Source organism: Columba livia, chromosome W (genome assembly GCF_036013475.1).
Source record: "Columba livia isolate bColLiv1 breed racing homer chromosome W, bColLiv1.pat.W.v2, whole genome shotgun sequence".
NCBI classification, from domain to species: Eukaryota; Metazoa; Chordata; class Aves; order Columbiformes; family Columbidae; genus Columba; species Columba livia.
Window position 1 is genome coordinate 1114123 of NC_088641.1, and position 143079 is coordinate 1257201.

Below are 143079 nucleotides of genomic sequence, written 5' to 3' on the forward strand. Positions count from 1 at the left end.
AAGAATTCCTGCTAAGACACCAAGACAAGTGCATCGCCAGCCTGATCACTAAAATCATCGTGGGTTCATTAAAATCCCAATTACCTGCATGTGTGTAGGTGCATGGAGGCTCCTGAAGCCCATGGTGCTCTGCACCCACCCAATGATGCCCCAGCCCCTGGACCATTGCTTGGGGCAGTAAATCAATAGCCAAAATCCAGCCCCACTGATACCAAAGTGCCCCCTGACTGGTGATTTTTAACCCTTTGCTGGGAGCAAAAGGCTTTGTATGGAGAGATTTTCAATTTTTTAAGTTGATTCTCACCCTTGTGTCTAGATGGTAAAAATGACACGTCGCTCATATACATCTCATTTCCACCCTATGTGGCAAGCCTATCAAAATAAATGTAAGTACTATAAAAACACAGAGAAATTATATTTTTAAGCAGCTTTCTAACTGCGTTTCTGCATGTTTTTTTGAGCAGTTTTCTCATTTTCCATCTGACGTTTACTGGCACCGCGTTTCCTGGCATGAAGACTAGGAACATAATGCCAAGGGATGAAGGCAAATGAGTTCCAAGCAGCGAAAAGATGCGGACATACAAAGGACCACCCAGAAAACAACATCAGTAATGGAGTTTCAATGCAGTAATTCCCAACGTATGGACTATGGAGGTGGTGAGTAAGGGTGCAGATCTGTGTTGTAGTCGTGCTGGGTTTTACAGTTGGATACTTGATGATATAATTGCTTGAAAAAATGAGTGATAGGGTGAAAAAGTGCAACAGGGATTCATGTTGATCTACTGTCCTGGCCCCAGGGAAATAATATGATAGGGGATGGTGCTGGAGACTGTAGATGTCTGAGATAAGTCTCTAAATGATGTGACTGACTCATCCCTGATGCAGCGAGTTACTCTGGGGTTGTAACAATGATTTCATCTTCCCACACCTGGATCTGCCAGGTCTACCCCACATCATCACCCTCGCACCCGTCGGCTCCCGAACCACTCCTGGGCACGCTCTTCAGGCACATGATTAATGCGCAAGTAAATGAGATGTTTTCCTATCCTGTGAGGCAGGAAAATGCCTCAGAGCCCAAGCTATGAAAAGAATTAGGTGTCCCATCTAAGTGCTGCTTTAAGAAACCAAAAGTGTGAATGTGTATCCTCGATTGAGTAAGCCCAGATGTTTCTCCTGGTAGATTTCCAGGTCAATTGTATTATAGAGTTGTAAAGCGGTTTGGGTTGGAAGGGACCTCTAAAGCTCATCTAGGCCCATGGGCAGGAACATCTTCCACTAGACCAGGCTGCTCCAAGCCCCGTCCAACCTGCCCTTGGGCACTCCAGGGATGGGGCATCCACAGCTTCTCTGGGCAGCCTGTTCCAGTGTCTCACCGCCCTCATGGTGAGGAATTTCTTCCTTAGATCCCTCCTCAGTCTCCCCTCTTTCAGTTTAAATTCATCACCCTTGTCTTATCATGACGTGCACTTGTCCCAAGTCCCTCTCCAGCTTTCTTGTAGGTCCCTTTAGGAACTGGGGGCTGCTCTAAGGTCTCTGGAGCATTCTCCTCTCCAGGCTGGACAACCCCAGGTCTCTCAGCCCATCTCCATGGGGAATTTGCTGCTGAGCTCGTGGCTGCTCCTGCCCCACCAGACCTCCCAGTCATGTCCCAGCTCCATCAGCACGTCAGGATCAGGCCCTGCCTGTTTATCTCACCCACAAGAGCTCCTTGGGCGTATCTGCTGGGCCAGGGCCAGCTGGAAGCACCTCCAGAAGGTGACATAAATGGGATAGAAACGCACAGGCAGCGTCCCCTAAGTCTTGTGTTGAATTGGGGTCAAACCCACATGTTACAACTCATTTACTCCAAGGTAACTCTGTGCACAAGGGTTGAGGCTGTGGGTTCCTCCAGGTTGCAAAGTGATGGGGTCTGGTCATCTGATGCTCTTCTGGGCTGAAGTTTCTTGCTACAGGTTATGCGACCCAAGGCTGTGAAAGACAAATTCAGATATTTCCTGTATTTCCTGCAGCTGAGGATAACACCACGCAATGCAAATCTGAGAAGATGTATATTTTTGTGTACTCCACCACATTCTTGAGGGGAAAAAGGTCTGGAGGATGAGAAAACCATGACTTTAAACCCAGAATGGAAGAAGACAGCTTCATTTGTTAGCAGGTAAGAGAACATCACCGACTCATTTATCATCCCGAGTGTTGCCAGGGGCAGGAAAATGTGTGTCTTGGATCTTCTTCTTCAGCATCAGACCATGAAAATAGTGATTTTCTAAGAGCAATGGCATATGACGATCAAGAAAACAGCAGTGGCTGAGCTTTCCTGGTCCATAGGGCGCAGCAGAGCTGGGTGGAAACAGTGACTCACTATTTCCAGACCTCACTTTCTTCATCACTATGGGCAGAAAATTAGCACTAATTTTATAGCAGCCGGGTGTAAACATAACCATAGTGGTCCACATCAGGTTCTTCCTGACTCCTTTACATTTTTTTGGTCTCTAATCCCCATTTCTGGGGGGGAATGTCCATGGCCAGTGTAACTTCATTAGCTGGTTCATCTCCACTCGATAAATAACATCAGCCAATGTCGATATAAACTGGATAATTATACAGGACGACTGGGAATGGCAAATAAAGTTTGGTAGGATAATTTAGTCCTGACAGAGCATACAAACCCTGCCAATAACCACCCCTCGTTTTAATTACAGTGGAGCAAGTTTTATAGGGAGAGCATTTTGTTGGAACAAATTATTTATGGGGGGAAAAAAAACATGACAAGCTCTTTGGTTCACAAGCTCTTCTGTACGTATGAAACTAAAGGAACAAATTCCAAGCTTCAGTTTCTATTTAATTAATTCAAATTAGTGGTTGGTTAGACCCGACACAATATTTATTTCGTTTTCAAATAGCAAATATTGTGAGAGGACCTATTTAGTCAGGCACTCCCTAGTCTTGCTTAGATGCTTTTAAAATGTCTCTATAACCTGCAGGAAGAGCGAGGGCTTAATTTTCCTGCTAATGTTGTGTTTTCAGCCTCGGCAAGATAAGCAAAACTCTTTATTCTTGCCCAAACTCCTCATGCAACAAAACTCTTATCTTAAAAAGACATTGACAGGAACAGTTAACACACTGTATAATTAAAGCAATAAATTAATTACCAGGCTTCCCTGGTGACTATTAAACACTTGAGGCAAAAAGAGCTGTCTTTGGCTCCTCGTTGAAGGATTAGTGCTGTTTAGTTCAAACATTAGCTGGAATTAGGTGACTTTCCAAACGCGAAGCCACCGACCCCTTCATGTCTGCTTCTCCGAGGCAGCTTTGCTAACGGGTGTTGCTTCACCTTCGGGACGTTCCCTATGACACCCCTCCACTTTTGGGGTGATTTTGGTGGTTGTAAGGAGGATTTTAAGAGACGGGCACAGCTGTCCGCTGCAGGGGGATTTTAATGGTAGGGAAATGGCTGGAAGCCCCGTGAGAACCCGTGTGCGTGGACACGCGGGGTGTTTGGCATCTGGGTCCTGCTGGTGACTCAGCAGACGAATGACTCACCGGATTTATCGAGCTGCCGGGCTTGTCAGGGCAAAAACCTCCTCTGACATCTTGATCTGGAAACCCCAACCTTCGCTCTTTGTTTAAACACCTTCTCTCAGGTTTACAAGTGGAAAAGGTTCTCAAAGCCACCACTGAAAGGCTGTTTATGCAGTTGCTTGGAGGAATTTGGAGTCTCCATTATGATTAGTAAAGCTTCACTTTAAACGTATTTCCACGTTTTCCGTGGTTTCTGGGGAGCAGGGAACCAGATGGGGATGCCATGGTGGGTAGAATGTGTGGCAATGTTTCTTCACGTTATATTCAACAAGCTTTAGGCCAGAGCACAAAATCTGCAAATAAGCTTAATGCTTGACTCAGCAAAATGTAACCGAAGTTTTGAGGGAAAACCTATAGCCATATATTAACATTTCCATTTTCTTTTTGTGAGTTTGTGGATATAACTGTGCAAAAAAATTGATGTTTGCATAATAATATGAAATGGTTGCGTGATTGAACAAGCTGTGGGAGCTGAGTTTCCATACACAGGCTGAGCTTAGAGTGTATTCTATAAAAACCTCGGTGCTGGATCAAAACAGGATGCTGCAGCGAGGAGGAGCGATGATCCCGGGCTGAATCGCTCGCCCACGTTACCCGGGTTCGTTAACCTCCTCTGCCACGCGGGCGTTACACGTGTCTAGGACTCAGGTTAGGCCAAGTCTAAGCTCTCTTGCAATAAAACCCGAGACATGCAGCCTGTTGACTGCAGAATATGTCGCTGTGCTGGAGCAAGGGACGAGAGCCTGGGACGAGCTCCTTCAGCATCGCATCCATCACCTCCCATGGATTTCCCCATTGAGAGGTGCCACAATAACCCCGCAAAGCACCAAATCTTACACCCTCGGAGGTTTGCCGTGGCAAAACGGAGTTTGCAAACCATTCCAAACGTGGCTTTAAAGATGCATTAAGTCGCATTTTGCTTCGCCTCCCTGAAGCAATAAATGCCAATGAAACCCCACCCTGCATTCAGCCCTCCTGGGCTGCAGAGAACACCTGGAGCCCATCGAGGAGACTCTTAGTCCCAGAAATGTGTTAAAGATTAACCTTAGTTAGCTATTCTCAGTTGGGCTGATAACAGGAGCTGCTGTTGCCAAGGAAGGAGCAGCCCAGGGGTTGGCAGGGACAGGACACAGGCGGGTGAGGCTGGGACCCAAACTTGGTGCTGCCAATCCCATGTTTGCTCCGGGAACAGCACTTGAATTTGCAATTCCATCCCCAAGACTTTGCGTTTTCATCCTCCAGGCTCTTTGCTTCTTGGGGGGGATGAGAAACGGGTGGCGTATTTTTATATATATATTTTTTTTCCCATTTCTAGTTAATAAGCAAATCATTTTACGCTCCAACAGAAACCTGTTAAGATGCAGGATTCATATGGTCACCTAGGAGCATCACAGGGACCTCAGTGGGATGGTTCAGCCCCAAGGCCTCTGGGCACCTATAGCCAGGTCCCTATAGGAGTGCACCTATAGCAGGGCACATACAGGTGTGCAGCCCATGGGCAAAATCACCTTCAGATGCAAAATGTTGAATGGAAAACAGAAAAGAGAGCGCAACTTGATATATTTATGGGTGTTATGTGATTGGGATATAGATCTTACAGGAATGGACTTGCCGGTCAGGACTTTCCTGTTTGTCAGAGAGTTTATTACACACTTTTACCTGCGGATTCTCCGTTTTAGCCTCTTTCCCAGGATGTTTGTGGTTTTCTCAGCCGTATTTCCATCAATACTTTGCTTTAAAGCCCTTTTCTTCAAGGCAGCTGCTTTCCCAGGCCTCATATTATATATATATATAGCGGTATATTTGCCGTATTTTCCCTGTATATTTGCCACCTTTTCAGCGGTACAGTTACCGTATTTTCCCTGTATATTCACCACATTTTGTGCTGTGTATTTACTGTGTTTTCCCTGTACATTCGCCACCTTTTCAGCAGTATGGTTACCATATTTTCCCTGTCTATTCTCCATATTTTTAGCAGTAAGAATACCGTATTTCACCCGCATATTTGCCACATTTTCAGCGGTACATTTACCATATTTTCCCTGTATATTCTCCACCTTTTCAGTGATATGGTTACCATATTTCACCTGTATATTCTCCACATTTTCAGTGGTACATTTACCGTATTTTCCCTGTATATTCGCCACCTTCTCAGCCGGGGCGTGGCCGCAGGTAGGGGCGTGGCCGCGGGTGGGGGCGTGGCCACAGGTGCGGACGGGCCCGGGCTGGGTCGGTCCGGCACGGGTCGGTTCCCCGGTGCCGGGGTCCCTGGAGCGAGGCCGCCGGTCCCATGTCCGCTCCCTCCCAAGGTGAGTCCGGGCTCGGGGGCTCTGGGGACAGCGCGTTGTTCCCTGGGGGGCGGTGACATCTCTTCCCTCACCCCGGTGGCCCCTAAAACACCATCCCGGTAGCTGCCGCGACCCCCCAACTTTGGGACTGAGCTGCTGGGTCTCAGCTCCCTGCGACCCCAAGTGCTTGTTCAACATTTCCCCCATATTAGCCCCTCCAAAACCTGACAAATCCCGTCCCTTGAGCGACCTTTGGCACCAACCGCCACATGTTTTTAATAAACCATCACCCATTTTTTCCCTATCCCGTATCCCTGCCTTAATTAATGAGCGTGTATAAAGCCAAAAGCGAATTATTCTTTGCGGTTTGTGCCGATGCCGCCCAGATGAGCGAATGTCTCGTAGCCGTAGGTCTGGGGGTTGTTTGCAAAGTGATTTCTGGCTCCGAACTGTTGCGGTGCTGTTAGTCACCCCTTATCTGATGTTCACCCTCGGCTTCCGTGCGGGGGGGACAATATAAAATAGGGGCATTTTTGCCTGGGGGGAGGCGGTGGTGTTGATATGTGCTTTGTGTATTCGTTAAACCTTTTCTTTTAAACATTTGTGAGGACAATGGTAACAAATAAACCGCTTTTCTGTGCATGTGCCCAGGCACTAGAAAGTGAATGAATATTATAGAAACTGTGGTGTTTATTTACCTCTTTATGACCAAGCCTGCAATAACATAAAGATTGTTTTATGTTGAAAGTTCCTCCAAGTAACGTTACTCTGGATAATTTGGGCTGTTCCTTATATAAGTGAGGGTGGTGCTTTCCTGCTTGGTGTGTCCTGGATTCTGGTGTGAGCTTTAGGGCAAGCGACCGTCATCAGTAGGAGCAGAGATGTGCTTTTATAGTCCTAAAAATGTGGAATATCTAGAAAAGGTCGCTCACTCTTAAGCAACCTGATTTTCCTCCGTGTCCAGAACAGCCCAGCTCGGACGGGCAGGGATGTGGCATCTGCTGATGCTCCCGCTTCCAGAATGCGCCTCATTATTATTAGAAAATGAGCTAATTAAGAAAGGTGCCAGCCCAAGTGACCTTCCTGGCGCTGCGGGCAAGGAGCCCAAAGCCCTTGAATCTGGTATTGTCAAATTAACGCCTTTCGAAACGGGATATTGTCCTAAGTGATGTGGGAGCTTTGCAAAGCGCAACCGCTTTTGGCGGGGATTTTTTTGCCCATCCACACCCTCCCCGCCCCTTAAGTGGCTTCATTATCCCTCTGTGTAAAGCTTAATTGCTTGCAGGCACTAATAAGGAGCTTGTCTGCCGTGTGTTCGCAGCCCAGCAGCGGGCTGGCAACGGGGGTTTTGCGATGCGGCTGACACTGGATGTCACCCTTGCACAGCGCAAACCCAGCAAAGGGGCTCGGGACTTGATTCTCCCGACGAAAAAAAGAAATCACGGCTGGGCTCTCATCTGACCCCCCATATAGCTTTGAAAAATCGTTATTGTTATTATTTGTGAGAGTCACGGTGTCACCCGAGCTTTGTGCTGCTGCTCGTGTCTAAGCAGGACAGGGATAAACCTCCGGAACGCAGTTAAAACCAGTTCTGCGCTGGGAACGCTGAATTGAGCAGAATTACTGTGCGCGGGATAGTCGGGTTTGGTTTAGGAGCTTCGCAGACAGGTGGCAAAAGCTTTCGGGTTTGACTTAAACTGCATAAAAGCGTGAGTTATTCCCTTATTTTCTGCATGGGATCTCTGGCTGCAAGTTGTCTGCAATAACAGAGCGTTGGGGTGCAGGATGCTGGTCCAAAGTTAGTGAAACATTTAGGGAAAATAAATGAATATAAGTATATATACGATACGTGATATATATGTGATACGATACGCGATATATATATGATACGTGCTATATATATGATATGATACGTGATATAGCATATACATATTATTAAGTAATACATATTATGTTGTTATTATATATTGTATATTATATATTATACATTATATTTTATATAATTATATATTATAATCTATAATATATCATGAATCTATAAAGAAGTAATTATATATAATTAATTAATATATAAGATATATATAATATCATATATAATCCTATATATAACCCTAGTTATAATAGATATAATAGATATAATATATGTTATTTACAATATATATTGTATCTATTATATCTATTATATATAATATAATAGATAGGATTATATATTATATTATATAATTATTATATATAATAGAATATATTTTATATGTTATATATAATATTATAGATCATATATATATTATATATATGATTATATATGATATTATATAATATATATCTTATATATTAATTATTACTATCAGTATTATATTTTATACCATATATATTTTATATATAATTATATATAATATATTACATTGTATACTATATATTGTATTCTATTATATATATTTATATTATATCATATCATATCATATCATATTTAGGATTATATATAATATAATACAATTTAATATATATAATATTATATATTTTATTATTTATATTTATTATATAAATTATAATTATTTGTATATATTATATATTATATATATATAAAATAATTATATAAATAAATATAAATTTATATATAATATATAAATTATATATAATATTATATATAATTATATATAATATATTACATTGTAAATTATATATTGTATTCTACTATATATATTTATATCATATCATATCATATCATATCATATCTAGGATTATATATAACATAATATTATATAAATTATAATTATTTGTATATATTATATATTATATATATATAAAAAATAATTATATAAATAAATATAAATTTATATATAATATATAAATTATATATAATATTATATATAATTATATATAATATATTACATTGTAAATTATATATTGTATTCTATTATATATATTTATATTATATCATATCATATCATATCATATCAAGGATTATATATAATATAATATTATATAAATTATAATTATTTGTATATATTATATATTATATATATATAAAAAATAATTATATAAATAAATATAAATTTATATATAATATATAAATTATATATAATATTATATATAATTATATATAATATATTACATTGTAAATTATATATTGTATTCTATTATATATATTTATATTATATTATATCATATCATATTATATCATATCATATTATATCATATCATATTATATCATATCATATCATATCATATTTAGGATTATATATAATATAATACAATTTAATATATATAATATTATATATTTTATTATTTATACTTATTATATAAATTATAATTATTTGTATATATTATATATTATATATAAAAAATAATTATATAAATAAATATAAATTTATATATAATATATAAATTATATATAATATTATATATAATTATATATAATATATTACATTGTAAATTATATATTGTATTCTATTATATATATTTATATTATATCATATTATATCATATTATATCATATCATATTATATTATATCATATCATATCATATCATATCATATCATATCATATCATATCATATCATATTTAGGATTATATATAATATAATACAATTTAATATATATAATATTATATATTTTATTATTTATATTTATTATATAAATTATAATTATTTGTATATATTATATATATATAAAATAATTATATAAATAAATATAAATTTATATATAATATATAAATTATATATAATATTATATATAATTATATATAATATATTACATTGTAAATTATATATTGTATTCTATTATATATATTTATATCATATCATATCATATCATATTTAGGATTATATATAATATAATACAATTTAATATATATAATATTATATATTTTATTATTTATATTTATTATATAAATTATAATTATTTGTATGTATTATATATTATATATATATAAAAAATAATTATATAAATAAATATAAATTTATATATAATATATAAATTATATATAATATTATATATAATTATATATAATATATTACATTGTAAATTATATATTGTATTCTATTATATATATTTATATTATATCATATTATATCATATTATATCATATCATATCATATTATATCATATCATATCATATCATATCATATCATATCATATTTAGGATTATATATAATATAATACAATTTAATATATATAATATTATATATTTTATTATTTATACTTATTATATAAATTATAATTATTTGTATATATTATATATTATATATATATAAAATAATTATATAAATAAATATAATTTTATATATAATATATAAATTATATATAATATTATATATAATTATATATAATATATTACATTGTAAATTATATATTGTATTCTATTATATATATTTATATTATATCATATCATATCATATCATATCATATCATATCATATCATATCATATCATATCTAGGATTATATATAATATAATACAATTTAATATATATAATATTATATATTTTATTATTTATATTTATTATATAAATTATAATTATTTGTATATATTATATATATAAAATAATTATATAAATAAATATAAATTTATATATAATATATAAATTATATATAATATTATATATAATTATATATAATATATTACATTGTAAATTATATATTGTATTCTATTATATATATTTATATCATATCATATCATATCATATCATATCATATCATATCATATCATATCATATCATATCATATTTAGGATTATATATAATATAATACAATTTAATATATATAATATTATATATTTTATTATTTATATTTATTATATAAATTATAATTATTTGTATATATTATATATTATATATATAATAATTATATAAATAAATCTAAATTTATATAGAATATATAAATTATCTATTATATTATATATAATTATATATAATATATTACATTGTAAATTATATATTGTATTCTATTATATATATTTATATTATATCATATTATATCATATTATATCATATTATGTCATATCATATCATATCATATCATATTTAGGATTATATATAATATAATACAATTTAATATATATAATATTATATATTTTATTATTTATATTTATTATATAAATTATAATTATTTGTATATATTATATATTATATATTATATATACAATAATTATATAAATAAATATAAATTTATATATAATATATAAATTATTTATAATATTATATATAATTATATATAATATATTACATTGTATATTATATATTGTATTCTATTATATATATTTATATCATATCATATCATATCATATTTAGGATTATATATAATATAATACAATTTAATATATATAATATTACATATTTTATTATTTATACTTATTATATAAATTATAATTATTTGTATATATTATATATTATATATATAAAATAATTATATAAATAAATATAAATTTATGTATAATATATAAATTATATATAATATTATATATAATTATATATAATATATTACATTGTAAATTATATATTGTATTCTATTATATATATTTTTATTATATCATATCATATCATGTCATATCATATCATATCATATCATATCATATTTAGGATTATATATAATATAATACAATTTAATATATATAATATTATATATTTTATTATTTATATTTATTATATAAATTATAATTATTTGTATATATTATATATATATAAAATAATTATATAAATAAATATAAATTTATATATAATATATAAATTATATATAATATTATATATAATTATATATAATATATTACATTGTAAATTATATATTGTATTCTATTATATATATTTATATTATATCATATCATATCATATCATATCATATTTAGGATTATATATAATATAATACAATTTAATATATATAATATTATATATTTTATTATTTATATTTATTATAGAAATTATAATTATTTGTATATATTATATATATATAAAAATAATTATATAAATAAATATAAATTTATATATAATATATATATTATATATAATATTATGTATAATTATATATAATATATTACATTGTAAATTATATATTGTATTCTATTATATATATTTATATCATATCATATCATATCATATCATATCATATTTAGGATTATATATAATATAATACAATTTAATATATATAATATTATATATTTTATTATTTATATTTATTATAGAAATTATAATTATTTGTATATATTATATATATTATATATATAAAATAATTATATAAATAAATATAAATTTATATATAATATATAAATTATATATAATATTATATATAATTATATATAATATATTACATTGTAAATTATATATTGTATTCTATTATATATATTTATATTATATCATATTATATCATATCATATCATATCATATTATATTATATCATATCATATCATATCATATCATATTTAGGATTATATATAATATAATACAATTTAATATATATAATATTATATATTTTATTATTTATATTTATTATATAAATTATAATTATTTGTATATATTATATATTATATATATATAATAATTATATAAATAAATCTAAATTTATATAGAATATATAAATTATCTATTATATTATATATAATTATATATAATATATTACATTGTAAATTATATATTGTATTCTATTATATATATTTATATTATATCATATTATATCATATTATATCATATTATATCATATTATATCATATCATATCATATCATATTTAGGATTATATATAATATAATACAATTTAATATATATAATATTATATATTTTATTATTTATATTTATTATATAAATTATAATTATTTGTATATATTATATATTATATATTATATATATAATAATTATATAAATAAATATAAATTTATATATAATATATAAATTATATATAATATTATATATAATTATATATAATATATTACATTGTATATTATATATTGTATTCTATTATATATATTTATATCATATCATATCATATCATATCATATTTAGGATTATATATAATATAATACAATTTAATATATATAATATTATATATTTTATTATTTATATTTGTTATATAAATTATAATTATTTGTCTATATTATATATTTCATATATATAATAATTATATAAATAAATATAAATTTATATATAATATATAAATTATATATAATATTATATATATTATATATAAATATATATAATATATTTATTATATATATTTATATATAATATATATAATTTATATAATTATAAATATGTTATATATTTATTATATAAATTTATATTTGTTATATAATATATATTATATATGTATTATGTATTTATAAAGAAGTAATTATATATAATTAATTAATATATAAGATATATATAATATCATATATAATCCTATATATAACCCTAGTTATAATATATATAATAGATATAATATATGTTATATACAATATATATTGTATCTATTATATCTATTATATCTAATATAATAGATAGGATTATATATTATATTATATAATTATTATATATAATAGAATATATTTTATATGTCATATATAATATTATAGATCATATATACATTATATATAATATATGATTATATATGATATTATATAATATATATCTTATATATTAATTATTACTATTAGTATTATATTTTACACCATATATATTTTATATATAATTATATATATAATATATTACATTGTATATTATATATTGTATTGTATTATATATATTTATATTATATCATGTTATATCATATTATATCATTATATATCATATTATATCATATTATATCATATCATATGTATTGTATTATATATATAATAATTATATAAATAAATAAAAATTTATATATAATATATAAATTATGTATAATATTATATATATATAAATATTTATATATTTATATATATTATATATTTATATATAATATATATCATTTATATAATTATAAATATGTTATATATTTATTATATAAATTTATATTTATTGTATAATATATATATTATATTATATGTATTATGTATTTATATACATTTTATCTATTGATGTATTTCTGTATATTATATATATATATAAAATATATAATGAATATGTCTCATTGAAAAAATACCAAGCAGGTGTCTGTGTTCTTTTTAAAGTGGTCCCTAATGTTTGGTGCTTCAAGCTGGTGATTCCTGCTTGTCCTGGGGTTGACATGGAAGGAAACGGGCTCAGCTGAAGGGTACTAAAAAGCCCCTTTTCCTTGGCAGAGCCAAGACCCGCGCGCATCGTGATGACGACGCTGCTGCTGACGGAGCGCATCAGCCGGCAGGACCGCGGCGCCGAGGGGGAGCTCGTCCTGTACGGCTCCTCCTGCTCCCAGCTCACCCAGGAGGCCGAATACGTCAAAAAGGTATTTCCGTGCTCTTTCCAATACCTGCAATACTCCGAGGGTGTCACTTCCCTAAACACCGGAGGAACAGCAGGAAGAACGGAGCTTAGTTAATGATATACCTTTTCCTTATATTGTTCTCCCATGAGACGTGCTGTGAGCAATGAGACAGCCCAGTCCATCTCATATCTCATTTCTTCGCTCTCAGCAACGCACAGAGGCCGTTTTACCCCGTACCAAAAGAGCGCCGTGGGGTGGGAGACTGGAGGATGCGATGGCGATAATGAACAAATAATCAATCACGGAAAGTTCTTTTTTACAAAGCAGCAGAGTCTTGTCGAGCCAGCTCCATCGCCTGAGCTGTTTCTCTTATTATTTTTAAAATGTTTCCTGGAGCAGGTGCCGGGGGAGGCGCCGGAGCCGCGCTGGAACCGCAGCCCCGTGGCCACGACGCTGAAGGAAACGGAGGAGCAGCTGCTGCTGGTGAGCAGGGAGAACCAAGTGCTGAAGATCAAGGTGCGTTTTGGGTTGGGTTTGGAGGGTTTTGGACAAATTCCCGTGCCTTGCAGCCTAGTTACTTAGAGTTGTGTCCTGGCTGCTGCAACCTGGTGCTTGCTCAATGCATTTGTTTTTGACAAGGGGAAATACTGATGTTTGTATTGTATAGAGGGCTTATTCAGCATGTGGTTACAACCTCATTTTTTAAAGCACTATATGGATATAGATATATAGAGATATGGATATAGGTACACAGAGATATGGATATAGAGATATAGAGATATGGATATATAGAGATATAGAGATATGGATATATAGAGATATAGATACATAGATATATAGATACATAGATAGGTAGTACAATTGCTCTTTGCAGCTGGAAGCCACAAGAGAAGCAGGTGTACAAGCTCTCAGATCTGCCTCCCAAAAACTGTACGAGAATTACCAGGCTCGCTCGGAACAGCTGAAAAAAAGCCACGAGGATGAGAAGCAGCAAATCCAGGTACAAATCTCCCCCCGTGTGGCCGTGACCATCTTCAGGATCATAATATTTCCCCTGGGTCCAGCTCTTTGTGCTGCAAACTTTGATTTAAAAGTAGCATTGGCTCAAAATCTCTTGAGCCCCATCTCTGTCCGTCCCAACAAACCCCAATTAACTCCCTTCTTGTTGCAGACCCACAATCTCCAGCATGAAGCAAAGCTCCAGCAAAGCTCCCAAAACAGCGCCCGCCTCGCCGAAAGCGTCAGGGACAGATGCAGCCGCATCGCGGAGATGGAGACGCGCGTGCGGAGGATGCAGGAGGTACGGCCGTCCATCTGTGTGTCCGTCCATCCCGGGAGCGGGCAAAGAATTTATTGTGTTCGGTTGCTATTTCACCTTGAAGTGAAAACGTCGCCATCCCAGTGGTAAAACTGCTCCTTTTACTCTCAGATATTGGAAAATGTGTTGGAAATATATCTATGAGGTTAATGAATAGATGCCACCCCATCACATGCGGGTGATTTTTCTGATGCTGAGAGCTTTGTCCAGAGTTCTATTCAGATTTTTCCCTCTGCAGACAAGGTTGTGAGGGTGGATGTATGGCCACCCTCAATCAATTCGATTATAGCCAATCGATTAATCAATATGGTCATCCAGGAGGTCAGCTCTATCAATTATGGCCAATGTAGCAGTAATATGGTGTTCCCTGCACAGATGCTCATTATTTTGGTCATTAAGTAAAAGCGAGAAGTGCAATTTTAACACAATATGGACTTTGCCGTAGTAAATCGCTACAGTCACCCCTTTTGGATTCAATTTCAGAGGTCAGACTGGTTTGTACCTACAGCAGATGTTGCTGTAGGTGGTTATTGGGGAATTCTGTTTGCAGAACCTATGGCCAAAATTGTCACCACATTATAGGAAGCATATTATAACTTTTCTATTTGGTTTCTTTAGGAAAAGCAAATGCTGATAGAGAAGAAGACGTCATTTGAAAAGACGCTTCACCAGATGATGGCGAGGAATGAAGACAGCAAACGGTGACTCAATACATGTGATACAAAGTGCTTTTCTTTCTTTCTAGGGGATTATTCCACATAAACTACCAGAGAATCATTTCCTTCTGGTAGTGAGATTACTCTTGATGACAGCAAGTGGGTCAAATAGTGATTTACCGCGATTTCTTGAAGATGTTGATGTCCTGCAGCTCTTAGATGTTGATTCTACTTCAATTCCTAGTGCTTTGAGAGGAAATGGTCTCAAGTTGCACTGGGGAGGTTTAAATTGGATATTGGGAAACATTTATTCATGGAAAGGGTTGGAGTCACCATCCCTGGAGGGGTTGAAAATACACAGAGATGATGTTTTCAGGACATGGGGCAGTGCCGGGGGTGGGTTAATGGTTGGACTTGATCTTAAAGGACTTTTCCAACCAAAATGATTCTATGTTTGCTTCTACCTTGCCTGCACTAATTGCATTGTTCTTGCTTGAATTCGATGCTGCTTTGGTGATTTTGTATGTGAGGTAGAAATGCAATAGCCTTCATTATTATGAATTTATTTATTGACAGCTACTAAGGGAGGTCCTACCAGGCAAAACATATCTCAGGCTATGGTTTTATTTGTTCTGCTTTATGTTGTGCTGTATGAATTAGAGTTATTTATCTTCACCAGCAATGTGGGTGGGTGAAGGATCCAGACTGACCCTGCTCTGCCCGCAGGTGCCGGGACGTCGAGCAGCAGATTGTCACCCTGCGGGAGCAGATCTGTCACCTGCAGCGCCTCATCCAGGCCCAGCAGCACGGCCTGCGCGCCGTCATCCAGGAGGTCAGTTCAATCGGTTATGGCCCATTGGTTAAGCAATATGGTCATCCAGGAGGTCAGCTCAATCGGTTATGGCCAATCGGTTAACCAATACGGTCATCCAGGAGGTCAGCTCAATCGGTTATGGCCAATCGGTTAACCAATACGGTCATCCAGGAGGTCAGCTTTATCAATATGGTACATCAATTAATCAATATGGTCATCCAGGAGGTCAGCTCAATCAATTACGGCAAATCCATTAATCAACATGGTCAAAGACCAGGGACTTGACTGGTCTGCACTTACCCTGTTGTCATGATACCCTCAGCTCTGTGTTTTTTCTCGACATGGAGATGTTTTAGATGTTGTTTAAGGTTTGATTTCCTACCCTTCAGGCAGAGGAACTGAACAAGGAACTCAAAAGCCAAGATAAAAGGATAGAGGACCTGACCGAGAAGCTGACTGCACTGGAAGCACAGGTGAAGCTGCAAAGTACAAAATTGAAAAGAAATACAAAAATATCCACCCAAACCCCCCAAAAACCTTTGTGGAGGAGCAGCTGCTTGTCTGCTCCATTATGCTGAGTGGGGTTTGGTTTATTTTTTCACTTCTTTTTCCTTGCAGAATAAGGAACTGAAAGACAGAGTGGAGTTCTGGTCTGGAAAGCCCAAGACTATGGTTTCCAAAGGCGTTTGGACAGAGTGAGTACCTGGGGACACATGAACCAGTGTCCCCGTGGGGCTCTGAGGCCTCAGTTCATCCTGCACAGATGATTGTGATAAAGGAGAGGAAAAACACAAGCTCTGCTGCAAACCAGGGCCCAAGTTACAAACCTCGGGGGGGGGTTAAGCCTGGCTTGGTGTGTCTGAGTGATCTCCACCTTCTGTGCTTTGCAGTGCCCCGCGCCACTCGGGAGTGTTCGGAGCGTCCCCTTACGGGATGCTTGCCCGGCTACGGCAGCAGGAGAGCTGAAGGAACACCTGGATCTTTGTCCCCGACCTTTGCGAGGACTTATCCTGCGTGTTACAACCTCCTGGGTGCAAGAATAAACCTGGAACTAAAGCAAGAGCTGGTGAAAGATGGTGAGCTGGCCACGCCTGGGGGTGGCGCATCCCTGGTGCAGCACAACGGGGCTCCCCCTGCCCAGACTGAAACAGAGACTCAGTTTAACCCAACTCACCTTTAGGTAAGACTATAAAATAAACCTTTGGCTGCCTGGCATGTTGGTATAGTCGCACTTCGCCACCCGCGGTTGTAGGATGATGGAGCGCTGAGGTCCGGTGTTGTGGCACATCTTGGGAGCCAAACAAAGCAAAGCAGCGCTACTGAAATAAGGCGTAAAGGTGCAAAGTTTCAGTTTGTTCCTTTTCTTATCTGCCTTTAGATATATGATTCATACACGGGATTAACTTGGCGAGGGTACAAATAGAAAGTTGGCCGGGGTGAGGCGGTTGTGTGGTCACACTCACCTGGGCCCCGTTCCGGAGGGTGACCCATTTCCCCAGTGGGTGAAGTTGGGGTGCCAGGCGTGTTTTCCTATCATTTCCAGTGCTGAAAGCTCATGGCAAAGCCGCTGTTTCCTCCCCAAACCAGCCGAGAGACCGCACTGAAAAATATCCTTTTATTCTGAAAATACCAGTGCAGAAACCGAGGCACAGGCTACATTCCTCAGCTGGATGACGCGACCCCAGACACCGGTGAAGCTGGTGACAGGAGGTTTAGAAGCCACAGGTACTTGGGTACAACAAAGGGACAGGAACAAGCATCAAAGGGCATCTCTAATTTAAAAAAAGAGACTATTTGTGTTCAAGATACAGTTTCAATCACGCTCAGAGCACAGATCTGTTAAGACGAACATAAAACATGCTCACGGGTGGCATAACAGAAGGAAACACCAAAAAGGTCATTGCTACAGGATCTTAGTGTGAAAGAGACCTTGGGAGAACCAAAAAACCCCATTTAACTCCCATAAGTGAGTTGAGTAAAATACAACAGGCAGCTTCTAATCTAGTTTGTCCACCAAGCCCTATTGCACAATGCGGATGGACAATTTTAGGGTCTATTTGCTAACGTTATGTTTTAACTAGGTAACCGTACAGACCAAAAGCACATAGCAAAGAATCATTTCCCCTGTCGCCTTCAACTAGTTTAGCTAGAAATAATAATTAATAATAAATTAGAAACAGATCTGCCCAGCATCAAAGAGTCAACAGCATCCTCTGGAAAAAACAAACCCAAACTTATCCTATAGGGGTGTGGGGGGGATTTTTTGGGGAGGGATAATCAATATGCTCTTTAAAGGTGCCTCAAGTCAGGTCTCCCAGCACTCAGGTAGAAAATGATTCCTTTTTACAGCTTCTTCTCCTCCTATTTGTAAGATCAGAGCATGGTCTGAAACTCCTACGCAACTTTTATGAAGTTTCTTATATGATCCGATCCTCTAACATATAAATATGTGTATGACAACCCTTCACATATTTAGGCTGAGAAAGGAGGATTTGTGGTTGCCTGAGCACAGCAAACTGATCCCAGATAAAAATAGTTCATAAAATTAAAGCTTAAATGATTGTCAAGCGTAAAACACACCATGTGCCACACTCTGTCTCAGACATTTCTAACACATATTGCTACACATTAACTCCTAGAGAGCATCTGCTTAAGCCTCCAAAAGCATTGAAGAATAGTCATTAATACTCTCCTGGCCATGTGCAGTTGATGGAATAATTTTCCTCAGGGCTGGGTAATACTTAAAACAACAAGAAGCAACTCATTCACATCTCTATGTTCATGGAGTAGAAATTGTGGAGTCTTCATTTTGATACCATTTTAGCTCTACTTGGTTGGCCTGACAATAGCTCCTCATTTCACACGCACTAATACACAAGTAACTTCTCCAACTGGGTTCTCTGGTAAATATCAAAGGGCATTTCTCTTATCTACAGCATTTTGTCTTTAGTATCGCGTACAAAAGGTTTTGGCACCAGCGCTCCAAGGTGAAGGCAGCAGAGGATGCGCCAATGCCCACGAGCAGCAATGGCACCTCCAAGTGTCCTCGCTCCTCCGGGTATTAACCCAGGGGTTGAACTCACTAAATACAAAAGGAGCAGCACCACCAGGCTTTGGCAAAGCAAATACTTAGCAAGCGAAAGGCTGGAGGACGGGAGGCGCTGGGGTCACCGCGGTGCCACCGAGGTTTTGAGGCTGCGTTCTTACATTCGCGCTTAGAAGCGGGAGGACAAAGATACCTGGAGAGCGGGAAGGAGGAGAAGAAGTGGCTGGATTGAAATTGAAGGCAAAACCCCTCAGGGTTAAAATACCTGTGCTGACATTGAATTTTTAGCATCGTCCTGGATAAAGCATCCCAGGCTCTTCTCTCCCTGATGCGGGATATCCGGCAGGCTTGCAAACGGGCTGCATTTGTCCTCGAATGTGAACGTTCGAAGACGTAACATCAAATTTTGCAACAGCGGAATCTGGATTCAAGTTCTAGTGGGATGGGAAGCAATTTTTAATAGGAGATTATTAACTCTCCTTGCAAAAAATGAGATAATGTGATGAACAACAGAGCTGTTAGTCGCCACTGAGAATCACTTCTCATGTTCCTCTTAATTTAATAACTAAGCCACCTACCAGGAAAAGAAACACATTGAAACTCCTCTTCCTTCCCTCCAAACAAAGCTTTGGTGCAAAAACCCTTTGGGATAATAGATTCATACACATTCATATATTACTTCCTATTAAAAAGCACAGAATAAGGATCCATTTCTTACATTAGCAAGTATCTAAATACAAACTAAGCAATGGCTTTTTTACTACAGTCATTTCTGTCGTTCCTGAACCAAACTCAGTGGCGAGGTGGAGAAACCTTCCTCCAGACCAGACCGCACTGGCTACCACCGCTGTATATTTGATTTTTAAGTTATTATTATTCTAAGAGCGCTAATTGCAGCAGGTGGAGAGAGAAATACGAGCAAGGGAGCTTTGAGCACCAGCTCTGGGATTTACACACATCATCTGTCGCTTTAGGTTGGGTAAGAGCTTTTGGATGAGCTACACTCGAGCTGCTCTGAGTCAACGCCATGGTTGGCCGGTGGTAATTTAACTTCCTTAGTAACTTCTTTCTTTCCTGTTCAGCGGACAACAAAACAATGCCACAAATTGAAAGGCGTCTTTGAAAGCAAGAGAGGGAGTTCCTTGCTTTACTTTTTAAATTATGTATACATTCTATGCTACATATTACATAGCAATGCAACCTGGGTTCAAAGAGAACCCTGAACTTCCAGTGTATGTAGCCGAATATCAACTTACATTCTACCGCTCTACTTCCATCTTCTGCCCGGGAAAACAACCACACCATCTTTTCCACCTATAAAAGGAGCTACACGATATCTAATTGTATAGCAGACACCCCATAGAGCCTATAAGTCGAGGGTCTCACTTGTAGCATCTTTACAAGCCAGATTTCTGGCACGGCAGCACAGCTCTTTGCTTACTCCCCCAATGGCTCCGCGGATGCACCATCTACCCCTTTACCGCACCAAATGAGCCAGCAAATGGCCTTTGAGGAGCCGCCCATAAAACCTGCTGGTTTTCCAGTAAATTCCCCACTTGTGGGAGGCACGAAGACGTTTATGGGCTCCCAAAGGTTGCAGTTTGGAGGCAAGCAAGGCTGAAAACATTGAAATACAGCGAAGTCTGCGATCTCACCAACCCAACCAATTTAACTTGATGTGTCAAGCGATCTGTTCCCCCGCCCCGAGTGATCTTAAAGCACAATAAGCACAACTAGACCTTTAACTACCACCTGTATACAATCAGAACGGTTATTCTACAAAAAAAGGACAGGGTAGACTCATAAATATACTGTAAATTGGTTTAGAAAATGATCTATACTTATAAATATACTATTTTTTATCTCTTTCCTATATTTGCTTGCGATAAGAATAAAACTTTGCCATTGCCCCTTTGGCACAGCGGATTCCACAGCTCAAACAGCCACGAGTTCTTCCCTACATCCCACCTGCGATACGCATAGAGAAAATAAAGCATCAATTCCTCACGTTGAAGAGGGGAAAATAGTTTTAACTAATGGCAAGAAAGTGTTTAATAAAATACAGTTTCTCTCTGTCCTCACTGTCTCTTCTTTATCAGCTGTCCCTGCAGCATCACAATCCCTCTCCATCCTTTTTCCCTGTAACATTCCAATCCCTGCTTGGATTTTTGGCAACACAAGCAACACTGCACAATTCCCTGATAAGTTCTTTTAAACTGAAACACATTAATTCACCCCAAAAAGCCAAAGCACGCACACCACCCACCGTCCCAGCAATTCAGGCCGGATTCGCAGCATCGCTTACTCTGACATCCTAATAGGCCACAGAAAACCGCCTTAGAAAACACACGCTCCCTGATGCAGATTAAGACTTAGAAAGAAACAGGATCCTGTGGAAAAACGGCACAGGCCTAGAAAACCACCCACCTCCATTTTAATGTCGACACCCTGTGTATGCAGACAAGATTCCCTCTTCTTTTAAAAAAATAAAGCTACTTGCCTCTATTCAATATCCTGATCACCTGAACATGAAAGATGAGGGCTGGGGGGAGCGGGGAGGAGGAGGCGGGAGGGTTTGCCACGATGGCACCGGATCGGGAAGAATCATTTCAGCGCGAGAGCCCGGCGGCGACACGACTTCCCTCGGACCCCAGTTCTTTGGAGAAAACCGCGCGATCCCAATAAAACAACGTAACTCGGCTTCCGCGCGCGGCATTTGGTGGTAGATCGGCCACAGGATGAAGCGTTCCCGTTGGTTCTCACAGTTCCAAGGTGCTATTTAGCAGGCGCATCTCTTCTCCTCCGCTTTGGCCGAATCCAGCTTTGCGGAGCCGGCGCCGTTGGCCGTGTCGGCGCCGGGTGGCTTGTCCACGCACTGCTCCATGCGCTTCATGATCAAGTCCAGCAGCGTGGCCACGGCGTTCTCCACGTGCTGCCCGGTCGCGGCGCTCGTCTCGAAGTACGGGATGCTACGGAGAAAGGAAAAGCTTTACCGGAGGGACTTTTAGGCCAACCAAGACTTGAGTCTTTGCTCTACCCATGGTGCGGTGACCAGTCGTGGGTTTGGTGGCAATAAAGTGGACGGGGCTGAGTTTTGCTTTGCGTGGTCTCTATTGGGCAGAACCCAAACTCAAATGTATCCTGGCATTTTGAGCTTGATAACGTGGTCACATCAGCACAAACCCCCTTAAATCCACAATATTGTCACCTTTTTCAGAAGACAAGGTTACAAATTGTTTTGGCAATGAAATTTGGCACTAACTAATTTCTCCTTACTTGGCTGCAGACAACTCTTTAATAATCTTTTAGTGTTTTTAAGTCAGATTTGCTTATTACTCTCCCCAGTTTCACAGGCCCAATTCTCTCTGAGCATCCCTCGCTGTCCAATAAGGGCAACTAAGGACAAAAATACACCCTCTTTTTGCCCAAGGAATTATTTACTGACTATATTACGCAGCCATTTTTTGTGGTTATTAATGGAAATAAATACAGAAGGCTCACAAGAATAAGAAAAAGGCCATTAACAGCTTTATTATCTGCAGGGAAAACCAAATAAACTCAGTGCTGCTTAGAACTTGACCAAAATCCACAGGTGGCTATGATTCCAAACTAACTAGAAATCAAGTTATAAATACTGTTAGTTGTTTAGTTCATGGCACTGAGTGTGCAGCTGCCTTTGGTATTTTGTCCTGAACTCTCAGGACAAGCCAAAAATGGAGTTTTCTAACAAGAATGTTTTATTTCAGCCTTATTTCCCATGGATTTGGGCCAAACTACTAGAACAGGGTGTTTTGTTCTACCTGTTTCCTACTCAAGCAGGTTGACGGGAAAGCGTGACAAGCTGGGTTTCACTATTGCTGTGATACCGCAATGCCTACAAATCTTGGACTTTATGAGTGTTTTGCTCAAGTATCACCAACTACACTTAGTTAGACTCAATTTACCTTCTGTCATTATTTACTCACCCGTATTTGTCTGCCAGGTCTTTTGCTTGCCTTTCGTTTACCTCCCTTTGGTCTGATAAATCAGCTTTATTACCAATTAAGACGATATCTGGATTCTCACAATATGCGTTGGCTTGCAGCTGACCTGGAAGCAAAGATAAAAAGGAGATAAGAGAACACTGGAAGCGCCTTGGAGACCAAGACTGCTGACAAAATCATTCCAAATGAATTAATTCAATCAGTTCTTGCTCCCCACCTCGAAATATCCTCAACTAACCACACGCCAAACACATTTCCTTGGGTGCTTTCAAACCGAACCCTCGAATTATCAAGATTATCGGGATTATTAGGATTATCAAGAATATGCCCAACACAGCCTATCGTGCAAAATAAGAGCACGTATCATCCAATTTGATGAAGCCCTCACCCCGAATTAGACACATTAGACACAACCCCTTCTTTGAGCGTTCTCCAGCTCACAAACACATGGAGCCTGGCAGCTCAAAATACACAAGTCAAGTGCTAAAGTTCGACTTACTCATCCAGTTCCTGACATTTAAGAAGCTCTGCTGGCTGGTGAGATCGAACATGAGTAAAAAGCCCATGGCGTCTCTGAAGAACGCGGTGGTGAGGCTTCGGAATCTGAGGGTGGGAGAGGAAAGACAACGCGGCTCTATTAACATCATATAGAGCGAGGCTTTGTTGAACTAAGTTTTAGCAGATGCACGTTCCCTCGGAAGTAAACCCAACATTAATTATTGACTTTAATTTTAGCTCTGATGCATCAGCGCTCATGAATCAGTGTGTTAGTAATCGACCCGAGGAAGTTTATACACGAGAATATAAGCGCGGTCAGTGACTAATCTATTAGTTCAAATTCTGCCTGATTGAATCAACAGCAAAGCAGAGAAGGGTTGGGTGAAAGAAAAAACGTATATCGATATTTCATGCCACAATACCATGCAAATTTAAAAGAAAAAAGTGCTTTCTTGAGCTGAGTACATGACTTGTAGGGTTTAAGGTAAAAAGGGTGCCCCTCACTTTCTAAGTAGAGGAATAAGGGGAATAAACTGAAGGCTTCATCCAAATTAATCAGAACCTGCCTTACCCAAAAATGTGAACTGCAAGCACGAGGTGCTTAGGTAGGTTCTGTGGTATCTTCCAGAGCTTAGGAAGGTATTATAAACCCAATATTAACTAATAACCCGCGTGTGCAGGCACAAGGCGGGGAGCACATCACCCTCGGTTCTTCCAGTCTTGTTTCCTGAGCTCCTCTGATCACGGCATCAGAAAAACTGGATTTTCCACCTGAAAATACCCCAAAAAGCAAAAGACTTTGGGGGTGTTTTCCACGGAGCTGAAGGTGGTTACCTTTCCTGGCCGGCCGTGTCCCAGAGCTGGAGATGGACCTTGAAGGCCTTTCCTGGAGATCCATTTGGTCCCTGGCGGTTGTACACCTACCGAGAGAGGTACAGATCACACCTAAACCCCCAAAACCTTCTACTTTGCGCCAGCGATGAGTTATAAGTTCTGCCCTTCAGTAAAAGGCAACTCTGGCCTCTAAAACCACTTCAGAGGCTGCTCATAATGATGTTTAAAAACCCTGGAGCCACATGAAACACGTGGGAAAGTTGCACTTTGATGATAATTTGGTGATGTTTAGGATGTTAAATTAGATCCTAATTCTTTAAAGCTTGGCCTAGCACGCTGTGTTCTGTGTCACGGCTGTAGAGTGGATTAACTACTATTATAAAAAGCTATTTTTTCTTCATTAACTTCTGTGGGGCACTAACGACTTCCTCCCCAACTGCACATTCATGATGCTTAAAGGAATCACAGCACCTTTCGCTGGGGCTCAATTCCTTATTAAACAGCAACAGGGTGCAAATCAGCTGTTGTGAAAATCAATGGATCAACCGCACCAGGTGTGCAAATTAAATATTACATGTGTGATCAACAAGGTATCTCACAGAGTCATTTTTTAATGTGACTTTTAGGTACCAGAACAACATATTTAACCTTTTGGATCTCTTTCTTACAAGATAATTTATTAGACCTTTAAGTCATTTCAAGGCTGGTAAGTTCATGTAAGATATAGTTTCTCCTGCACTTATAAACTATCTTACCCCAAAATGTCAAGAGGGGAAAATCAGTAATTAGTAATTATTCAACTCAGGTGATGAGCTGGTGGAACCTCCTTGTGCTTTGCCTATTTATTTAATAAACACACCTGAAGCTTCTGTGCTGCTTAAGTGTCTGTTTTTTCTATTTAAATTCTATACTTGGGCCCCTTAATCCAGCGCTCATAATTATGACTTGCTTAAGCCAAAAACTAGCCTAGACAACCCATTATCACAGGCTAAACCCGCAGGAAGAGAAGCAATATTACATCAAATGCGTTCGCAGCACAAACGAATAGAGAAAGACGAGACACGAGACAACTCACCACTCGTTTTTCCCGAAAGTCTATCCCTACCGTCGTGATGAATTTGGGATTAAACTTGTTATCGGTGTATCTGTACAGGAACGTTGTTTTCCCGACCCCAGAGTCTCCGAGGGCCAGGAGTTTGATCAGATAATCGTAGTCTCCATCAGTCATAGTGCTAATCTTGAGGAACCTATGGAAAGAGGAGAAAACAAGGAGGTATGAAACCCAGGGTCAAATTCTTCTGCTCCAAGTCCTTTATTATGAGCTTGAAGAAGATTGGTAGTGAAGAAACAGGCGTACAAAAGAAAACTCGGACACAACAGGGGCCATTCGCAGGGTTCAAGTTCTAACCAGCATCACATTAAATTATCACCGCTATGGATTCTTATCTTGAAAGAATCATAGAATGTCCTTGGTCGGAAGGGACCCACAAGGATCAATCCAACCCCCAAGTTCACACTATAGGTTTGAAGGTGTCGTCCAAGCGCTTCTTGAAAAATATTCGATGTCTTGAAAAATACTCAATACATCAAATATATCGCTTCTTGAAATAAGCTGCTTGAGCAGAGCATCTTCCAAGCCTGACACCCTTTCATCAAGCAGGTTCTTAATTCTTTTGTATTACCCTAAACGTCAAGGTCTCGCGATTGTATTGACTTTGTTATGAAGCTCCAGAGGGGAAGGAAAGGGGCCGCATGCAAGAAATACATCCACAAAGTATTGGTTTGCATGTATGAAACCTGGAATCCTATGAACCACCACCCGGTTTCCACCCTTGTTTCTCAACATGATTTAAGCCTTCTCCTTTCTCCCTGTTAATCCTCGGCGTATAGCAAAATCCGCTCCATTCGGAGCCTAATTATCGTGGTCCCCGGGCCGTATCCCATTCACAACCCCGCCGCTTGTTGCCACACAAGCCCTTCATTTCCATCAGAATTCAAATCTAACTTGGGGAGCGTTTCAATTAGCGAGTCCTGACCCGCTGTGACTCAACGACTCAACTAAACCAAGTCCGATTATCCCGCGTTTCAACAGCTTTCAGGGTAAAAAAGCCGCGGATTGAGCAGTCCCATTGTGCGAGGTTTATACTTTGGATATTGAGCCACCCAGAGAGGCGGGACAAGCTCTTCAGAAATACATCTTCTGATAATAAAGGTTTAATATATCTGCAGAAAAAAGCCCCTGATCTGACAGGGAAAGGCCAGAGCACCAACACAACAACCTCACAGAGATTAATTCAGCATCTTTAATCCCTTCCAGAACACCCCAAACTTGCTGCAAGGCAACACTGAGCAAGTGGAACGTGAAGAGCATCACAATCAAAGTATTTTTGATGGATGCAATAACAACAGTCAAACAACCAGAAAAATACAAGTATCTTGGGAGGTGATTCTCCGCCTATTGCTGGTAATACAAATGATTAATTTGGGATTAAACCCTCCTCCCATACACCCACATTTTACCCCAGCACCGGCTGCTTTTCCTGTACAAAGATCACATACCACGTCTGAACCAAAGCAAGGACCTTCAATGGAGGAGGTCTGGGGTTCTGAAAGAGCCTTTATTTCAAGAGACTACGCATCTAAACAGATTGATTAATCTTGAGTGATTATTCTGTTCCAGCCCTAATATCGGTCTCTAAGTACAGCGTGAATGATGATTTCAAATCTGCCACTTGCCAGCAGATACTCCAGGGAGTATTTTCTCGATAGAGAGCTACGGCTTCACATCAACCAACCGAACCTTCAGATGCTCAGCCAGGAAAATCAATGCTCCCATAGACCCAGCGCAAGGAAAAGGACGCGGAGAACAGTTTTAAGCCCATTTTTCTTCTTCTGTTTGTAGTATTTTCCGTAAAAACTGGGAGGAAGCTAATTCATTGAAATCTAAATTGCTTTGCTCACGCATTTTCTCCTTGATTGAGAGTTGCTGGGAGGGGTTCAATTCCATAAAGGGAACATCAAGGAAAAGTCAGGTGTGCAATGAGAGAAAAGCCAGTTCCAGAGGATTAGGTTTTATTTCCCTTGCCACACTGCTAGTTAAATGCCAACCAACAAAGATCTCATAGAAATAGCAAAACGCAGGATCTAAACTCCCAGTGCACACATTGTACCAGCAGCTGGTCAGCCAGAGATTCATCCCCTCTGCAGCAAAATAAATCAGCACCCGTACTATTCACCCCAGGTTTTGTTTTTAAATAGCGAAACGGTAACAAAAATGTCGGTGGTGTCCTGAGGGCCAGCTCGGGGATGACTAGATCCTGTCTTTTAAAACCTTGTCTGCCATCCTCAAGATTCTGACCGGTATTAATCCACCTATAGGGTGAAGAACTAAACTTGAGTTCCCTGGTGCCCTCAAAACCCCCAACCTGTTACTCTCTTGCTGTGGGCCAACTTCTCTGGACAATGGAGCATCCAACAGAGAAGCCCAGATCATTAACATCCCGCTCATTAACACAGTCGCATTAGACACCTCTTCCCGAGCAGGGGGAACATTGAGGACCACGTGCCATGCAAAGTAGAGCAGGTAGAGAATAAATGCAACAGGGCACTATCACAAGTCCTTCCTGAGCAGAAGGAAGAGACAGGATGGAGGATAAAACTCCGTCCAGCCATCCCACCATCACACTATAATTTGTCTGCAATCATCTGCCATAAAGAGCCTCGCAGCTGCCAACTAAATGGCCCGCGATGAGCCAAACAGTTTTCCCCCTCAAAAACCCCAAATCAAGCAGCTCCCTGGAGATGAAATTAAGCTGGCTTCTCTGCTCCAAACCAGCCGCGCATCGCAATCTCCATCCAGGAGCCAACGAGATGTACCAAACGCTGGTGTGAAATCAATGGTATCTTTTCATTGTCTTCCTCGCAGCGGGATCCCCGGGGAGCAGCCGGACGTTTTCTGGCACCGCTGCCTCGCACACACTCGGGGCTTCGCTATGGAAAGACTCTTGGCAAACAAGTCACGCTCTACTCTCCTTTAGTAAACCAGGATCCTCTTTTTAATAAAGAAATACATACGGAACACGCAGCATTTGAGAAGTTCTTTAGATATACGAACTTTGAGCTTTCAACTGCTTGAGCACACCTGAACGTAACTCCATAGGTAAGAAGGTGCGTTGGGTACCACGCTCCCCACTGCTCCGCATGCCCTGCAGAGGAGCCATCAGGACTTCAAACCCCCTTTCGACTCATGAGAAGCCTCCGCTCGCAATAAAACCCACTCAAAGCTCCAAATACCGCTTCCCAAACAGATGGGAGAACACCAGAGGCTTCCTGAGCTAGAACCCATTCGCATCGCCGCATGTTTATTCAGGATAAACACTGGCATGTCCATCACACCCCCACACTGTCTGGGGTTCTCCTGTCACCCAGCGAGCTCCGCCACCCCGAGCTGTACTTAAAGAGGAGCACTGAATCCACTCCAGCCGATGCAATGACACCGCAAATACACATTTACCTTCGCGTGGGCAGGGGAGAACTGTGACTAATTCAGCCGCTTTCAGTAGGAATCAATATGAAAAATACATGCAATGCAAAGAAGAAGAAAAGGCCAAGACAAGGACTGCGCCCAGTGTTACCAGGAGCTGTTATCACCACACTTCCCCCGTGCCTTTTCCCCCCGGGCCAAACACGCAGCACAAGGTGAGTCACAACACAAGCGATCGCACACATTTCCCTTTATTTCACCACCCCGAAAACCTGCTTGGTCACTACGGGAATTAGTCGTGGGCTGACTGTGCCACAACGGGTCGGTATTGAGCACACAACCCAGTCTCGCACGCTTGATTGACCGCACAAATACAACTGTGTCGCTGAGCAGAAAATAACCACCGCTTACAAAATACACAAGCCACAAATGGAGTTTGCACAAGGAAGCAGAATCCTGCCACTGTAACGTAACCCAGACGGTGAATATTCTAACCTTTCATTCACATTTCCAAAAGAAAAACAAGCGCAGGAATCAATGACATTTAAAGGAATGTATTCAAGCCAGCAGGAGGAAGTTTCACCTGCTCACCGAAACCAACAGATCTTATTAAATACATAGAAATCACATCACTACCTTTGAGGAAGTCCCGAAGTCGTACGAGGGAAGCAGCCCAGGTTCAAGGGACAAAAGGGGCTGTGGGGACGGCTGCCCCGAGGTCAGGGTCACGTCCCGAGGTCAGGGTCACGTCCCACCCTGTGCAGATTCCCCATGGATTCAACCCTCCAGGTCTCTCCTGCTCTTTTGAAGGCAAGCCAAAACTCCCCTTCATTACGAGACTGAGCTGTCTGCCTGCCATAAATTCGATGAAAATTTATGAGCTAATATAGTTATCTGCAAGACATGAAGTGGGCTGGAGCGGCTTTTTAGCTGCAGAAGCATGGTATCATTAGCCATACTTCATCTCTCCCTGACCTTATCAAATCCACCTTTTGAATCCAAAGCTCATCATCAATCTCTTGCAGGACTCCTTTGACCAAGCCCAGCCTTTGCCACCAAGCTCGGGGCTGTTACGCTGTTTCTCCTCCAGATCTCTAGTTAAATTTCGGAAGCCTGCTATGCCGATGAAGATTCCAAACTGGATGATGACGTCTAAAAGACCTAAATGTTTGCCAGCTACTCGTGTTTATTATACCACCACCCTTGTGCCCGCGTACGTGGCTCAAACGTGCAATGAACAGCAAGCAACACAGTGAAGAGCAAAGGGGTGGGTGGTGGAAAGTCAGCTCCGCAGGTCACAAACCCCGTCCTGATAGCTGGGCTCGGCCCCTGATGCTACAGAACAGCATCGCTCTGCTCACCAGTCACGCTGCTTTAGTTACTAAGGCCAAAGGTTGGCTGATAAAGCTCTGTTTTAATACTTGGGATCCTTTCTAAGCTCCTTCCAATGGTATTTTCAGAAGACAGGGCTGACTATGATCACCATTAGCCCTCTGATTGATCCCCAAATCAAACCTGTCTTATGGAATTCCCATTCTATGCTGCCTATATGTGCCGGAATATGAACGGAATTTCCATTCTATGCTGCCTATATGTGCTGGAATATGAATGGGATTTCCATTCTATGCTGCCTATGGGTGCTGTATCCCAGGCGTGTGCAGGGGCTTGCAGGACAAACAGGGAGGCTTTTCCCTGCCTTTGCACACTCAGTTCACACCTGCTCCCATGGAACACCACACAGGTCAATATACTTGATTGCACTTCATCAAAAAGCCCTTTGCAACCCTCTTGCTGTCAGGGATCTGCAAAGGAATGCCTATTGTTCCATATTGCTTAGGACAAGCTCGGCAAGTTCTAACACTTTGGGTGTCCTTTTAAACAATCGTCACAATAATCATTAGCCACAATGGCAGCTACACCTCCCTCCATACAATAAAGCAGATTTCCACTCCCTGTTTAAATAAAAATGTACAACCCTGAGCAGAACTGTTTGGCTTGGCAAATAATCCCATTGATCGTGGCTCTTTAAGGGCTGCGAATTGTCAAGAAGGTTCCTCGAGATAGAAAGTCAATAGCTCTAACAAGCTAATGGCTATTAGACATTTAAATCAGCGCTTTTGAAGCAGTAAATCATTTCTTCTTTCTACGGCAGACAATCTTATGTGAGCGCTGGAGCAATCTGATTATTCCATGAAAGGTTTTAGGAATTAAAGTCCATTGTACTGCCGAAGCACCAATTGGTTATCCCAGGAGTTTTAACCCCTTAAAGGCACAGAGAGGAGTCATTTTTCTCTTCTCACACCCATTTAGCTCCCCGGGTATTGCTCGTGCACCACAAGCAAGATCAGCCCTGACTTCTATCACTCTCACCTGTGGGAACCAGCCAGTTCTTCCAGATTCTACAGGAAACATAAAACTCCTTTCTCTATATGAAATCTCAAGATTACACGGTCCACTCTCTACCAGGCGTTGCAGAATGATTCACTGCTTGATAAACCTGCTGCGGCTTAGATCACAGAAACTCTCCATTTCCATGCTGTCTTGGCCAGTTCATAACGCTGCACGAACCAGAACAGAGAACATTGCAGCTTCATCTCAGCTGTCGGACGCGAACACGTCCACCCAGGCCACCAAGCTCACCAGGGGACAAGGACCCATTGTCCTTTGTCCTGATGCCACCCAAATCAACCCCAAACCTGCTGCGTTGTGCCGCTGCCAAAACCGCTTCGCCACGTCCCGCTTCAACACACCAAACGCAAAACTTCGCTGAATGACTCGGGATTACTTTGTTTCTCAATGAAAGAGCAAAATCAAAGCTTCCTAGGGAACCCACGCAATATATAAGTTCTGAGAGCAAATACCTGCCACACAGTAACAGGAAAACCAGCGTGGAAAATCCAGGCTGCAATGTATGAACAGCGAGAAAGCTTCTCCCAGGAAAAAAATCAACTACAATCCAGTTGTCACAAATGCGAATTGTGCCTTTCAGCAGACGCAAAGAAAGCCGCACGAGCAGTATATTTATGGGGATGCTATTATAGCAGCTTTAAAGAGCGCCAGCACGTAGCTGAGCACTGACCAGGCTGTGCTCCGCCAGCCTGCGCGGTTTCTGGGCACGCTGCTCCCCGTTTCGCACGTTCGAGCCGGCTGCCGCCTATTGCTGTTGCTCTGAAGGCAAAACCAAGCGGCGCTTTGCTCCGCAGCTGCCCAAACTCCCATGTTTTACCAGCAAAGCTGCCAACGCTGCCTTCCTGCGCATTTCCTCGTGACAGCCCATCTTGAGGACTCCGCGCGCAGCCAAAACCCGCCAGATTTGTTGCGGAGAGTTTTGCAGCATGGGAAAACTGTTTCTCCTTCGAGTCAAAGTCTTGATTAAAGCAGCGAAAGAGGAGTCACACTCTCTCTCACTGCTGTGAATTAGCATGACTCCAAGGCTCAGGCCTTTTTCTCCCCACCTGCCTGCAAGTATGCAATTCATTTTACCTGTGGCATTTTTATTTAATGCCTACGGCTCACAGCACAGAGCTACTTGAAAGGAACTTTTATAATAGGGCTCAGACGATGCAAACTATGAGTGTGCTGCTCTGTCCCTGCCTTTCTCCTCCTGCCACAGCCGCTCAGTTAAACTCTGCACCAGTCGTGCTTGGCTTTGAACTTAATGACCAAATCTGCCTCTGTGATCCCTGCAAAATGTGTAAAAGGCGCCTCTCCGCAATAATCTCATCTAATAGCTATAGAAGAGTATTAACCATACATTGCTGTAACAATACGAAGTTCACGGTGTTTCTTTTTAAATTCATTTTTACGTGAAAAAGCGCATGCATCTGATCTTTTTATAGCCTTCATTTTATATTCCCACCTCATCCCTCCACCCCAATTAGGGAGCGACGGCAGACACGGCGCCGCTAAAACGTGTCTGGTGGCGGAAGAACTATTTTCGGAGCGCCTATATTTGGCCATTCCGGCCCAAAAGCGCCTGGTTACCAATTCCCTTCTCGCTTTGCATCCACCACCCGTTTCCATGCACCATTCACCGGCAGCTTCACGCCGCCCTTCCCCTTCGGTTACAGTCACTAACCTGCCAGCTCGAAACGCGGGGCACGACAGAAATACACGCTCCACGGGTTCGCGATACATGTCATGAGAACACTGTCGCGACAGCGGCCCCGTGCCGGGGGGACACCCCGCGGTCTCCAGCCGCCCGGCTCCGCGCTCACCTTCCCCGGGCGATCCCAACCCGCCGCCGGGCTCCATCTTCCCCTCCCTCCGCACACGGAGCCGCATGGCCGCCGCCTTCCCCCCGCTCGCCGCGCCGCGGAGCCGCCGCCAAGCCCCCGGTTCCCCCGCAGCACAGACCTGTTCTCGGGAGCCTCTGTCCTGGCCGCTGCTGGCGGTGCGGGGCCGGGCGCGGAGCAGCTCCTGTGCGGGAGCCCGGCGCGGGGCTGAGGCGGAGGCGGCGCTGCCGGGCCGGGCTCACGGATGTGGGCGCTCGGCCCGGGGCCCAGGCTGGCGGCTGCGGGGCGGGGACGGGCCGGGAGGAGGGGCCGGGCGCTCCGTGGGGAAAGCGCTGCTCGACATGGGTGATTGGGAGGCGTGAAGCCTGTGCGAGCGGGGAGCGGGGGAGACGAGCCCGGGGGTGGTGCCGGTGAGCTGCGAGAGGGGCAGGGTGAGCCCTCGGGGACCAGGAGGGGTCTCACACAATCCCAGAATGTCAGGGATTGAAGGGACCTGGCAAGCTCATCCAGTGCAATCCCCCCATGGAGCAGGAACACCCAGATGAGGTTACACAGGAACATGTCCAGGCGGGTTGGAATGTCTGCAGAGGAGACTCCACAACCTCCCTGGGCAGCCTGGGCCAGGCTCTGCCACCCTCACCCCAAAAAAGTTGCTTCTCATATTTAAGCTGAACCTTTTGTGTTCCAGTTTTCACCCATTGCCCCATTGGTTGTCACCGAGAAGAGGCTGGCTCCATCCTCCTGACACTCACCCTTTCCATCTTGATCCCCATGAATGAGTCCCCCCTCAGTGTCCTCTTGTCCAGCTCCAGAGCCCCAGCTCCCTCAGCCTTTCCTCACACGGGAGATGCTCCACTCCCTTCAGCATCTTGGTGGCTGCGCTGGACTCTCTCCAGCAGTTCCCTGTCCTGCTGGAACTGAGGGGCCACAGCTGGACACGGTGGTCTCAGTGTAGACCCCCTTTCCCAGCCATGGAGCCAGACCCAGCCTTGGCGCAGGGCCCGGCTCTGCCTTCCTGGAAGGAGAAGGAGGAGCAGGAGCCTGCGAGTCCCAACTTGTGCCCTGCCGTGGCTTTGATGCACACTGGGGTTTTACCAGGGGAGCAGCCCTGGTCCAGAGCAAAGAGCAGCTATAACCCTCAATGAACTCCAACAGCACGGTGACAACCATTTCTGCTACAACCTTGACTTGGGAAGCCACACACGGCTGGGAGAGACACGTTCTCTCTCTAGTACTGCGCATTGCTATCCACATGGAGAACAAAAGTATTTCACTAAGCTGCTGATAACTGGCACATCGTTAGGTCCTAAAATATCTGCTTTAAAAATGAGAGTGCAATAGGCAGGAGAGGGAGAGAGCTGAGTGAGGACAGCACAGAAAATAAGGGCCGGTGTCACCCCGTGTGCTTATTTTGGCAAGTTTTGCCCGTTGCAAAGAGCTTGGGCAGCAGAGCCACGTGTTGAGAGCGAGCTGTAGTGTTTTCAGTCGAATCATTGGACTCGTCATAGTTGCAGCAGAATGTATTGTGACATTATAACTTATAATTCCTCTTTGAAATTTTGATGTGTGTGAGGTCGTTGGTGAGACATGACGGGGAATGTTGAAGTGTCTCACTGATAAAGTAGATCGATAGACAGAACATCATCGGGTGAGGAACAAAGAATGGGAAACTGAGCTTCATACCCTAGTAGAACACGCCATTAGTTTTTCCTAGTCTGATTTCTATGTGTCCAGAGACACCTGCAAATTGGGGACAGCTGTGGGTAACCAGCTGTTGGTGATTGAAGGAGGACGATGCAGCTGCAGATCGTGCACCCAGCCCCACTTTCCAGCACTCCCAGCCCCTCACTGGCCTGTTCTAATGGTTTTCCCCTTTCTCCGCTGGGAAATGCCCGGTGCTGGTAGACGGAGGAGATCAAACTGTTGGCCAACACTTCCCCAAAGCCTCACGGCTCAGAACTTCACACCCACGCGGCATCCGACAAATTGGCCGCCGATCCGCAGTGATTCAGTTGGACCACACAGGCAATTAGTAACTCCGCTGCCTGCCAGCTCTTTTTGATAGAGCTGCAAATGTGTTGCTCCGACGGACGGTTTCACACAGCAGCGTTTCTCTAAAGCCCTTGCAGCTTCTCCATAATTCTTCTCTTTATCTCATCTAGGCTGCTAAATGTTAAACAACACCGTCGTCGTCGTGTTTCCTTTGGATCTCTTGAATTAAAGGCGTGCAGCTTATTCAGTAACCTCGTTTTCCTGCTTATCCCTCCAACAATTAAAACTCACAAGAACGGGAAATGTGTGTGGATCCTGTTCTTCCCAGACAGCGCAATTTCGTGTGAAGCAGCAGCGCCTAAACAAGCGCTTCACAGAGTTATTACAGCAAATCATGCAATATTAATAACGTGGTATTTCCTGACAAAAACCCAAACAGGGCTGGATCTGCTTTGGGAGTAGCAGCAGGATGTGGTGTTTCAGTTCCCTGTGACGAGCGTGTTTGCATTAGGAAAGTAAATACATGATCTCACCTGTGCCCACAGCTGGAGCTGATCCCAGCTGCCCGGCCTGGCACAGCTTCACTCTCTCACCTCCTTTGCCTTTAATTATCCCAGAAAGTCATTTCTTATCCAAATTATTTCTCTCTAAGGCCTGTTCGACTTGGAAAATAAAACTCATTCTCCCCCTGTTTAGCAAAGGCGGCGGATGCCTTAAGGAAGCTGTTTGAAACCAGTTCTTGTGGCTTTGTGTAAAGCATCATTTTCCATCTTGCTACTGCAAGCTGAATTAATGTCTATTCAGCCTGCTACAAACATCTTTTAGTCTGGCCTAACTAGCCCAGCGTGGCTCTGTTAGGACTGGGAATACTTCATATTCTTTCTCTCCTCATCCTTGATCAAAATAGTCCCTGAATTATTCACCGAGAAACTTTCTATGTTTGCAATAATATTAAGCATGTTTCTTGGCCATCTATGCAAAAAAAGACTAAACTCATAAGCAACAGCTTGCAAAAGGCTTATTTAGATTAGAACATAAAAAGTAGATATGTGGCCAAGGAGAATCTGGAGTGAACACTTAATTACATAAGGCCAGTAGGTTGATTAGGTAAGGCACTAGGTGGACTAGGTGATCATCTTAGGCCCCTCCTAACTGGAATAGTCTAGTCTGGTCTAGTCTAGTCTAAGTCTGCACTCACCTCATGGTGCTTGTCAATGTAACTCGGCTGAGCTCAACAAAACCCCATTGATTTACGCCAATAGGGCATTTAATCCATTCTGTGGTTCCTAAACAATCATCATTCAGCAGGATTTGCTCATATTTTCTGCACTTAGCCCAGGGCTAAATCATTAAGAAGAAGAGGAATGGACGAGCTTGGTCAGAAACCAATATCCTCTTTGGCTGAAAATGGTGCTGAAAAGAGAAGCCCTAATTATTTAGTTATTTGCTGCCACTAAGTTCTTGGATTAAAATACATTTTACATCTAGAATGTCGCCCCAGATTGTATTGAGATGCAGAAAACCTTATTTTCGTGAAATAAACAACATGGTCAAGGCCAGCATGGTCATTCCTGCCTAGTCAAAAACTCAATCTGCAATTGCAAATTGCATCACTTTTTTAAATCAGATCTACTATTTAACCTCAAACCCCATTTTCCCCAATTCCCTGTGTTACAGCACTTTAAATATTCGGTGTGCCCACGCATTCAGGAACAAACCAGGCTCACTTTGGTGTTGCGAATACCAAGTATCAGCACCTAAATAACTGTGCGCACCTGCATTTATTTATGATGATGAAGAAAGCTGTACAATCAAACTCAAATTTCATGGGCTCCTGGGTTTTGACTCGGTCTCTCGTGACTCTCACTTGCTACCAAAGCAGCAATTAGTAATTGTTGGCCAGTTGGAAATGTAATAATGGATATTTTCAGTACCTGGGGCTGTTGCGATAGGAAAACACGCTCTGATTTGAGCAGGCCTGTCTCGTTATCTTAACTTCATTTGAGCTGGTTTAGAGCAGCTTATCACAGTGTTTCTCTGCGTGTTCCTTTTCGCCACGTTTCCCCCGGACATTTTCGTGTTATCTGCAGAAACGTGACAAACCCAGAACAAAACCCAACAGGAAAACATCACAAACTGCGTCTTTTGGCTTTGTTTTCACAGAGCTAGTGAATTTGCTTTGAAATTATGTGGGATCACGGTGATAACAGCTGCGAATTTGCTTCAAAATTAGGTGGAATTATGTGATAATCGCCAAAAAACAGGCTGAAGGAAACCACCCGGCTTCACGCAGCGTTAGCTACATACTGCCATAACCACAGGGTTTTCCATTGATTAACGTTAATTAGCAGCACGGGAAAGGAAGGTGCTTTACGGGCTGTGCCACTGCGTCCTATACAATCCATACGAGCCAACTGTCGCCACCACCAAACCCACCCATGTAGCTCAGGAGAGGTGACCACATGCCAAACCCGCGGGGGTCTAAACCACAGCTGCACCACATCTGGAGCACGAGGGGCCATGGGAATACATGGGAACGAGCACGTGTCGAGCGTGGCGTCATTAAAAATATTCGGCATTTTAGTGCCACGTATAGATGTTTTATATTGAAATAAATGAAAGGCAGAGCGGACAACCAACCAAATGGTTGTTCAGAAAAAGCCTCGGTCAAAAGAGGTAGAAGGGAAAGGCGACGGAACAGCGCAAAGGTTCTTTTCCTTGGGAGGTTTTGTGCTTAAATAACTCAAACCAGGAAGCAGATAGTCCACATTGGAGCTGATACTGATTTTAAGGACACAACTGATTAGGACTGTGCTTAACTAACAAGTGCACCTTCTTTTACTTGTGCGGTGCCTGCGTTAATACCGCCCATTGTATCCATCCAGTTGTTTAGGAATCCCTTCTTAATAGGCTCCTTGGCCTCTTATATTCTTGAGTTCTCCGCTTGGGTAGCAACTGGGGAATAGAAACCTTGAAATACTCCGCAATTGTCAGTTGAAACCGGTTTTAAAGTATTTTAGACCAAGCCTATTTTTAATCCAAGCCTTTCATTAGTTATTTCCCATTTCGCTGTCTTGCTCTTTTTGTTTTCTGTTTGCAGGGCTCGGCTATCGATGTTTTTGCTGCTGGCACCTGGAGCACCAACAGCACGCGAGGAAAAGGCGAATATCTTGTATTTTCCATGGAAACAACCTGTCAGGGTTTGATAATCTCAAGGAGCGGTGAAAGTCTCGCTCGGCGCGTCTTGAACCCCCTTCTGCAAGAACTAGAGATACACAATGTTCTTCTTGGCTCTGATGCCTTCACACCCCAAGTTTTACCAGTAAAAGTTCCTTTCTGTTTCCCTTCTGCTTTGCAGATCTAATTCTTAGCGTTAAACCTTACAAGAATTATGCAGAGAGCTTTTCTTAAAATAAAAATGTCTTGAGATGACTATGAACAAGAAAATAATCTTTAATATTAATTTTAAGTAAGATTTCAATGAATTTTTTAAGCTTTGTTTCAATGTTTGCAATCATTAGGGAACCACATAAATGTTCATGGAGAAGAAATGTGAAGCTCAAGCACTCAATAAACTACTTGTGGATTTGGAGTGAATTGTGAGCAGTTGCCACTTGAAATTAATCACTTTTGGGTAATTTAAAGTACTGGACTTCATATAACTGACCTAAAGCCAATGAATTTTGAGGAACAGAAGCTCTACTGTGCAATCCGGACTAAATGATTAGATATTGAGTATCCAGAGCAGAATTTGTGCTTGGCAGCCCACAGAACAAACCCCATTTCGCTCAATGAGTGAGCGATCGAACGAGTCGCAGACCACGCTGGACAGAGGATCTCAGCTTCAAAACCACCTCTTTTCCTGCCCATTTCACACCAAAAAGTGAAGCTGAGGTGCGGAGTGTCCCCGCTGAACGGGGACATGTCCCTTTGGGACGGGGTGAGCGATGTTTGAGGAGCCCAGTTTGTCCTCCTTCCCCACTGGTCTTCACTGGTGGAGGATGCTGTGTGCCTGCAAACCTCAGAATGAACATTCAATGCCTATTCCTACCATCCTATTCCCAGCAATAACATCCCCGAATAACTCCAGGACGCGCTGTGAAGATGTTTAAAACCCTGTTAGAGAGGATATTTACTTCATCAGAGATGCTTTCGTCCCGCTGAGACCGTGCGAGTGGCAGGACACATCATTAGGAACCGCAAACCAGCACCTGCCGCAGTGTGGGGGTATGAAAGAGGGGATTTCAATTCATTTTTGGTGTAATCCTGTCCCCAACTCATTAGCCTTCCCCTGTAATTAGGATATTTCTGTTCAGCGGCACGTGAGTGATGGCAGAGCCAGGTCTGATATCGCGCTGCAAAACAGGAAGCCCGCTCTGTCCCGTTTGCCCTGATAAGCTATTAATCCAGAATCTCCGCAATAATAATCCTAGTGTCAAAATTATTCACACATGACGGACGAAGCGACTGGATTGTGGCAGCCCCGTGGGGCAGAGCAGCAATAAACCCGACATACCGCAATAAAACCGTGGCAAAAAGCAGCGTTGAGCTCTCCAGGCACAAGCTTCAGGGAAAACATGATGATTGGGCCACGTTGCAAGTCCCCCGCAGGTAATTAAGTGCCTTAGTCAGGCTCATCAAGAGGCACTTTCCCGTGGGGATTAACCATCCCGCATCTATCGCTCCTGGCAGCTCGGAAGAGGTAAACTCGCTGCAGGGGTGGTTAGAAAACATCGCTGTGATCAAAATGGGCTGGAATGAGGTGGGTTTGGGGCTGGGGACCATGGCCGTGTCACCGCTGGCATCGTCCCGTGGGTACCACCACGGTCACTGTCCCAGAATCACAGAATCCCAGAATGTCAGGGGTTGAAGGGCCCTGGCAAGCTCATGCAGTGCAATCCCCCCATGGAGCAGGAACACCCAGATGAGGTTACACAGGAAGGTGTCCAGGCGGGTTGGAATGTCTGCACAGAAGGAGACTCCACAACCCCCTGGGCAGCCTGGGCCAGGCTCTGCCACCCTCACCAGGAACAAGTTTCTTCTCAAATTTAAGCGGAACCTATTGTGTTCCAGTTTGCACCCATTGCCCCATTGGTTGTCACCGAGAAGAGCCTGGCTCCATCCTCCTGACACTCCCCCTTTCCATATTGATCCCCAGGAATGAGTCACTCCTCAGTGTCCTCTTGTCCAGCTCCAGAGCCCCAGCTCCCTCAGCCTTTCCTCACACGGGAGATGCTCCACTCCCTCCAGCATCTTGGTGGCTGCTCTGGACTCTCTCCAGCAGTTCCCTGTCCTGCTGGAACTGAGGGGCCACAACTGGACACAAGATTCCAGGTGTGGTCTCCCCAGGGCAGAGCAGAGGGGCAGGAGAACCTCTCGGACCTACTGACCACCCCCTTCTAACCCACCCCAGGTACCATTGGCTTCCTGGCCACAAGGGCCCAGTGCTGGCTCATGGTCACCCTGCTGTCCCCAGCACCCCCAGGTTGCTGAAAAATGCCACATTATTCTCAAGAATGACTCACGTTGCTCACGCTGTTGTGCAAAACCACCTTGCTGCTGGATGTCATCGTTGCAGTAAATGTCTTAAAGGAGGAAAAATTCCGATTCCCTAGATGTAAAAAATACTTTGAATCATAGAATGGTTCAATTCTAATGTTAAAATAGCAGATAACTCCTGGAGAGAGAATAGTTTTGCACTGTGGGATGCCAGGATGCACCTTGAGCTTCTAACCCACAGAGCAGTCTAAGTAATAACCTACACATTATAATCATACACAAATACATGGTTAATCTCAAAACCTTCTTGGATAAGCAGGAGTTTTTATCTTTTACACGTTTTAGGGCACACACTAAGTTAAGAGATTAATCTCCAATGGCACCAAGTTCTTGTAGCTACGTTGTGCAACGCTACAGCGCAGAGAACAGGCCAGGGGTGCAACCAGGGATTACCATTTGTGTCAAAAAGAATATGAAAGCTAACTCAATTACAGGCTGTGTAAGAGGGAACGTACATAATCGCCTTGTCTAGAGGAAAAGTGCCTGTTTCAAAGCAAGTTTTCCAGTTCCACCACCTACCCCCATCACCAGCCGTCTGCTTCCAGAGGCCGGAGGTGAAGGCGCTTGTTGCGGCGCTGAGCCGACAGCATCGTCTGCAGCCTCCGAGGGGCTGTCTGGCTTATTATTACATTTTGCACATGTGATGAGATGGGATTTAATGAAACAGAACTGGTTTCATGCCGCCTCTGCTTTACCGGCGCTTTCCTTGCGACCTGCTGCTCCCTGAAAACCCAGATACACGGTTCAGGTATTGTAGCAGTAGAACCCCGTAAGCTACACTTGGCACTTTCAGTACAATTATTGGCTATTTCCAGGGTGTTCTACCCATTTTAAACCCATCAAAGATGCAGCAAAGCCTTGCAGAGGAGTTCTGGGCATCTCAAAGACTGAGCATCCTCAAAGCAAAGCAGCAACGGCAGGGCTGGCGACAATGTGCTCAGAGCAGAGAAAATACCCACTTATCAAAAATACATCCCTAATGCCTATCAGATGAAGTGTTACGATCATTCTACACGACTCGAGGGCAAATGCCAGATGTCAGTGGCTACGGCACGGCCGCTCACCAGGGAACCCCATTGCAGGACCGCTTCTCAACAATCAGTCCACTCTTTCACAATAAATCGGTGTTTATTTCAGATATCATTGGAATTCCCTAGCAGCAACAGTCCATTTTCACCGCAACAAGCATTGCCTATAACATAGTTACTTGATCCAAAATATATCTGAAGAAATGTCGGCAAAGGCTGGGGGGAAAACTGCATGTGAAGATAGAATCACAGAATCATTTTGGGTGAAAAAGACCCTCAAGATCATGGAGTCCAAGCGTTCCCCCACCCCCGGCACTGCCCCATGTCCTGAGAACCTCATCTCTGTCTATTTCCAACCCCTCCAGGGATGGTGACGCCCTGGGCACCCTGTTCAATGCCCTTTCCATGAAGAAATATCGATTCTATTAATTACACCTATTTCCTCAGGCGGTTCCTCGGGGGAAGCACATGAGGTAGCGCAGGGAGATTATAAAACAGCCTCGACAACTGCAAGAAGCTGCACCGTTAAGCTGGGTACCACTGGTTTAGGTGAGCTCCCAAGTTAACCCTTGCTTGCCTCTCAGCCTGGCACGCGCAAAAGCTATTGCATCAGCCTGGATGTGTCATGGAATGGTTTGGGTTGGAAGGGACCTCCAAAGCTCATCTAGGCCCATGGGTAAGGACACTTTCTACTAGACCAGGTTGCTCCAAGCCCCGTCCAACCTGCCCTTGGGCACTCCAGGGATGAGGCATCCACAGCTCCTCTGGGCAGCCTGTGCCGGTGTCCCACCACCCTCATGGTGAGGAATTCCTTCCTTAGATCCCTCCTCAGTCTCCCCTCTTTCAGTTTAAACCCATCACCCCTTGTCCCATCACAACAAGCACTTGTCCCAAGACCCTCTCCAGCTTCCTTGTAGGTCCCTTTAGATACCAGAGGCTGCTCTGAGGTCTCCCCAGAACCTTCTCAAGCTGATTAAACCCAACTGTCCATATAGCAGAGCTGTCTCGCCTCTTGAATCATCTTCATGGCCTCCTCTGGACCTGCTCCAACAGGTCCCAGATAAGCAGAGCTGAGCTCTTCACAGCTCAAGCCTGGCTTGTAAAACATTATTGCTGATGGAGCTGCAGCTAAAACGCTGCACAGAAGATCCCGGCGGGGGGAAAATGTTGCCTTAGCAACCGGCTGCGAGGAGGCGGCTGCGTGCAGGTGAATTTGGACGCGATTTGCCCTGAAATGATGGATAACCCTCAGTTTTCAAGTGGCCCATGGACAGGCTGGAGATGCCAATTCCCGACAGCCCCGGGGGTGCTTCAACATATATACACAACCATTTAAGACCCCCCGCCTGCGTTATATGGTCACATCATTTTGATGTCCCGTTAGGAACGTCCTATTGAGATATTCCTTGAAAGTATTCGCACCTTGAAATGACACACGATCCCAAACCCCCACTGTAAATGAGGAATAATGTGGCAAATGGGGTATTTACGCCCTCTCCTGAGCCATGGAGGGTGAATTCAAACAGAGCGATAACAACCTATAAAACCGAGAACACGATTTGTGTCATCAAAGCTTTTTCCAAAGAAAATCACACCCGACAGCAGAGAGGAGTAAAATTCATGGGGTTTATAGACACTCAGATCCTCTGAAGGGTCAAATCGCTCAAATATTTTGTATTAAATGAAGAAAAGAGGTTAAATGAGTGGAGGAATCACACACCTTGGCAGGAGGGTGATTAATTAAATCAGGGTGGAGGGGAAGGCGCTGCAGTGATTGACTTGGCTCCCTTAGGGCAATAAATCAGGTGCATTGAAAATGACGAATCCTGGTGGTTCTGTGATACAATAAAAGACACCAGAATGGTAAATTTAGTAAAGCCAGTCTGCGAAAAGTTTCAGAGTGGCCTTCTCCATTTCTTAATTATAATTAACACACTATTAATTAAACAAACCCTGTAATAATTCACCTTCCTGCAGCCCAAGGAACCATCACTCACCAATCCAATCCTCTTTATGTTTTGAGATTGGATGCGAAACAGTGACTCTAGTTGCCTAATTCCCCTCGCAATTCAATCAAATCTGGTTAAAAACAGCCTTAAATAAATCCTGCAACCATAGGTTCAGTAAGACCCCCCAAAAAGAGGAGGGACAAGCAGAATAGAAGTTAAACATATATCACTGAGTCAATTTTAACAGCACATTTCCCTGGTTATCTTCTGAAGCAATTTCACATTAACCCAAGCTAATAAGCAAAGTATTAAAGCATACCATTAGAAAATATAAATGAACCGACTTACCGGCGAACTAGCTCAAGTTTAATCCTCCTGCTGCCTTCCAACTTGTTAGCAATAATTTATCAGCGCTAGATGAAATATTAAAGCCAGCGCCTGCAGCATCGCCCTATTTTTTAATGTCTCGAATAGCCCGTTTCCTCATTGCCGGCCACATTCAATCGTGTCCCATTAGTGCTGCTCAACCTCAGCATCGCAAAGGCACCGACCACCCGATTTATGGCATCGGGGTTTATATCAATAGAAGAGGATGGGGATGTGCATCCCACCTATGGGCAGGACATCCCTGCCCTGATTTTCCCTCCGCATCAGAGCTCCTGTACCAGCAGTTTCCCTTTCTTGCAAGCAAATACACCCTACGACAGAAAATGATGCTTTTTCCCCCTCGTAGAGCAGGATTCAGCGTGTCGGAGGCGTCTCGGGAGCTCCGTTTCAATGCCGCGTCAGCCCATCAAACGTCGCTGCTCGTGTCTTGTTACGAGCGGCTTAAGCCATCGGTTTTGCTCGGGGGAGAGAAGAGTTAAACCAGCGTCTTTGCCTTGAGAAGATAGAGCGAACCCCGCTGGGAATGGCTGCCGGGGGGTTTTAAAGCCTGTGCGACAGACGCAGGAGGAATAAAGAGGAAAAGCAACAAAATAAAGTCTCCTTTCTTCCCCGTGTCCGTTTGCTTGCAGGAGCGGAAAGGATGCGGATGCTGCACCCTCCCCAAGCCCATCTCTGGGCATTGCGCTGGGGATGGGTTGAATAAAGCCCATTTTGGGGCTGAAGATCCCAGCGTGTGCACACGTGAGATTTACCCAAGGGATATCGCCCACATTTGCCATTTCTTTGTGTTCAAACAGGAGGCACCAACGCACATGGGGCACAATTGTGTCCCGTGCTTTTTACCCTTCTACTTTTTACCCCTCACCTCCAGGACGTATTTTTGCCTCCTGCAGTGTCTTTATTACTATTTCTTCCCACAGGGACACGTTGGGGGACTGGGAATGTTTAACGGCAATATTAATTGCTATCAAAACATCAATGGATCGAGCAGACGGAGCAGATCCAGGTTCTGGCAATAGCGCCGTGACACCAGAGCATCTTCCACCAAAACAGGGGGAACCAGGACAAAACTGCCATTTTCATGCTTTTCTTTAGACGAGGGATGTCGTTGCACCCTAAAATGTATCAGGTGAGAGGGTTTAGTGATCTCCTAAGGAAGAGTCTGAGGAGCTGGAGCGATGGGACCCAAAGCCACCACTCCTGGATGCTCCGGGGTGCCCTGGTGTGCTAAGCTCTGGATACTCTTTATTTGCTCCAGATACTCTTCATTTGCTCCAGATACTCTTTATTTTACCACATTCCAGCCTTCAAACAGCGTGTTTGCCCCATCGTCTGGCACAATCTCCATTTCCCCTAAGGCATCTGGAGGGAAAGATGCTTCTCCCTGGCATCAGTTTGCTTCTGTAAGTTCCAAGGCGGAACAGTCACCCGGTTTGTATCAGCGCCGCCTTTTGTTTCTGCCCATGACAAATCCATCTGGAAGCGAATGTCTTTTCCTCCAGCTGCTTGTTTTGTTGTTTAGGCAAATGCTTCAGAGCCATCATTCTGCAGGCTTGGACATTTTCCACTGCCGGGCTCTACTTCATCAAGGCGCGTTACAACCGGGATTTCCAGCACATCATATTCAAAACCCAGCCATGGGGTTTCTTGGCATTAACCAAGATGCAGAAGGAAGGTGTGGTGATGGATGGGGCAAAATAAAGGACATTGTCATCCCGCCAAGCCCGGATGTTCTACCGATACCACACAGATCTCCACCCTACACCAATAAACTCATTCTAGGTGACTTTACAGCGGGTGTCCCCCCCTTCCCTTGCCCTGCGCTTACCTGCAGGTCGCCAGCAGCTTCTGAGACCTCTTGGTGTCCATCTCAAGTCGCACAGCCCCCGCTCGTCATTCACAGCGCTGCAAAATAGGATTTAATCCTTGGTATTTGGAGCTATCGTATCACGAGACGGCGTTTTGGTGAGAGGTGTTAATGGCCCCCCACCCCTCGTTTCCCCTGCAGCCCACAGCGACAGCCTCGCACTGTCGTTTATTGTCAATGAACAGGATCCCTTTAATTAGCCCATTCACAAGAGCGAAGATCTCACGTGGCATCTCTTAGGGACTTTCTGACCTTTCTTGAGGATTAGCGGCACCTTAATTATTTAAAACCTGCCATTTACAGTGTCCTACAGTCAATTAAAATGCACAGAAATGGCGACGAGGAAGGTTTGAGGAGCTCAGGGGTATTTATGATGTTTTGAGCAGGAGTTCCTAAGGAATGTTGGGGAGCTCAGGGGTATTTATGATGTTTTGAGCAGGGGTTCCTAAGGAAGGTTGGGGATCTCAGGGGTATCTAATGATGTTTTGAGCAGGGGTTCCTAAGGAAGGTTTGGGGAGCTCAGGGGTATCTAATGATGTTTTCAACAGGGGTTCCTAAGGAAGGTTTAGGGAGCTCATGGGGTATTTAATGATGTTTTGAGCGGGGGTTCCTAAGGAAGGTTGGGGAGCTCATGGGGTATTTAATGATGTTTTGAGCAGGGGTTCCTAAGGAAGGTTGGGGAGCTCATGGGGTATTTAATGATGTTTTGAGCTCCATCAGAAAAAGGAGCTCGATCAGAAAACATAAAAAACCCAAAGTCCCAGATTTCACTTGGTGATGTGCAACGTTTTAATTGCAATAGGGAGAAGTTGAAGATAATTCTCTCTCCCTCCCAGCCCTGTTTTCCTTGGTCTCTCTGGTGAACACCAAGGGTGAGCTTTACTGAGCAAAAGTCACCTCACAGCGGACTCGAGAGCTCGTTTAACCTTCTCCTCGAATGCACATTAATAATTGATTCGCTTCTCCCTCGCGAGCTGCTCAGGACTCATTTTCATGTTGATTTTCCCTCTTCTCCCACCGTTTTTCCACGCGACTCTCACCCTCCTCGTGGGCCAGGACAGGGACAACCAGCTCATCGCATCCCTCAGATTCACTGGGAAGGAGTTTATGAGCCGCTGGTGCTCCTGGGCAACACCAGTTGGGCCAGTGCGGGGACACTGGGGCCAAACTGGGGTGCCAAGGGCTGCAGGACCCCTCCCAGCGCTCAGTCCTGTCCCGGGAGATGCTCTGGGTTCCTGTTCTATAAAGCACAAGCAGTTTGTTATTTGTTAAGCTCTGTATTATTTCCAAAATGAACACACTGAAAAATGCACAATCGCCAAAAAACACCCATTTGCTTACAAAAATCAAACATTTGCCCAGGGTCAGGACAGCCCATAAACCACCAAGGACTTGGCAGGAACCTCCGAGCATGCTGGGAATTCCCCAGCTCCATAACCTGGGCTATGATGGGATGCCACTCCTATAATTAGCAATATCATTCTATAAAGCGGGCTATTTCCAGCTACACAGCCATCATAACCTCGGGTCCAACAAAGCCTGGCTTGTCTACAAAAGACGCTTCAGCGCTGACTCATTACACGTTGGTTTGGCCTGGATTTTCCGTTTGGCCACGTTTGTTTTGGCAAAGATCAAGGATTTTGCAACGTTTCCAACCTGGCGGTGACGAGAACGCACGATAAACCGCAGGAAATTTCCTGCTGTCCTTTGGGATCTCTAAAACTCACCATAAGGGTTTGTTGTTGTGAGAAGGGACGGGATGCACAGAGCAGCTTTAATTGTTAAATCATCCTGTATTGAGACCCTTCAAGATCCTATCAGACCCTGGAATGGGATGTAGAGAAGATGTAAATGTTTGTGTGTGTTCAGATGATATTGGCAACATGAGATGAGCTGTTAAACCTCCGAAAACAAATACACAGGAATACACGGGAACTCCGATACTTTGTCTTAACCTGATTGATTTGGAGGCGCGAAGCAACGATTATTTGATTAGGGTTTGATAAATGACAGTGACACATCTCAGGTCACTAACATTCTCACCCCACTCACTAAGTATGAGGTTTAAGCCTGGACTAAGATATTTACACCCAAACGGGACCAGACTGCAGGAAAGGGGCTGGTACCTGAACACCCCTGCTTGTCAGTCTAAATTAAATTTACTATTAAAGCTAAGTAGGTTGCTAAAGTCTATGAGAAACATTTCCCTTGTAGCACATACGCAAAGATCTGGGTATCAAATTAGAAATTCACAGCTTGATGCCTCTCTTTGTTCAGCTCATATAAAGATCTCCCCTAGCCCATGGACACCCCAGCATCTCAGAACATTTAAACCTGCCTTAGGCCAGCTGAACTGGTTTAAACTTGAGCCTTGTGCTCCCTCCGCTCTGCAAAGAGCCAGGACAGCCCCCAAAATGAAACACCCCCCCAAAAACTAAACACCCCGAGTGGTAAAGCCAGATTGAAGAATAGCCAGGGGATTAGCAAGAGCCTTGATAACGAATGAAGTGGAATCCCAACTGTCTGTTGCACTCGGTTATTGTGTGTCAATAATAAATCAGTGAATCGCTTTGATTTAAACACCATTCCCTGAGACCAATTCCTGCACAAGAAGGAAGAGGAAGGTGAGGCTGACAAGTAAATGGCAGAGATGCCAGGCTGGGAAACCATCTGGGCTTCTTTTTGGGGGCTGAATTCCAGCAAAACCCTTGAATTTGTGTGTAGATGCTGTTGGAAAAGAGCGGTGTGTCCATGATTAAATCAATGTCAGCTCCAGCAGTGCCAGGGGCTGATGGATGGTACACAGAGCAAAAGGCCAGTGAACTGGAGAAATTACTTTAATATACAATCAAATTACGTAGCGCTATAAATAAAACACTGTAAAAATACAAAAGACAAAATAGCTTTTTATAATTAGCAACCCCCAATTCTTTCTCCTGAACATCTCCAGATAAATAGCGAGTAAAGTACCAAAAAGTACTATTAGAAATACGGTGATCATATAAACGTTCCTGGAGCTGTTTGGTTGTAAGAGAGGTCGTGAGCTTCAGTTTTAGGGGAAATTCTTAAACTCTGCCTGTTGCTTGAAAAACAGCTGAGCAAGGATGTGATCTGCGGTTCTGCGGAAATAGTCCTTCATGCGAAGGGTTTCCAGCTAGGAAGAAAAAGATGGTATTTTAACGAGAAAATCACAGCATTTCTAGCAATTTCTACAAGATTATGGACGGCTGGATAATTTACTCCCCTTGCTCATATGGATTCTCACCTGGTTTCCCGTGCTGTAGGCTAAAATCAACAATAAATCCTCATCGCACACGCTCTTGATGTAATGTTGGGTTCCGACAGGGAAAAATATGACGTCTCCGATGCCAATGTTGAAGCTGGCGGTGACTCCGGAGAGAATAACTCCGACCTATTGCAATGAAAGGATCAATATTCAACTGTTTGCAGTGTGCTGATAGTAGATAAATACATAGCGATGGTTGCAGATAGCGGAGAATCAGCGTTTGCGCTGAGACCCCGATCCCACATTAACTCACATTGTGAGGTCTCATCATTCCACCTCAATTATCTTTGCACTGAGTGCAAAACATCATCAAATCCTGTCCTCTAAATCTTAATACTCGCTATATTTTCTCTACCCGGGATTTTGCTGAAGGAGCTTAAAAATGTAACAGAGATCAACATTTAATTTGCACCCTCACTTTCCTTCTACAAAGTTCTGTAATACTACTAATTGCAGTATTATTAATTGAGGTTGGGAAGCATTAGGTCTGTAATAGTTTTATGGTCATCTCCCTCACCCATGTCACCAATTACCTGCGCGCAGCCGCTAATGACATAACCCATCTCGTTAGCGTTGAAGTGGAAATGCGGCTGCCCCAGCCCGTTGCTGAAGATGCGCAGAGTTGCCAACGTCAGGGTGTTTTCGTGCTGAAAAGCAGAGCAAAACCGCTCAGAGAATCGTCCACATTTGTTAGAGACGACACAAATCGCATCGTGGGCCTTGTGTTTAAACGGCTCCGGGACCTGATTGGAAGCACGTACCTTGTTCAGCGACTCGCTGAAGATTCTTTCCGTTTCGTTAAGTCCGGTGCCGTTGATGCGGTAACGAGCCCACTGGAAGATTCCTCCTGGGAAGGGATATTCTGCTGACCCTAAAACAAAGACATCAGCATTTCCAACCAGGTTTAACACCACTTGCATTGGCCAACTTCAAATCATTACTATCTACTAAAGGGCTCAAATCTTATGAGCCCAAAACGAATCCCATTTAACTGACCTATTTTTCATAACGACCATAATGCAAAACCCCAAGTCCATTTTTTCCATCCCAAATCGCAATCAGTAGCAACACACTTAAGTATATTAATTCATGTTATATTAAGTGTATTAATTCATGTTAACCTGATTGTGTGTCACAGTATTTTGTGCAGCAGAACATTTTGGTCCACATTTATTACTCATGAGCTCAACCAGTTCTGTGTGGAGCTCCAGACCCATATTTGCTTTTTATAGCTTTTTGAATTGACTGTGCTACTTGAAATGGAAGTTTTGCCGTCTGTTTCATAGGTGCTCACTGATAATCACTAGATCCAGGTTGGATGGAGCGCTGTTTAATATTTAACTCCTGTTTGAATGAATTGATTGCACTCCTCTCCCGCTCTAGAAACACCGAGAGCTCTCGCACACAATTCTATATGCATCTATACCTTTGAGATCGTAGAAGTATTGCCACACAAGGTTGTCTGGGGACTGCACGTAGGTGGCATTTTGTACCAGCTCGTTTAAGTTTGATGGGAGGTTAACCGCTTGATCTTCTGCTTGTTTCTTGAAGGTTCTGATGAAGTTGACTCCACCTTGTGGCTGCGGGACACAAAACACACGTTAATTCAACAGATACACACAGCAAACTGTCATTAAAACTTTGCTTCATTGAATATCCCTGAAACTCTGCCTTGTGGACGAATCTCTTACCCTTACCCCACCAATATTTTACCTCTCTGCTCTGCCCTTCCTTCTCAGCACAGAAATTTGGAGCAGAAGGGAAACTCCATCATGTCCCATCCAATTTTTTTGGGGGCGGGATGGTCTATCACAACTTTGTGCTTTGAACATGCACATCCCTCAGTCTCAGCACAAACTGTGGGCATATTCTTGCTCATGGGACACACTAATTACTCGGTTCAAATACGATCCATTTTAACAAGGAAATAAACTTAGTCTCCAATAAGATCTTCTCATACCACAGAATTCAAAGGGCTATTGGGAAATTAGCTTTGGGCTTCACTTATTTTCCCTTCTACCCTTGGAAATATGGAGGATCTGCCATGAACTGGGAATAAATACGGAGAGTGGAAGGGAAAATATGTTTATTGGAGAGGGCATCATCATTTATTTCTCCTTGTGTATTAAGGAACACACAGGGTGGCCCAGTGTCACACAAAGGACACATGTACATGGGAACAGCTGAGACAGGGAGGATTCTCCCTACGACATATAGTCATGTTAATGTATAGAATTCTAGCTCTATCCGATCATACAGACCTGAAGTGCTCGAGCTGCGATATCCTCTGGGGTGGAGAAAAAGGCGTCGTCTACATCTAAGGTCTGAAGTTCTTCGTGTGTTGTGAAAAACAGCAAGAACAAGCACTCGTCCGGCCCGACGTTCTTGATCCAGTGCACGGTGTTTCTGGGGAAGAAAATGACCTGGCCGGCCGTGACGTTGTACGTGGTGACCACGCTGTCGTCTGGGCCGATCACTCCCACCCAGGCGGTGCCCTGGAACAGAACCAGAACTTAACGATACTAATCAACCTTCTCTCTTTTAATCAATATTGCAAATGGGTAATTTGAATAAGCTGAAGGCTCTTAGGAGAAAACAGATCTGGACACGCTCTCTTTGTGACTTGAAATCCAGAATTGACAATGGTTCAGAAGGTTTGAGGAACATGTGGCAAACACACATGGCTTGGACTTTAACCATTTCGTACTCAAGAGGCTGTGAGCAGCTATAAAGGAATCACCTTTGACCAAAATCAAAATATGAATAATTATTCTTAGTAGTAAGCTAATGATTGAGATATTTGGAAGCACCTATGCTTCCAAAGATCATTTTGTTTTCAAGTTTCTTTAGAACCTTTAGAGTCCTTCATCTCTGTGATTCTATGATAGCTCTATAATAGTAATTCCTTAAATCACTGTAAGCACTTGGATAAGTACATGAACTTCTGTCACTTCCAGGTGTCCAAAATCTCCTCTGACCTCAGGTTTTATTTTCATTGGAATCTACAGGTGTTTGTTCCTCTTGCAAATAAGATTGAACAGCCTATTTCAAGCATCTCCAGTTGAAAATGTTCTTTCAAGCATGAAAACTAATCAATCAATCAATAGTTCTGCTTTTATTACCTGTTAACATTTGTATTTAATGTATATGCCATCTTTTTTATGTATGGACATTTTCTATATATACATGATGCTCTAAAGGGCAAAACCAATTAATAAAGCTGAGCTAATGAGATAATACCTGCAGCAGATAGCCGTGCTCGTTGGCATTAAAATGCCAGTGGGGAGCCCGAAGCCCTTTGCTCTTGATCCGTAAGGTTCCAAAAGTCATTTTGGAGCGATGGTTATTGATGCTTTTGCCAAATGCCATTTCTTCCTCACTTAGATATTCATTTACATCATTCCTGAATCTTGCCCACTGAATTTCACCACCCGGGTAGGTATATACCTGGAGAGTTACGGAGAATTGGATTAATTGTGGATTGCTGAAACAACCTATTCCCTTACTCAGCGAGGATTCCCTCTCTATGTATTTTAGTTGCTTCTCACAATCATTTCTATACTTTCTCATGTCGTGCTGTAACGATATTTTTAATACGAGAGATAAACAGCGATATCAGGAACACAATTATCTGCTCCTCTTGTCCATCATTATGGACTTTGATTTGGGAAGTCAGTTCTGTATATCCTTAAACTTTGAGATTCAAAACATCAGCAAATTTGCTGCTGACACCAAGTTGGGAGGGAGTGTGGAGCTGCTGGAAGGCAGGAGGGCTCTGCAGAGGGGTCTGGATGGACTGGAAAAATGGGCCCATTCCAATGGGATGAAGTTCAACAAGGCCAAGTGGCGGGTGCTGCCCTTTGGCCACAACAACCCCTGCAGCGCTCCAGGCTGGGCACAGAGTGGCTGGAGAGCAGTCAGGCAGAAAGGGACCTGGGGGGACTCATGGACAGGAAGCTCAACAGGAGCCACCAGTGTGCCCAGGTGGCCAAGAAGGCCAATGGGATCCTGTCCTGGATCCAAACCAGCGTGGTCAGCAGGACAAGGGCAGTGATCCTTCCCCTGTGCTCTGCATTGGGGAGGCCACACCTGGAGTGTTGTGATCAGTTCTGGGCCCCTCAGCTCAGGAAAGAGATTGAAGTGCTGGAGCGGGTGCAGAGAAGAGCAACAAGACTGGGGAAGGGACTGGAACACAAGCCCTATGGGGAGAGGCTGAGGGAGCTGGGCTTGTTTAGTCTGGAGAAGAGGAGGCTTAGAGCTGAGCTCAGCACTCTCTAGAACTACCTGAAGGGCAGTTCTAGCCAGGTGGGGCTTGGGCTCTTCTCCCAGGCAGTCAGCAATAGGACAGCGGGGCTTCAACTTAAATTTAGGCTGGAGATTAGAAAGCAATTCTCTGCAGAGAGAGTGGTCAGGCATTGGAATGGCTGCCCAGGGAGGTGCTGGACTCACCGGCCCTGGAGGTTTTTAGACTGATATTAGACATGGCACTTAGTACCACGATCTAGTCAATGGCCTGGAGTTGGACCAAGGCTTGGACAAGATCCTGGAGTTCATTTTTTCTTGCAACATAAGAATCTGTTTGAATCCCGTCCTAAGAATGACAAGGTCTGTGTGCTACTCTCTAGTCTTGCTCCTCAGCATTTCACACTCCGATTTGAGAAGCACACAGAAAAGAGATGCCTTCACCTTTGATTTCCCCAGGTGATTCAGGAACTGGAATTTGACATCCACGCTTTTCTCCTCTGGGTTCGAGGAAGATGCTCCCTTGTCTCCACCATCGGTGTCTCTCACAAAAGGAGGGTTATTCACATAAACCAAGGACAGGATCAGCACCCCAATCGCCGTGGTGATCACACAGGCCAACAGGCAAACCAGAAAGACTTTCATTAGGGACCAGCCGCCCTTTCTTTCCTGAAATTAATTAAAAACAAAAAAGAGCTTTATTAGACCTAACACACACTTCAGATGTTTTTCATTGCTGTTTCTAGGCTGTAGGACAAAACACTGAAGACCTGTAGCAACACCAACCCACTAATTAGTTTTCCAGTAAAAGGATGCTGCACATATTCCATAACGATACATTATACAGCAAGTTGTGTCATGAGGAAATCGCTGCTCTCAGTGTATTTATAGCCAAGAAGAAGCACTGATGGCAAACAAACGTAATGGGCGATGAGCAATACGCCAATTCTTACCACGTGAAGTCAATTCAAGTCCCAAGAAGTAAAAACTTGACTGGGAAAATGCTAATTACTTTTCTCAAGGGCAAAAAAAGGTGAAACTGATGTGTAACTCTGTAGAGATACTAAATGTTACCACAAGATGAGCTTTTAAGTAGCTCTTTCTGTTAAAATCAATGGGGAATCCCTCCAAAGATAATTACTTAGTCCAGTAGCTATGGGATAAAGATTTTAGTTATTAAGTGGGGCCAGGGAATTAATGTCTCACAGTTCAAATCTGAGCTGGTGAACGTGGAGCTTTGCATTTTAGGACCTTCGCAATTATAGCTCTTCAGAGATTTTCTCCAAGATTTTCTTAATAACATAGGATTAGGTCATATTATAATATGGCTCTGTCATGATGCAAAAGGAAATGACTGGTACCTCTTTCTGTGGCCACTGTTTTCCATGGGAAGCGCTTCGCAGGTTCTCTCCATGCATTTCAAATGCCTGGTTATCCATTTAGTCAAGCTGAAATAGATCAGGCCACAGAAAACGAACAGAAGAGAGTTAATTCTGATAGGTGCTGAGCTATGTCAGAGCCCAGGGAAGTGACTCATGCTCTTCTGCACAGTAACGCCAATATTTAGTGAAGTACCCTTGTGCAGAGATGTGATGCAATACAGGAAAAACTCTTCTTTACTAAACTACAAAGTGACAATTCCCACATGCAGACTTCACATCATTCACGTACCACATGAACCCCAAGACACAGCGTGACAATGAGACAGAGCCCAAACCACCAAATGCTTCGGAGAAAAAAGCAGATCTAGCTCCTTCACTGATGCTAAGGGCTCAAGATACTTAAATGACAGCTTCGCCTGGTTGTGTAATCCTCTTACAACGGTTGAGCTTCTAGAACTTCTTTGGCAACCCTTTTTCCTGCTTACATGTCACTGTTAAAAAGGTTTTAACAAGCCTAAATCTCTCTTGCTGCGACAGAACTGTTCAGTTTCACCCTCCCGCGATGGACCTAAAGACATAGGAAAGGCCCAACGAGGTGAGTTGAGAGCTGTTTGTAACTCTTTTCCCTCCTTATTTCCTTGATGTGTTCTGTATTTTATCACGTACTTCCAGGAAACTGAGGTGAAGCTTATTGCCTCAGTTCTCTGGTATCATTTAACTGACTTGTGGTTCAAAGTTCCTTGGCTGGTCCCATTTCTAGGCTCTTTTGGGACTTCACCAAGTTCTAAACATCACTGATAACTGGAAAACACCTTTGGCCGCTTCTCTAAAAGCTTCATGTTCCTGTGATAGGTGCTGAACACAGGTAGTTGTGCAAGAGCTACGAGTCACGTTCTCCCCGTCGTAATCTGCGTTTCATCTACCGCTGCCGTTGATGTTTTAAGTAAACGTTACAACCCTCACTGACATCATTTATTACTCCCTGCAGGGAACTCATGGACCACAATCTTCCTTGGTCCTCCCTTCTATTAGTAACTAATTTGTTGTTTATTAGCAGAAGCAATAAGGAACTTTTGGGTTAGTTTGTTATCTTCGACAGTTCATCCTCCTTGTGTCTCATTTTTGTGCTTTGGGCGTAATTTCTCGTAGTTGCTTTTTGCTATTCTTCCTCTTTTCCATTCTAAAACTCTTGAAAACCTTATAAGAAAATTCCTGTATCAACCTTCACCTTCTGTATCAAAACCTGACATTACCCTAGGCTAAATACACCCTGGATACTCTGTATTTCATTCATTTCCCCCAACAAATATTTGATTAACTAGTTTCTCCTCAAGGCTAATTATTGTCAGTTGTTAACAAAAATGCTCTTTCCATCTTATCCTTCTTGGTTTGGTGAACTTAATGGTAGGTCCCCAAAGAGCACTCAGGCTTTTTACTCCTTTTATCATCATAACGATACTTTTAATTAATAGATTATGCCCATTTTCTAGACTTCAATACAAAGGTAAATATTCAGAGAAACACACCATCCTTCCCCTTTTCTTTGGTGTCACCTCCTTTTTTTCCTTTCTATATTAATTCATTAACAAATGAAATATGCCACCAAGTCAACTCTTATATTGCCTAAATCACACCTTTGTCTAGAACCTTGTAGGTTCTTCCACTGAGTTTCCACCCAGCCTGTGCTATTTCACAATTTTATATATGTATATATATGTATACATATATATATATGTGAAAATCCACAACCATCTCTTGGAAAACAAACAACTGCACTCACAGTTTCTGCGTTACACAGGAAAATAATTAAGAGGTGGATAATGAGGGACTATGGGGTTTGCAGTTGTTCAGATCCTCCTTTGCAGGCTAAATCAGGTATCACAAACCCCCCCGGTGAATATTTCCCCCCACGCCGAGTCGCAGTCTTACCACAGGTAGGATCTTCACCAGACTCACGAGAACTCTTGCTTCAAAGCCTCCACTTCCCCCCGCTCCGTTTTCCTGATATATATATACATCGTAATTCAGGAAGTGCCCTCGGAAAAGATTTCCTGCGTATGCAAATACATAAGATCATAAATACTTGTGTACATCCTTAGCAAACACTTCTTGTACAATAACTTGCTGAGAAACGGTGACTCCTATTTTTATTGTAGTATTTCCCCCAATTCCTGGTCTCTTGTCTTGCCACCTGCCTTTTTGCTTTTCCCTATGACTGTAGGTCAATAAAATCCCTTTTCTCTGCTGTAGCCTCGAGCACAAGATCACCACTGATATCTTGGATATGCCAGTTACTTTTGTTTAGTACTTGATTTACATTTGTTATTTTATCTTGTGGGGTACAGCACCTCACACAGGGGACCTTATCCACGATCTGGCCAATATACAGCTATTAAATATGAATATTCAATAATTTCAACAATACTTTCAGTTGTTACCTCGCTCTGTGTGCCATAAACCCCCCCAAGTGTTGCGTTGAAATCCTCCAAAGTTTATTAAACTGATAAGAGAAATAACCAGAGGATAATAAACATTTCCAAGGATGAGAAATCTCACTAATATGGATTAGTATGAGATTCACCATGGGGGAGTTAATGAAAATGACATTTGAACTAGCAAACAAACTCTGCCCTAACACCAAGAGAAGCTCTAAGGGAACAGGGGGTGCTTTACACTGGTCCCATGCACCCCTGCAATGCTTTAGAAAAGCTTCTCCAAGCAAGTTTTCTAAAGGAATAACTCCATTTTCTCTCCTCTGCTTTCAGGTCAAGCTCCCAGCATTTGGGAAACACCAATAAAATCTGTCTGAAATGCATTATTACCTATTACTTATGACCCACCTATGTTCTCATGATGCTAGACAGCCATAAAATGAAGTCATTTATTATTATTTGTCTGTTTACTAATCCTTAACGGGAAGATGGGAGAAATATGTCATTAATCTTCTTTCTACTGGTTTTTTCTGCTTTCTGTTTTGTTTTCCAGCATCAGTACCTGCTCAGATACCTCCTTTCTTATGTGTATCTATAAATATCCACATTAAAAGGAAGCAGTTCATTAAAAAAGGCACGTTGTGGTGTTTACTGACAGCACAAACCACCAGGCCGCGTTCTCCAAGCCTCAGAAGAGGTACAGAGAGCTGCTTGCAAAACATCCCATCAACAGATTTCAATGCACAACTCCAATTCCTACTCACAGCTTTTCCCTTGGTCTCTCGATTCGCCGTTGCTAAACGGGGTAAATCGCAGTGCTCTCCCTCCTATGCAAGTTCTGGTGCTTATTGGCGGCTTTCACAAGCTAATTCTATTCAATTATGCTGAAAAAAACATTTAAATCTATTACTTTTCCACTTATTTAGGCCCACTGAAGGTTTTTACATGCTCTAAAGCCAAGAACAAAGGAAAACAGGAGATTAGGACTTCCCAATGATAGTGAGAACTGTTCTGTTTCTCTCCCAGCCAGGACGGCTCTAAACCAGGCCTTGTCTCCCCAAAGAGCCCGGCTTTACTAGGATGGGAAAGGGGAACAACGCAAAAAGACTTCAGACCCTTTTTGATGCGATAGATTTGCTAAGTCGGTGGTTGGAGAACACGGAGCATAAAATTACATCAACTGAAGTCCTGTTAGAAAACACCGAAAATATTATGTAATCATATTGCTAAACTTTACCTCTTAACTTGACGCATGATACTGATCTCCCCCTGTTTCTAACAGGCCGTGTAATGAAGTGGTGACTCGAACTGGCCAAATGGTTTTGGTTTTGAAAATTGGTAGGGGGGTCCAAGAGAGCTGGGTAATATTCCAACATCATCTCCTCCAAGCTCAAGACACATCCCCAGGAGGAAGAAATCAAGTAAAGGAGATGAGTAAGGAGCTCCTGTCAAAACTCAGGTGGAAAATGGGTGTTTATGTAATCCCAGAGCCTAGAGACAGTTGGTCAAAAGGAAGACTTGCCCTTGGTTGAGGAAGAGCAGGTTGGAGATCACTTACACATCCACAAATCCATGGGATGCACCGAGGAGCGCCAAGAGTTGGCAGACGTCATTGCAGAGCCGCTCTCCGTCATCATAAGTGTTTTGGAGAACAGGAGAGGTGCCTGAAGACCAGAGGAAAGCCAACGTCAGCCCAGTCTTCAAAAAGGGTAAGAAGGACGACCCGGGAAATTACAGGCCAGTCTCACCTCCAACCCTGGAAAGGTGACGGAACAGCTCGTTCTGGATGTCATCGCCAGGCACAGGAGGTTCCATCTGAATATGAGGAGCAGCTTCTTTCCTTTGAGGTGCCAGAGCCTGGACCAGGTTGCCCAAAGCAGGTGTGGAGTCTCCTTCTCTGGAGACATTCAAACCCGCCTGTGTGACCTGCTCTGGTGACCCTGCGTTAGACTGCTCATCTCCAGAGGTCCCTTCAACCCCAACCAGGCTGCGATTCCATGGAAACATTCACATTATTTTAATTATGTACTCATTAAAAAGCAGTATCTCTCCTCACATATTGTTATATCCTGCTGGAAGCACTAATAATCAGCTAAGCTTTGAAGTAATTAATATTAACACATGCACAGAAATACTGAATACAACGTTTTTGGGAACACGCACTGGTTCAGCTTTCAAAAGATTTTTGAGCAGTGGTCAGGCTGACAAATTATTTCAATTACAGAATATTGTTCTTAGATATCAGCTTCAGGGATTATTCTTTCATTTGTTGCTTATCTTCACGATCACTGGTCTGCTCTTGTTGCTTGCTGTTATCTTCAAGACTTTGGAGACGTGACAAATGGTGTAAAGCCCTATATCGGGAAAAATGAGAACTTCAACCACAGTGTATATATTAGTTTATATTTAACACAAAATGTTGATTTCTTAAACAGCTTAACATTATATACAGTTCACATCTAAGTCTTACTGTTCCACTTATTCTGTTTTAGAGATTCTAAAATGCACTAAGGCTTTTTCTAATTGATAAAACACTCCTTGAAACTTCAACTTGTCAAATATAGGTGCTTACACACACAGTTCTTATTAAATTATTATGGAATAGGTACGTTAAAAATTGCAAAACATTATCATAATACAGCATATCAATGTTCACTAGCAATTACTTCCCCATAGGGGAAATAGGGGACAAAATATTTTCATATCTATTGATATGGATGAAAGACAAAAGTTCATTTCCAGAGCACATCGCTGCAATCATTCAGATATTTCTTTGCTCTTTGAATTGCCACGTTGTAATTCGTCGCTACTGGCTTATTCTTAACGAAGTTTTTACACCATATGAGAACTAATTTCAAAAAGTGCAGAAAAAGGATGATAAAACAGTGACAAGTCAGAAAAATCAATGGTCACTTACTTTTGAATAGAATTAGTAAGAGGTGTTATCTCACTGTCACACAGTTTGAATTCAGACTCTGCTTGTCCAGAAAGCTTTAACAACAAAAACCAAGCAAAAAATAAAAGGTTAACTGAAGGAAGAAAAAGCAACTGAATGTGACAATACACAGAGTTTTTATAGCACATCGCACTGGAAAGTATCGCCAACAACTTTATAGCATCATAAAGTAATGCGGGTTGGGAGGGAGCTCTGCTTTGGGTTCCTGCTCGAACCAGAAGCTTTGAGGTTACGGCAAGTTGCTCAGGGCTTTATCCACTCAAATCTTGAAAACCCCCAGGATGGAGACTGCAAAACTTCTCCTCTGGCTCAACTTGAGGCCGTTTCCTCTTGTCTTGTCACTTCTTATTGGGAGAAGAGACCAACCCCAACTCACTCCAACCTCCTTTTAGGTGGTTGTAGAGCGAGGTTTCCCCTCACCATTCTTTTCTCCTCATAGGCTTGTACCTCCCAAGAGCTCTCGAGCGTTTTCAAGAGAGCTGTAAAAAAAAGCCTACAACATCATTTTGAAACAAAAGTGCCACAAAATACCAACTCACTGATGCCAAAGGTGGCAAGAAAAGAGGATTTGAGAAGGTCTGGCTTGTAAAAAATTAGGCATGTGCCCCTGAAAGCCTAGAATGAATGGGGATATCAGAAAACAGCTTTTTTCTCCAGAACACAGCTATTGCTAGAGCAGCAGAGGCTGCGCTTTGGGGAGCATTGCCTGAAATGTCGCCATCTCCTGGTTTACAAATGGCTTTTTCAGCATCCCCGGTCCACTGCGGAGTTACACACAGGAGACAGTGCAGCGTGAGGTAGCGCAGAGCCTTCCGTTGCACCAACAGCAGCAAGACACGGGGTTTAGGGCACAAAAACCTTGAGCACATGCTCCTGATGCCAACCGGATGGAATCTGCTGGCAGTGCTCTTTCTACGACTGGAAATCAAGTCAATTAAAAGGACTAGGGGTTTTTCTCAGGAATGGACACAGCACGTGGATATCGGCACGATACAATGTAAGGAAACGACTACTCACTCTTTCCAACTCTTCCTCTTGCTCAGCAGTTTCATGCTGGCTGAAGCTTCCCTGAATTGCTTGAAGTTTAAACAGCATCAGCTTCAAAGCTTCAAGGGGTCTGTGATGCTGATCGTCACAAGAAACGGCTTCCTAAACCAAAACCCAAAGCAGCTCTTGAGAATGCACATAAAAAACCCAAATAACCCCAAAACAAACCAGCCACCAACTTTTAGAGTTTCCCTGAAACAAATGAAGGGATAATTTTTATGAGTATTTCCCTCTATCTGTTCTTTAAAGGTCTATTTATAAATTGCACATGTACGATGCCACAGTGGTTTATCCTTATTTATGCCACTCTATTTACAGTGATTTCACTGACCATATAAAACATTGTTAGGAGAATGCGAAACACCACAGGAAGGCCTCAGCCCCAGCTTGTGGAAAATAACTCAGGAATATGAAGAGTGTCAGTCCTTGTCATGCTGTAACAGCAGCACTGGAATGCGTTTCCACGTTCCAAATAAGCTTCCTTAATGATAAACACAGATTGATTCATGTAACTAGTATCTATATGACATCTGCTTATACTATAATCAAAAAAGCAAATTAAAGCAGGATGACAAGGATTTGTGGATAATCTAGAAATACTTATGTCTAGAAATGTCTGATGATCTAACAGAACCAAGAGAATGGAAAATATGAAGGATGAAATAGAGTAAAGCAACATGCAGACAATACACCAGCAACAGAGTAAAGCAACATGCAGACAATACATCAGCCAGGCTATGAAATTAATGATTATTACACCAACAAGAAAGGTTCTTTCTTTACTTGAGGCAAGAAATTACTTAAACAAGACATGGAGTGTAAAAGTTCAGCTACTACTAAGCAAAGCGTTTTAATAGTTAGATGCTTTGTTAACCATAATTGTGACCAAGGATTAGATTATATAGGATTTATTAACTGCATTGATTCATTGTGCTCAAATATGACTAAACCACTGCAGTTGGACTTAATGCGTTCTAGAAGGACGAAAACAAGTTTACAAGTATCCCCGCTTCTAATCTATATTTGGGGCAGTCCCAGAAAGAAATACTCTATTTTCCTGACCTTATTTTTGTCATTCAAGCAGTCTTGCAGGAACTTGTGGATGATCTCTGCCTTGGGGAGGGGTGGAGCGCTCCCCATGTCCTCACAGCACACAGGCACCGGTGCTTTGCTAAACCAACATCCAACGGAGAATAATAGGTTTATAAACTAAAGGGATTGGTTTAAGATATAGTATTTTTTTTTAAAATGGGCTTCCCACTGTTAATTTTTTTTTATAAACTATTAAATCTGCCAATCGAGGTTCCATTAAATATTTTTCTCTTGAAATACATCTTTGTATATCATAAGATATAAGGCAACTCTTTGCAAGTTGATAAAGAAGGGAAAGCAGCGCATCAATATCCTGACCTTGAAATCAATATCCTTACCTCGACCGTAAATCCTTTACGCACATGCCACATCCCCATTACTCACAATCTCTATAGAAAGCAATTAAATACATTCTGCATTTCCACGTTTACTTACGAAGCAGCTGGAGCGTTTTCCCATGATCTTTCTGCTCCCAGTATTTCTGTGGTAGAAGGACTCGCGGCATCTTCCGGAGTATCTGACACATCTTGGGTTGAACCCTCCAGACCTTTGTCAGCCTTCAAGGTAAGGAACTCCAGCTGGTCTTCTGAAAAACAAGGACAACGTGTCCGACCCTCTTCAGGAGCATTATTTCCACATTACTTAGCACTGGAAATACGTGATGGAGAGTATAGCACCAACACAACTCCTTTGGTTATCGTGGTGTGGGCATACAGCATGGAAATCATCAGTAAAAACTGGGAGCTGCAACGTTCCAGCCAGGAGAGCATTTCAAACAGTTACAAGTTTGTTTTCCCAACTTATATAACATATTCAAGATTATTTTGTGTTTTTACCTCGCTTTCATGCTGCAGGAAATCTAATTCACAATATGATATTAAATATTATTTATTAATGCTATAAGTTCTTTGGTTAGTTTTTTTATTTTGCAGAGGTTTTTCTAATAGCTGCTTGTACAGACACCTGGGAAAGAAATCATGCAAACATATACATGCAAATCATATATATATATATATATATATATATATAGATATAAAATACAATCACGCACAGGACTCTCACAAAAATAGGTTGAGACAAGGGCTCAGAATGACACATTCTCACATATTTTTTATACCTCGCCTGTTCACTACTGGTAGCATTTTCTGTGTGGAAAAAAAGAGATATAACCCTATATTTAAAGTTTGTCATGCAAACACACTAAAAAGGTATTTGCAGACGTTTGGATATCTGACATTTTGTCACTTTGAATGCACAACATAAACAGCATCTTAATTTAGCTTATAAAAAGGAGATATCAATATTTATGCTTTGCATAACAAAGGAAAGAATCTTTTTCTTTTTAGCTGGGTAAACTTAGAAGTGAAGGTAATTAACACTTGGAAAGGTTAATCTCTCATATCAAAGCAAATCTCGCTGCTGATTCAGAGCACAGAGATGGTGCTTCACCACAGGGGGCCGTCCCTGCTTCCCAAGAGCAATTCCCAAGGAAAGCTCTGGATAACCAACATATACAGGTTACAAACACCTCCTGCTGACTCTGTAAAGCACAGAAAAAGCTGCAGGATAAAGAGTATTTCTTACCAATTTGACGGGTTCATTTACACTATGTGCGGGAATCTCCCTCCCCCAAGGTTACACTTCATGTAATTTAATTTAATGCTTGAAATGCTATTCAAATATTAATGGATTTACTGCCATTATCTTGCAGCGAGGTACTAAATATGCCACCATTGCTGTAAAATGAATGCTTAAATATTGATTTATATACAAAAACGTGCAGTATAAAAGCTGTTTAACTTAGTCAACTACTAGTAAGTGCTTTGAGTCACTTGTCAATGATGGATGTGAATAAATCTTGTGTACAGTGTGGCTGGACTAACATGTCTAGAGAACGTTGGTTTAAAAAAGGTACGTGATTTTATACACCTACCCTCAATTTTCTTTCTAAATCTTACAAAGTATAGTTACCTCTGAATGGCTTTTTGATGTCTCTTGAAAACAAGTTATTAAATGGGAAGCACTTACCTGGATCAGAGTTGCAACTTCCTTCTACTTTATTAGCACCTCTTTGATTCCAGCAATCCTGTTCAAAACAATTAGAACTGTCTTGATCTCCAGAGTGTGTTTTTCGCAGGGTCTCCAATGTCTGTGAAGAGGAAGCTTTGCTTTGTACATTAACATTTTGCCCCTCGCTTTGAGCTGAATCAGGAAAGAGGTTGTAACTCTTCAGCCAGGCTGGGTAGTGAAAATCAGGGATGCTGCTTATCCCTGACACACTCAGGGCAGATTTCTGGCTGGTGAGCCACCGTGGGTAATTCCTCATTGAAAAAGAATTATCTTCCAAAGACAAGGGTCTGGAACTTCCCTTAGAGGCGACAGCATCATACCCATCAGGTTTAGACACTTGGTCTTTCTTTTTGCTCAAGTCTTTGTGCGGATTCTGGCGAGCAACAGCTTTCCCATCCTCCTGGAGACCAAAAGCGCTCTTGGCACCGAGCGATGAGGTTTGGCAAGGGCAGCGAGACGTGTTAAGCGACCGGCTGTTCCAGGCACTGCGTGGATGCCTTGATTTCAAAAGGTCAAAAGGCAGCGACCCATCTGCAGGAAATGCCAACAGATCATCTGTTGCGAGACTGGTGGAGTCCGGGTCATGTTCTGTCTGCCTTCCAGAGGGGGAAGCACGAGAACCCAAACCCACCAGCTGACTGACATCCCCCAGTGCTGAAAAACAAAGATTTACACGAATTATGCACGAATCCATCTTGATAAACACCTTACTAGTCAAAAGCTCTTTCCTCGTACACAACATCCACAGCTTTGACTATTTGCTTTAGTGTTTTAAGAGAACCAGGACTTCAACATTATGGCCCATTTTTAGCTGCACATTCAGAGTTGTGTAGTTTGCAAGCGTGGCCTTAAGTATTTCAGTCCTAGTAGCGACACTTGCTCCACACAGGAACCTTCAGGACCTTCCCCATATAGAAACTGAACATTTCCACGAAAAATTATGGCTAAAGGCAACAGCTTGCAAGGCAGGGAGACAGATAATGGGCCTATAGACCCATTTTTTGACCCTACAGAAACTTATATAGCATAGAAGTTTTTCAGGAGAGAATTACCACCATTAGAACCTTTTTTCTTTTAATTAACTGAAACAATGATTAATGAAATGAAGTTTCCCTCAGTATCTGGAAGTAATTTCTTCTCACTTTCACTGTAATATCAGTGAGTGAAATTGGTATTTTAGACTATTATAATATACAAAACATACAGGCAGACTCGCCAATACATGAATGGAGCTAATGAGACTCCTGCAAAGAACAGCAACAGAAATATTTCAGAATAAAATACAAGATTACATCTTCCGCAGAACAAAGTCTGCCAGGACTTTGCTATTTCAGACGTAATGGACAATGAATTTGCAATAGAAATTAGCTCAAGCACAGTTATCTATTCTAGACCATCTCATAAAGGTTCATCAATTAAACCTCTATTTATTCAAGCTAATTAATAATGATAAAAGCCAATTCAACCCATATACATTACCCAGACTTCACACCCTAAAGCACCTCCCATAGAAACCAAGAGAAGTGGTAAAGCTTGTTTTAAGGGAACTCCTTCAATTAATTACATTCTGATGTTACTTACTCTAGAAAGGAAACAGATTTTTTCCAAGATTCAGATTTAAGCAATGATTTAAACTGTCTTTAGCATATATTCACATAGAGAAAATACAACGTTTATTCCATACTCTATAGGTCATTATCGCATTGATGAGCGTGGTCAGGAATTCCCACCAATCCAAGCTTTTACAACAAATAAATCCAAACCAAGCACATCAGCAAGCAACTTACCAAAAGGTGTATTTGCAGATGACATACCACGTTTTGCTTTGGCGCGACGCTTGGAAAACTCGGTCTGTTTGGGAGTGCTGTGACACAGGCAGATTTTTCCAGTGCTTATGCCTGGAGATGTGAGACTTAAATCAAAATCTTCAATATAAGCCTCCAAAGCCTCAGACGCAGAGCTATACAACTTGTCCTTGTAATGAACCCAACTGTTGGAGCGGGGAGTAGCGCTGTCAATACTAAAGCTTCTTAAAAGAGAAGATACTGTTGAATCAGGAGAGCAGATGCTTTCTTCTCCCGAACTCATGGTTTTTATGCAGGTTTCTGGCAGAACCTTCGCTCACCTTTTAAATCAAGCTAAATGGGAAAAGAAACAAAACCACAAGTGATGCTTTGCACTGATATTTCTCAAACTATAACATACCCAGGATTTTTTTACTTTTGTTGTAAAGCGTTAGTACTTTCCTGAAAACACTATTTAGCTGTTCAATTTGCTGCTTTTCTAAGAAGTTTATTATATATATGCACCACACTGATGTTTGCCACCAAACACACAGCTCAGCAAAGGTATCATAACTTTTGATTTCAGAAGGAGCACGAAAGAGTCGCATCCAGGGACAAAAACAGAACTAAAAGTTGCTTAAGTAGCATTAAAAATTACCAACTCAAGGTAACAAGAGCAGGAAGCCATTGCCCTCACACAGGTTTTTATGGGTAATAACCACAATGGGTACACAAAGTAAAAAAATTTTACAAGCAGTTTGAATTGTTTTATCTATGGAATGTAGCTGAACTAATCCGAGCCGCCTTTGTAGCCCCACAAACTGTAAATTGAGGAGCTGGAAGCGCAGCTTTGTTCTAAATGCTGTTATAGGATGGTCAAGGTCACTGACAGAAACTTAACGGTTTGTTTCAGCCCTTTGGGTAAAAGGCCATTTGAAGAATCTGTTAAGGAAACAGGTGCTGTAGAAGGAACAAAGAGTAATAACTCTTTATATCCAAAGATATAAATATACAAATATAACCACGCAACAACAGCATAAGGATTTATACGTAAAAGGTTCAGTAGGGCACAGCTCTCCCAAGGCCGAAGCGGTTTTACCCATAAAGCCGAGGAGGAGCCGAGGAGGAGCCGAGGAGGAGCCGAGGAGGAGCCGAGGAGGAGCCGAGGAGGAGCCGAGGAGGAGCCGAGGAGGAGCCGAGGAGGAGCCGAGGAGGAGCCGAGGAGGAGCCGAATCGGGCACCGGCCCCGGGACCCCCAGGAGAGGCCGGGCGGGCCCCTCCACCCCCTTTCCCTCACAAGAAGCACCCAAAGCAGCATAACCCCTCCACACTGCCAGGAGGGTGCGCTACCCGCCCGCGCACGGAGCCCCGCGCGTCCCCGCTCCGCAGCGCCAGCTCCTTCGCCTTTGCCGCCCGCCGCTTTTGAAAGGACCGCGCCCCGTCAGCAAGATGGCGGCGCGCAGGCGCAGGCGCAAGGGGCGCGGAGCGTTGTGGGAGTTGTAGTCGGAGCCGGTCAACGGGGCGCGGCGCCAGCGGGGACTACAGCTCCCGGCATGCCCCGCGGGGACTACAGCTCCCGGTATGCCCTGCGGCGGGAGGGCGGGAAGGCCGGTGTGGGCTGTCAGCTCCGTGTCGCGCCGCTGAGGTGAGTCCCGGTTGTCGCGGTCGGTTTCTCTCGCCATCCCCCGGAGACGATGCCCCAGGCGGGGGATTGGAGCGGGGCTGCTGGGTGGGAGTCTACCCTGTCGGGCCTTGGGCTCTGCGGCGTGTTGAGCGCTCCCTGTCAGCCCAGAGGCGGCGGAGGTGAGGGGCCCTCACACCGAGCGCCTGCCGGAATCCCACTGAGGGGGCTCCGGAAAAGTCTGTGCAACCCGTTACACGGGACAGTCCCGTAAAGGTTTAGGTCTGAAGCTGATTTTGTGTGAGAGGCCGGTCCTGAATTGTTCAGCGCTGTTGTGAGTGACTTCAGTGGCTTCTGAACTGACTTCAGTGACTTCTGAACTGACTTCAGTCACTTATGGCAGAATCAGGATCTCGGGTGATAAACTAAGGAGGGGAGGTTTGAATGCAGAGTAATGATGGATTTAATATGAAGTGAACGGTGTGTTCACTAAAAGCCGTAATCAGTTCTCAAGATCCACACTAATGGCTACTTCTCAGAAGCCAAGACTAGAAGTCAATTTTAGAACTTTGTTTAAACAAAGACTCTTTTTCTGAAATTGATTATGATGAATAAAAAGTCATTTGATAGTAATACTCGGTTAACATAAACTGAAGCCCATGGAAAGGAAACAGGAATGAGCGCCGTGGTTTTTTGCTCTTTAAGGAATGCTTTTATCTATGCCAGCAAACCGCTTTTAAATCTTTACAGATAAATGGACTATAAGAAAATCGCAGATGAAGTTTCAGAAAAACTTTTATCATACAGTCAAGATACTTCAGGATGGAGGGTGATAAAAGTCTCAGTAAGAAAATATTAGTTAATATTGCTTATGAAGTTATTTGTACTAAAACCATTTTGTTGCAAAAAGTGTTTAAAACTGTTTTCCTTTAACAATTAGTTCACAACTCGTTATCAACTGCTAAGTTTTTATTTTTCCTTTTTCTACTTTGAGAAAAATGTTACGGTTTCTTCCAAGCCTTCAAAAGAGTATGCGGGAAATATGTAAGTATTTACATTTTGTTCAAAATGGTAATGATTAACAACATCTTATTTTGAACAGTGACACCCAAAGTTGAAAGGGAGACGTTAGCGCCCTCAGGAAAGTTTTGATTATAGTTTTGTTAGATTTAGAGAGGATTTTGTGCTGTAGTTACACTGGGTCACTGCAGGGCTGGAATACGAGAGATGGATTTCCTGAGCAATTTTCAAATTTCTGTGAACATTAAATACTATATAACACTTACTAATAGGGAAGTATAAGGAGATACGGAGTCACACTTTTGACCTTAAGTCAGTGACTCTTCCTGGTGGAATATTCTGTTGGAGCTGTTATATTTTACCAGCGGGGCTTTGCTTTTCACCCCTCTTGCTTTAGGACAAGAGGAAATGGCCTCAAGCTGCACCAGGGGAGGTTTAGAGTGGATATTAGGGAAAAATTCTTCCCGCAAAGGGCTGTTGGGTGTTGGAACAGGCTGCCCAGGGCAGTGGTGGAGTCGCCATTCCTGGAGGGGTTAAAAAGGCCTTTAGATAAGGTTCTCAGGGACATGGTTTAGTGCTAGAGTTAGATTATGGTTGGATTTGATAATCCCGAGCGTCTTTTCCAACTGAAATGATTCTATTCTGTGATTCTATGAAGTTTTTGCTTGGGAAATGACTGACACTCACATGTAGATGTGTTACAGATGAATTTCTCTACAGTATGATAATGGAAAGTAGCTGTGCTATTTCATTAGAATATGTTAAAAGTACTATTAACTTAATAAGAATTTGCTTATGTTGTATGTGGCCTAATTATTGTATTTCAGATTGTATTTCAATACAGGTGGATGTGAAGATGTGAGGGTCAGGTGGCTTAGAATTCAGGAGAACGTGCCTGACTATTTTGGGGGAAGGAAAAAAGATGTTCTATAGTCTCAGTTGGGCACAAAATCATTTTCATTTATACCCAGATCCGCATATAGCAAGTCCTCTGCAGTCACGAGAAGCATCATTGTGCTTTCTGCCTTTTGGTTCAGGGAGCCAAAATCCAAAATCTTGCATTCATTTATTTTTGTATAAATCTTTGTCACGTTAACGAGTGGTACTGGTCTGTAGTGTGTCTTTTGTGAAGGAATACTAGCTGTTTCTAGGAGCAAAAGTGTAGCTCTTTTCATTTTCAGTTGGACATTATTTATTAACCTCATATCGCAAACGCCAGTTTATTTTTTAAATTGCAGGAGTATTAAGAGTTTGCTTTACTTGCTAAAAGAAATCAGTGGGGGATCTGGTAGTGAAAAGCAATAGGGATCCTCGTTTCAGTCAAGTGAAAGATTTTCAGCAGAGTTTAGGGAAGCGTGAAGGTGATTGTTCAAGCCTGAGTGGGATTGCATTTGGAATTATGTCAGCTAAACTCAAGAAAGACATTTCAGATTGTCCTTCTGACTTACATTCGTGCATCATCGGGGCTGTAAATCTGATTTCACGTTTCTTGAACAGTCTCCTTTGAGCTCACCTCTTGTCACGCAGCGTCCGTCACCTTTGTGTTTAATTCGCGCTCACCGTAGTGATTCACGGGTTCTCCAGGAACTACATGTGAGAACTCTCAGTTGTGATGAGCAGTTCCCAGCATTGCAGGAGTTTCCTATTTCCTTCTTCCCCCTGTGAACTTTCCCTTGAACTCCTCAAAAGATTATGAACAAAAGTTGGAGAAAGGCCAGAATACGCTAGTTCATAAATAGCGAGAAGATTGGCAATCAGTGGCAAAATGGGTTGCGAGCGTCTATAGAGGAAAAAGAAATTAATAGGTTAATTGCATATATTTAAATTAGCAGGTTCCTATCTACTAGCTTGCAAATAAAATGTGTGGTGTCAAGAATGTAATGGTCTCAAAAATCAGTTGCAGAATAATAATTGTTATTACTACTTGAATTTTAATCAATCCATCAAGTGCAATCATGTACTTTACCTCATTACAGCTTGGCTATCTTCTACTTATTCTTGTATAACCTATTTTTCCGATTCATAAATGTGAATTCAATCTGTGTTTTTTACACAATCTAGATACCGCGGAGAAGGGATAATTAAGGAAGTCCCCAGTAAAATCATTCCTTTTATGTATCTTCCTGAATATCGAAGCAAATGGGACAAAGCATTAAAATCTTACAAGCTGTTAGAAAGCATTGACCAGGTAATACGATAATTTGATACAAAGATTTTATTTTAACGCTTTCTGTGTGAATTATGCTGGCTAAAAAGATTTCTACTGGGACAAAGAAAGCTCTCAATACTAAATACGTTCTGGGTCAGTAAAAGCTTGTAAACTTGAGAGGGATGGCCCTGGGTATGGAGAGAGCTCTCACAACCTATTACACATGTGTAAATGGCTCAAGTGTATAAAAAAAATCCCTAAACCAGAACAAAAATAGTGAATCCCTGCCCTGTGTTACAGCTCTCATGTTAACTCCTACTGACAAATAATAACCCATTTTTGTCACATACTCACTATTAACATCTAGCGCTGCTTTGCCAATTAAAGAAAACTTTGCTTCTTACGTACTAACTCCAAAACCTCCTTTTACTTACTCGTAGGACACTGGTCTATACCACAGCGTAACCCACAGTTACGGTATGGGGCTGATTTCATCCCGGGATTTTGTTGACCTGCTGCATGTTAAACCATACCCTGGTGATGTCCTTACAACTAACTGTAAGTTGCATGGAACTCCTGCATGGTTTTGTATTTTTGGCAGCGTTTTGGAAACCCCAAAGCGACCGGCTGTAAATTCTGCAGCCTTTTCCCAGGAGCGAGTGCCTCGCTCTGTGTGTGCTCTTGACAGTCCCCTCCTGTTTATCCCCAAAACAAAGTTGGGGGGGTTTATTAAATACTGAAACTATCAACACTTATCTTCAAAGGAAATACCGTGTTCTCTATTTATTCTCCTATTCAGCCTTTCTTTAAAAACTGAAAAAATGTAGTGGTAGTATGAGGAAGGTGGACTTTATTATTTCACTCTATAAATTCAGCATTTAATACCAGTTTTCTGTATTTACATGTTTTCCCGGCCAGATGTGACTTCCCTAATAAGCCGTTCTCCTCGTGAACTGCTAATTTGCCCCAGATTTGATTCTCTTTGAGCTCGGCTTTGTAAACTTAGAGGAAATGTAGAATGATTACTATTACATCTATGTGGCCAACCAGGAAACATCTCACTGCTACTTCATTTCTGTGCTAATATTTTTCTTCGTGTGGATCTTATGGCAGAAAACAACATTTTTAATCTTTGAACTTTACTGACCTGGCAGGTTTTTTTTCCAGCCATTATCTTACAATACTTTATGATCCAAAAATAATGGGTAACTAAACAAAATAACCCCTCCCAGCTGCTCGTATGTGCAGCAGTTTCCTCATCTCTGCAGTTGCCTGTACTAATTAATGAGACCTGCTGACACACTGACTGCTTGGGCCACCTCACCACTTAGCTATGTGTAATCACATCTCGAGGATCATATTTTGGCCCAAACACCTATAGAAAGTTGTTACATGTATTGAATTACTTGCACCAATATTGAATGTCCTTTAGGTGTTTTATGTACAGAATGGAATTGCTGAACTTACCAGGGACCGTATTGCGAGATCTCGTACTATCCTATAGTAGGTTGGTTTTAAAGGGGAATTTTGAGTCAGACAATTGACAGATATAAACATAATGAAGTTGGTTTTGCTCTTTGTGTGGCGATTTCCAGCTGTCAGCGTGGAATATTCCGGCTGCCCCCCAACTCCCTCCTGTGTCCGGGGCTACAACAATCCCTGTGGATACGTCTGCTCACCTTTGCCTGAGTGAGTATTTAAAGCCCCCGACATTAGCACAGCACAGGCAACAAATATTAACTGCTGGATTTTGCTCCTTTTATCCCAGGAATCCCGAGCACTCCAAGCTAGTTGTATTTATTCAGCCAGAACTGGGAGGAATGCTGCCCTGTTCGTTAGTGGAATCAGTGTTACCGACCACGCTCATAAACCTCATCACCGATACCAGAGCTGGACTGAAAGCCTTGAAAGATCAGAACTAAATGTAAGTGGGAAATAACAAGCACAAGTCACCTGCATCTTTGACTTGGATTCATTTTTAAAGTAGATGACGTTTTATTTTGTGTGATATGTGGAAATGTCTAAAGCTTAACTGTTAAAATGGTTCTTGGGAATGATGTGAAAATTTACGCTGAAGTGCCACCAAAGTACAGGCCAGTGCTTTCAATGTAATCAGGTGATGGTTTGTAATATTTTTGCACTTTATATGCAGAGGATATATATATTCCCGTGAGAATCTGGTGATATAGCAATGTTAAAATACAGTAGTCAATATTTTGCCATAGCTTTAAACATACTTTGATAGATTCTTACCTCAATTATGCACTCGACTGAAAGAAGCAAACATCTCATGTACTAGAGGCTTTAAACACGTTTATTAACTACAAGTGTGCAACTCTAATTAGCGACTGTTTCACTGTTTTGGAATTATTTGAAGAAAAGCCTGATTAATTTGTAGATAGCATCTCATTAAAAGCTGCTCTTTGTACACAGAGTTGTTCTTTTCTGAATGCTGAGCACCAAACCTGAAAGATTTCTATGAGGTGACTGATTTCCAGGCCCAAGCTGGTGATGTGATTCATTTAGAAGTCATGCTTTGGTATTTCTGGTACCTTTAGTTACGAGTTAACTGCAGGAAATAGTGACATTGATGTGAACAGCAGATCCCATTGCTGTTCCAGAACCATTGGTGCAAATTAAGGAATAGTGTGAAAATCGCTTTCGTCTTCTCTGCTCAATCCCCCCCCAAGTTGTGAGAAACAATTAACTGCAAATGGTGTATAACTCAATAAAAATTAAAGTAAAAACTCCTTCCCCCTAGTCAGCGTGTTAAGATATTAATAGAGAATACTAAAATATGTTTGCATATTATCATGTTTTTAGGACAACTAAAGATCAACAGATAAATATCAATTTATAAGAAAGAAAATTAAGACTAATTACAACTTCAACAGGGTCACCAGCAGGTTTTATGTCAAAAGTTGTCAAGATTTATTTTTAATATTCACACCTTTCCAATTCACAGTAAACTTTCAGAACTAAAGTGCCTTCGAGTGCTGATTCTTACAGCGTCGCTATGATGAAAAACCTTTCACTGTGGCTTAAAATATCTTAGCAAACTGTTAGACTGTGATAAACACGGGGCTGCGTTCCTTCTTCCTTTACTTGCTTTGGGCTTTTCAGGGGGTTTATCCATAGTTTTGGACACAGGTCTCTGATTTCTCCATTCGGCGATTAGTTCTTCCTGCACATCTGCAGGTAGTTCGTAAAATGTCTTTGTGTCAACATGAGGGGGAAATACAATTCCTGCTTGCCGGGAAGTTTTCTCCTCCAACACCTGTTTCTCCAGCGCACTTGTGGGACACTTGGAAGAACAACTGGCCATCGCTTCTGGTTTTTCCAGAATCATTTCTCGTTGAATATCTTCTGGAAGTTCCCTGAAGACTTGTGGGTCAATATCACCGGGAGGCAAATGAAATGGGCAGGGAGGAATTCCCGCTTCTTTGAGCTGCCTTTGCTTTTCCTCCGGAAGTTTCCTACTTTTGGTAGTTCTAGTTCTGTTGTAGTTCTGGTTCCAAGAAGTGTTTCCCTCCTCTTGTGAGACATCTTCCACTTCCTGGAGCAAAACATATATGTCAAAGCACACGTACGTTCTGTGTAATCTACTAGTTACCAAGCACTGTTTTACTAACATCAAGTTATTCAAACTATTCCTTAACAGATATTTTTTCTTCCTTATAGTAGTGGTTCTACATCTTACTTTCAAACATAGACCTTAAAAAGTATATACACGTAGGAATCCCTTTCTTACTTTAAAGTAGCAAATACCTTGAAGTGATGTTTTCTTGCTTTAAAGCTCTGTGGAGTTATAGAGTAACACCATATGATGTTATTCCTGAGTAGCTGAGAAACAGACAAGTCTATCAATCCAAAAAGTGTGACAAGTGACACCTGCTCAGAAGACTCCAAATAAACCTTGATTTTTACTAGGTGAAAAACCCCTTAGGATCCTAATAATTCCAAAGCAGTTAAGGTTTAAACAATATACTGAAGACAGCAATATCCTAGACCTTTCTCATCAGTATCTTTCAGCTCACCCGGGCACGTTTACCGGAGCCTGCTGGTGGTGACATCTGCTTTAGATAGAAACCGATTGATCCTTTCTTGCCGCAAGGAAGATCTTTGAGGTTGGAGAAGCAGACACTCAGAAGGGTGAGGTGGAACGGCAGATGTACATCTATCATCTTGCGAAAGAGTTTCAGTAGTATATCAACCAACGGGGACAGAATGTCGCTGCTTTCTACAAGAAAAAGGGTTGAAAGAAAGCAATAGTAGGTACTTCGGTCAGAAAAGAACTATGGGATACAAGCCAAGCTGAAGACATTTGAAGAATGATCTAATTCTACCAAGAGCCTTTCCAGAGCCGTGCAGGTCTATAACATTACCCAACATCGGCAATAAGACGGTTGATCGGAGTTTGCGTGACAGGAGCTGACAGTAATTGTTACGTTTCCTCCAGTCTGGTAGCAATTTTGAAGTGAGAAGCCACACAAATTTTCAGTAGCTTCCTGAGGACTGCAAGGAGTAATTCAGGGACTGAAAGCAGGGAACAGCGATTCAGATTTATTACAGATTTACTTCCTCACTCCAACCTGAATCAAGTGTCAAATGAATTGCAATTGCTGCTTGGAAAGCTGAAGTCTGAGAAGGATGAGCCTTTATGTTACTCATTTTCAGATGCACATCAAAAAGACGTTACGTAATAAAACTGAGAACATAAGTCAAATCCCTGCGAGAGAAAAGCAGATGATTAAGCTGGGCAGCAGCCCCCAGTCTCGCGTTCCCATCCCACCACGTCATTTATTGCCAGGAATCCAGCCAGGCTGGTTTCAAACATGGTAGTAGCGTCCAAATTATTCCTACAGTGATGTTTTATATCTTTTTAGTGTATCCCAAGATAAATCCGTTACAAATCATGAAAAAGTTTCCAAATACTAAGCGTAGGAAATTTTACCATGCCATCAAATCACAGTATTCTACAGAGAGTTGCTACTAAAATTCTAAGTTGACCTTTTCCAAATTTCTGGATGAGATGAGGTGGAATGGGACACTGGCGACTTTCCCGATTAAACCATTTATCCGTTGAGGAGAACTGGCGAATGGTCAGTCTCACGGTGTGTGGTTGTCTTCCGTCTTTGTGGATTCTATGGAGCATTAACGTGCACAAAAAATAAGTATTAATATGACTACAAGTATTTTTCAGGGGGTCTGTGGAACCTGTCACAGCATCTAAGTTAAAGTCAAGCATTACTTCACAATTACAAATTAAATTACTCTCCCAACTTCTGGCTTTACTCCATTGATTACACAGAGAACTTCAGGGCCTACCCAGCTCCCTTCATTACCCAGAAATTAGAAGCTCAATACAATGTGAATACTGAAGGTGAAAATTAAGTGGGTCTGCAATACCGCTACGTGTCAATATTTAATACATGAAAAGCAAAGTATCAAAAGGAGTTACTGAAGTCACCTGTCTAATAGATTATGAAGCAGCTCTTCAATTTTCTCTTTCACTTCCACTTCTGATGAACATTTTTTAAAGGAATCTTCATCACTAAAGGACTGAAAAAACCCATCTATTAGTCCTTTCAATTTGATAATTACTTCAAAATGCTAAAGAGGAAAAAAAGTATCACAATTAAGTGTGTAGAATTAACACCAAGTAGGTTTGACACTCAACAGAATTTCAGGAGAATTGAGTTGTACCAGAGAACACATACAAAAACGCTTCATTTTATTGAGTCTAGCAAAGCTGTATAAAACGAAAAGCAATTTGTTTCGATTTTAAAGCGCTTCAGACCAATAGTTGTACCTGTGGAGGGCCCCACGGGGTCACGGGCGACTCGTCCTCTCCGCAGCTGAGCTTCTGGATGCGCTGAGCGAGAGCAGCGCCCAGCTCCGCCTCCAGCGCCGCCGACGGAAACGCTCGCACATCGCACACGTTTCTAATCCCCAGCGCCTCCAGACGTCTGGCCGTTTTGGCACCAATGCCTACAGAAAACGGGCATTAAAAACACACAGGAATGTGAATATATATATATATATATAAAGTGCCTACCCATGTTATACTGACAATGATTTCACTACCACAATAGAGGCTTTGCAGCAACTTTTTTGGTGACGTCCCATTCAAATTTTGGAGTGTGCCCATAGAAAAGCCACGGTGGGAGCCAGCAAAGGGCGGCCTGTGTCTGTAGCCGACACCGGTGCAGAATAATTAGGAACAGTGATAGCTCGGAATATTCTACCTGGCTCAAATATGCTGGTTTAATAACTATCCGTATGTTTGCGGTCAGCAAATTCAAAAAGATTTGTATTAAAACCACGATGTTTGGGCTTCGATAAACTGAGATGTTTATATTTTTGAAGGTATCTTGTAAAGTGCCGCGACGCATTTATGGCACCACGGACAATTCAGAAAACCGAAGTCTTTTCATTCCTCCCGCTAAACAAAACCCAGATAGCTTATGACAGCCATAATTTTTGCCGTATTTGTTTTATTGAGTTGTCAAAATGCCCTCGGCACCACTTACCAGGCACTTTTTGGATGCGGTCGAGGCTGCGAATTAGATCTGGGCGGCTCTCGGGCAGAAGAACCGTTTGTTGATTGGGTTTGAAGGTCCCGGACACTAATTTAGACAGTAATTTGTTGGCGGCCACTCCTGCACAGCCCGTGAGGCCCAACCTCGTGTATACGGCTTCCCTCAACTCCTCTGCGATCTGAGAGCCAAGAATTAGTCTTACATGCCTTGTATCGTCCAAATTAATAGCTGCAAAGAAAATTCAAAATCCCCTAATTAGCTCATTCTCTACATTTCAGCGTGTTAAAGCAGAACAAGAAAGGGGCTCAGGGGTCGAGTGGCTTCTGCATCCAAGTTTAACCTCACTCCGACCACCCAAAAACCCCGCTGGCCAAATCCAGGGGGCATTTTAAATAGAAAATACAATATATTAAGACAAGGCAAAGAAAAGCGTTAAGTATCACAGCTTCTTGTACCAATGTAACCAAAGCAGAGATTTATACATCTGTAATTTAAGGTGCTGCCTTGCAGCTTTATTACTCCCATACAAACGCTAAAGGAGGCTAAGGACTAGTTTTTGTACCATCTCATTGGAATGCTGGTTTGTATTTGGGATACATGTTCTCTCAAAAAAAGAAACCAAGCCCCGAGCAGTCCAAGTTTCCAACAATCCATCTCTGGATACGGATACTTCACAAATACTTAGCGTTGTTTTTCAACACAAACGACGTTTAACTCACCTTGGTTGTTGTACACGTGGCCGGACACACAGACTCTGGAACATGCGCTTTGCTGGAGCTGCTTTAATCTTTCCTCGACCATCTCTGTGACGTCCACAAAGTTTTCATCGAGCCCAAGCCGTTCCACCAGCGGACAGAATTCCCCCAGCAGCTCTAGGGGGAAAAGATGAGCCAGGATAATACATATACAACTCATAATGTCATGTCTTCGCGTCTGCGTCGCCCCATGGCTGACTCCTTGCACAAAGAGAATCCGCGTTCTCTTCCGGATAAATAAGACACTTATTTAGCGAAGGTGAAGGAGAATATTTCTTTATCCCACAACTCCGTCTGTCACCTGCTCTTCTTCTCCCCAAATCTCTTCTTTCTTTCCCCGTTTCTTTTTAAAATGAGAATTCTTAACCTTGGCAGTACTTTCTCCTACGGAAATCCGTTTCCCAGCTGGGTGGGCTTTCGCTTTTAAGTTGTTACACCAGAAAGTGTTTGTCCTTATTGCAAACTTGTCCATTTGGTACCTGTAACCTTGTACGACATCTCCCTGTACGCAGTGAGATCCTCCCCGTTAACCAGCACCAGCTGAGGACACTTCTCTTTAGCATCCTTCACAAACATCAGTTTCTGTACTCCGAGTTTTCTAGCTTCGTAGTTCGAGGTAACCACGAGGTTTTTCTGCTGCACACCTGAAATTAAAGCCAAAATGTTCTTTAAAGTTTAAGTTTCGTGGTGCTTTCACACCGCTGCAAAGACTCTTCATGCCCTTCGTTTTTTTCTTTCTGCTTAAATACACATAATCCCCAAATTAACAGCACAGTCACTCGTACCTAGAGGCTTGTCTCTTAATTCAGGATTCCGGATCATTTCTACTTGTGCGTAAAAGCAGTCCAGGTCCATGTGCACGATCACCCTGTGCGCTGCGCTTCTTGCCAACGCGGGCTTGCTGGGACCTGCTGCAGGAACAGATCCAGAATTACCAGCCGCCTTTTTAGAGATTAATCCATACTAACATTACAAGAAGAATATAAAATTTACAAGTTTTATACTAATTCTAGCACTGCATTAATTCTAAGATTCCTTAAGAGCGTAATTAATCAAAAGCAACTCAGCTTCCTACTAAACACTCGTGGGTTTGGAGTTTTCTTTTCCCACTGAACCATTTTAGGACATTGAATATCCTTTCGCAGCGCAATGCTGAAACTTTTTAACCCATTGCTCTAAAATAATCTGGTTTTAACTCCACTAATATAGCTCTGTCAGATATCTGCTTTTCCCAGGGATGCCCAATGTACATGGCAAATCACCAGCCAACAAACAGCAAACCCTGCCATGAAAACAAGCCTGATAATTAAAAAGGCAATTTTTTTTAAAAAAAGGGCTTTTCTGTAAAATAAAAATAACCCAGATTAGTTGAGACAGTACAAATGGAACCGCAGTGTCTTTCTGCGTGCTTCTATGGGGGCGCTGGTGCTTTTAATGCCTACTGAGGTCTCTTGCTGTAGGAGGAGAAGCCAAGTGGTTGCCAGCAGGACCACGGAAATGGTTAAACCCGGGTTATGGCTGCCGAGGAGCAGCTCTGCCCTCCCCACGGAGCGGGCAGGGACCCGGCTCGGGCTCTGCTGCTCCCCCTGCCCGGGGAAGAACGCGGAGCGAACCCCGCTCGGTCCCCCCCGAGCCGCCGGGGTCACGGCGGGACGCGCCTCCGCTTCCCGAGAGCCGCCGGCGCCATCGCTCCCCGCCCCGCCCGGGGCCCGCGCTCACACGGGCCGGCCCCGCCGGCCGGCTGCGGGCGCAGCCAGTCCTCCGCCTCCTCCTCGTCCTGCTCCGTGGGCGGCGGGAAGGGCTCCATGCCGCCCCGGGGCTGACTCAGCGCCGCTCCCCTCCGCCGCCGGCGGGACCGGCCGCGCTCCCACCGCTCCCTTCGCGCTGCGCCCGCCCCGCCGCGGAGGCGGCCGGACGGTCTCGCCGCGCCGCGCAGGTCCTAGCGCCGCCGCCACCGGGGGGGTGAGGGCCGGGGGCTCCGACAGCGGCCTGGGGGACCCCGGCCGGCTCTGAGGAGGGCGCGGGGACCCAGCGCTTCGGTTGTGCGCTTGGCGGTGGGACCGCTGAGAAGCGGTGGCTCGGTTACCGGGGAGTCGGACCGGGGAAGTTGGTATCGTTGCTGCAGAGAGAGCCCGGGGGTCCCGGGAGCGAGCGGGACCCCTGCGGGCTGTCAGCCCGGTGTCGGTTGTAGAGGACACGAATAAACTGAACGTGGGGGATCGGGGAAGCGCTTTGTCCACGGACACTTTGGAGGAGCAAACGGGTGAACTCGGGTTTATGGCACAGCGGGTCTGGCGGTGCCCCTGTGCCGACGGGCTCCAACGTCCGCCCGGCACCGCTCTCCGTGACGCCGGGGTACAAGTGGGACGTGCCGGCCGGTTCCCCCCAGCCCCACCACCTGCCGCCGCGGTTCCGCTCCGCGCTCCCGCAGCCGAGCCCTCAGGCGCCCGAAGCCGCCGCCGGGGACAGCCCCTGCCCGCGCCCCTGCCCGCCCCGCCTCCGGCGCTCCCTCGGCTCGGCCGCTGCGGCCGCTCTAGGCCGCGCCGCGCCCCGCTGGCAGCGCCGCTGACACCGATTCCGGGGCCCGGCCGCGGAAGCGGGCGCCTGGCGAAGGCTCCGCCGGCTGCGCGCGCAGCCCGCGCTCCTGGCGCCGAGCAGCGCGCAGCGGCCGCCATCGCCAGGGGGTCCCGGCCCCGGCCGCGTCCCCGAACAATAACGCTCTTGTTGCGAGCGCCGGGGGCCGGCCGAGCCCCTTCCCCGCTCGTCCCTCGTCCCCCCGCGCCGCCGCCTCGGGCCCCGCGCCCCGGTGCATGGAGAAGCAGGGCAGGATGGACTGCCCCGCGCTGCCCCCGGGCTGGAAGAAGGAAGAGGTGATCCGCAAGTCGGGCCTCAGCGCCGGCAAGAGCGATGTCTACTACTTCAGGTGCGTGCCGCCCGGGCCGTGACAGCCCCGCTCCCCCGGCGGGACGGGGTCGGTTCTCCCCCCCGACCCCAACACCTGCTCCCCGAGGGTCCCGCTCGCCTCCTGCCGCCCGCCCGGCAGGCCCCGCTCCCCTCCCGGCTGTCAGCGGGCCGGTCCCCTCCTGCCGCCCGCCTGGCAGGGAGGCGCCGCTGCCCTGCCTCACCTCCCCTCCCCTCCCGCCGCCGCTCGGCTGCCAGGCGGCGGCTCAGGGGCTCCGCTTCCCCCCTCCCGCCATGGCCCGGCTGTCAGGGGGGTGAGGCCGGTCCCTGCCCCGGCTGTCAGGGGGGTGAGGCCGGTCCCTGCCCCGGCTGTCAGGGGGGTGAGGCCGGTCCCTGCCCCGGCTGTCAGGGGGGTGAGGCCGGGGTCCCTGCCCCGGCTGTCAGGGGGGTGAGGCCGGTCCCTGCCCCGGCTGTCAGGGGGGTGAGGCCGGTCCCTGCCCCGGCTGTCAGGGGGGTCAGGCCGGTCCCTGCCCCGGCTGTCAGGGGGGTCAGGCCTGTCCCTGCCCCGGCTGTCAGGGTGAGGCCGGTCCCTGCCCCGGCTGTCAGGGGGGTCAGGCCGGTCCCTGCCCCGGCTGTCAGGGGGGTCAGGCCGGTCCCTGCCCCGGCTGTCAGGGTGAGGCCGGTCCCTGCCCCGGCTGTCAGGGGGGTCAGGCCGGTCCCTGCCCCGGCTGTCAGGCCGGTCCCTCTGCCCGCGGCCGTTGTGGGGGAGCAGCCTCACGCTTTTCCTTTGGGACAGTGGTGCTGCAGGCTGGCCCATGCCACCCCTCCCAAGCCTGGCTTTTCCAGGATCAGCCTAAAGACAACACCCCGCTGCATTCAAACTAAGTCAGTGTACCCCGAATGTCCTCCCAAAATCGTTAGGTCAGGACACAACACACCACACTGAATTAAGTAGGGAGCTTACCATTGGTAATAACGGTTGAAATTTTAGCAAAGCTAAAAGCACGTGAAAACTGGAGAGGTCTCGACTGCTGCGAAACGTTCTCGTTATTACTGCACAGGTTATAGTAAAACCAAGAGAAGCAACAGCAACCTGATTTTGCTTCGCCCTCCCGCTTGCTTTCAGAAACCGAAATCTAGTTCTTTTCTGGAGACAGAAACCACCTGCATTCTGCAGTCTTGCTTCTGTAAGTCCAGCCTGCTGCCAGGTCTAACCTCTTCCCCACAGCTCCTCTATTTATAGCTCTGTGCGCATCTGGTGAACCACACCTGAAACCTCTCGCTAACCCCGCTGTTGCTGAGCAGGCCTCGCAGGCTCCTCTCCTTGCAATGAATGGACTCGGTCTTTCCGCTGGACAAGTCACGCTCGCTGCCTCTCAGATACCAGCTCATGGAAAACTCGGTATCCGGCAGCGCCAAATCTGGCGTCATTTGACCCATCACGTGTTGCTGCTAAAGGAAATTCAAATTCGCTAAACGATGCGGAGGAGGCACGTTGATTTTTTCATGAGCTTTTTGAATGAATCCCATTGAAAAACTTCTTTTAGGCGAGTTTTGCCTTCCCGCCTTGGCCTGCCTTGCCGTGCGCTGATTTTGCGGCACATGCCGGGGCGGCAGCTGGCATCGCCGTCTTTCCTCTTGCATCTGCCTCCTCTTTCTGCGGCAAAACCATCGCCCTCCAGTCTGAATCCTGTGGGTTGGGCCCCGGTTTGCTGCACATTGCTAAGCCGAACTTTCTGCGTAGGGTCGTTCTTTCCAGCCTGGCGATAGGCTTTTCTCAAGCCAGACTGTGTTGGGATATATTCCATGTGCAAGGCCCAAGTAGCTTCAGCTATTTGCTCCGGGTTTAGCCGCGTGTTTGTCCCATCAGAATATAGGGGGGGGGTCAGTGTTTTATGTATCAGGTTCTTAATTAAGCTCTGAAAACACGTGAAAAATGCAGTGAGTTCTAGTATTGCCACGTTTTAGTTTTCGCTTTGCAAAGAATGATGTGTAACCTCATTAAGTTCATTAAGGCACCCTAGTTAGCTGACTAAAAACCTGAGGTTCATGTTTTTATGGTTTCTTAAGGCTAGGAAAAAACCCAAAAGGGATTGGACGGAGCTTCATTTACTGTGATGGTCTAAATAATAATAGTAATTAAGAACAGCTCTTGCAAGATGAATACATGTTGCAATCTACCTTATTTGCATTTTGAAACTCGCTTGTTTCGGGGCTGCTTTGTGGTATTTTAGCAAGTCAGGCTTTGGGAAGGTGTGAACTGGTTGCTCGGGTAAAATGAGACACTTAGAGTAGTTTCTGTAGAATGGGGGTTTTTTGCCTCTCTTCACATCTTTAAGTCTCCTGACCTCTGTGATTATCATAAAGTTTTGAAAAGAGGGGCGCGGTGGAAATAATTCACTAATACTGTAGAGATGAACCCCCGGATTTGAGGTTCGCCCCTTCTGCGTAACAATTGGCGCCTTCATCATTGTTTTGCCGCTGCCTAGAACCCCCTTAAAAACCTCTTGAACGCAATGTTTGTTGAAGATGCGAGACTGTAATCTGCTCATCACTGCCTCTAGAATGCTTTGGAACGTGGGCGAGTGGCAGGAATAAACGCCGCGCGCTTTCGGACGCCTTCCAGCCTGGTTTGCAGCGCTGCGCATCTGCCAAACGGCCGCCAAATTGAAACTAAAAACTCACCAAGCAACCCGTAGCTGCGAGTTGGTTGTTTTCGCTCCAGATTACAGGTTTGGAAACATAAGGAGTCATTTCTATCTGGAGAAATAAGTTGTGTTCGGTAACACGGCACAACCGGAGTGAAACTGTTTTTATGGGTAGGGATTCTTTTTTCTTGTCATTCTGAGGCAGATTTCAGCATCACTGCATTTAAACCGAATGAAAATCTGGTTTATCTCCTAAGTAGAGCGGGCCAAATAGATTCCAAAGAGTTGCATCACTCTGGTTGCAAAAAATTAATAAAGGCTACGATGTTAAAATATGTCATTGGGCACGAAGTGGGGTTTGGTTTGTGCGCTTTTAATATCCCTAAGAGCAGAGTCAGGACTTGGCGAGAACGCTCAAAGAGTCACAGCACGCTGCTTTTGGCAACTGCGGGACAATGACAAAAATGCGCATCGCGTTTTCACTCTGTGCGTCTTCCCAATGGAACTTTGGCTTCCAGCTGCTTCATTGGGATCGGGCAGAAGGAACAGATTTCCGCGTGTGTTGCTTTGGGGCCCGCGGAGGTGGCTGCGTCGGAGAGATGTAGCGACTTCCAGGATTAGGCGTGATTTTTTAACCGAGGTGAGAATTCTTGTCTTGTCCGTGCTGCAGTGTGGACACTCAGCTCCCACAAAGTGAGCTGGGAGGTGCGTTTTGTTGATCCTCCTCTTCTCAGCGCTACCCAGTCCTTTAGAATTGAGTGACACTCTGAGATTGCCTTTTCACTTTGTCTACAGGAAGGATATTACATTTAAGGCTAAACAGCAGATTTTTCGTTTAAATCAAGCTTGTATGAACCACATTCCCCCTTTGTTGTTGGAATCAAAGTTAGCTGAGAAGTACATTCTCAGGTGCCTCTCCTCGTAGTAACCTCTTTGCGTAAGGCCTAAGACTGTAGTAAATTGGCATCGTGATGCCTTTTCAATGTTCTTTATTCAGTGTATTCAGGTAGGGGGTGCTGCTGGCAAAAAGACAGACTCAATTGCTTCCAAAGTCCTGCAACAGTCTGAGTGGAGTGGGAACTTTGAACCTGGTACCTCAGCTCCTCTTTATCGCTAAAATCCCTCCCCTGCTGAAAAATGTTTCTTAAACCGGGCTGTGAAATGGCTTCTTTTACAACAGCACCAAGCTCACATTCTGGTTTGATGCATTTGCTCTTCGTGGGAAAAGCGAGAAAAAGCTACGCTGCCTTTTTTTGCTGGTGGAGATTAAAAAAGCCGAGTAGTTGACACTCGAATAGGTGGTTCGGTTTAACTACAAAAGCTTTTCCAGTCTAGATGTACCCACGGGGCAAACAGACGTGTCTTTGAAGTTCGCTTTGCGGTCTGACAGTAGGAGAGATGCCAGAGAATTTCCAGTGACATTAAGATTAGTTTAAGTCTGGGGGGTTTTTTAAATCACCTTTACATTTGTCTTTCAAAGCGAGTCGTGACTTCCTGAGTGATGCTCAGTTGTGCTTATGTTATACATAACCTTATTTTTCTGTCGTTTCCAAAGGTAATTAGAGCACAGAACAAGCCCTCGTCGGAGGTTTCAGTTTTGAGAATTAACTTCACCTTCTGTGCAAGAAATAATTGCCAATAGCTGCGTGGTCATCCCTGTCACATCTTATTCTGCAGTGCCCTTCGTTAAGGAGGATTTCCTTTTGCCATCATGCTCTCTCTGACCATCTTTAGGTTTTAGTTTGAACGTTTTGGCCGCCTTTTATTTACCTGTTGGAAGGAGAATGTAAAAAAGCCAAATGGGTGTTATTTTGTATTTCCGTGGCTCGATTCCTTGCGTTGATGTCTGAAAACGCACCGTAGCGATCTCTCCTAATGACGTTTGGGGCAGCAAGGGTTGAACCATGCTAGTAGGCTCAGCTTAACACATCTGTTTATCCCTGTACTGAATGATGATGATGATGATGATGAAGTCATAGTGGTAACTCTGACTTCACTGGTGACCGAGGGAGCTCCTCAGGGTGTTTAGGAAACACAGGAATATAATCATATAATAAACCCATCCCAAATATTTCCCTAAGTGGAAGGTGAAATAACCTAGAAATGAGCCGCTTCCAGTCGATGGCCGTCAGTTGCAGGTGGTATAAACTATATAGACTATTGTGTAAAGGTGTATTTTGTTGCTGTTGGGATGAAGAGCTGAACTCCTTTGAAGGCCTGAATGTGTGTTGTGTTCCGCCACTCATGCGCTGACTTCCTCGATAAATCTTGGAGCGTCTTAAAGTGTGTATTTGAGGATTTGCAACCAAATCATTGAGGAAAAGTATCTTCCAAAAGTTGCAGATACAAAATCTGGGCTGGTTCTTCGACATCAGCTCCCTGGGAGGCTTTAGGCAGCGCCCACCCAATAATAGGTCCCATTGAAGATCAAACCATTAATTGTATTGTGGGATTTCTGTGGTTTTATTTCCTATTCCGCTCTCAGGTGCTGGGATCCATTTCCAATCTCCTTCATTTCCCGGGCTCCATTCCCAACCCGCGGGGAGGGTGATTGATAGGGACACTTTGCCTCTCTTAGCTCGCCAAATTAAGACACCTTTCACCCAAATTGCCTTTTCTAAAGTAATTAGCAGCTTTCTTCCTCTTCATGGCTCTCTTCATCCTAGGTCAGATAACTGGCCACGTTGGCCACCTCACGATGGGACTCATTTGTTGAGCCTGACCCTCCTAAATGAAGGGAATAAATGCTAAATGTCATCAACAAGGTGGTTATTTCAATAAACCACTGGGCTGTAAACCTGCTGTGCATTTCGATCTGGGCATGGGGGCAGATAGACTTGGCTCAAGTACGGTAAAATGCAAACGAACTTCCTTGTACGTTAATGAACTTGCTCTGCTGCTTGACAGGAAACATCAGAAAAGTGGCTTGCTTTTGAATCAAGTTCCTTGCCAGCTCATTATAGAACATAATCACCTTCAGCCCGCTCAGAACTGATGTTTGTGTCATACGTGAATTTGCACAAGCTGGAGGTGAAGGGTCGTGTTCTTCTTTTAATCTCCTCCAAAGTGAGTTGAGCCTTGTTAATATCACCAGAATAATAGTTTGTAGATGGTGTTGCACGTCGCCTCTTTTGAGATCTACTGGTTATTGTTAATTGGTCCCATCGAAAAATATACGGTGTTTAATTTGACGGGATTAAGTGCTGATACACGTGTCAGCTATGGAAGAACTAAGTCCCGCAAGTGCACTAAATATAATAATAATAAACCTGGTTTTAACACCTTTAGGAGGAAAAGACTGAACGCGTGCTTTCGTAGTTTCAACCCAGATGTGTAAGTAGGAGGTTTTTCCGTAGCCGTACTGGTTTAAATCTGTTCTGTAACATCATTCTTTTCCATTAGTGTGCGCTAATTATTTAATAGGTGTTCAAATAAGGCCTTTGGTTTGAGTTTGACATCGTGGAGCTTTCCGTGCAGGTCAGAGAAGCTTCGCGACTTGAGCAGCTCAGAGACGGAACATAATCCGGGACCGATTCAGCGATCGAGGCGTTACTTTGGTTTGACAGGGTTGGAAGTGGAAACAGCTACAGGACCTGTAGCAAAACAATGAATGTATGTGAAAACAAATATAAATAGGGTGGAAATAACGTTTTGTGTGTCACTGGATTTCATTGGAGCTGGAGAATGAATCCTCCAGGTGTGGTAAAATCATTAAGGTGTGAGGTGAAGACAGAGGTAGGTTATGATAGAACAAGTGCTTCTTGGTTGTCATGAGCTACTAATGGACTTAGAGGGATGATGTTCTTGCACCCGTCTAATTAATTAATATCTGATTTTGTGCTGTGCATCGAAATCATGTTTAATATCAGACCTACCAATGATCCGTATGGAATATTGGACCGTCTGCTTTGCTTTGCATTACGGAAAAAGCAATCAAACAAACAAGGCCTCGAGAATGGACCAAGGGTTGGACTCGATGATCTCTGAGGTCTTTTCCAACCCAGTCGATTCTGTGATTCTGTGATTCTGTGAATATTAAATATGGAAAGAATGGAATTTCTGAATGGTGGCCGCATTTCTTGACAACGTTTAATCCTGATCTTTTTCTTATAGGTGCCTGAATAATAACGAAATACAGCAGCTCAGGTTATTTCCACTTACTCGCCCCACAAGAAACTTGCTCCGTCTCTGACCTTCAGCGCGGAATTTTTCCTCCCGTTCCCAAGCCAAGGGCTTAATCTCCACTATCTGAAATAAAACCGGGCTTGTGTTTAGTTTGGCTCAAAGCGCAGCTGCCATTCTGCCTTTCTGAGAAGCAGCAAAGAGTTTTGTGGTGGGACGTTTGTCTGTATCTCTGTGGGGTGGGTTTTTGCCCTCCCACGCCCATCCTTGAGGAGGTTTAGTTGCAGATTGCGATCTGTTTTAAGTCTCTTTCCCCCACCTTTTACCTCTCGGTAATTACGACTTTCCATATTTCTGGATCCGTTGAAATGCCTTTGAAAATTGTTTGGCTTCGTTAGGTGTTTTTCCCAGAATTCAATACGTGTTGTTCTGTTCTCGCCTCAAGGTGCTTTTGAGTTAAAACCTTTAGAAAAGTGGAGACAACAAAACCCTTGGCTAGTTTGCTGCAGAAAGGAAGTGGCGTGAAAAGCACTCTGCAACCCTTTGCCTTTCAGTTGCTGGGAGGATTTTGACGCTTGTTTTAATAGATAGAAATGTGCACGAGATGAAGGGTCTGTTGACTTCCCATGAGGGGTGTTTCACCGTTTTCTGTTGTCACAAACTGGGCTTGCAGGCCGAGGTTTACGTAGCAATTCTTGAGACTTCATTTTCTGCTGAGCTTATAAGTCTGGGGCAACACCATTGGCCCTTCGAGTGAACCGAGCTCTTGGCAATCAAGCCCTAATTAGCAATGACTTGCATAGAGACTTGTTTGTAAGTCTACAGTGAGGTCAGTGAAAATAGGCGTGCATTAAATGTATATGTAGCACAGACAGCGTGTGCACCGTGTGTGCTTGGGATGGGGGGATAGAAAGCTCCACCATTGGTAGGTGGAAATTGGGTATTTCCTGACGTTACTCAAAAGCATCACCTGGCACTTGGGCGTAATCATAATTCCCTCATTGGAACTGATTTAAATCCCTTCCCTGCAGCTCATTTCCTTTGTACCGGCCACAGTGGCAGCTCCGGGCCTGTTTCCCGTTCTGCACCGTCTCGCTTGCCGCTTGCTTGCTTGGCGCCCCGTTCCTCGCATCCCCAGCCAGAGCCGACAAGGGTTGCTGTTGAGTCTGGCTCAACCTGAGCTTAAACCTCGCCCAGGGTCTTGCCATTGCTGCAGAGAGGATCCCGCACTTGTGTCATATTTCCAGTTCTTCTAAAAGAACAGTTTAGCTAAGCCAGCGTCCCTAGGCATAGCGTATCCCACAGCCTGAAATACTCTATCAAATAAATCCCACGCAAAGGATGGGAGCGGATACGCAGAGATCGGGCGCTACTCGACACGTGCCACGTGGAATAGAGATAACGGAAACTTTGTAGGTGTTTAACAAGGTATAAACCCTGTTATAAGACGTCAAGGTTGTATCCTCTTGTACGACGAAACATACTAAAGTGTTTTCTTCTTTTTAGTCCAAGTGGTAAGAAGTTCAGAAGCAAGCCTCAGTTGGCAAGATACCTGGGAAACACTGTTGATCTCAGCAGTTTTGACTTCAGAACGGGAAAGATGATGCCCAGTAAATTGCAGAAGAACAAACAGAAACTAAGGAATGATTCTCTCAATCAAAATAAGGTTTGTTAGTAACTACTGTGTTTAAGGATATCCTAAGAATTCCCTTTCCTGTAGCTCATTTAGCCGTTTCTTTTCTGCGTTAAGCAGCCCGCTGCTAGGATGTACATGTATGTTTAATTTTGAGTAGCGCTAGAGACGCAAATTGATGAATAGAAGGAACACTCTGCTACTACCAAGAGGTTACGCATGAATGGAAGGTTGGAGTAATTCAGGACTTGGCTTGGGACTAAGAACCTCAGGGCTGAGCGACGTTCTAAACGGGAAAAGCTCACGTTGGTGACACCGAGAGATTCCCCCGCGCGAGGCTTCACATTTCTATGGTCATCTCCCTGTTCTGAGACGGGATAGGTCATGTTTTTCGTGTGCCGGGACACTTGTTTTCTGAGGCAAACCCATTTCTCTGCCTAAACTTGGGTGTAGCTCTGGAGCTTAACAAGGCCGGGCACTTTTCTGCTTAAGATTGAGTTGTTCTCAACTGATCTGATGATTGTTGTCTGTTTCTTTTTGGAGAACGGTGTATCCTTTTGAAGACGACGTGGTTAGTAGATGAAGAAGCGTACAGGTAGCACGTAGGACCATATGACAAACACATTTATCTGACTCTCAGATAATATATTCCCGGCCAAACTTTAGAAACCTCACACAACAGGTTGAAAGGGTTTCTGGAACAACCCGCAATGTTTTCTTCAGGATTTCTAATCTCCAATAGTTATTAAAACACCAAACAAGTTATCGCTGGGTCTCGCGCACTGGTGGGTTTGTCGGCTGCTGTTTGTGACGCGGGAACCGTGTGTTTCATGCCGATCCCTTTATATTCGAATTATTGAATGTTTTCTTCCCATAGCCTTTCAAATAATGTCATATTTGGGAGCAGTCCAAGGAGAGCTTTTGGTTGGGCTTTTTGCATGAGCAGAAATTACAACGCATGGTATATAAAAGCTAAATGAGTCTGTGTAGTCCTATCAGCTTAGATCACTAGAACGTGGCTCACAGTAGCTCTGTTAAATCCAAGATTAGAAATCAAAACCCCGCTTTTTTTTAGGTAATTAACATTTATTATTTCTAAACGACTCAATCTGTGACTCCTGAGCTTTCAAGAACTTTTGGCCTTATTCCTGGGATATTAAAAAGGAGATTTTACCTTATTCCTGAAGTTGATTTCCCCAGACACTGAGATGATTGTGATTTTCTCCTTGCACAGGCAGGTTTGGGTATAAACTCGCTCCTATTTTATGGCTTGTTTGGCTTTGTACAAGCCATTTACCGCTAATATTCCTAAATTCTTGGGCTCCCCTTCTGTTTCAAGGAGGACTAGCAACCTATGTTAATTCTGGAGGCTTCGTGCTGGGACGTGTCTGGGCAATGAGGTTTGGATGGAAATTGCCATCATTCTCATTTCTGAGATTCTCATCAGGAGCAGACTAGAACTCAAGGCCAAGCCTAACGTACTAATGCCGGCTTAAAAGGGAACCGAGGAGAATATTTGCTAACGAACACTCTTAATTTTGTGATCATGTCCAGCGGTGTAAATGACATGGAAATATTCTTCTAGCGACATATTTCCAGCCTTAGCGTTGTGCATCCTTATCATTATTGGCAATAAATACATATATTTGATAGGTTTATTTATGGCAGAGCCACAGGGGGAGTTTATTTCAACCTATCTTGCCATTGTTTTCTGTGTAATTGTGTTCACATTCCGCTCGCAAATCAAGTTGCTTTACTGATTGGAAGTGCAATGAAATAAGGAATACAGTTGGATGTGAACCCCGTAGATACAGCATTCTGCTTAAAAAACACGCTTATCTGTTATTTCTGTTGAAAATATAATAGCAAATACTCATTAAACGTGCTGTCTGGTGATAAGTGACTCTTTAGGTTAAAGGATTTGAAAGGCCTGGGGCACATTGGTGCTTCTGGAAATACAGGCGGTGGATTGAAGTTCCTTTGGAAACTGTTGTTGGAGCATCAAATACTCCTAATGAGTGAAAATGAGCACGGGACGTGGATATTTCTGCTATCTGAAGGGATTTGATTTTGCGCTATGAGTCCAGCCCCCAGTCTGCCTCTGGTTCATAGGTTTGTCCACAGATTTGGAGCTTAATCGCCATCTGAAATGAAATAATCCGTGTCCGACCGTATAGATTATATTAGTAACAGATATTGTTTTATATAGAAAGCTCAGAGGAGCTTTTTGTTCTTCAGGAAAGTTTGGTTGTAGGGATCTTTATGACTTATTTCTATTCTTTATTCTTCTACTGGAAGCTCTTTGTCACAAATAAACCTTAGAGGTAGCTTATGATTTGTTGCCAAAGAGAGTTTCTCTGAATACAATTTGCCTGAAGAACCCTCCCTTTTTACTATCCAAAGTTCAACGGATTTAGTTTTAACTTCTCTTGAAGTCACATTACGGGCCAAAAGGAACTTGTAACTATTTTTCACGGCCTTAAAACAAAGCCCTTTGCTCTAGAAATGTTGGCTAAACCGGATTTATTACAGATGCCTCTGTAATATTCTTCATTTGGGCCATTTTAATTGCCGTTTTAGCACAGAATGCCCCAGGGGCATGGACTTCAAAGCTTCAAATGCTCCTTTGAACTCGGTGTCACAAGACGAGGGAAGGCGGATGGAGTTTGTGAATTAAGTGCCGCGGCGTGAGGAAGGTTCGTCGGCGAAACCATCCGTCTTGCGACTTCGGTGCTGATCGAACGGCCGTTTCTCTGGTTGCTGGACGCTATGAAGTGTAGGGCATGTTGTAGAATTGTATTTCTTCATCAGTCTGGGAGCTTTGGGGAGAATTCCAGATACTCGCTCTAATATCTCCAAGGGCCAAAGGGTTTGATGTGGGGCGAGATATTCTTGGTAAAGTTCTATCTGATGCTTGGGAATCATCGGTTCCCAAAGCTGCTAAAATCCAGCTTTGCCAAAACACTTGAGACAGTTTTCTTTTCATTCCAGACTAAATTACTGCTTTAAGGATTATCTGATGTAGGAATCGCTTAGCAGATCTGTGACCAAAGCTCTATAGGAAGCTGCTGTTCTATAAGACGTGGAGCTCTAGAAACTGTTGCCTACAAACATATTTTCATGATGCTTTGGAGTTTGGGTTTGACACCTGATGGCAAAGCTGTATCTTTTCCCAAAGAAGAGGGCACGTCTATAGAAGAGAGCGAATCCAACATTAATTTGTGTCATTTTTCTGTAGCGTTTTTATTAATCCCCTTTTTTCCTTTGATTAACAGGGGAAACCAGACTTAAACACAACTTTACCCATCAGACAAACCGCCTCGATTTTCAAACAGCCCGTCACCAAAGTGACCAATCACCCCAGTAACAAAGTGCGATCGGATCCGCAGCGAGTGACGGAGCAGCCGCGACAGGTAAGAACTGGACATTTCCATTTCTATTGTCACTGCTCATCCGCGCTTCAATTCCAGATGGGAATTCCCATCTTGGAGGTTACTTCTAGAAATCACAATTCATATGGAAACAGTTTTTCTTAATGCAAAATTTTCTTCATCATATTCTTGAAATCCAGATACAGGCTGTAGTGTCACCATTAGACGTCAAATAAAGTTGTGCAGCTTCTTAGTAGAAGTTTCTCTAAAATATATGGTGATCAAGAAGTAATCTCTCTCTTTTATATAGAAGAACTTCGTGGGAAATCAATAAAAACTGTATTTTAATCTCTCTTTTTCACTATAATACAAAGCATAGTGGCATCAACTCATTTCACACAAGCTCTCCTGTAGCTGCTTTTCTCGATATCATCGACAGATGATGAATGATCACCTAGATAATGTGGTGTATATTCCATTGAGGGATCACTTTTAAGTCTGACTGGTGTTTTTTAATTGTAGCGTTATTACCATCAAATTGAAACACCTAATTCTGTCCTAGGAGTGCAGGGATGGGTAGAAAACGCAGAGCCGTATTTTGCACACTTACGCATCACTAACGTTTCACCCCGTTTCCTTTGAAGCCGTGTCTAATATTGCGCTTTCCAACACCTCAAATGCTGTTCTTGTAAGACGTAACATCAGGAATTTAGACTCTGCATCCTCTACATTCAGGTGAGAGAGAAGAAATATCGAGCTGTTTGGATCATCTTGTTGCGATGTCTCGTAGCAACACTCGGTGGTCTCAGCTATTGGTCCCGTGAAGTCCAGCAGGGGCTGTGTAAGCCCATCGCGTTCACATCTAAAAGATGCATCATTGCACATTGAATTCACCTTCTTTGGGTTTTCGTTTTCAACTGCTGCACTTTGTGCGTCAGGAACTTCCAGGAGTTCATCCCTTGTCTTCTGAGAATGACCATCCGGTAAAAAATGGGCAGAACGGGCTGTTTTATTCTGCTTTACTCGCTAGCTGGAGCGTCAGTATTAATAGATACCATCTTTGCTTGGTTTTCATGACGTGAGATACAATGTCTGGACAAACGCAGCCTTGCAAATGTATTTGGATTCTCTCCTCTCCAGATAAAGCCTGTGTTTTCCTTCCATAAATAATCCTCAGGCGTATCGCAGTCTTCTCATCTCATCCTCAGCTGTGCAAGCGTTCCTGTAAATATATCCATGGTGGATATCCAAGTGAATGCTGAGACACTGACTGTATTTATTGCCTATTTGTGTATAAACTCCATCAGTGCCTCTCCTCCCTGTTTCTTCAATCCTTAGCCTGAATCCCTTAAGGAATTGTTGCTTCTGTAGTTCTAGATCTCCATCTCCACTTTATCCGCTTTTATCGTGCCTCCCTTTCCAAAAGACGGTCGAACCAGAATTCCCTGCAAATCCTCCTTAATTAGAGAGCAAAATAAACGAGTCCTGGAGTTCTTTGGCAGCCAGGAGGGTTTTCCGTGACCTCGGAGCGAGCAGACGCGCCGGTTGGCGTTGGCAGGGAGGATGTTTGGCAGCAGCTCTTCTTTAAACAGCAAAGCCTGTGGTAGTTCTTGGAAAGAGAAATCCATACCAGCTCACCTTTCATCTTCCTATAGGTAAATCTGGCGATTAGCGCGCCAAATCTTTGTGCCCATCAGCCTTCTTCCTCTAAGTGACTTTTCTTCAAATACTGGTCAATCCACATAATTTCTCAAATTCTTCATATCTAATCAAATGATAAGAATATCTATAAGTTCCTAAATAGCTGATCTAATTGCAGTTTTCTTCAAGCTGCTTTAACGTCTATTTTTCAAGCATCAACATGCTCAGAATATTCTGCCTTTCCATAAGCTTACTCAAGAGAGGTTTTCTTACTATTTCTATGAGTTTGGGTTTATTAACCTCACAGACTCCACTGTTAAACCAGCGTAAGGAAGGAAATCCTGAGAGATTCTTATTAGGCCCTACAGGGAAAGGGAAAAACCAAACGCCTTGTTTTAACATCCTCTTCATGGTTAGTTTTGCTGCTTCCGAGTTCGTTTCGATAAGGTACGATACATCCTTAATGAATTTAAGAGTAATGCTTTGGATTTTTAAAAGGCAGGTTCCTACTTAGCAAAAAGGCCACTAGATGTAGCAGTAGGTGAGATTTGGATATTCCTCAGCAGTCGATGTGAATCAGGGGCAGTCCTGGAACCATTTGAAATGATTCTAGGCAGTAAATCTTTTGTGCAATCACTGACATTGGAGTCGTGTGCCTGTCAAGTTCTGTACCTCGCTGGATCAAATGGAACGGTGCTGCAAATCAAACGTTTCTTATGGATCAGCCTCCGAAAGGTCCAGATCTGTGTCCTACATCCTTCTGCAGGTGTTGGAGCTTCTTGCTTTGTTCACGCTTAAACCTGATGGATTTACTTACGACGTTGTCTACCCGGAGGCCAGAAATACTCTTGAAAATGGATTCAAAACTGTCTTTTCTACCTCCTGCCGCATATATTTGCAGTGGATTGCACTGGAGTGGATTATTGAATAGCATTATATATGACAAATCAAATCTCTGAACTCACCCAGACCAGAAACATTGTTGGTTCTTCTGGGTCCAGTCAAGTACATCTGTTGGCATCTCCGGTCTCTTTGATAATCTGTAAATAGGAAATAGCAGATTAAATTAGACATTCTCCATTGATTTATGTATAAATCAGTCACCGTTCAGGAATGTTTGAACGCTAAGAACATACGTGCTTTCCTTTTAAAAATCAAAGGATTGGAATGGATTCCTCTCTACAGAACTGACCCATAGGCTTCCACTGCTCGAGCAATTGCAAATAGACTTTTATTTATCGAAGGAAAAGGAGCAGCTTGTAATACGTTTGTATTTGGTGGTTCTTGCAACAGAGAAGCTCATCTATCGTTTCCTTGTTTGCTGAATGAGAAATAATCTTTAATTCGCCAACACTGGTAAATGCAAAATGGAAAACTCCGCTCACGTAGCCCAAACCTGGTTGGAATGTTACGTCTTATTCTTTTTCAGAACAATCCAATTATTTCTGACTGCTCTTTCCACAGGAAATTCATCGCTACGTTCCTGCTTCCCTCCTTATTAAGATGACTTGTTCATTATGGCTTCAGACAGCGTCGGTGACTGTTCTGTAACCTGCTGGGCACTGTCTGTTTTTCATTGTTCTATTTCTAGGAGCTGAACGAGGGTTTTTTTGAATGATTCCTCATGTTGTTTTCTGTTTCTCAGCTTTTCTGGGAGAAGAGGCTCCAAGGGCTCAGCGCGTCGGACGTCAGCGAACAGATCATCAAATCCATGGAGCTGCCCAAAGGGCTCCAAGGTAGCGCGGTTCCTTCACATCCATCTTTGTGCTTCGAGAGGACACAGTTTGACGCTCTTACGTTTCCAGTTTACAATCAGATCAAGTAAAGTTCAGCCTGTAAACGTTCTTGCTGACAAAATACCTCCGTCACCAAAACTGGGTTTATTTTTAATTCATTTAGCGCAGGTGTCATAAACCAGACATCAGAACTGCGCTTGTAGTGCTGGAACTTGATCTAAAATATGTTGGAGTCCTTGTTCAGAATTAATAACATTCTGTTGTTGCTTGCGAGGTTTGCTCAGGAATTTGTTGGTAAAACCTCCAGTGTTTATTTTCCAGAATTCATTTAATACCTAATTCCAGAATTAATTTAATACTTAATTCCAGAACTAATTTAATACCTTATAGCAAAGAGGGTGCTGGTGTGGATTAATCCCATGGAGCCGCAAAGACACTATTTCAATATGCAACCGATAAATTGATGATGTGACCACCTTTATTAAAAAATTGTGATTGCAAAAAACTTAGATTATATAAATGCGATGCCGTTTGAACACTTATTTCCATTGAACAAGAACGGTGCTGTTGCAAAGCCATTATGAAGCGTTTAGATGACACAACCACGTCTCCAGTGGCAATTCCATGATGACCAGAGCTCTGCCGCTGGATGCGGTGGGTGAAATCCGGCCCGTAAATGCTGCGTTCTCTTGATTTTAGGGGTCGGGCCGGGTAACAACGACGACACGCTCTTGTCGGCCGTGGCCAGCGCTTTGCACACCAGCTCGGCGCCCATCACGGGGCAGCTCTCGGCAGCCGTCGAGAAGAACCCGGCCGTCTGGCTCAACACATCGCAGCCCCTCTGCAAAGCTTTCATCGTCACGGACGACGACATCAGGTAGCGCTCAGAAAACCCACCAAGCAAAAACCCGCCTCCCCTCTTTAACAACAATATCAAATACTCCCAAAGCCGTGAGTCGCAATCCCTATTTCCCTTCCCAAGAGAGCGCCCCGAACATTAAGTCATGGTCCGTATTGGCTTTTTTCCTTCTCGTTCCTGGTTTGGTCGGGTTAATTTGTTGATCTCAGGTGTAATTTTGAGGAAGGAAAGAAGACTTTTCCCCTGTAACTTTGTGGCTAATGCGCTCTCTTGAGGCGGGAGATGGGATGTGATACGCAGAGCACACCCCCATCTACTCATTTATCTCCTGGCTACTAAAGATCATTGAAACATCTGCAGAGCTCGTGTTACGCTATAAAATGACCCAATTCCCAGCTCTTTGCTTCAGGATTTTGCTTTATTTTCTTAAATATCAGCTTTGAGGAGGTAAACTCTTCCTCACTGTCACTCTTTTGACAAAGGGAGGATGGATGTTTCACTAGATATGTGAAACTTAGGGCTTTTCCAGGTGATATTAATACATTTCAAAGCTTCAGTGACCAGAACTGTGTTCAAGGGACGTTGACATTCCATTCTTGATCCGGCCTTTGTTAGACAAGTGTCCTCAACGGGATCTGCTTTATCGGAATTACATTTATCCGGAGTCATTGCTGATGTGAATAGGATGTTCCCACCTCCGAGAGTTGACGTTTCTGCCCCTTTTGCCCTTAGGAAACAAGAAGAGCGGGTGCAGCAAGTGCGCAAGAAGCTGGAGGAGGCGCTGATGGCGGATATTTTGTCCCGAGCGGCTGACACCACGAAGGACATGGAGGTGGAGATGGATAACGGAGACGAGGCGTAAAAAGAAATCAGGTAACGCATCACACGCGCTCCTGCTTCATTCTGGGGCTTCGTATTCAAAGGATGAAGCAGAGAAACCCGCCGCCTTCCGGTCTTTCGAATTGGATTGAGTAAAATCACACAAGTGGCTGATGTTTGGCATCCTTCTCAGAAGGATGTTTCTCATGCACGGTCGTTTTTATTCCTCATCCATGCAACATAAAGGCAAATTGGATCTTTTTGAGCTTTTTGCCACTGTTGTTCACTGGCCACAGACAGACCACACATCTTGATGTTTCTCAGGCTCCTGGCATCTCCTAATTACTTTAACTTGCACCTAATTGCTATTAAACTCTTGATCCCTGAGTAATTCCCCTATCAAAGTCTGTTTCTGGAGGACGTGAAAGAAACAGCGTTGGTTTCGCTGCGAAATTTCAAACTTATTTTAGAATCCAATTGTCAATTTGGATTTTTAATGGAGCATAAAATAATGAATTCATAATGGAGTCATAGCCGTGTTTATTTCCGCGCTGGTTCTGCAGGAATCAGTGGGATCAGTAGATCTCGAGTTTCCTCCGCGCCTGAGCTGCTTATTGGCTTAAAATTGGAATTAATGCAACCATCAGCCTTTCCTTCTCCAAAAGGGCTTATTTCCTTCTTTATTTCTTATTCTTTGTCTCTTTTACAGGTACTTTTAACTGACTTGTCCCAGGAGGAACTTCCAGAAGACAGAGGCACTTTCTCCTTTGGTCTTTCGTTCTAAGAAGAAAAGGACCCATGCACATTTATAGCTTTCTAATAGCATTAAAACCAAGGCCTTTTGTAGACTCCTATTTTTGATGTATATATCTTATTTGAAAAGCAACTTTATTTTGTGTCCTATGACTTCAAGTCCTTTTTTAAGTATCAAACGTTACCCTTAATCTAAAGCTGAGCTTTTGATGCCAGGTTGCAAACCTACTGGAATTCTCTTGCCTGTCCTAAAGATTGGGTTTTCCTGTGGTTTTTAGAAAGGCCGGATCAGGAGAACAGAACCATTTCCCAATTAAGGATTCTTGTGACTCTGTATATAAACAGATTTTTATACCTATGGGTGAAAGCACCTGCACATTCTTCCGTCATCACTGTAAAGAGAAATAAATGATTATATTCCAAGCAGCTGCAAACTTGTGTTGTGGGTAGAGTCGTATGTTCCCGTTCGTATCCCAGTGTTCCCTTGGCCGGATACTGGTTAAACTGGGACTGGAAAAGATGGAGCCCGGAACTAAGAAGACGGGAAAGAAGCCGCATTCCCAACAAATGACCGTTATTTGCCGCATTTCCTGAAAATGGCTTTTTGGGGCCATGAGGACGCCGCACGGCCGAGGGGCTTTTGGGGACACAAGGGAAGGGTTTGGCCCTTGAGCGAAGGTGAGTGAAAACACATCCCCAGTGAGAACGGGTCAAGTTTAACACCACTTCATGCTAGTTCTAATCCCAGACTCGTGTAATTACTGATCTCGGGGACGTGACTGACTCGTATTGAACAACGCAGCCTCATTTGGGAGATGAAAACACCAGGACGTTCCTCTTCACACGACTCTTACAACCAGAAGTGGCTTTAAAAGGCTCTTCTTGATGGTAATATTTCACGTAAGAGCAGCTACAGCTCTGTTAGAAGAAAGGTTACTCTGAATAGCAACTATTTAACTGCACCTTGTTGTTTTTCCATCTGGAAACCAAGAGCAGGAGGGAAACCCGGAGCTGCAAACCCTGGTAGACCTGGTGCCCCCGTCCTGCTGCTCTTGCCTTTCCAACTGAGATTAAACGGTTTAACTGGTTACACTGGTTATTTTATGTCACAAAGATGGGAGAGGAGGAGGAATCCCAGGGAACGGCCTCGTCTTTAAGGAGCTGTCGCAACTAAATAACATGCATGAGTTGCAAATCAGACTTAGTACCCAAAAGTTCAACCAAAACCGGTGTGTGAACACATTCCTGCTGGAAAGAAAATCAGAAACGAGCATTGTTGTGTGTGTAGAACAGGCAGGGTTAGTGCTCTGGGGTTTTAACATCCCTACGCTATCTCTTTTATTTTATTATTATTTGTTTTCTTTTGCAAGGAAAAAGCCAGGACACCAGGTAAGAGACTGCAGGAGACACAACCGGCATTGCCCGCCCTCCAGGCCTTCCCTTCCCGGGGAAATCCCCAAAATCCCCCTTTCCCCCCTCCCCGGCCCAGGCGGCAATTGGGGCTGAAGCCTCTAGAGGTCGGTGCAGCTCAAGCGATGGGCGGCAGCGGCTGCAGTTCTGGGACCTGCCTGCAGATCTGGGATCTACCTGCATCCCCTGCATCCCTGGTCGCTGCTGGCATCCTCTGCACCCCTGGCACCCCCTGCATCCCCTGCATCCCTGGGAGCTGCTGGCATCCTCTGCACCCCTGGCACCCCCTGCATCCCCTGCATCCCTGGGAGCTGCTGGCATCCTCTGGACCCCTGGCACCCCCTGCATCCCCTGCATCCCTGACATCCCCTGCATCCCAGGGAGCTGCTGGCAACCCTAGCATCCCCGGCACCCCCTGCATCCCCTGCATCCCTGACATCCCCTGCATCCCAGGGAGCTGCTGGCAACCCTAGCATCCCCGGCATCCCTGCATCCCCTGCATCCCTGGCACCCCCTGGCATCCCCTGTATCCCTGACATCCCCTGCACCCCTGGTCGCTGCTGGCATCCTCTGCACCCCTGGCACCCCCTGCATCCCTGGCACCCCCGGCATCCCCTGCATTCCTGGCATCCTCTGCATTGCCTGCATCCCTGGCATCCCCTGCATCGCCTGCATCCCTGGGGGCTGTGGCATCCCCTGCATCCCCAGCATCTCCTGCATCCCCTGTATCCCTGGGGGCTGTGGCATCCCCTGCATCCTCAGCATCTACTGCATCTCCTGCATCCCTGGCACCCCCCGGCATCCCCTGCATCTCTGGCATCCCCTGTATCCCCTACATCCCTTATATCCCTGGCATCCCCTGCATCCCCAGCATCCTCTGCATTCCCTGTATCCCCTACATCCCTTATATCCCTGGCATGCCCTGCATCCCTTATATCCCTGGCACCCCCAGCATCCCCTGCATCCCCTGCATCCCTGGGAGCTGTGGCATCCCCTGCATCCCCGGCATCCCTGCCACCCCCCTGGCATCCCCTGCATTCCTGACATCCCCTACATCCCTTATATCCCTGGCATCCCCTGCATCCCCAGCATCGTCTGCATCCCTGGCATCCCCAGCATCACCTGCATTCCCTGTACCCTCTACATCCCTTATAGCCCTGGCATCCCCAGCATCCCTGGCAGCGAGGCCGTGGGACCCACCTGGGCCCAGCCCTGCAGATCTGAAAGAGCCTTGGCAATAAAAACTTGAGTTTAATCCCGCCCAGCAGCTGGAGCACCCAGAGAAAGACCAATAGCGTCACTCAGGGGTGCCCTAGGGAGAAGCACCGGGCTTCTGGGATGTGCCATATAGATCCAGCTCTAGAAATTAGGCTGTAATCCTGCTTCAGCATCACCCTGCAGGACGGGCTCTTGAGGACAAGGTGGGAAAGTCATCCAACAGTTGCCTGAAAAAACGAGAGAGTTGCTGGGAAGCAAAGCAGTTCTGGATTTAAATCCTGAGATCTGCCCACGAATCCGGCCATAAACGGCACTATTTGCACATTGAATCCTGACTATCATCCTAATAAACTGCAACAATTAACATTCAAAACCAGACTCTGCTCACGGAACTCGCGTGATGAATATGGAACAGGGCGGCTGGGCAGGATCCGGGCGGATTTGGGCCAGGATTTGGGCATTTTGGCCACGATTTGGGCAGATTTGGAGCATTGCATTGGCACGTGGAGCTGGAAGGAGCCCCAGCGCCACATCTGTGTGTTTGCAGGAGTGATTTTGAGTTCGCAGGGAGCTGCAGAAATCCAGGTGTCCTCACAATCGGTGTTTCCTTCTCCGCTGAGGTTTTTCAGGGGTTTAACCGCTCCCGAGCCAAAGACACAGAAGTAACTGATGCTCTCATTGTCTTACTATAGTTTAAAGGGCAGGACCTTGATATCTTCTGATGCCCAAAGTCAGGATAGGATAGGATAGGATAGGATAGGATAGGATAGGATAGGATAGGATAGGATAGGATAGGATAGGATAGGATGGAATGGAAATAGAATAGAATAGAATAGAATAGAATAGAATAGAATAGAATAGAATAGAATAGAATAGAATAGAATAGAATAGAATAGAATAGAATAGAATAGAATAGAATAGAATTAGAACAGATTAGGAATAGACTAGAATTAGAATGGACTAGAAATAGCTTAGAATAGAATAGACTAGAATCAGAATAGACTAGAATTAGACTAGACTAGACTAGACTAGACTAGGAGATAGAATAGAATCCGTTCACATCCATCCAAAGAGCAAAGCTGCCCCTAAATCAGGGAGTGCGAAGAAATACCATGAAAGGATTTTATTACCAAGTCTTCCGATTTCTTGGTCTTTTCAATTTTATGCCCCGAGTTCATGACTAGGAAAGTTATGGGACAATAACTAGAGAATTATTAAAAAGGAAACGAGCTTGTGCAGTGGACGTATTTTACAGTAGAGCTGAGGGACAGGAGAACCGTATCACTTTGGAAGGTTATGGGCTTTAAAGTGCTATGGAACTTTCCTGAAAGTTTTACCAGTTCAGAAAAGAGCCGAAGGGAATGGGAAGAGTTTCTGTGCAGGAGCAGGAGGATCTAAGCGAAGAGCTGGGCCCTTTGAAAGAGAAAATAAAGCTCTTCATTATATTTTATTGCTACATCCACCCTTGTTAGAAGATGCTGCTTTTGTTATATCTTCGAGCAAGATCCATGAGAAATGGTGCCAAACTATCAGTGTTCTTCCCTCCAATCTGTAACAGCTAAACCCTTTATCTTTTCTTGATCATCATGGTCTTCACTCCCCATTCCCGCCCTCTCAAGTCCTCCATGTCCCATCAGACCACGGTACATTTGTCCCCTTGGATTTCCGCATGAATATTCCCCAACTGGCTTTGAAGCTTTTCCTTTCCATTAATGTCGGAAATGGAACGGACTTCTTTGTTTTATAGAGATTTGGGGCCATGGGGGTGTTTGGCACCCGTTGTCAGGTCTCCAGTCCACATAAATGAATTCATTCTGCAAAAGCTGTGGGGCTGAGAGAGGAAGGATGGGAAAGATTCAATAACGATCACAGGGGCTTGGGGCGAGACGTGGAATATTCAGTGTAATTACATTTGTTGGATCCCACAAAGGCTCAGGAGTTAGTACATCTGTTAAACACTTCAGGAACTTTCCTTCATTACGGCACGGAAATCTGTGAGGATGCTGTGGGATTATAGAACCACAGTGCAAGCAAGAACTGGAGCTAGGATCATAGACAGAAGATATTCCCAATAATTTTACTTAAAGACAAGCCTAAACAATACATGAAGGGCATGAGATGTAGAACATTAATTCACCTCATGTCCCATGTGTTTTGTGGCTTCTTCAATGCTTCTTGATTGTTCTGGTGTTGAATAGCGCTGATTAGCAAAGTCTCCTTAGCACAGAGGAGCGCGGTGCTTCACAACGAGCACGTTCTCAAACGAGTGATGTAGCCCCGGTCAGAAATGGAACCAGCACGGTCTGACTGCAGGAAATTGGCACCAAGGGTTTTACTGTACTCAAGTGGATGTGAATTATTGATGGGGGATAATAATGTCCACATTAGCTTTATTGCAGCAGGGGGTTCTGCTGTGAAGAGGAATGAAAATGCGGATTTTCTGAAATGCACCAGAAAGCGTACACTATTAACAAAGGTGTAAATGTATAAGAATCTGTTACTAATGACAGTAACATGGTTCTGTCATGGTCTAATTCTCAAGCCCCCTGACTTAGAATGATCTTCTAATGCAACTTGTTGTGATGGTGCAAGGTGGTGAGGAACACCAAGGGGATGAGGAACACTGAGGTGAGGAGGAATACCAAGGGGGTGAGGAACACCAAGGGGATGAGGAACACCGGGAGATGAGGAACATCAAGGGGATGAGGAACACCGAGGTGATGAGGAACACTGGGGGATGAGGAACATCAAGGTGATGAGGAGCACTGAGGGGATGAGGAACACCGAGGGATGAGGAACATGGAGGGGATGAGGAACATGGAGGGGATGAGGAACCCCAAGAGGATGTGGAACACTGGGGAATGAGGAACATCAAGGTGATGAGGAGCATCAAGGTGATGAGGAGCACCAAGGGGATGAGGAGCACCAAGGGGATGAGGAACACCGAGGTGATGAGGAACCCCAAGAGGATGGGGAACACTGGGGAATGAGGAACATCAAGGTGATGAGGAGCACCAAGGGGATGAGGAACACCGGGGGATGAGGAACATCAAGGTGATGAGGAGCACCAAGGGGATGAGGAACACCAAAGGGATGAGGAACACCAAAGGAATAAGGAACACCGAGTGATGAGGAACCTCAAGGTGATGAGGAGAACTGGGGGGATGAGGAACACTGAAGTGATGAGGAACACCAAGGGGATAAGGAACACCAAGGTGATGATGAAAACTGAGGGGATGAAGAACACCAAATTGCTGAGGAACCCCAGGTGATGAGGAACCCCGAGGTGATGAAGGTCTGGGAGGCTGTGTGCAGGCACCACAGCCCATGCCTGAACTCTTAAGCTCTCATTATGTAGAACAGGGTATTCACAATGAAAAGTACAAGCAAGCAGCATGGAGATAACAGCAAAACGCCTTTTCATCTTCAAAGTACACAATTAAATCTGATGTTACAGCATATTTTAAAGCATCCAGCTATTAAAGCAGTTAAAACGAGTCTTGGCACAGAAAGTCTACGATCTCCCTTGGCAAAGGATGGGAAGAGCTGGGTGGCTTCAGAGTTACGTTCCCATCATCCTGAAAGAGCATCTTGGATTATTGTCTTGGGATTATTGTCTGTGTCCTAATGACAGGGGTGGATTATTTATTCACAAATAAGCATTAGACAGATTTCTATTCAGTGGGTCAATGTTGTTTGAGGCAGATCTGGTTCTTCTTGGCGTGACCGCTCCCTGGACTTTAGATCCACTGGGTTTTAATGCTGGGTTTTTATTAGGTGAAATCTATAATTTTGTTTGAGTGTAGATTTTATGGCTTAATTTCTTACTGCTTTTGTACTAGGAAGGGGAAAACAAGCTTGCGTGTATGAAAATCCACATAATAAACTATTATTGCTGGCACAAGAGATGTTATGGTCTCCCTTGGAATAGCATAAATGCATTAAAAATATATTTAGCGGCGTTTAAACATGCATATTATTTCATAGATGAGTGTAATGGTTTCTTAGGAGCTATTAGGTTTTAGTATGCAAAAAACATGTTTATTTGTATGACTGTGAAGGAAATTATTTAACAAAAATGGCAGTAACAGGCCCCTTAAGGTTTCATTATATAAATCTTAATTCATGCATTTGGATTATTAATCCAAGGAAGTGCCACGGAATGAAATGACTCATTACACACACACCCTGAATCAGTTTATTAATGAACTCATAAATAGCCCATTATTATTAATGGCATTTTTCTAAAGCATCCAGGTTCGCTATATAAACGATTCAAGGTGTGTATTTCCAAGGGCTTTTATCTTTGCGTCCGTGTCACAGCAAAGTTCAGGAAAACAGGCAGAAATAACCAGTTGTCGAGGTCTCTGTTATTACAGCAAATTACACACAAGGCATTTTTACTTATAATTAGCGCGGCTTTAATTCCAGATGAGGAAAAGGTTTTAAAAAGCGACATTTTGTATTATAACGGTGCCACGTTTGAGTTCATGCTGCTAAAACATCAAGACGCAAGTGGCTTCTAAACAACCACCTTCTTCACGGTCAAAGCATCAACTTGGAGGATTTAATAGAAAGGAAACGAGAAGGAAATCATGCCAGGAGATTTGATGGGTGAGTATAAACTTCTCGAAACACAGATGTATGATGGAGGGTTCTTTCTATAAAGTGGTCAGGCTGGATCTTCTCCTAAGGGCAGAAAAAAGGGGAGAGAAAAGGGCAGGAAGGTTTATCTTGTTTTTCTGCATCTTTACACCAACGGAGAAAGGAGATCACGAGCTTTTTTTGTCAGTAGGAAGGAACTGAAACATTTTTGTCTCTACTTCCCCCCCAGTGCCCACATCATAATTCATATTGGGGCTCTTTTGGGGCCAATCCAATAATATATTTGTGCTTCTTTCCCAAAATGCATCGACCGCAGCGTTGCCCTCGTGTCGCACGTTTTACTCCTCGTTAATATTTAATCCTCGCGCTTTGATAACAAAACCATACGTTGCTTCCTCACCATGCATTTTGCAGGGTTTATTACGCAATATATCGCTCTGATCATTTCTATTTTGACTCTGATGTTTTCTTTAGATTAAGAAACTCAGAGCGGTCTATTGTTTCCAAAAATGATGCAGTTCCAAGCCTCTCCATGGCAGAACAGCTTATAATTGTCTAGTCTAAACTCAGCAGTAAGGCTTGCATTAAAAATAACCCCAACTTATCCATTTCTGTTTGAGTTTCCTAAGCCAGCCGTGACTTTGCAAACCAAGTTCAGACCCCAGCATCACACATTCCTTGCAAATGTACATTGTGTTCTCCCTTTGCTCGTCTCGTTTCATCCTCCTTTGTGCTGTGCTGGATGCTGAGCTCTGATCTCTCCCAAGTGATGCCCCGTCAACAGATCGATGTGTTGGTGTCCGTGTTTCCTTGGGCACCTCAAGCAGTGGCCGTGGCACATTAGAGCTTTCCATGGGGTGCCGGCTGTTTTCTGTCCTTGTCACGCACCTTTGTGCCTGAGCAACTTTCAATTCCTTTTCTCCACAGCACGTACAGCAACATTACAAAGGGCACGGCTGTTGAAGTAAGAACAAAAGATTCCAAAGCTTTTTATCTTCATTTTCTTTTTTAGAAGGTTCTTTAATGCTCTCTTTGCTGTGTATCAGTGCAGTTCAATTCTCATTTTCGGTCGCGGGAAAAATAAAAATCACTTCTCTCCATAAAAATCAAATGCTTTCATCCACATTTCCTTCAATTCAGAATTGCCATCGTCTGAGTTTATCTTGTTTTGTTTGCCGCTGAGACCTGGTTCGCTCATTTCACAAGTGAGTTTTGAGACATCTGCTGCCAGTTAAGTGAATGATTCCAAGGCGATATTCCAAATCCATCCCTTTTTTCTCTTGACAAAGTCCGCTATTGCAAAAGCTTTGTGTCTATTCTATTCTATTCTATTCTATTCTATTCTATTCTATTCTATTCTATTCTATTCTATTCTATTCTATTCTATTCTATTCTATTCTATTCTATTCTATTCTATTCTACCCTGCACTATTGTGACTGGTTTTATTAGGCTGGATTAAACCCTGCACTAATGTGACACTGGATCAAATCCTGCACTAACGTGCCTGGCTTTATTAGGCTGGATTAAATGCTGCACTAACATGACTGGCTTTAATAGACTAGATTAAATCCTGCACTAACATGACTAGTTTTATTAGGCTGGATTAAACCCTGCACTAATGTGACCAGTTTTATTACACTGGATCAAACCCTGCACTAACGTGCCTGGCTTTATTAGGCTGGATTAAACGTGACTATATTGTTCCTTTGCATGGCACTGAGCGGTGACACACGGCTGTGCCAGCACAGTCAGACCAGGAATATTTGGGCATCTGTACAAGAGCCTGATAGCACTTTAGAGATGGAAATTACATTTTTAAATCCTATTTTACCATCTGAAACAAAGACCCTTTGGTTGGCTTTGGAGGGATGGGGAACATGCCCGGGCTTGTTTTTCCCTCCCTTTCTCAAGGTTTGATTTAATCATGTAAATATATCAAATAAAACCCCAATCGGAAGTAACAATCAGCCCTAAATTTCACTTGTAAACCAGTGAGTGATTCGATGTAGCACCTTCATTTATGCAATGGGCTGATAACCGGACTTGAGCAAGTTAAACGGAGTCAATAGGATTGTTCACATTCCCAAGGTGTCTGTTTTCATTTCTCCTTATTTTTAGCCAAAAGCAATGCAAAATTCAGCAAAAAAACCTCCATTCTCTCTATCCATGGAAAACCTGGACCTTGGAAGCTTGAAGATGGTTTCCATTGAGCAAGGCCATATAAATACTCTTCTGTTTTCTCCAAAACAATAATATCAGATTAAAACCCTAAAAGAAGAGTGTAAAAGTCTCCCTGTTAATGTTTTCTCACTGATCTGCATAAGTCACCATTTCCCACCGTTTCCACATAAAACCTTCTTTCTAATTTGCAATAACGTAACTTTCGAGCCCATTTATTTTGTGCGATTTATTAAGAAAGTACATCAGTATCACCAAACTAATTATCATAGGCAAACGACTTGTCATAAAATTAATGTACCTAGCGAAAAAGTTAATAGTTATTATTTAAATTCTTGATTCCTCTTCTTTGCCTGTAATTACCTCCAGATATGTGAATGAATACGATTAATATGGAAAAGTGAAGATGAAATTAATTCGTTTCGGACCTTTTTCCTACACAACAACCCTTTATCCTACAACCTTTATTCTAAGAGAAAGGGCTGCAGGAGATCAAGTCTTTTGTAATGAGATATTTCTTGTTCTTATTTAGCTGGACATTTAGAAACCTAATGAAAACCTCACCAAAAAATGTGCATCCTTGGCAAGAAGACCCTTGAACAAAGAACCTTAAAGGGAGAGTGAATATTTAAAATATCGTGGTGAGTGTGTAACTTATTTCACACGTGTATGACATTTAACTTAATTTTCCATCAAACGGTGTGTGTGAATAATCACCCATAGCAAGTTCTTCGGAGAAAATTGTACAATGTTCAGGAAGAAAAACAACCTGTTCTCCTTCCAAGAACTTCGTGGTTACAAATGATTTACTCGGCCTCACGCTGCAAGAGCCAGACTGTCAGTAGATGATAAACTAGTTCCTACCAGGTAAAGACGTGAACCATGATGTTCTATTTGGACCATCAACGTCCATAAAATATTAATACTCTGGCAGTTCCAATGTGTATGTGGTACTTGTGAAGGATTGTCCAAACACGGGTCAAATAGCAGACACCTCCTGAAATAAATCTCGCTGGGGGATCTGACTCCATCCATTAACTCGCATACAACGAACCTGGAAATGTTCTTCAGCATCTGGGCACAAAACCCTCAGCAAGGGCGGTAATAAAATACATCTTGTTGATATAGATGGCTGGATCTTTCTGAGTGACTCTCCTCTCCACGTTACAATATTTACAGCAGTATCTTTATCCGCACCCTGTAACTAAGAAACAAATCACTTTAAAATATTGTTCCATTAAAAAAAGATCACCCGGCAGCCCAGCACGACTTCACTGCAAGGTTGTGCTCCAGGATTTAAGTGCACAAGAGCCGGCGTGTTTACTCAGGTGGACAGGGTGATATATGTGATCTACAGAGTTGTACCTACTCTGGAAATAAATGTATTATTGCAAAAATGGATTGATGGCCGGTTATGTCACCTGGTGAGTTTGAGCTCAATGTGAATAATCATCAGCATCAGCTGAATTCCGACATTCCTGAGTATTGCGAATGAGGTTTTTCGTATCATACCCTGTGGTTGCTACGAGAGTCAAAGTTTCCAAATTCTGAGCATTGGGTATCAAAGCCATAGAATAGGGAATGTCCTGATATGCCCCGGACTAATCTCAGATGCATTATAATTCCAGACAGATGGCTGTATAAGTGGTTTATTCCCTATAATCATTTATCTTGGTGACTCATGATTTGGCACCCACTGGAATCAGTAACATCTTTCTCTGGTTTTGGCAAGCAATGAATTCTGGTTCCAGCACATAATGACAACAAACGAACAAGGCTGTTAATGGTTTCCATGTGCTAGAGATGAGGACATTGATTATTAAAATGAATGAGTAAAAGGGGTACAATGGCTTAATTACTCACCATGTTACTTTGCTTTGAAAACCCATGTTGATTAAACTGTGGACTTCTGGAGCCAACGGTGCTGAAACGGTTGGTGTGATTAACAGCAGAACATCCTGATGGATGCAGTCACAATATCTCCAACATCAACAGGTCATCAGAGACAGAAAATTGAATATATTTTTTATGTAGACTGAGAATTTACTTAACTGTAGGCATGTAAAACACCAAATTATAAGATTATATGTTATGCCTGCTTTCTCTTCTTGGATGGGTAAATATGTTATAGGAAAAACGACAACACTCAGGCAACGTGGGGAGTTGATGGGATGGTTCTCCAATCTCATAAATAATGATGCTGGTTTTACCTGGAAACCAGGAGTTTCTCCTCTGTTACCCAGGAATCCTTTCCTTGATTGCAGAGCAGGTAAGGAGGAACATCCCTATAAAAGTGCAATTATAGGTGTGAAGGTCCTATAAACCTTTGTTTGCATTCATTCGCTCAGCATAATGTGTTGTAAAAGTTCCGTCTCACCAGTATTTCTCACCAGTGTCATTACAAATAAATATCCAACGAGAAAAGTGAACAGATCCAAATTAATTGCTGAAAAAGTCCTTTGTGGGTTGCAGCTGATTCTGTGCACAACTTGTCTCTTTGAACTCAAAATGACGATGCGTATCTACATTAAGGTCATTGGTGTATTATTTGGCTCCGGGTTGAACTCTGAAGGTGTTTTTGCAGCCTGAAAGGAGCTGACACGTTTATTTTGTTTTTCTTCACTTTATATGAGATTCTTCCAAATAATTCAGATCAAAAAAAGGGGCGAAATGGAATAGAAAGCCTTTTGCCCTGAGGGAATTGTATCGATTAAGATGGGTTCTCCTGTCTCTTGGGAGATGGTGTCTGTAACTCTTCCTATTACAATACGTCGTTTTCAAACTCTGAATCTCTGTAGTGTGGTGGATATTCTTCTCAATGCCTCTTGATTATTTTCTTAAACATTTTTAGCATTTTTTGGATCGCTGAGCAATGAATTTAATACGTGCTATAAAGGCCCATGTATCTGAACAAAGTTGTGTAGAAGGAAGGGGCCCAAGGCCATAGAGAATTTAGGCTCTTAATTCATCGTTCCACTTCTTTGCTTAAGTGCTTGAAACTCCTTATGTTTCCTTATCTAATACCAGACTAGGAGATGGAAAATAAACCTACAGAAAATACAGTGTGTTGAAAAATAAACATAGCATGTAGCATTTTCTGGGGTTGGTGTAACGACTGAGAGTTTAATCTACATAATATTTCAATTAGTGTTCTCAAACTACCAAATGTCTGTTGTTTCAGAATGTTTTAGCTGTAAACATTATGTTCAAATACAGATGGCGTTATTCTTTTTCTTCGCTTTCCACAATGTGATCAGATGAAATATGCTACATTTTGGGTATTTGTGAGGCTGTTTGTAGGAACTAATTAATGTAGATGGTACATAACACATTCCTACAGCTTGGAGCTCAGGTGTCATTTCAGAACTCCGGTTGTCTCCTCCACTTCAGCCTGTTGAAAGAAATAATATGGTTCATCATTAAAAAGTAATAAAGCTTTAAAAGTGACCACAAACAAGGTTACTGCTATACAGAACTCACGACTAATTAAGCAGTAAGATAAAATAAAATCGTTTATTAATGACAAGCCCGGTTCTGCTTCATCTTGAAGTCAAAGCCAAGTGGGACTGGGCTGATCGATTAACGATGTCCCATCAATAGTGATGAAGGATTAATGTTGAAATGGAGAAATCGGCGTCTGAGGGGCTGAATCACTGTTGGCTGAGTGAGCAATGAGGCTATGGGATGGAAAATGTGCTTTTCGTATTGTGTGCGGGTGTTTTTGAGATAACACCAGCTACACGCGGCACTGATGGGTATTGGGAGCTGCACTGGGGATGCACAGGAGGTGGATGCTGTAGATAAAGGATCGATATAAGTCCAGTTCAGATTGATACATGTGGGCTTTGTATCAAGTGTAGAAGTGCTGATGTAGCTTTAGATGGGGATAATGTGGTTGCATCTACTGCAGAATTTACGCTGCTTGAAACCTTAAAAGAATAATAATCCAAATTTGACTTAGTAGCTTGAGATGCAGCTTTTGAGCTGGTAGAGAGGAGAGTGGGATGGAAGAAAAGCATTAATTATGGTCTATTAGCACATTAGAAGAAAAACAGGATATTCCCTGCTGATGGCTTTTCCCCCTGGAAAATCTCTGCCCTACAGACCCCTGGTGTGAAATTAATTGTCTTTGTGTTTGACTGTGTAGGCATTAGGTTTGGGAATTAGATGAGCAGGGTGTGTTAGCTTTCTTTTGCTTTCATTAGTTACTAAAAATTCTCTTCTCTCCTGAACTGTGGCTTGAAAACCCCATTTTACCCAGTGCTATGTGTGGTATCAGATGGTCTTTCTTCATCAAAAGGCAGTGGAAGCTACGAAAAGGCATTTTATGTTTGGAAAAAGAAGGATTTACACATAAACAACCCTGCAAGAAGTTGTAGCAGCCTGTTCAGGCTTTGGCTTCGCCCTCAGGCTCCCTCAGCTCTTCTGCAAACACATCATTCAGATCACAACTTCTGTTCCACTTCTTTGCTTTGCTCATGGTGCTCTCCAGGCTCCGAAACTTTACCTTGTTTTCTCTTTACTCTATTTTCCTTCTCTCTCGCACACATGGTAATGCAATGCATGCGTTAAAGGACCCAGAGCGATGAAATCGATGTTTTTTAAGCTCCAGAATAACTGGAAATATTAGTGCAACTTGCCTGTGTGCAGATAGACATCCAGCAAGCTAAAAAGACAAGTTGTATCTGTTTTTCCTTTAGAAATCCTAGCATAACATCCGTTCCTGTGGCATTGAATCTGTATGTTGTTGTCAGACAGAATACATTTTGTCCTTAAATGGATAATTCCATAGAACCCTGATTTATTTTTGCTGCGGGTCCATCTCACGCGCTCCCCTAGTTTATTCACTATGAGCTTTCTTTTTAACCATGATATGGATATTCAGTTATTTGCAATTATTGCTGCTAGTTAACGAACTTAACCACAGCTCTTCATGTGTAAAATAGCTGTGGATACTTTTGTGTTTCCTTTCTCTTTTCTGGGATGCTGTAAGGCGCTCTAGAATGATTATGCAGACTAAATACTGAGTAACATATGCCATATGCTGGGCTTTAACTTCTTGAATGAATCTTAATTAGCTAAATCTACCCAAACTAACTATTCTTTTATTCTGAAACCGGTAGCAAATTGAATGTGACTGATGCACCGTCCTCCACGCCAACAGGAATCAAGAACTTTTTCGCCAGCTTGCAGAAGCAACACACTCCTAATTGCTTCTATTATTAGCAAGGTGCTTTAATGCAGCGATAATGAAGGTAATGATTGTCTCGGTTGCGGTGCAACTCTTCTCGGTATCTCCTCCCATGTCTCCCAGCAGAACAGGGACTTGGAGGGAGTTCAACATCACTGATCATTTCTGCTGCAGAAGAATCACCCGTGTCCTCCAAAGGCCAAGCAGAGGGTGCCGGATCCACCGCATGCTCACAGCTCTGCTCCCCATTATTCAGCATCCATCTGCAATTCTTCCCTCTATGCAGGAATAATGGAGTTTAAAACCCAAAAAAGCATAAACAACAAAGACAAATAAATCTAGGAGCAAGAGTTGACGGCTGCATCCTTGCAGGCAGCGACAATATGTATAAAAATATATGTATATAACACCATCAACAAACCAAATGCCACTCGACAAGTAGCTGAGCTTTTTTCGATCAATTCTGCTTGTGTTTTTACCCCCGTTAAATTGGCTGTGACTTATATGAAGTATCGAATACTGCAGTAACAACAGCAATATACTCTTGTTTTAGCTATACTCAAGATGAAATGATTTTATTGTTAGTAGAGATGGTGAGAAATAAAAACCAGGGTGCGATTCAAGAAGTTTGAGGAGCGCACATCTGGAAAACTGTTTCCAGAGGGCAGCAGAGTCGCTGTGTCCATTTAACATCTCCAGCCTCCATCTGCAAATGAAACCCAGGGAGCTACACAGCCGGTGTGACTGAGAGTTGATAAAATATTGATGTATTTTTTTTAGCGAAAAGAACTAAGTGGAGAACAGAGTCTGGCTGGGCTCCTGCCCTTTAGTTCCAGACTGGAACAAAGCAAAATCCAATGTACTTTGCTCAAAGAAAACTGCTGGTGTGCAGGAAAGCTGAAGGACCTGGGGAGAGATGAGATGGGGAAGGATGTGATTATACCAGCACTTTATTCAAACGCTAAATAATATATGAATGGCTATATAAGCAAAATATGGGCTTTGAGCTATTCAGTGTATTTAAAAGAGCAAGTGTTTTGATGAAGATACTAGAGGTACATGGCAGAGGAGGCGGCTACACCGCTATCCCCAAGTCCTGGGATACTGAAATGCAAATAAATAAGACGCTTCACTTCCAAATACGATGCAACAGCCTAAGAAGAGTTTGTACCATTTGCTTTTTATTTTAATCAGAAGTTCTAATCAATCAAAAAGGGAAAGGGGAAAAATAATTGGGATTTCCACCTAGGCATGAAATACTCTTGATGTGCCATCTGAGTCTAAAAGCTCAATGGAAGATGATGAGGTTCCCCATGACAGCCAAGGCAGCGCAAGGTCGATGGTTTTGTCCAAGACGCTTCAAAGCTTTGTGATTCTGGGCTGACTCTTGGTTTTCAGTCGATTCCTGTTAAAACTTTAGCGCATTTCTCTGCTTTAAATGACTGCGCTTGCTCCTAAGGGGCAGTGCAGCTGGAATGGTCAATCAGGGTGTCCAAAAAAAGGTGTGTGATCAAAGAGTTGGGTTCTCTGGTGACCAGATGAGCCATCTCAGCTGGAAAGAGAACTAAAAACACATTTTCACATGGCAGAATCTCTCCAGCAGATTCAAATGCTTGCCAGTTGCTCATGCTTTTATTGTATCATTCATTTTAAACTTATTTACATGTATTCATTATGAACGTAGATATTTGCTCGTATACTGAACTAACCCTGTTTCCAGATATCCTTGGTTCCGCTCTACTCTTGACATACCCTCAGAGCATCTCCTGTGTCGGAAAGCTCCGTGGAGATGAGAAAGGTCCCAAAAAAGGCATTTCTTGGAAGCAATGTGGCTGTTCATCTGTGAAGTCTATAGCAGCGAAACAATAAAACTCAAGCTCCGAGTCTCGGGGAGGCAATGGCATGGAACCAAGGGTGGGTTTGCTAAAGCTCCCCGTGTTTTGCGAGGTGACATGTCAAACTCATTATATTTGTTTCATTGGTTTCAATGCCTGGAGCGGCAACCGATACAAGAAAAATTGACGGTTCGGGAGCTGGGAGAAGCGTTAGTGATTCTCACCAATTTTAATTCAGTCTGATGATGGAAATTATTCCTAGAAATGTCCAGAATGCATGAGCACGTGTGTTCAGAAGTTGGACTATGGCACCTGCGCTTTTTAAGAGGGGCCGAGTCTGATGTTACACGCCAAGGACAGAATCACTCCTACTTTACATAAGGATGGATCACACCAGGGATTGCATCATGTAACCACATCATAAAAGCAGCAGCTCAAACAAATTCCCCCTAATGAAGTTTGTAGTTCTGGTCTGAGAAAAGGCTCTTTGTGATTTCTGGTCACTTAATCATTTAAAATGTGTCTGGTCAGGTCTAAGATACCCCTGTCTGCGGATGTTCATGTGCATTTAGGATCTTATGGAAATATTTATTAGTGAATATGGTACAAATATGGCAAACCCGGCTGCTTTAACTCCCTAGCTGGATGGGTTAATTAGCGTCCGTAATTGGTTGTTGTTCTGACAGAGGTGGCCAGATTCTACATCCATTTTTAAAAGATACACTGGTTTCTATGGGCTTTACACGAAGTTGAGCGCTCTGTATCTATCCCATCTCCGTCAATAATTTTGAATTTCATTCTAAAACAGAACTCAAGAGCCCATGATTAGATTGTTATTAGGATTCATTTTCAAGTGCCCCATGATTTCTCTTCTCCTGATTAAAATTGAACAAAACCCCTTCTCGTCCAGCCCCCCAATCACACAGGACAAAAACTGGTTGGAAGAGGCAGAAAGGAGAGATGGGCAGATGTTATCTTGGAGATTTCTCATTCCAGAGAGGCGGCGGGTTATTAATTCCCTCAATGCACGTCTTATAAACCATAAGAGCAGCTGAGCTCGAGAGGTTCCCAACCCCAAGAATTACTGGGTCTCCTCCATATCGCTTGTTAAATCTTGTATATTATCCCTTCCCAACAAGGAAAAAGGGAGCGATGCAAGACTAAAAAATACCTGAATATATTTTTCAACATTAAGCGTAAAATACGTTGATTATCTATGAAACGCACACTATATATTGTAGCAAATATATATGCAGGGAGAAAGCTTGGAAATCTGTTTATTCCCTAAATACTTGTCCCAGTTTCACAGTCATCCTATAAACACTCTTAGTTACGTCCCCCTGACCAAGTTGTGCACCAGTTACAGGGATCTGCCAGCTTTCTAAAGTGGAAAATCCCACAGATAGACCCAAAAATGTCTCTGCAGTTGAGTTTCCACCCTTTGAGATGGGTCAGGTAAATGAAAAAAACCTCTTGACGACCAGAAAAGTCTCTTTGGATCTATTTTTTTAAATTAAATAGGGCTCCTAATTAGTGCCAAGTGCTTTCTTTGCAGAACATTAAAACTTTGCAACAAATAAACTATTTTTTAGGCTATTTGAGCTACTGATTAATTATCTGACAGACTGTGGGTTGGAGTTGGGTGAAGAGACATAAATGATCAGGTCAACAGACTAAAAGACAAGAATGAACACAGTATTTTGGTGGTGTTTTTTCTAAGACAACATCTCTTTATAAGCTTAACTTCACGCTTTACTCCATCGTTTTCATAGGTGTACTCATGTTAATGTAATATAAGAAATTAAGGGCAATTTATTTTAGTATTAATAATTTAATAGCTAAATACGGAGCAGGTGGCATATGAGCTGTTGCTGTGCAATATTGATGGATCAGGGACTAGGGTCCTACGAGGAGAGTGTTACAAGTGTATTATTCACCGTGATATTATGGGATGATTATTCTCCTTCTCCTTTAATTCATTTTGTCTGTAGAAGGGTGTGCTCTCTTCTGTATGTCTCTATGGTTGTAGAATGGTTTTCTATGTGCTTTTTTAATGGAAAAAATGAGTTTCAGTAAAAATACACTACAAGGGACTTGTTTTACCAGTGCTTAACATTTTAATTGAAGAAAACAAAAATCCTAATATACCTATACCTCAATATTTTGCTTTTCTTGAATTCATAATATTTAATCATTTAAATTTTCAGACAACTAATCAATAGCTAATAAGCGTCAACCTTGGTAACTGCAGGTTCTAAATTTGAAATTTTTAATTCTAAATTCTAATTCTTTTTAAAATGATACCAGCTTGAAATTCTTCCCAAAATCCAGTGAACTGATTTCTGTGTTACCGACTGTGCATTTTTGCTGTGATTCCCTATAGAATAAATCTCAGCGTCACACTGAGAATACTCATTCATTTTGGCTGCCAACACACCCGTAAAGGAATTCTGTGCCATTATAATTTCGCAGCCTCCTGCTCTGCACTCTGCAGCAAGTAAACAATGCTGTTTCGATAAAGAAAATAATTAGCTACCATTGCTAATTATGCTAATCCTCTCCTGGTGTTGTCACACTGTAATAAAGGGGTTTGATGGGTTTGCACTTCACATTCAGTTTGTTCAAAGCTATAATAATTTACCTTCCTTTCTGTACTAAAAGCAAAGTTCTTAAATATAAGGAGGAGAATGTGAAAACACAACATTATTTAAAATAGGAGATTTTGGGAGTGTTTTGGCCTTATTCTGATGCATCGCTGTGTTGCTAAATGGAGATATGGGATCAAAACCCATCTCCAATGGGATATTGATAAGAACTTGAAGATCGTGTTCCAGGTCTGAAGTGGCCACTGTTAGAAGATGTTGTTGCAAAATACACATCGGAGCCAGGCACATACGTTATAAATGCCAATGTTGCCGCTCCGTGTAGTAAACTAATAGTAATCCATACGTTCTGTTGTAAATATCAATACTATAGGCAGACTCGAGCCTTTGCATTTCACTTGCTATCCCTATTAGTGCACACGGAAGCATTGTGCTAATTGCGGGTTTTATTTCTTGTATTGCATCTCATTTTATTTATATTTTGTTATTTTTATGGAGGTTTTGCAGGTAGTTAAAGGTATAGTGTGCGTCACAGGAAAAATGGGAATATATTCATTGCACCGTGCTTTTTTTTCTCCATAAAGTTCTTATAAAGCTCGTGTTCTTTGATTTTATTTTGTATTTGTTTTCTGTTATGGATGCTTCATTTTGGAGCAGATGGGAGTGAACAGTAAAACATCACGATCAATTATAGCCACAGAATAATTAAGACAATTTTGAGACATCTCTACCCAATTTATAAGAGTATGCTCGCTACTGAAATTCTCTTTCTCCTTATGTGGGTTGATTTGTATAGGTAAAGAGCTCCATTTGCCAACATAATGGACAAGGGCTCTGTTGGAGTGATAAAGCAGAATATTAAATTATATTTATGCTCAGTTGATGGCAATAAGCTGTAGTGGCTTTTTTCTCTAAGCATCTGTGAATTGAACTATGGTCATGCAGAGGAGAGTCTGTCGTTCGCTTGTACAAACTCTGTGTTAAGTTGTGCTCCTTTATTTTTTAAAATGTATACATTATACTTGCCCTATGGCATTTCTTGCTCCCACTGAGTCTGCGTTGTACGTGTTGGATATTCTCAGCCTTTAGGCTGTCACCATGCAAAAATTAAAGCCTTAAAAAGACAACTGTGGTTTATAGGATGCTGGAAGCAACATCACCAAAGTTTGAATATGTTGAGTAAATAATCCTTCAGGTCTTGTATTTTTCTAGTGTAGAGCTCAATGTACTTTCCAGCAGAGAGAAATTGTCTTTATTCCTGCTATATAGACAGAAACAACCCAGTTATTTGCTGAATGGGAGCTGAAAATAGAATGAAGAGGGGTGCAACATCTTGGGTGCAATATCTTGGGTGGAAGCACTGGAATATCCCTATGAACTTCACGTGAGGATGAGCCGGGTGGAATGTAGACCTAATTATCTGATTATCTGGGAATAAGAAGATAGTTACATTGGAAATGCTGTTAATTACCAAGAACGATGATCGCCCTTCCTAAAATGTTTCCAATTTATTGAATGCAATCCACAGATGTAGAGGAAACGCACTGATTCCTAATTGCTTCAATCCAGACACAAGTTTGAAGGTAATTTACATGTAGCAACAAAAGCTGCGCAATTTTCCATTTGTTGGAAGGGATAAAAGTGCTTCTAAATAATTGTTTAGTTCTGTTTCCTCGGAGAAATGGAGGTACTTATGGTTTTTAAAATAGATACTATTTTCCAAATAGTTATGGTGAACTGACATCTTTAAAAACAAATAAAAGAAACCTTTAAATTGGAATGATCTGTTCTGTTTGCATGTTTGGGGGAAAGTTAATGAACCATCTGACAGAAAGTTAGTGATAATTAGACTGCAGAAATCCCCTCCTTTTACTGGCGCTGGTTTAATAGGAGTAGTGGTGCCTGCATCATGAACACACCCAGCACATCCATCCCATTAGTCAAAAGGTTGGTATAGAGGTCTTGCCCAACGTGATGCTCAAGTTACCCACCTCCCATTGAATTTTCTTGTTTGACCCAAACTGATTTTCAACCCTTGGATAATGTTGGCGAAGCAGCAGTGTGTAATAATTCTGCTAAACTTGGGATCAGTCTCTGGGGACTCTGAGTTCAGTTTTGGTCCCTGTTTACACCAAAGCTGTGGCCGGGCTGGAGAGGAGCCACCGAGACGGTCCAAAGATGGGGAAAACACCATGTGGGGAATGGCTGAGAGAACCTTGTCCAGCACCATGTTCAGGGTTTACAGGTGGCTCCAAAGCAGCTGGAGATTCCTTTGCACAAGGAGTCCATGGAAAAGCTGATGGGTACAGGTTACTCCTGGAAAGATTCCCATGGGACACAAAAGGGACATTTTTCCCCATGAGAACAATCAGCCCTTGGAATAATCTCCCTGGAGAAGTGGTGGGTTCCCCAGCATTTTAAGGTGCTGGGCCAGCTTGTCTAGGCCATGCTTTTGTCAAGAAAGGTTGGACCAGATGATCCTTGAGGTCCCTCTTGACCTGGGACTCAACAATTCTGTGGCCAAGTAGTGACCTTGTGGATGGTTTCCTCTAGTCATCCAGAATCCTTCCCTCCTGCAGAGTATTTGGAAGAATGGTTGTGAATGGAAACTCATCTTTCCTCTGTGTTCATCTCTGTCGTGTCCAGCTGAGGAACCAGCACCTGATCTGTTGCCATCTGGATCCCACCTGCTTGCCAAAGGTGTTTCCAGTCCCGTGGGCCACAATGACCATTCACCCTCCATGAAAAGGATGAGGACACACCAAACACATGTATATTTAAATTATGTTGTATAAAGAGGAGGGAACATTATTCTGCCTCTACTGGTTGTGTGTGAGTTTCTCAGGTTTAGTCCCTAAAGCATATTTATTTGGGGAGAAGAATTAGACTGAGTTCTAGTGATTCACTTCCTTTATCTCACTTCTCCTGTCTTTCTTTACCGCTTCTTCTGACTTGTATTCATATCAATTTCTCTCCCCGTAATAGAGGAGCATAATCAATAGGTTTTTTCCACCATGCTCTGAAAAGATAATTTTAAGTAATTTAAGAAGAATAAATGTAAATTGATTGTTGGAGATATTGAAGAGAATCAACTAAAATTGGAGGGTTTTGTATCTTCTTACGAGACTAGAATAAAAATTAAAGTCCCAGCAGAATGTATCTATCAGCACAACATTTTCAAAGTGCCAGTTCCAAAACATTAGCCGTGTTATTTTTCAAAGGGATTCCTCCTTCCCATTAGCAGAGGAACATTAGCATTACAATCCCCATAGCCATCTAGTTCAAGGAACACAGTTTAAATTAATCATGTGTATTTGAGTTCATTGTTTTCGAAGACGGGTCAACGATTTGTAAAAGTTCTTGTGGAAAAACAGGCAAGAGGTTTTTGCAAGTAGGTAAGTTATCAGTTGGCCTATATGTCGGGCTATATCTTCGTGACATATTCATGAATTTTGGATCACACCAAGGTCCAAAAATAGCATTTTTTTACTCTGACCTGGGTTAGATTCTGCTGTTTATTTGGTCTTCTGCTTCTCCATGGCTCCGTCTCCTTTCTTGCATGTTGAGAATGGTCCCTGGCTGGTACTAACTCCATGATTATATAGAGAATTCTTTTGTAAAAGTGGTAGTTGGCCAACAGCTCCAACCATATGGGTAATTAAGTCTCCTGTGCCGGGACACATGACATTTTCTGGAATAGACACAGGGAGTTCAAGAGTTCTGGATTCCAATAACCCTCTGGTAGCAAAAAGGTCTGGGAAATGTTACTAATTAGCCAGAATTGCAGCTGCTTGTTTGCATGGTTCTTTCATTTGCAGAGACATTAATAACAGCAAAGAAATTTTAACTTATAACAAGCTCTTATGAGTTTCTGCTCCATGTGTTTGTATATATATATTTGCGAGTATTAAACAAGGTGGAATGAGTTATGCCTAGAATACCATGCATTTCCTCTACTTAATGAACTTTCTAATAAAATATCAACATTTTTCTAATTTTTTTTCCTAGATAGCTTATGGGCTGAGCTGGAATCAGGGTGTCCCAATCTAAGGAAGAAATGCAGGATATCCAAATTGCTTGGAAAAATTATAGTGGTGGAGCATGCCTATGATTTCCTTTTCTACCTCTGAAATGGAAGAAGACAAGGGTTTTTACACAAACATGCTCAAAGGTGCATGAGATAATGGATATTGAGGCATTTTTGATATGTATCCACCTACCTCATGCAGAAAAACATGAACTTGAAGTAACCAGACGATGCTACGTGTTGGGTTTGAGTACAAATTGCTTGGGACCGGCTGTAACTCTCTCTTGTAACATCATTATAGACATTGAGACGTGGAGTGCTTGGAAAACATTGTGAACACCTTATTCGGCGAGAATTCCTACACATTGGTGAGGCTGCGTAATTGTCGTGTCCATCTGCTGTTTTCTGTAGCGAGTTGCAAGGGAACGAGCGTGGAATTACAAGCAGCCCCGTGACTCTTTATTTTTGCTCTTGTTTTTACACCAATTTGAGCCGCAGATAATTAAGAGGAAGGTGTAAGCAGCGAAAGAACAAACTTTATATTTATGATGGTGAATTCCCAGAGTCCCAAGCTTGGCTTTGTGCAAGCACAACCTGCCAAAATGTGTTTTGCAAGCCACGAACAGCTGAGTTCTGCTGGAAAATATGAATTAAAAATGGACATTTCTCTGCAGTCTTGGCTCTCTGGCTATTAAGAAATTTTAGTGTTGTCGTAAGTGGCAAAAGTAGCATTTTAAAAACATGACACTCATGTATTGCAGAATAATGGAATAGCATGCAGAGTAAATTTTTAAGTTGGATCTTGTTTAATGTGAGGCAGTTTAAGTGTTTGCTTTGTCTCGTGGCATAATTTAAGCCTGACTTTTAGCCTAATGCTCAATCAGCGTTGACCTGTTTGTTGTTTCTCTAAACACATAAGAAAAAACATACAAATCCTGCAGATGGCTCGGAAATCCTATCAATTCCTGAGGAAATAACGATATATGGGTAGGGATGCTTCCCGTTGAAGAGGGAAATGGATCCATGTCACAATCCTTCAATACGATCGCAACCAGTTTGCAGAAAACCTCCATGGACCTTCTTCGTAAATGTTTTTTCCACTTTCTTCAAGGGTTGTGGGTGGTTTTTTTGGTTGGTTTTGTGGGTTTCTTGGGGGCATGTGTGGTTTTTTTCTTCTTCTTTTTTTTTTTTTTTAAATCAGAAATTCCCATTGACAAAATTAAATCAGATTTTAGGCAGGAGGTTTGATGACCTAACAGCCTTTAAATCCTCCTAATTTAAATCTTCCTAATTCTTACTTGTCTTCTTGAAATTCCATCTATTTTCTTTCTTGGTGAGAAGCAGAAACAGTATTAAAACTTTCTATTTAATTTTTCAAGATGGAGTTCAGACAAATACGTACCTGCTCCTTAAAGTTCTCCATCTGATACAAACCCATCAGTGGCAACTCATCATCCTCACCTCCGCTTCCCAACGTGAAGCATCAATTAATTTTGCACATCATTAATCTTTGCGGTGAAGTTCATTCCTTTGCCTTCTTGAGCCCTGCACAAGTAAGGAATGGATAAAGAATTCAGGTTTGCTTTCACTGGTCTTTTCTTTGTCTAAGTAGTTTTCCATTTCCATAGTGGACTATTGAAAAGAAATGATGAGCAAAGCTGTTTCAATATCTCGAACCCAAGTTGAAGCTGTGAGTAGGAGGGAAACTTTCCTTTTGTGATACCCAACGTTAAGACGGGACTAAGAAAATTATGTGCTGTAAAACATGCCCCTCTGCAAAAGATTTAAGAAGAATTCATAGCAATCTTCAGTTAAATGTGTGTATTACGCGCCTACCAAAGCTTCATTTTGTGCCTAGAGCGGTTTGCAGAGCTATTCATTATCTATGTTTTATGAGGTGTCACCACTCACATTATTATTTTTTGTCTGTCTCTCTGAATAAATAAGGCAAATGTTTTTAAACAAGAAGATAAATGATGGGTAGTGATTGATGAATAACAATGAAAGTTCTTTGAACACCTAGGCTTGCATGGGAATCAGCGCTGCTGTGTTCCAACGGGATCCAAAGATCTCTGCAAATTAACTCCCCTTCCTATGCACACATTCGCAAATGGAAAAGAAATAAAAATGATGAAGCTCTGGCTTTCTAAGCTTATGGCAGTGATTTGTTTTCCTGTTTATTGTTCAAATAAGAACACTGGCCATGAGCAATTATGGCTGTCGTCATTCTTCTATTGCTGTCATAAAAACGTAGCTGGGTCAGGGGAAATTGGTATCTAAAGATGTTTAGCCTTTAAAATAATACCATGGGGATGTAGGTTAGTTCAGTATTTCTTGCCAGTTTTGGTGAAAAAGTGGGGAAAACAGATTATTTTTGCTGACCTCAAATGGGTGCAGAAAGCAATGAGAGGCATCTTCTTCAACCGTGGCTTTCAGTCCGATCTGGTGCCCATCAGCATCACATGGACATTCACATCTTCCACAACAGGACGAAACCCTCAAATAGATTTTCAGGCTATAAAGGCACGTTGTACTGGAATGATACTAAATCAGAGCTCCTACCCATCCTCCTTGGGAGCAATTTTCGCTCCCATTGGAGCACACTACAAAGTTTTCTCATTACACAGCACTGACATTTAATTAAGGCCAGAGTTAAGCGCATAAAGATATTTAACAGAAATAATTAACGCAGAGGTAAGCAGAGAATGGCCTTAAACAATTCGTATTGTTGTCTAAACATATTATAGATTTTTTCTTCTTGCATGTAAAATATTAAGATGCAGATTCTGTGCGTTGCAAGGAACTTGATTGTGTGTGAAATTAAAAGTACAGGCAGTTAAATTACTGATAGAAAATCAAATAAAACATTTTGGTAATTGTAAAATGCTTCACATTTAGATGTTGTCTCTCCTAGAAGAAATTCATTATGATATGCCCGAATAGATTTAGTGGAAACAATTGAGAACTTATATTTCCTGTCTAGGGAAGATGTATGCTGCGTATCTATAAAATAATCAGAGAAGACCACAGAATCCCAGAATGTGAAAACACACACACAAAAGGAAGTTTAGTCTTTAATTTCCCTCCTTTCCCTGGCACAAATCTCTTGCCGCATTTGGTACAAAGTTGAAGTCGCAATACTCAAGGTGCACTGATGGAAATGTACGTGAGAGACATGAGTCTACAAAGGCTTCTCCTGTTCCTCAGGAGCAGCCAAATCCTGGCACATTCTAAAGCTTTGGCTGGATTCCTGTGTCCTCGTGCCAGCTCAATAAAACCAGAAATTTAACATGTGTTGAAAAGGTCTGGGAACCTTATTAACACTGTTATGGCCTGTAGTCATATCTAAATATACGTGTCTTTCTAAATAATGTCTTATTTTTAATTATAAATTCCCTAATGCAAATGAATATTGAGGACAATTCTGATAGTGTCTGGTGCAGTATATATCTGGTGATATTTGTTTCTAAGTGCTGTCTCTATTGGTGCATTTTACTGTGAGAATATCAGAATTGAGTTGAAAAATGGAGGGTATATATTATATATTTGTGAAGGATCCTGATGAAATCCTGGGTGGAATCATTAATTAAACTCAGCACCTGTCACCTATGTATAGGACATTCCTGTGGATGCTCCTGCAGCCGTTTCTGAACACCAAGGAGATTGCAAAGGATTTGTTTTATTTCAATGTCACAAAGCCACCCGTTGCCAGATAGTTTGTAAATCTGCTGTTGAAAAGAGGTAAATCTGCATCTGCTTATTGTCAAATGACAAGTCAGTATAACCACTAAATAATGGCATCAATATCCCACAGTAAATACACTAAAAAGTTCCTTTCCAAAGTCATCTTAAATATCAACATGAAGCAACCAAATGAGTTTTACACTGAAATACTCACTTTGCTCGCTTAGAATATCCCCAATATGTCAGAAATGAAACAGGGGGGATTGCTCTGGATGAGCTTTCCAGGTCCCTCCCAACCCCTGACATTCTGGGATTCTGTGATTCTATTGAAGCTGGAAACCAAAATGTGCTGCAGGTATCCTGAATTTTGAACTTGTGCTCTGTATTTTTGGCTACAATTACAAACTGGGAATGGGGAGTCTCCCTGAGCCTGTGTTTAAAAGCTCCAAGAATCCTACCCCAACAGGAACATATAGGAAAATGGGCTAAATTAGTGGGTTATTAATGGGCTATTAGTGAGGTCTTGGATTTGAGGAAAAATTACAAAAAGTTTTAAAAATTGCTTTGAAAAGTTAAATTGATTTTGCCAGAACTTGCAGCTTCAATGGTGGTGTAAGATTTTGTGTTACTAGGCTGGCAAGTGAGGAGGAACTTAATGAAGAAATATACGTACTGATATTCCACGCCTGGTATATCTCATATAGGGTTTGGTATGAGCCTCTTGTTGTTGTTATTCTTTAAACACCTTCTAGAGGTGAGATAATAACTTTTCTGTTATGTACGCCTGAAGAATCTGAAGCGCAGAGATAGCGCTAGCCAGTAGAACTTAATTTCCAAAGTCATTAATGAGGCTGCATTTTAATGAGCCTTTTTATCCCGTGTTGTGAACTGGGCTGTTTCATGATGCCATTGTTCTCAGGCTGCTGGAGGGAAAAAACCCAGCAGAACCGGGGAAAATTAATGTAAGAATAGCAGCAGCCCAAATAAGAAACCCTCTGTACATCAGTTTGCATTTATTTCAACCTCACAGGTATTTTTTGAAGCAAGAAAAGACAATTCCTTCCAAGTTTGAGTGCAAAAAGGATTCAGGAGGCTGTAAATTTCTGCCATAGTCTTATAACTCATCAACCTCTTCTCATTCTTTTCTGCTTTAGTATTCTGTTTCACACTTTCTTTACAGGCATGAAAAACGGGGTCTATAATAAAAATGCAAGGCTTTCTTTTAGTTTCTTTATTTTTTTCTCTGGGATAATCTGGTTTCTACATCAAATCATTTCAGAATATTAATGGCCTTTGGTAACTCGTAGATAATATCAGAATAGGGAACAATGTGTGGGAGAATAGTTTATGCATCCTAAGGTTGAAATTTAATGAATATATCTATGAGCTTTGTCTGTTTGATGACTTGTATGTAGGAGTAAAAATAACGTGAATGTATGGGCAACGTTTTTATCACGGTGAAAATCCAGGGATTTTATTCCAAGCACGGCTTATGATATTGGCTAAAATGTAGAAAAACCTTGATATTTTACCCCCAAGTGAGTCTGGATTTTAAAAGATTTTATGGAAAGCACTTTCTGGGTTTTCATGACTTGTAACAGATAAAACTGAATCTAAAAGGTGTTTACGTTCTGGTTTGTATTTGGATCAAATCAGAGCATCTCAATAAAGATGCGTTTATTATGCAGACTGGTGCAAATGTCACGACATTCTCCTAATTCCTAAATCATTGAATGGCTTTCTCTTTGTTATAATAAGTAATTAATGATGTTTTGTTACGTGGAGATGGCTTAATTAAGTGGATTTTAACAGCCGTTGATTGAACAGGGGAAAGAGTCGTTGTTTTTTCGCCTCCTTTTCTTCCTCCTCCCAAGATGCTCGAGGTTTTACAAAATCATATCACTGAACGGGCAACACCTCCAGCAGCTTAATACATTCTAGCAAAACGCTTTGTACAGTTAACAGCTCAACAATATATTGATTAGAGCTTCACAGTACTGTTCATTTTGCTGTTTGCTGTGATTTACAGAGATGTGCTGTCAAATTTGCCACTTCAGCAACATGTTATTGGGTTTTAATGGTGTCTAAGCAGAGTCCTGAATGGCGAAACGCAGCTTTGCAAGGGAGATGTTTCAATGGAATGTCTTTGAAAGGCAGAGTAACCCAAGATGTACAAACCAGATGGTGCAGGGAGTCGGTTATTACCAGTTAATCTACTGGAAAACCAGCACTAAGGGGTAAACTCAAGTCTTGCAACTCCCATATATAAAGCTAAACACCTTTCATTCTCCAAATGCAGCTTTTGCGCATATGTTTTTGAATTGGTTTCTCCTCGCTGTGTGTTTCTTCGAGCTCTCAGACTATGGAGGATTAGCTCAAAAATAAAGAACTTGAAGTCGAAAGGAGTTTCTGAAGGAAGTGGCAGCGTGGAACAGCCTCCAGCAGCCTGCGAGGAAGGAACAAACAATCAGCACCACAACAAATCGTATTTATTTAGCAGCCAGCACAACAAAGCCATCCCTGGGCACCCCACGCAACTTTGGTGTTGACAGCACAGAAAAGCTGAGAGATGTGAATATGAATTTATGTAAATGGCCGTCTGCATTTGGAAACAGCTGTTTGCAACAACTGCTCTGCTAAATTGGTCCCTCTTTTGATTTATTTTTTGTTGTGTTTAAAGAGCAGAGTTGTCTTTACCAGCTTTTCAACATGTTTGGGGTTTGGTGATATCCAGAGGAGTTGGAAGGATCTAGTATAACACAAGCTATTCTTTCCCCTCCGCTTTTAGCTCTAATTTTCAAAAAGATGAGCATCAGATTGCTCACAAACTGCAGGGTTTTTCCATCTGCCAGGCAAAATCTGTCTCCATCGTGTTTGGAAGCGCTCGGAAAAGCAACAGAGAGTTGGAACACGGAGTAAGGGGAAGAGTAGGTGTAACTGGGTGGTAAACATCCTTTCCTGGGAATGGGATTGTTATTGTGGGAATTATTGGGTCGCTACAGTGGGAATCGTAGGGACCTACTATTATATTAACCCGTCTTTTCTCCATCCCCGGTGTAGTCATGTATTCCCCTCCATCACTCTTTGTCATTCCTGTGCATTATCAGCAATAATACATCCTCCTTCTTCTGATTTTGAGCTACTGATGGACATTGCTGCTGGTCTGCTCCATTTAGGGCAGATTTTATAGCAGGATGCTTCTGGAACACCTCTGGCACCTTTTCATCCGGAGCAAAACGAATTGTCGGTGTCGTCGTTAAGCATGAAATACAATCGGTGAGTTCGTTGCGACCCAAACGTCATGACAAGGAGCCGCTTTGGGAAGGTACTTCAGGGATGGAGAGGAGGGGGACACATGTCCCCAGGGTGAAGTCAAGGAAGGGTGACAGATACGGATTTATACCGCTTTTGATATACGTATTAAATCTAATTTAAGGAATTGAGAGACAATAAGACGCATGGACGTGTGCCAGTGAACAGGGATATCAGGTTAGATTTTCTTCTATAGACGTGACTTATGGCAGAACACCAAGCCCAACACATCACGTAAAGAAAAGAATGAGGAAAAGACATTTCACAAGCAATTTTTCCTTCGATCTGTAGTTTAGTCTCAGCGTATCCATCAAGTGTGGTGAGGGCTGCATGTTCCTCTGCAACACACATGAACCTTGAAGACGGGCAGAAACAGGTTTTCACGTAGATCAGACTCAGACACATGCACCAATAAGCAAATAAGAGTCAATTAGTGCACTTCAAAGATGAAAATAGATACATGTTTGAATACCGCAGCATAGTTGCTTCCCCTGTGAATATCAACAGTAGATAAATAAAGCAGCTTCTACTTGGCTCAAGTGCCTTCTGCACTGGAAAAAGAGTAAGAAAGGATAAGAATAAGATGTTACACACCCATCACTGTTTTGCTTCTTCTAATATTAACCACATTTATAATACTGCAGAGGAAATACAAATATAATTCTATTTTTCTTCTGTTTGGAAGGATTTAGCGTCGTGTCGTTACAACAGATGGCTATTTTAATTCCCCAGAGACCACTCGGCGTGTGAAAATTGTTTCTGCTTTGATTTGCTATAACATACTCATTATTAATACTACAACAGTGTCTCGGAGTATTGGTCATGGGTCAGGACCAGAAGATCTGAGTGCTCTAAACATCCAAATGAACGGTTAAAACCTAAATATAGCAGTGAGCAGATGGATAGACGCAGCTAGGAACCCATAGAAAAGCACGAGACAACACAAACACTAATGATGTCAATACACCACTAGCCGAACAACTGTCGTATTTTTAGTCTAGTGTTTGGAAAAAATGAGTTTTCTTTCCATTTAAGTATTTGTTATCCAGCCTGAATGCAAATCTTTTGCATTCGGAACTTGATTTGTCTCGCTGGCGCTGCGGTGCGGGGAGTAAACAGACGCACGCATCTGTGTGGTATGGTCTTATTCTATAAAAAGCTCCATAAAACAAAGCAGATTGAATATTCCATAGGATTCTTCTCTAGTGATGACTGTGCCAAAAATTGATAAATTCTGTCGTTACACACTCATAAATCTCAGCAAATCAGGCTCAGATATAGTCAGAGCACAGCATCGCGCGTTCCCTCTTTCTCTTGCCTCTTCCAGTGGAAACCCAAGAGAGCTTTGGCCAAATCACCTCTTCCACTTTTAATGCCCTTTGAGGCCTTTCCCTATACTTTTGAAAAATCCAGTTCTCTTGCAAACTCCACCGAAGCAACAGTTGAGAAAGGATTTTACCAAACCATCCTCAAAGCTCCGTTAGGCTGGAGAAATGATGTGAAGCCACCACCTTCTACCCATAAATCCCAACTGAGAGGTGGGAGAATGACCCAGTCCAGTTGTGGAAAGGCCAATCATGGTCAGCTAATATCGAATATTCCTCTTTATTCCTCTTTTCCCTTCTATCTTTTTTTGTCTGATTTGTGGTTATTGACCTGTGTATGTATAGCCATAATTCCTCCGCAGTGGGACTATATATTTATATCCATATTCTGAATTTGAAGCAGCCATGAGTGTCATTTCTTTGATTTATTCGCTTAACCTCTAGCTTAATAAGCCTGTATTATTTCTCTAGGTGTCCTGTTTTTCAGTATTAAATGGGTTTTTATGCCCCCCTGAGATTTTCTTTATAACGTCACATTGTGTATTAAGTCTGTAAAAATCCAAGTCCCTTAATTTTCTCATTTTTGCCAAATGCCATTATTTACTTAACTAAACCACTCTAGTCTTTTATGATGGTGAATTCTCTTGAACTTCAGTTGTATAGAAATAAACCTAAACCTCTTTTTGCAATGATAGGAGTGACTTCTTAGCTTAATTTTTGTGCTTTGTTCTTTCCCTTCTGGAGAAGACCTAAGTAGGACTGAAAGACCATCAAGCATCAGAATTTTGTGCCACCCAACGGTATTAAATACGAACAATATCCCCTGCAGTAGGATTCTGCAGGAAATTGTTTCTTAGCAGGGTTTCTGTTTAACACCACGAGTTGGATTCTTGGTGGACATCCAAGGGGTGGTCACTCTGGTCTTGATGGAACTAGACTTCTTCCATAGACTTGAAGGCTTTAAGAAGCTTTCTTCAGCATCCCATTGTATTATTTCCTACTAAATTGACAAATTTTTGCTTTTCAAAATGTTCAAAACCTCAGCTAGAAGCATTTAAGGATTTTTACACTCTTAAAGCCACCCAATACCAAGGGAGGACGGTGGCTGGAGCCCATGAGCTGGGGTTGATCACCTCCCCAAAGAGATCAAACCCTCCTTTTTGGGAACCCGACTCACCCTTGTTTTAAAGGTAAAAATCACAAGTCTGCACCTACAATTTTCTATTCTTTTAAGAAAATGCCAAAAACATTGTATTTCACCTCAAACTGTTCCCTTTTTCACAAGTCTCACTTTAACCATATTTTACTTTCAACAGCGCATTTTGTGGAGATGTCTGTCCCGCTCACTGCATCTTAGTTATTTTTCCCAGCTGGTTCTTAGTCCTCCCTTCTCCCCCCATCCACCAGCTGACATTTAGATTTTATTCACACGTTTCGTTATCAGTCATTAATCAGCCTTTTGGACTGAACAGCGTGTTTCCCTTACGTCGAGTCCTCCTCTAAATGCCATTAGCGCTGATTCATATTCCTATTTGAGGAACTATTTCCACACGAATAAACAAGAATTTTGCCACAGTTGGGAGCACAGAGGTGGTATTTTGGTTCCTAAACCTATTGCAGAGGTATATATTTAAATATCATCAATGATTTAGCTTTCCCTGTTTGTGGCACTGTATTTCTTGACAAACCTCCTTCTCCTTTTTCCTCTTCCATTTTACCCAAAGCAATTATTCATATTATGCACATTACCATTGCTTTCTTGTTTCTTCTCTTTCGCTTTTATGGAACCCTCTCTAAGGAATTTTGCTGTAACACAAAACTTCTTGCTTTTTCAAAAACAATTAACAAAGTATCATTTTAATGCGACTTGGAGTGAGACACTTGATGTGGAGATCAGTGTAGTAGATTTTAAAGGCTGCTATTGAATTTTAATTCAATGATATAATAAATCCATCACCGCGTGCACAAAGAGCTGCAGTATAAGTGCAGCAGAATTTGATTAATCTGGTCGGATGAATCTCCGAGGGTTTCAATTTTGTGAAGTCTCTTGTTTTAATTCAGTAAAACCGTTGAGTGAGTTGGGGTAAGTTTGTACCAAAAGAGATCTTACCCTTTTTATTGTTCAAAGAAAACTCTGTTTTAAATCAAATCTGGATTTCTTTTTTCTTTAGCAAAGGACAGAACACCTCAAAGTTTGTTATTCTGTTTCTGTGGCATCAGAAATATGTCCTTAACACTTTCAGTCTAAGGACTTAATGCTACAGCAAGAAATCACCAAAGAATTGGGGAACTTTCCCCATGGATTTCATTGCAAATTCAGATACAAAGTAGAGATTGCAATAGCAAAAGCCCAAGCCACAAACTTCTTTTCCCTACCCCTGCTTGCATTGTCACCGCTCGCAGATATTTGATGTTACCCCGATGCACAGTTGTCACCATTAAAAAAATCATTTATATTGGCATCTGAAGCACCTCAGCACTTCTTTGATCAAGAGGAGGAAATAATTGCAGCATCTTGCGTACTGTGGTGCTGTAACTTGCGGTGAACGTCGACGTTTTAATGGTAGGCATCATAATTTCAAACCGAACAGAAATGGGAAGAGGAAAGGTCTATGGCTCTTACTTAATGAGGTCATGAATTTTCTTTCTCCAGAGTGTTTGGTTGGTAATTTCACTAAAGAATAATAAAGGAGTTTCAGACTTTGACTAACACCTAACAACAAGAGAAAAAAACCCCAATGTAATTCGTTAGTGGGTATTACTAATTACTACATATTAATAATTATTTTTTTGAGGAATCTGAAGTAGAAAATTTCAGATTTGTTCTTTCCATGGATGGTCCAACTGTAGGAGATGATAACACCAGAATCAAGGAATCAGATGTTGGAAGAGGCACCAGAGAGGTGATGGGAATTTTTGCTTTAGAGACCATTAATTCTCTCCCGGATGAGGCCCTGAGCAACCTGAACTAATTTGCCCTGCTTTGGATATAACTCTGATTCTAATCTTAGAATAACTTTGGTTGCAAAGGGCCCCAGGACATCATGGACACTCTACAAAGAGCAGAACCAGCTTAAAATTCATCACCTTGCTCTGGAGCTTGGCCAGCTGAATCTTCAACATCTCCAAGGGTGGAAACCCCATCCTGGCCAACAGATACGTGATTAATAGAAATTCTATATGAACAGGCCATACAAGACTTTGTGTTCCTACCCTGAGCTGTTCTTTGTTTCCTTCAAAGTCTCCCATCAAATCCTACACCCTCTTGCAACAAACATTGCACAAGTTTCCTTATTATTTGCCAAGAAACAGCAACAACCAAGGTACTTAGCTAATTAGACATTTCTGTCTTTTGCTTTTGACATTTGCATCAACTCGAAATTTTGCCGACGAGATTACTGAAAGAATTTTAAATGACTGCTGTAGTGATTAAGCAGTGAAGCTGAATACTAATGCGTCTCAAACTGGGTTAGTGCGGCAGTGAATTTAACATAGCCAGTTTTAAAGTGGACTAATTAACAATTAAGAGTCTCAAGTGAAACTTATTTATATCTGTGCAAAAAAAACCCAAATAATAATAACCCAGCCTCCCACCTCAAGTCAAATTCTCAGCCTGGTGCTTGGTAGGATGAAGCTTCTGCACCTTTCCTATAGTCAGATATTTGCTCATTTGGGGGTATCCAGGTCCTTCCACAGCCCCTTTTCCCTATAGATGTGTATCCAAAATAATGGAGAATAGACAGTCAGAGCATTTAAACAGACAATTTATTGTAAAATATGTTGTCAGAGCATTTAAACAGACAATTTATTGTAAAATATGTTTTTTGACCTCATCCAGAAAGTCACTAGTTGGATATTTTGCCCCAAATTTGGGTCCTTGTGGCTGTCACATAACCACGTAAACACCTGTGCTCAGCTTCTCCGGGTCCTTTAGAGGCAAGCGTACCATTTTCCTTTGAATTTGCAGAATAATAAGCATTATTTCTTCGTTTCCTCCCCCTTTTTCGGTTGGAATAAAGCAGACAGCAATAGGAGTGCTGCTCCCTTTGGGCTGCAACAGCTCTGACAGGTGAAAATTGCTGCGTCCCAACGGGGGTGAGCGCAGCATTAACTTACTTGTCAAATACAAATGTCAGGTTAAGTTTTGTCCCTACCTTGATATTCAGAAAATACACGCTTTTCTTCTAAATCATGAGAAAGGTTCCCGCGTGCATATTTTAATTACCGCGGAAATGGATCTGTCTATCTGTAGATCCTGGAGTGTGTGTGTGTGTGAGAGTTTTAAATACATATATTCTATTCATCATTTTATTTACAGGCCTTAAAGCTTGAAAGGACTAAGACATCAGCTCCTAGACTAACTTTTGTTTTCTAAACCCATCATTACTGCCCAGGGTAAGAAAGAGCTGAGAGTGTGTATATCATTAAAAATATAACTCAGTTCCACTTGGGCTCTAATCCTCTGATTCGCTCCCATCCCCTTTCACATACCAAGACCCCTATGGCTTGTCTTTGACTCATCTACCCAGAATTAGGCTGCAATTTGCTTTTTGACCTGTGAAACGGCAATTAAAACAGACATCTACCAATGCAGGTTTTAAAAGGTCTTTAGAAAGGCTGAAAAGAGTAAGAGCAAGAAATTCCAGCAAGTTTTATACCTCAATAGTGGATTAGACTACTGAATTATTTACTCTCCAAGCAGACTGTTGTTCAGCAAAATTTGCTGAGAGACACTCATTCCAATTAATCATTTATAATCAAAACAGTTTGTCTTCAAGGGGAAGGAACCGATGTCGTCGATATTGTCAGGCACCCCTGTTTGGAGCTCGGGAACTAATGGCCTGATGCTTCTGGTCTGGGACTGGACCCACCATCCCCCTGGCAGCGCACGTTGCTTCTTGATAAATGGGGTGATAAGCAGAATAATTGGAAAACGTTTTCAAAATCGAATGTTTCTTGCATAGCTGCTCTTTAAGGTTGGCAAGGATGATGCTCGCAAGGATAACCTTTCCATTGTGGACTTTAGGAGGGGGTAAATCTATTTTGAAGGAGTCGTACGCCGGTTTGTTATAATCTTACTCACATTTTTGTAATGAGATATTCTTCTACAAATCGTAGCTTTCCACGTATACACCCCATACAAATACTGTAGACGTGTAATATATAAATCTCCTTAAATAATGTATGTCATATAAAGCATTAAGGGTGATTAACTACATTTAATTACCACCTTAGTTGACGTAGAGTTGAACATTCCTCTTGGGAAAATGGCAATTAATATAACTAGTCATTGGCTGATGTGAAAGCTGATTGGACAACAGGTGATGGTTTTAAACTAAAAGAGGGGAGATTTAGGCTGGACATGAGGAAGAAATTCTTTACATTGAGGGTGGTGAGATTAAATTAGCACTAAACTAGCTCTATGTGTCAATTAACGCATTTTAGCTTTGTTCTGTCTTTTCTATATCTAAGAACAGCAACTATATCCAGTCAGAAAGTAAATAAAGCAGAGGATGCTTCCACTTAAATGATGTTTCAAAAATAAATACATCTGGGACATTAAAAATTGATTGTGCCTTAAAAGGCAACCAGAATAACTTTTCCCCTAAAATGAGGTCACATTCTAATAGGATAATTTACTATTTTTAGTCGTGTATTACAATAAGTCATTTGAAACCAACTGTAGGCCACTCAACTTGTCAGATCCTTAGAAATGAAGATAAATGATGGAAAGAAAAACTGCAAAAATGTCCTGTCTGTTATCTGAAACATTATTAAAATATTAGTAGCTGAATTACTTAATGGAGATATATCAATTAATGAAATCATTCTGGCTGTCCAGCTGCTCCAATGAGCAAAATAGAATGAATCTCTCTATTTGAAGCTCTGTGTATATGACTGTAAAGTGGAAGGAAGGCAGAATTACAGAGATAGGCTATGGAGGAGGGAGAACATCAGCAAATATTTGGCTCAATAGAGCTTTATCTTTAGGTTTGTTTTAGCAACACGATTTAAAAAAAGCCATTTTCATGATATAGTTTGTTTATTGGATCCCTGGCTAAAGAATGCATCACAGTTTGTTTGTATAAATCGTCTGAAATGGTGACTGCAGACGTGGACTTTTAGAATAATAACAGTGGTCTCCAAAGCTGATTATAATAATCAGCTCATTGCATGTTGTTATCAGAACTGGTTACTATCATCATTATTAATACCACTATGCTTTTTCAGTCGTTGTGTGCAGCCTGTCACTCCGGCCGGTGACCTGGCATCATCTCTGTGATTTTCACCCGTGATGCAGATCCATCGACACATCCAAGATATGTTGAAATCCTGCCAAGTATCTCAGCAGAACGGCTCCCATATCCTCCTTCAAACCACCTTCATCCTGTATCTTGATTTCTGGAGCACCCAGCCTTTATTTGGACCCATTCTGAACAATGTCACAATGAACATTTGTCCCTCTCGGTCATCTGGATCATGTCACAACCCTTGTTTAATCCCACCGGAGAGCAGGAGAGGTGGACAACACATGATTTCCATGTCCATTGGTGGCCAGCCCAAACATATCAAACGCTGAGGACATAAATATCAAAGGAGGAGGAGACGATTTAAACTAGAAGCTAATTCTGGCAGAAGATCAAATGGATGTAAATTAGATATGAAAGACTGGAAATGAGATGGTTTCTAACGCCACGAGGTGTGAAGTTCTGGAACAAGCCTTCAAACGCATTAGTGGGGAGAAAATATTTTATGCTGGAGGTTATGTTTATCAAGGCAATTTCGGGAGAGACAGAAAATTAAGCTTGTGATCTGCACCATTTGGCAGCAGATTCACTGGCATCTTTATTTAAAGATGCTGTTGTGTGTTTGTACATTATTTCAGTTCTAATAGAACGCTGCAGGGTTTGGTCTGGTCTCCTGGACAGAATATTTATCCATACTCAAACCTCTTTTGACCTGTGAAATGTGGAGAATGAGGAGGAGGAGGGAAGGGACTTGTCCTGTAATTATTTCTATTTGTTGTTGTCGTTTTTCTTCTATGGTTCATAGTTTGTTACGTATTATTGAGAGAAACATTAGGGAAGAAGTTTTCAGAGTGAGGGTTATGAAACACTGGAACTGAGGCCCAGAAAGGTCGTGAAATCTCCATCCTTGGGCACATTCAAAACTGGTTTTCCTAAGCAACCTGATTTAACTTTCAAGTTGACCCTACTTGAAGTAGAGGATCCAAAACCAGATGATCCTCAGAGCTCCTTCCAACCTCAGGTATTCTGTAGAGCTGCAGAATATCTAAACCGTGGTGGATGGGAATGTGTGACATGGACAGCTGATAAACACCCTTGAATTATGTGACATTTACTGGTAGATGTGAAGTCCTGAATAGCAAATCCAGTTCTTCATTCTTTATTCTTCTATGCCTCTTGTTCATTGATGAGATCTCACGTTATCTGCAGAGGTTGTCATGTCCACCACCATACAGAATATCCTTTCTACTCATTAAATGCATGAGCAAAACTTTCAAATGAGTGCTTTAAAATGACAGCAACAAGTATCAGATAGCAAATAACTTGTTTATAATCTGTATTTGACCTAAGGTTCTCAACGAGAAAACACTTCATGAATAGCAAATAAGGTCATACTGTTCATCAAAGAGACGGAGTCCCATGCTTCTCTTCGATAAAATATTTGGGCATCGAATTTAATCTCTGATGCCTCAGGGTATATTTTGGGAAAATTTTGATCAGCTCTAGCTCTTAAAAGACAATATTTTATAGGTCTTGACCAGGCACTGGGGCTTATCAGTGGGTTTCTGTGTGATGAAAAGAGGTGCATGTGATCAAAACCAGAATACATTTTGCTGGGTTATTCAAATTCAGGTTTCCCCCTAAGGCTCCTGGATACGTTCCTTGGTTGCAATGACTGAAGGGTGGGAATTAAGATGCACTTTTATAACTGAGCAAGACTGATACTGGCAACATCATGTTGGTTTGAATTTGACTTCATCCCAGCTACACTATTTTAGACAAAGATTTTCAAAGAAATCTACAAGTTAGGATCCTAAAAATCCCCAGAATTTGTATCTGCAACATTTGGAAAATCTAAGCTTAAAACTTATTTCCAAACTTGCATTAAAACAGAGCCTATGCAGTTCACTAAGTAAAAAAAATCACAGAGCAAAACTATTCGTAGTTTCAGCACCATGGTTTTAATTTTGATTTATACAAGAGAGGACTCGACAAAATCACTTTTCCAACTCTCTGTCTCTGATTGTCTTTAGTGCCTGGGAATATTGTGCTTCCTAATGATGCATGTTATCTGTTTTACCGTCCTAGGTTTTAATTCTGGGGCACTGCTCGTATTTTCAACCTATTCAGTAGAAAAACCATCTTACTGTAGAATCTTCTCGGCCAAGTTGCCTGAAAGTCACCTTGAACAACATGAAAAGAGCTCTCGCCTCTTCTCGTTAAGATCTTTGCTGAAATAATCACAGTCCCAGTTGTCCCTTCGTTGAAAAAAACAATTCCTTTAGACAACAGTGCTGTGAGCTTCTCCTCTTTATTGTCATTCTGATGAGAGAACACTGGACTTCTAACAAAAAGGTCATAATGTCTTTTATTAATAGCTACGATAAATTAAAGTAGACTAGTGCAACTTCAAGACATTCATACTAGCACCCTCCTGTCTGTATTAGTTATCAAAGAATCACAGAATGGTTTGGGTTGGAAGGGGCCTTCAAAGCTTTATCTTTGTGCCTAATCAACTCAGAATCTTATTAGCAAATCCCTTGAGGAGCAGCTTTTGTTTGTGTTGGAAAGCAAAATGAAGTCCTTGTGCACTCGGGGATAATGGTTTAGTTACCTGCCACGTTTTATGAAGGGCATTATCTCTAGTATGTGTCATTTCAAAAAGACTGGAATATTCATTCATTTTGATAGCGAAAAATGAGCTCTAGAATTTGACAATGATTTGTGATTACTCTGTTGATTGGATCCTGTTCCAAACTCTCTGAGCTACGAGGAAAAAAAATCTGTCAAGTTTGATGAGGAAATAAAAAGATAATAACCTGATAAATACCTAAATGAACCTAAATGAACTTCAGCAGCTCAAAAGGCAAGAGGGAAGAGGCCACGTAGAATTGATGATGTTTTGGATTTGCTCTTTGCTAAAATACGAGATTCAGAAGCTAAATGGGACCAAAAGATTGTTTTGTTACACCTATATCATTCCGAACTAATATCTGATCTGTTCTAAAGATTTCCTCATGCTGGATAAAGTACCATTCTTCCAGGAAATCTCTTAGGGTGTTTAACAGGTGGGTACACAAAATCTCGTGCTCTATCCATTTTAGACACCTCTGAAAATGTGGAGGAAAGCGAGTTCTCCCACTTCCAGCAAAGAAGCAACCATCGAATTTCCTCAGCCCCCCAACCAGGTTTGATGGTAAAATGGTGGTGGAGGGGAAATCCATGGAATTTGCCTTTCACTGCTTGGTACAAAGGGAAAATTCTAGTACATAAACTACCACCCCTCATTTATCAGAGAACTATCAAGCACCTGTTCCGCTTTGCATTTTTTTTACTCTAGTAATTCAATTACTTTCGTCAAGAAACATACCACTTAACTTGATTATCAGAAAAGATGGGCAAGCATCCTTAATAATTAATAAAATGACATTCCCTTAAAAAACGTCTCCAACTTTATTACACCGAAGTTGGCATTCACAGTCACTTAACTACCTACGGGATTAGCATTTCTTCAGCTGTTACTGGAATCCGCTGGTGTCAAGAAGTAAAGGGGCAGGACGTGAGCTTGTTGGATGGCAAATGCTGAAAGTTTGGTGGAAGACTAAGCAGGGTCTTCGCAAAAGCTGAGGTTTTATCTGTCCAATTAGGCTGAGACAGCACGAGCTAAGCCCACCCAATGAAAGCCAAAGCTTCAGATTCTTGTGTATTTTGGAACTCAGTTGCCAACGTTTTATGCTAAATTCAGGAGCCTAAAGCCCCTTTACAAGCCTGACTACACCAAGGTCCATATTATTTGCACACATACAGAAATTCTTCTTGGTATTGACTAAAATTTTGTAGATGAATATGACGTTTGATGGGCCCGTAGCAGATGAACACCTTGCATTGATTTTTGTCCATCTGATCTCTTCAGGCAACCCCTCCATGAACTAAGACTCCAGAGTCAAAAGACGTGTTCAGTTTTGAGTGTGGCTTGGTGTAGATGTTGATCAGACTCTCAATTATTCCCTAATCTAGAAGACTTACGAAGCACGTGGACATGACCTTTGAAAATAACCCTTTCACAGAGGCTTGTGAAGATGGAGTATGGACTTGAGCTACTCAACCTGGTTTCATCAGCAGAAAATGCAGCAGTTTTGATGGAAGTTTGATGAATTCACAGGCACGAGCTAGATTAACGGTTGGGCTTGATGACCTTAAAAGTCTTTTCCAACCCAAACAACCCTGTGGTTCTATGATTTAGGACTGCAACTGTCTTCATACATTGAAATCTGTTCAGGGCAGGCACCTCCACAGAGCAATCCAAGCCACCTGAGGTCTGAATTTGTGTGTGGAAGCATCAGTTCTCTCCACTTATTGTGCAACATGACCACACTCTGAAACAAGGAACAGATTTAGGTACCTGAACCCAGGTGTTGTGAACTGAAACCGAAGGAACTTCAGTAAGAACTGCCCCTTGGGAGATGTCTTTAATGATAATTTTACTAATGGCTTTCTTGGTATGGCTACCACATGGTTATTTTAACACTCGCTATGTAGAGTCTCATCCTGAATTCTTATAATAAATGACTTGTGTGACCTTTCATACCAATATATTACCAGTGACTATATTAATGATACTTTACAGGCAAGGAGAGATTTACCATATCAGGCTGTCTGGAGAATTAAGTGCAATGTGCTTCAGTCCAAGTAAATGCCAAGACTGCACCCAAATTATACCCACAAACATATAGAATATATGAGAAATACTGAATTCATTTGGATACCTTTGAGGCAACAGAACCCTGCAATGATTAAACTGCAATAAGCCTGCAATTACTGTGCATGCCACTCCTTGGAGAGGGGAAAAAGTCCTGGCTGTACAAATCATTTAAAAGCAAAATAGATCAGTTGCTAAGTCGTTGCCAAGACCTGAGCCTGAAATCAAACCCCTCTAAACACTAAGTGCGGGAAATAAAGCATTGTAATTACTTAGATGATACTTCTTATGTCGGGCTTGCCCTTGCCCCTTCATTACTGAAAATGGGGATGGAATTAGATCTGTGTTCTGACTTGAACGCCTGGCAGCGGCATGAAGTCCCTGAAAAGTGGGATATTGCTGGGTATCCTATGGCTCCACGGATGCTCAGAGCCACCGAGCTCGTAACACACGTGTCTTCCAGGCCAGCATCCCAAATTCCTTTGTGTGCCTCCCCCTGACTTTTCCCTGAGTGTTTAATGAGCTGCTGTGATTTCCCCCTTCTCCCCTTCTTCACTCCGAGAGGATCTCGAGGTTGTAAAAGAGCAGAACATGAATAGGCAGCTAATCAAATCAGCAAGCGCTGAAAAGGTCAGAGCCACGGGGGATGAGCGTTGGCTTCCCCAAGCTGTGACGGAAGGGAACGGCAGCGTTTGAACCCTGCGCCGAGAATTCCACCCAAATTTGAAAGGGAAATAGGAATCGTTGGTACTCAGGGTGCTCAGCAACCAGGAGCAGCAAGGGAGAGCCTCACTGATCACACCTTCACACCTCTTCATCCCAGATTTTGAAAGCCCAGGGCCCCCCATCCCATTGCTGACATCTTGCCGCACACCAGTACGCTCCCAGTAACTTAGTGGTGTGATCCCTGTTGGCACCAACGTGCTGTTCTGCCTCCAGCCCCCGTCACCCAGCTCCTCCCTGAAACAATTCAGGTGCCAGATAGAATTTACTTACTGATGCCATTTGTTTTCCCCAGCACA

General features: G+C 42.3%; 7 protein-coding genes across 24 annotated transcripts; 3 read left to right on the forward strand and 4 right to left on the reverse strand.

The window, feature by feature from the left end:
* Positions 1-457: 457 nt before the first annotated feature.
* LOC102097989 (coiled-coil domain-containing protein 68) lies at positions 458-18905 on the forward strand. Of its 5 annotated transcripts, none has more exons than XM_021288318.2 (11): positions 458-657; positions 2010-2155; positions 14090-14232; positions 14611-14727; positions 15086-15211; positions 15383-15511; positions 16148-16230; positions 16912-17017; positions 17389-17472; positions 17618-17694; positions 17890-18214. In XM_021288318.2, the coding sequence occupies exons 3-11, from the start codon at positions 14113-14115 to the stop codon at positions 17963-17965; spliced, it is 918 nt and encodes a 305-aa protein (XP_021143993.1). In that variant the 5' UTR covers positions 458-657; positions 2010-2155; positions 14090-14112; the 3' UTR covers positions 17966-18214. The 5 variants fall into 5 exon arrangements, 4 of the variants coding, with proteins under 4 accessions (XP_021143993.1, XP_021143987.1, XP_021143995.1 ...); XR_010468646.1 differs by lacking the exons at positions 458-657; positions 2010-2155 and adding exons at positions 5746-5888; positions 18543-18905 and having other exon boundaries at positions 17890-18179; XM_021288312.2 differs by lacking the exons at positions 458-657; positions 2010-2155 and adding an exon at positions 5746-5888.
* Positions 18601-45158, reverse strand: LOC102095757 (ras-related protein Rab-27B). 6 transcript variants are annotated; one of them, XM_005502974.3, is made up of 6 exons: positions 44955-45158; positions 26436-26607; positions 25361-25446; positions 24528-24631; positions 24011-24134; positions 18601-23014 (listed from the first exon to the last, which is right to left on the reverse strand). In XM_005502974.3, exons 2-6 carry the CDS (start codon positions 26586-26588, stop codon positions 22825-22827), a joined length of 657 nt encoding a protein of 218 aa, XP_005503031.1. In that variant the 5' UTR covers positions 26589-26607; positions 44955-45158; the 3' UTR covers positions 18601-22824. The 6 variants fall into 6 exon arrangements, with proteins under 6 accessions (XP_005503031.1, XP_064900664.1, XP_064900666.1 ...); XM_065044592.1 differs by lacking the exon at positions 44955-45158 and adding an exon at positions 34200-34654; XM_065044594.1 differs by lacking the exon at positions 44955-45158 and adding an exon at positions 33922-33995.
* A 4169-nt stretch (positions 45159-49327) lies between these two features.
* Positions 49328-60090, reverse strand: LOC102097814 (uncharacterized). Of its 2 annotated transcripts, XM_065044443.1 has the most exons (13): positions 59951-60090; positions 59761-59866; positions 58967-59086; positions 57700-57821; positions 55750-55836; positions 54833-55057; positions 53387-53593; positions 52408-52641; positions 51573-51726; positions 50908-51017; positions 50680-50793; positions 50126-50272; positions 49680-50014 (listed from the first exon to the last, which is right to left on the reverse strand). In XM_065044443.1, the coding sequence occupies exons 5-13, from the start codon at positions 55825-55827 to the stop codon at positions 49913-49915; spliced, it is 1371 nt and encodes a 456-aa protein (XP_064900515.1). In that variant the 5' UTR covers positions 55828-55836; positions 57700-57821; positions 58967-59086; positions 59761-59866; positions 59951-60090; the 3' UTR covers positions 49680-49912.
* A 114-nt stretch (positions 60091-60204) lies between these two features.
* On the reverse strand, positions 60205-68589 carry LOC135575252 (lung adenoma susceptibility protein 2 homolog). Of its 5 annotated transcripts, none has more exons than XM_065044606.1 (8): positions 68251-68589; positions 67182-67505; positions 65326-66021; positions 63733-63883; positions 63268-63376; positions 62176-62307; positions 61120-61193; positions 60205-60556 (listed from the first exon to the last, which is right to left on the reverse strand). In XM_065044606.1, exons 2-8 carry the CDS (start codon positions 67453-67455, stop codon positions 60457-60459), a joined length of 1536 nt encoding a protein of 511 aa, XP_064900678.1. In that variant the 5' UTR covers positions 67456-67505; positions 68251-68589; the 3' UTR covers positions 60205-60456. The 5 variants fall into 5 exon arrangements, with proteins under 5 accessions (XP_064900678.1, XP_064900679.1, XP_064900676.1 ...); XM_065044607.1 differs by having other exon boundaries at positions 67155-67505; positions 68202-68589; XM_065044604.1 differs by having other exon boundaries at positions 67155-67505; positions 68251-68586.
* A 68-nt stretch (positions 68590-68657) lies between these two features.
* LOC102095506 (stAR-related lipid transfer protein 6) lies at positions 68658-74924 on the forward strand. Its single transcript, XM_065044610.1, has 7 exons — positions 68658-68796; positions 69523-69616; positions 69767-69816; positions 71854-71980; positions 72382-72499; positions 73537-73630; positions 73710-74924. Exons 2-7 carry the CDS (start codon positions 69527-69529, stop codon positions 73861-73863), a joined length of 633 nt encoding a protein of 210 aa, XP_064900682.1. The 5' UTR covers positions 68658-68796; positions 69523-69526; the 3' UTR covers positions 73864-74924.
* On the reverse strand, positions 74849-83119 carry LOC135575243 (DNA polymerase iota-like). 4 transcript variants are annotated; one of them, XM_065044601.1, is made up of 10 exons: positions 83104-83119; positions 80024-80149; positions 79718-79882; positions 79203-79355; positions 78475-78711; positions 77754-77932; positions 77412-77503; positions 76952-77085; positions 75979-76181; positions 74849-75497 (listed from the first exon to the last, which is right to left on the reverse strand). In XM_065044601.1, the coding sequence occupies exons 2-10, from the start codon at positions 80091-80093 to the stop codon at positions 74973-74975; spliced, it is 1758 nt and encodes a 585-aa protein (XP_064900673.1). In that variant the 5' UTR covers positions 80094-80149; positions 83104-83119; the 3' UTR covers positions 74849-74972. The 4 variants fall into 4 exon arrangements, with proteins under 4 accessions (XP_064900673.1, XP_064900672.1, XP_064900671.1 ...); XM_065044600.1 differs by lacking the exon at positions 83104-83119 and adding an exon at positions 80958-81182 and having other exon boundaries at positions 80024-80146; XM_065044599.1 differs by lacking the exon at positions 83104-83119 and adding an exon at positions 80958-81182.
* Positions 81823-100155, forward strand: LOC102097461 (methyl-CpG-binding domain protein 2). The gene is made up of 7 exons (XM_065044609.1): positions 81823-82161; positions 90416-90575; positions 93818-93955; positions 97200-97290; positions 97990-98167; positions 98882-99022; positions 99678-100155. Exons 1-6 carry the CDS (start codon positions 82049-82051, stop codon positions 99009-99011), a joined length of 810 nt encoding a protein of 269 aa, XP_064900681.1. The 5' UTR covers positions 81823-82048; the 3' UTR covers positions 99012-99022; positions 99678-100155.
* The last annotated feature ends 42924 nt before the right edge of the window (positions 100156-143079 follow it).

Bases quoted from the DNA above. Each gene is read 5' to 3' on its own strand.
- LOC135575243 (XM_065044599.1), bottom strand. From the start codon at position 81,045: ATGGAGCCCTTCCCGCCGCCCACGGAGCAGGACGAGGAGGAGGCGGAG. The intron at 77,933-78,474 runs GTAAGTGGTGCC...CGTTTTCTGTAG, and splicing joins CCGCATCCAAAAAGTGCCTG to GCATTGGTGCCAAAACGGCC. The intron at 77,086-77,411 runs GTGACTTCAGTA...AATGCTCCATAG, and splicing joins CTTCATAATCTATTAGACAG to AATCCACAAAGACGGAAGAC.
- LOC102097989 (XM_021288312.2), top strand. The intron at 15,212-15,382 runs GTACAAATCTCC...TTCTTGTTGCAG, and splicing joins ATGAGAAGCAGCAAATCCAG to ACCCACAATCTCCAGCATGA. The intron at 15,512-16,147 runs GTACGGCCGTCC...TGGTTTCTTTAG, and splicing joins GCGTGCGGAGGATGCAGGAG to GAAAAGCAAATGCTGATAGA.
- LOC102097461 (XM_065044609.1), top strand. From the start codon at position 82,049: ATGGAGAAGCAGGGCAGGATGGACTGCCCCGCGCTGCCCCCGGGCTGG. The intron at 90,576-93,817 runs GTTTGTTAGTAA...TTTGATTAACAG, and splicing joins ATTCTCTCAATCAAAATAAG to GGGAAACCAGACTTAAACAC. The intron at 97,291-97,989 runs GTAGCGCGGTTC...TCTTGATTTTAG, and splicing joins GCTGCCCAAAGGGCTCCAAG to GGGTCGGGCCGGGTAACAAC.
- LOC135575252 (XM_065044607.1), bottom strand. From the start codon at position 67,455: ATGAGTTCGGGAGAAGAAAGCATCTGCTCTCCTGATTCAACAGTATCT. The intron at 63,884-65,325 runs GTAAGTGCTTCC...CTTGTTTTTCAG, and splicing joins AAGTTGCAACTCTGATCCAG to AAGACCAGCTGGAGTTCCTT. The intron at 61,194-62,175 runs GTGAGTAGTCGT...TTGTTGTTAAAG, and splicing joins AAGAGGAAGAGTTGGAAAGA to CTTTCTGGACAAGCAGAGTC.
- LOC102097814 (XM_065044443.1), bottom strand. From the start codon at position 55,827: ATGGATAACCAGGCATTTGAAATGCATGGAGAGAACCTGCGAAGCGCT. The intron at 51,018-51,572 runs GTATAGATGCAT...TCTTTGTTTTAG, and splicing joins ATACTTCTACGATCTCAAAG to GGTCAGCAGAATATCCCTTC. The intron at 50,794-50,907 runs GTACGTGCTTCC...TCTGCTTTTCAG, and splicing joins TCAGCGAGTCGCTGAACAAG to CACGAAAACACCCTGACGTT.
- LOC102095506 (XM_065044610.1), top strand. From the start codon at position 69,527: ATGGACTATAAGAAAATCGCAGATGAAGTTTCAGAAAAACTTTTATCA. The intron at 69,817-71,853 runs GTAAGTATTTAC...TACACAATCTAG, and splicing joins AAAGAGTATGCGGGAAATAT to ATACCGCGGAGAAGGGATAA. The intron at 73,631-73,709 runs GTGAGTATTTAA...CTTTTATCCCAG, and splicing joins GTCTGCTCACCTTTGCCTGA to GAATCCCGAGCACTCCAAGC.
- LOC102095757 (XM_065044592.1), bottom strand. From the start codon at position 34,639: ATGTTCCTGTGTAACCTCATCTGGGTGTTCCTGCTCCATGGGGGGATT. The intron at 25,447-26,435 runs GTGAGTTGTCTC...CTCTCTCGGTAG, and splicing joins ACTTTCGGGAAAAACGAGTG to GTGTACAACCGCCAGGGACC. The intron at 23,015-24,010 runs GTGAGTAAATAA...CTTTCTCCGTAG, and splicing joins GACCTGGCAGACAAATACGG to CATCCCGTACTTCGAGACGA.